This window comes from Mercenaria mercenaria, chromosome 14 (assembly GCF_021730395.1).
Source record: "Mercenaria mercenaria strain notata chromosome 14, MADL_Memer_1, whole genome shotgun sequence".
NCBI lineage: Eukaryota > Metazoa > Mollusca > Bivalvia > Venerida > Veneridae > Mercenaria > Mercenaria mercenaria.
In genome coordinates, this window is record NC_069374.1 from 31,513,667 (window position 1) to 31,657,845 (window position 144,179).

General features: G+C 34.8%; 3 protein-coding genes across 9 annotated transcripts; 1 reads left to right on the forward strand and 2 right to left on the reverse strand.

The window, feature by feature from the left end:
- The first annotated feature begins 13,168 nt into the window (after nt 1–13,168).
- On the forward strand, nt 13,169–15,804 carry LOC123527171 (zinc transporter ZIP3-like). The gene has a single exon (XM_045306471.2). It carries the CDS (start codon nt 13,696–13,698, stop codon nt 14,923–14,925), a length of 1,230 nt encoding a protein of 409 aa, XP_045162406.2. The 5' UTR covers nt 13,169–13,695; the 3' UTR covers nt 14,926–15,804.
- A 7,195-nt stretch (nt 15,805–22,999) lies between these two features.
- LOC123527172 (synaptotagmin-1-like) lies at nt 23,000–67,097 on the reverse strand. 4 transcript variants are annotated; one of them, XM_045306472.2, is made up of 6 exons: nt 66,830–67,097; nt 36,303–36,602; nt 30,256–30,449; nt 27,174–27,692; nt 26,657–26,774; nt 23,000–26,063 (listed from the first exon to the last, which is right to left on the reverse strand). In XM_045306472.2, the coding sequence occupies exons 2-6, from the start codon at nt 36,523–36,525 to the stop codon at nt 25,756–25,758; spliced, it is 1,362 nt and encodes a 453-aa protein (XP_045162407.2). In that variant the 5' UTR covers nt 36,526–36,602; nt 66,830–67,097; the 3' UTR covers nt 23,000–25,755. The 4 variants fall into 4 exon arrangements, with proteins under 4 accessions (XP_045162407.2, XP_053379144.1, XP_053379146.1 ...); XM_053523169.1 differs by lacking the exon at nt 66,830–67,097 and adding an exon at nt 57,782–57,998; XM_053523171.1 differs by lacking the exon at nt 66,830–67,097 and adding an exon at nt 48,023–48,257.
- A 5,255-nt stretch (nt 67,098–72,352) lies between these two features.
- On the reverse strand, nt 72,353–100,192 carry LOC123527173 (phosphatidylinositol N-acetylglucosaminyltransferase subunit A-like). Of its 4 annotated transcripts, XM_045306475.2 has the most exons (14): nt 100,141–100,179; nt 99,411–99,528; nt 97,672–97,722; nt 96,316–96,472; nt 93,685–93,807; nt 91,897–92,072; nt 88,431–88,546; nt 87,307–87,414; nt 85,193–85,299; nt 83,927–84,009; nt 83,050–83,135; nt 79,405–79,588; nt 75,621–75,720; nt 72,353–72,555 (listed from the first exon to the last, which is right to left on the reverse strand). In XM_045306475.2, exons 3-14 carry the CDS (start codon nt 97,686–97,688, stop codon nt 72,427–72,429), a joined length of 1,386 nt encoding a protein of 461 aa, XP_045162410.2. In that variant the 5' UTR covers nt 97,689–97,722; nt 99,411–99,528; nt 100,141–100,179; the 3' UTR covers nt 72,353–72,426. The 4 variants fall into 4 exon arrangements, with proteins under 4 accessions (XP_045162410.2, XP_045162409.2, XP_053379147.1 ...); XM_045306474.2 differs by lacking the exon at nt 99,411–99,528 and having other exon boundaries at nt 100,141–100,192; XM_053523172.1 differs by lacking the exons at nt 99,411–99,528; nt 100,141–100,179 and adding an exon at nt 99,915–100,006.
- Nucleotides 100,193–144,179: the final 43,987 nt, after the last annotated feature.

The following is a 144,179-nucleotide window of genomic DNA, read 5'->3' on the forward strand; positions in this document are numbered from 1 at the left end:
CAGTGGTTCTACCAAGGTGCCCTCCTGTACCTGAAATTATGCACAGAGGGGAACCTTGGTGCTCCTCCTCCATGAAAATCTCCAGTCACCATAAATTATGAACTTTATATTTGTCAGTTTGACATTAACCTTTAGCCTGCTAAATTTCTATAATGGACTGCTCCATCATTCAATTAAGGCAGTACCATTTATCATTTTAAGGGGTGTTTACTGAAAATTTACTGACTGAATAGCGAACAGCGCAGACCATGATCAGACTGCATGGATGTGCAGACTGATCTTGGTCTGCACTGGTCGCAAAGGCAGAATCACTTGCCGCCAGCAGGCTAAAGGTTAAACCTAGCAAAAGTGAACAAACTATGTATCCAAAATCAGTCAGAACGGTTTTATTTATGAAAAATTGGTCAGATTAAAACCTGAGGCATCTGCCATAATAAAAACCCTAGACAATAGTTTCATGAACACTATAAATGTAAGAATATTAACCCTTATCATGCTGGACATGATTGATTCTGCCTTTGAGACCAGTGCAGATCATGATCAGCCTGCACATTTGTGCAGTCTGATCAAGATCTGCACTGTTTGCCATTCAGTCAGTATCTTTTTGGTATGTCCTCCTTTTAACAGTTAATGGTTCTGTCTGAAGTGAAAGATGGACAAGTTTATTATAGAAATTTTAGTAGGGCAATGGTTAAACGTGATGTGCAGCATCCTGGTATGGAACTCTTCCAGATTTGTTGAAATTGTTATTCACCATGCTTGTTCTGTCTGATTCAGAGTCAGGTGAGCCATTCAGGACCTTCATGGCCCTCTTGTTTGATATATATATATATTTTTATTGAAATTATTTTATAAATATATTTCTTTTAAAATGTTGTCTTTAGATCCATTGTGCTCTTCCTGCACATTGTAACTTTTTAGCTCATCTGAGCACAAAGTGCTCAGGATGAGCTATTGTGATCACTCGCTGTCTGTCCACACTTTTCTTCAGATGCTTGGTTGCCAATAGGGACATCTAAACCGGAAGTCTGATTTTGAAAAAATTTCACTCAAATGGACCTTGTGTGTTTACTTCTGAATCAATAAAACATGTCCACCAGGCAGAGCAGAACAACAGAAAAGCTGCATATTTGCATAAATACTCAATTAAAACTCATGGGGTGCAGATTAGCCAATTTCCAATTTATGCCAAAATGATGGGGTAATACACAATTTACTCCGAAAGCTTATCTGGTACTTGGGCCAGGGTGTTCGGCCACTTTCCCCTGTAATTTTATGTATATTGTGGAAACTTTAGAAATCTTTTTGTTTGATATTGTCTCTTATAATCCTATGGCATCATTACCACAACCTTTTACCACACATGTTACCCTTCTGTATTTATTTAGCATGTTTAGTAGATACTTTTTAAATGTTCTTGTCACAAAACACTGGCATTGCTTCAAAATAATTTCAGAGACATTTTCTTTGCATAACCATCTTCCAAACTGTTCAAGCAGGAAGTGTAACTCAGGTGAGCGATCTAGTGCCACCATTGCCCTCTTGTATTATTGTACTTCTTTTGCAGTTTAGTTAACTTATTTTATTTAGTGAAATTGTACATTTTATGTTTATAAATTATATTAGTGTATTGTTCATTTCTTTTTTAAATGAATATGTTCAATTTTATATGTGTAAATACTTCCTGCTTTTTCAGAATTTTATGAAAATACCAAAATTCAGTTGTTTATCAAGAATTATCACTGAATACTATCTTACTTGATATGTTACCCTTAGCATGCTGGACACGATTGGTTCTGCCTTTGCAACCAGTGTAGATCATGATCAGCCTGCACATCTGTGCAGTCTGATCATGATCTGCACTGTTTGCTATTCAGTCAGTATCTTTTTTTGTAGGCACCCCTTTAAACAGTTAATGGTGCTGTCCAAATTCAAAGATGGACAAGTTCATTATAGAAGTGTAGCAGGGTAAGGGTTAAACACAGCTATATTCCGATGTCACTGTATGATTGACATGGTAAGGAACTTTTGATGTTTTTAATTTACAATCTTTAAGGTATTGGACAGTAGTTTCAGTATGACTATACATATGTATACTCTCAATATGCAATCCTACATTCTTCAGACATAGATGTTGTTGAACACATACTTGTCTTAAAGAAATCCAGAGAATATTGAAATAGGGTACAGAGAATATTGAAATAGGGTTTAGAGAATATTGAAATAGCATTTAGAGAATATTGAAATAGGATTTAGAGAATATTGAAATAGCGTTTAGAGAATATTGAAATAGGACACAGAGAATGTTGAAATAGGGTACAGAGAATATTGAAATAGGGTACAGAGAATGTTGAAATAGGGTACATTATTGTTGTGGGTCATGCATATATACCTTCTTAATTTTTAAAAGGGGGTCTATTTCCTTAACCTGCGAAAGTTTATCAGTCTTTTAAAGGGGTCCACTTTCTTAACATGCTGAAGTACATTGTCAGTTTTTAAAAAGGGGGTCCACTATCTTAACATGCAAAAGTACATAACAGTCTTTTAAAGGAGGTCCACTGTCTTAACATGCTGAATACATTGTCAGTTTTTAAAAGGGAATCCACTACATTTACATGCAAAAGTACATTCTTGATTTTTAGCATAACCTAAACAGAATGTTCAGGGGGCGCTGTTAGTACAGGTAGATGTCCGCCCCAAATTGTCAACAATAATAAATATACATAAACATCTTAAGCTTCTCTGAAACTTCCAGGAGTGGCTGGATTTCCCTGTAAGGGTATTAAGAACATCTTCTTTGAAACTGCTGGCTTAATTACAAAATAATTTCACAGCAGGGCTCTACCAAAATGCTTTAGTTTTTTTTTTTTCATGGATAACATTGCCCCCAGGGGCGGGACTAATTTTCCCTATATGGATCTATCATATTGAAAACTTCGAAAATCTTCTCTGAAACTGTTGGCTGGATTTGAAAATAATTTTACAGCAATGTTCTTTAGGTGACTCTCTACTAAATTCCTTCAAATCATTTTGTTCCATTGAAATACATGGTCACCATGTGATTTGGATAATTTCCCTTATTTGGCTTAATGGAAAACTTTGAAAATCTTCCCCACTGAAACAACTGGCCCATATAAAAAAAAAATCACAGAATTGTTCCTTATTATTATTCAATACAGCTGTGAATGTCTGGTGAGCATTCTAGGGCCATTATGGCCCTCTTGTCCTTTAATGTTTTCACTTGTTACCAGAGCTGAAAAGTTTTTTAATTTACTTCTCATGAGCTTATGGACCAGACTCTTTCAAGTTCCTGATAATTTTTTAAGGCCATCGCAACAAAAATAGTAAAAGGTTTAAATAACCTTTAATGTTCTGCCTAATGGATGTTTACCAAACTTGATCCAAAGGTCAAGGTCTTCTTTGGATGAGCAACTTGGGTCCAGTTGTGCCTCCTGTAACACATTAATAGCTTTCTTGTTGGTTTGAGGTTGTGTATATATATGTATGTTTCAATGTTTTATTTATTTCTTATTTAAACCACTATTTGGTAGTTTTTGCTAAATGATCTGTCCATATTCAACACATGTATGATGACTGCTAAGTCTGAACTTGATCAATCTGCAAATTTAGTTTTGATGTCATATGATTAAACAAAGACTAAATACTCAGTGTGACCCTCGGGCAAATAATATTGACTGGCATGCTATTCAGTAAGCGTTCACTGCAGCTCGTCCATGTAGATTTATTAATGCCACACTTCTGACTCAATTAAGCGGAATATTTTTGGTCATAAATATGTCTTGAACATTGTCCAGTATTTGTTTATATAGCTTGCGTTGTACATTTTAAATATTTACATTTTTGAACAAGATTTGGCTTATAGTACATAAGGAAATTAAAGTTGATATTAAACTACATTCAAGCTTCGTTCATTCGAACTTGGCCCATTCGAAAGCCACACTTCACGCAATCTCACCGTCCGGTCTCGGCAAAATCCCTTATAATGTATAATTTTCAGTGGCTCGAACTACCGATAACTCGAACAAATTTTGCTGGTCCTGTCGAGTTCCAGAGGATGAAGTTCCACTGTATTCCTTTTCTGAAAATATTAGTTTAATTATGTAATCTTTATTTAATTTTTGATGTCATACCTCTAGTCACCTGTTGAAGTACTGATTTGCAGAACTTTGCTGGAAGTAGTTATGCATGCCCAATGAAAATGTTTCTTACAGACTCTGAACTCCTGATTTTGGCTTAAATGATCTTTCTTTAAAACTGAAGTTTGTTCATATTATGAACATTAGAACATAAGTTTTTGTTTATTATTATTATTATATTATTATACCAGATTTATATAGCGCCCTTTTCATGATCAATTTCACGTTCAAAGGCGCTTTACATAGTTCAAATGCAGCCACACAGGGCGCATAATTCATCCTCTACTAGTACAGACACAGAGCGATCTGACCAGAGGGACAGAGTGAGACAAAGCCCCCACGACAGAGAGATCAGAAATCAGATACAGGCTTGTCCGGCTAACTTAGCCTAGCTCGTTGCGAATAGACAGCCTGGTTCTTTAACGTGCCCAGTGTATAGCACTGATACACGCAAGGATTGCCTGGGTTCCTGACCAGTACACCTCTAGTTAGGTGGGAAACACTGAAAAGCGTTTCTGAAAATTCCCGAGTAGCTGCCGGGGATCGAACCCCCGACCTCAGGATTGGAAGGCCAGTGTGCAAACCACTGAGCTATCCGTCCACCTTAATACTGTTTCTTAATTTTTTCAAAAAAATGCAAAATCAAGAAACAAATGTCCGAGTTTGGAATTAAAATCTTGTTTACCTTTGGTACACTGTTACAAACGTTTTTCAATTTTGAATGAAAAACTAGTAGAAGCAACTTTTTCTCATGGTATGGCTCAAATGTTTTTGCAAGTATGTTTTGCTACTGTAAGTAAGGCCTGAGAACAGATCTTGGGGATAAAGTTGGTATGAGACAAAACTATTGTTGATGTCTCTATACTATACTGACATGGAATATGTCAGGTGAATATATATGTACATGGTTATAATTATCTGCTTAGCAGAATTCCTCTCAGTTCTCATACAATTTTTTGTGTATATATTTTATGATAAGTGTGCTACTTCTGTATTTCTTTGGAATTTTGCATGCTAATTTGTACATAATATAATTGTTAGTTGATAAAAGCTTGTTTTCATTTCATTCCATCATGTGTCTGTTCCTGCCAGCCTACCTGACTTCAGTCAGTTTTTAGCACACCCGAACTTTGTTTACGGTTGAGCTATTAGTATACATGGATAGTCTGTAGTCCATTGTCCTGCGTCAACATTTGTACATCTTCTCTGAAACTACTGGTCAGAATTACACTAAACTTGGTCAGTGGCATCCTGGCATGGACCTCTATCAAGTTTATTCAAATGGTTCACCTTGGCCCCTTTTAGGAGCCACCAAACCGAAAAATAGAAAAATGTTAAAGAACTTCTTTTCATGAACCGTTTAATGGATCGTCATCAAACTTGGTCTGTAGTATCATTATAAAGTTCTCTCTCAAGCTTGTTCAAAAAGGGGCACTTAGCCCCTTTTAGGGTTCGCTAGAGCTAAAATGTGAAAACCCTTTAAACGACTTCTTCTCATGAAACGCTAGATGTATCTTCATCAAACTTGGTCTGTAGCGTGATTATAATGTCCTCTCCCAAATTTGTTCAAATGGGGGCACTTGGCTCCTTTTTGGGGCGACGAGCTAAAATTAGATTTACCTTTAAATGACTTCTTCTTATGAACGTGTGATAGATCATCATCAAACTTGCTCTGTAGCATCATTATAAGGTTCTCTCCTAAATTTGTTCATGGATCGACCCCTTTTAGGGGTTGCTAGAGCCAAAATTAGAAATACATATAAAAGACTTCTTCTCATGAACCATTTGAAGGAATTTCATCAAACTTGGTCTGTATCATCATTATATGGTCCTCTCCCAACTTAGAAATACCTTTTAATGGTTTCTTCTCATGAATCGTGTGTTGGATCCTCATAAAACTTTGTCTGTAGCATCATTATAAGGTCCTCTGTCAAAAATCTTTACTTTGGCCCTTTTAGGGGCCGCTAGAGCCATAATTAGAAATACCTTTTAACGACTTCTTCTCGTGAACCGCTTGAAGGGTTTTCATCAAACTTGGTCTGCAGCATCATAATAAGGTCCTCTGTCAAAAATCTTTACTTTGGCCCTTTTAGGGGCCGCTAGAGCCATAATTAGAAATACCATTAATCGACTTCTTCTCGTGAACCGCTTGAAGGGTTTTCATCAAACTTGGTCTGCAGCATCATAATAAGGTCCTCTGTCAAAAATCTTTACTTTGGCCCTTTTAGGGGCTGTAGAGCCATAATTAGAAATACCATTAATCGACTTCTTCTCGTGAACCGCTTGAAGGGTTTTCATCAAACTTGGTCTGCAGCATCATAATAAGGTCCTCTGTCAAAAATCTTTACTTTGGCCCTTTTAGGGGCTGTAGAGCCATAATTAGAAATACCATTAATCGACTTCTTCTCGTGAACCGCTTGAAGGGTTTTCATCAAACTTGGTCTGCAGCGTCATAATAAGGTCTTCTCCCAATTTTATTCAAATGGAAGCACTTGGCCTCTTTTAGGGGCCACTAGAACTAAAAATAGAAATTCCTTTATAAAACATCTTATGACCCACTTGAAGGTTCTTCATCGCTTCATTATAATGTCCTCTCCCAAAGTTGTTCAAATGGGAGCAATTGGCCTCTTTTGGGACCACTTGTGGCAAACTTAGAAATAACGTTAAACAACTTCTCAAGAACCGCTGGAAGGAGTTTCATCAAACTTGATTTGTGGCATTATATAAGGTCCTTTTCCAAATGTATACAAATGGGGTTTGTCAGTCCCTTCTAGGGGCCACTGGAACTAAAAATAGAAAAGCCTTCAGAAGACTTCTCATGAACCTCTTCATCAAACTTGATTTGTAGCATTGTCATAAGGCCCTTTACCAAAATTTTTTAGTTGGTGACACTTGGCCCATTTTAGGGGTTGCTAGAGCTAAAACTGGAAATACCTTTAAACAACTTCTAATGAATGGCTAGACGGATTTTCATCAGACTTGGTATATTGGATCAATATACGGTCCTCTCAAATTTGTTTAAATGGGGGCATGTGGCCTCTTTTAGAGGTTGCTAGGGCTAAATGTTAAAAAAACCTTTTAATGACTACTCATGAACTACTCAACTATCTTCACCAAACATGGTCTGTAGCATCAATATAAGGTCCTCTCATAAATTTGTTCAATTTGGGGTGCTTGGCCCTTAAAGGGTCGGACGGTTAAGATCCTCTTCGGGAGAGCGACTTAGGTCCATTTGGGCCTCTTGCTTTTGTTTAGGGAAATGTGTCAAAATTTCATATCCGATTTTTGCAGTTCAAACCATCCTCTCCTAATTGGAGAGACAAAATTTATTGGACCCATATGTCTGCCAGTCTGTATGCCTTCTCACCAAATCCTACCGTATAGATAAACCAGCGTGGCCTTTACCTTGAACTGATAATGGTTAAGTAGTGTGTTCTACATTAGTCAAATGCTTATGACAAATAATTTAAAAATCCTTAAAGGGTGTAAAAAGATACACCTGAACTTTGTTTATGATGAGTATATAATTATGATGTCAGAGTTATCTGAACTTTGTTTATGATGAGTATATAATTATGATGTCAAAGTTATCTGAACTTTGTTTATGATGAGTATATAATTACGAGGAGTGTTCGATATGAATTGCTTATTGTCCTCTAGCTCGATATCCACGTGGGGCACGATAAAAACCAATACCTACCTGTATAGGGTTATTCAATACCTACACAACGGTATATAAATGTACATGTTAGACTAAGTGTAAGACATAAAATTTGCCATTTGAATACACGCAATCATTGACCACAATAGTAAAAATGGCTGGTAGAAGCGCCGACAAGAAAGATGAAATACGGGCTTACATCAAAGCTCGCTCAAAACTTGGTTGTTCTTTGAAGCAGCTGATGACTGAACTTTCTACTGCTTATGGACCTTCTTGTGTGTCATGACACAGTTCGGCGGTGGAAAAAGAAATTTGAGTCTGGTGTAGAGTCCATCAAAAATGCACCGAAATCAGGTAGGCCAAAATCTGCATCTCGTAAAGAAATCGTTTCCAAAATAAAGGAAATCCTTGAAGGAGATGCCAGATTTACAGTTCGTGATATTGCACGAAAGGTAGGCATATCACTATCAATGGTTCACCTTATTTTGAAGAAGCATTTGAAAGTCAGACAGATTTCTGCTAGATGGGTGCCACATCTGTTGACTGATGAGCAAAAGAGGCAACGGATTAAAGTGGCCAAAAAGCTGCTTCAGATCTTTCCAAAATATGACAAAAAGCAGTTTGCCAATGTCGTCACAGGTGATGAAACCTGGGTCCATTATTTTGAGCCCGTCAGAAAGGTTAGCAATAAGATCTGGGCCACTAAACACAGCAAACGCCCAATAATTGCCAAACGTTCTTTGAGTGCAAAGAAGGTTTTGTATGCAATCTTCTCTGGTGAAGGAGTCGCAATAAAAGTGCCGGTGAAAAAGGGCAAAAGCATCACCGGAAAGTACTACAAAGACGTAGTACTGAAGAAACTGAAAAAGTATTATCAGAAACAACGCCCTGCCACTGGTTTTAAACATGTCCGTCTTCTACATGACAATGCCCCCGCTCATACCTCCGCAATAGTTACGGCGTTTTTGAAGAAAAAAAAGTAACTGTTTTGCCTCACCCCCCGTATTCCCCAGACCTTGCCCCATGTGATTTCTTTTTGTTTCCGAAATTGAAATCATTCCTTGCTGGGCGGAAATACCAGTCCCGACAGGCACTTGGATCTGCCATTCATCAGTACCTTATTACTGTGCCCAAATCAGCGTACCGTGACGCCTTCAAGAAGTGGATACATCGGCTGAAACTTTGCATTTCTAGCCACGGGGAGTACTTCGAGGGCATGAAATGAGCCCTTTTGGGCTAACTTGAAATTTGAAGTCTCCAGATAGAAATAAGCAATTCATTTCGAACATCCCTCTTATGTCAGAGTTATCTGAACTTTGTTTATGACGAGTTTTAAGTATAGGCGGATTATCCAGCTTCCAGCATCAGTAGTTTTACTTAAACAACTGCATTTCTAAAATGCTGGTCGAAATCTTATTAAATTTGGTCTCATAGACCTCTTTCAAGTGTGTTCAAATGGTTCTGCTCGACACTCGCGAGGGCTTCTCATGAAGCAATTTTTGAATCTTCACCAAACTTGGTCTGAAGCACACATATATTGATTTATTTGAAACTTGTTCAAATGGTTCAAGTTTGCCCCTATTTAGGCCACCATTCTGAGCTCAATAGGGAGAGCACAAATCTACAGATCGCGGGATCATGAGTCTGTTCCCTCGACGCGGCGTATATTCTCCGTGAAGATTTGATGAAGACATATTCCTCCTCCACTTCTGATTCTTGTGGGGAAGTTGGCAGTTTCTTGTGGAAGAACAGGTTTATACTGGTACAGAATACAGGAACACTGGTTAGGTTACCTGCCTGCACACTTACATAACTGAAATACTGTTGAAAAACAGCGCAAAACAAAGAAAGGCTATCATTAAAAGCTGTAAAGTTTGCCATATGATCTAAATTGTGTTGGTATTACATTAACCCAACAAAGACCATACAAAAACTTCAGTCCTGCAGATGATTTAGATACAGTCATAATAGGCTGTGGTTTTAACTTTTGGGGTAGAACTCATTTCAACATAAACTTTTTGGTGTGGAAAAGGAAGTATGTTAGGAAATGAAACACAGAAAAAAAGTTCTGAAAAATATAACGGCACATTTTTAGCTCACCTGAGCACATAGTGCTCAAGGTAATCTATTGTGACCGGTCATGGTCCATCGTCCAGCGTCCATCAACATTTGCCTTGTGAACACTAGAAGCCACAGTTGTGATTCAATCTTTATGAAACGTGGTCAGAATGTTTGTCTTGATGATCTCTAACTCAAATTTGAAACTGGGTCATGTGGGATCAAAAACTAGGTCAGTAGGCCAGATCAAAGGAAACACTTATGAACACTCTAGAGGCCACAGTTGTGATTCAGTCTTTATGAAACTTGGTCAGAATATTTGTCTTGATGATCTCTAGGTCAAGTTCGAATCATGGTTATTTGGGGTCAAAAACTAGGTTACCCGGTCAAATCAAAGGAAAAGCTTGTGAACAGTCCAGAGGCCACAGTTTTGACTCAATCTTTATGAAACTTGGTCAGAAGGTTTGTCTTGGTGATTTCTAGGTCAAGTTTGAAACTGGGTTCTGTGGGGTCAATAAACTAGGTCACTAGGCCAGATCAAAGGAAAATCTTGTTAACACTCTAGAGAGCACAATTTAAGTTTGAAGTTCATGAGAATTGGTCATGTGGGGTCAAAAACTAGGTGAATGGGTTAAATCAAAGGAAAAGCTTGTGAACACTCTCGAGGCTACAGTTGTGACTCAATCTTTATGAAACTTAGAATGTTTGTCAAGTTAAAACTCTAGAGAGTACAATTTAAGTTTGAAACTGGTGAGAATCGGTTAGAATATTTGTCTTGATGTACGCTAGGTCAGATTTGAATCTCGATCATGTTGGGTCAAAAACTAGGTCATCCGGTCAGATCAAAGGAAAAGCTTGATAGCACTCTAAAGGCCAAGTATATGATCCTATTTTCATGAAACTTTGTCAAATTGTTCAACTTGACGATTTTCAGCCCAGTTTCGAATCTGGGTCATCCGGGCCCAAAAACTCAGTCACTTGTTCAAATCAAAGAAAAGCCTTGTGTATGCAATAGGTGCTTCATTTTTCATTTAATGTGCATGCATTTTTGTCAGAATGTTTGTCTGCATAAAATCTCAGACGAATTTTATCTGGGTCACGTTGGGTCAAAAACTAGATCACCAGGTTAAATCAAAGAAAAAGCTTTTTTACACACTAGGGGCCACCTTTTTATTCTATCTTCATAAAATTTGGTCAGAGTGCTTGTTATCATAGTCTTGGACGATTTCTAATCTGGGTCACGTGAGGTCAAAAACTAGGTCACTAGGTCCAATCAAAGGGAAAGCTTGTATACACTCCAGAGGCCACTTTTTTGCTCCAGTCTTCCCGAAACTTTGTCAGAATGTTTGTTTTGATCAAATCTTGGACAAGTACGAATCTGAGTCATGTGGGGTCAAAAACTAGGTCACTAGGTCAGACAAAGAAAATGCTTGTTTCCACTCGAGAGGCCACATTTTTGGTCCAATCTTAATGAAAGTTGGTCAGAATATTTGTCTCTATGAAATCACTAGGTCAAACATGTTTACACTGTTGTAGTGTAATACTTAGGTGAGCGAGCTAGGGCCATCTTGGCCCTCTTGTTTAGATATTGCATCAGGAATTCTGAAGTAACGTCTAATGCGTATTGCGGCCGTTACTGTGGACCATATGGTGTATTGTTCTCTGAAAATACTGGTGTTAATATCAAATATGCCGCATACTCAATGATTGGATCCTTGTGTATTTTTATCAGAAAAGAAAAGTATGGCTATACTTTTAGTAATTATTTTCATCTTTGTCACAAAAGAGCGTACCTGCGGGTGTGTCAAATTCAGAACATAGGTGTCAAAATTCGGAACATAGAGTTTCTAATACCGTGATAATTCTAAAACAAATTCGTTTGCATTGAAGTAAAATAGGGGTTTAAAAAACAAACATGTGTATCTCAAGTCAGAAACAAGAAAAGAATATTTATAAGGGATTCGTAAAACAAAAATTATATTCACAGTGTTATTGCAGATGTGTGGGGTACCTTAAAACATCAATATTTGCTCGAAATTCATTAACAGTTACTGCAATTATTTATAAAATGCTTCTTGAACTACTTTTTTTATTTAATGCACGCATTTGAATAAAGAAATGGTATTAATTTTATCTTAGATAGATTTGCAATGCTTTGTTTAATTATTATAATTTAAAATAGCACCTAATTTTCAGAGTTTGGTTTCGATTTCTTTTGAGGACTTTTTTCCTGTATTGCATAAATAACTTAAGATTATGAATCATCAATAAAACTTTATGTTGGAGTTAGTTCAAGGTTCTGATATTATTTTTAGTAATATAACCTGTCTAGTAAAGGGCAAAAGATGAAACTGAAAGCCGCATCAAATGATAATTACGTTGTTTTTAACTTTAGGAAGGCAAGTTGTGTAAGTTCAGAAAAACCGGATTTAAATGGGGGACATCACAAATAAACATAAACAATTAGAAAGGCTGTTTATTTCCTTGAATTAACCACAATTTCGGCAAGACTGATTTTCTTCATTCGTGGCCACTTTTTTTTCAAATTTAAACATCCAGTATATACTGTATGTATACCTTTCTCTATATTTCAACAGCGACTTCGCACAGCCAACAAGGCCATTATGCGGTCGTAACGGATCCGACATCCGGTATTGCGTCACATTAGCGTTACGTCAAAAAGTAACACGTGTGTGCGTCTTCTACGACATAAAAGGACGCTGGACATTTAATTCTAAAAAAAATGAATGACTCGTGTTTGTAGAGGGATTGAATGTGATATGTATTAATTTGTAGGCAAATGCGAAGCTACTATACCAAATATAACTGAACAAAGGGAAGGTCTACACCTGTATATTTTTCAGGAGTGCGGTAATTGGACTTGGCGCTTCATTCTCGTGGAACATACTCAAATTGGACACACTACAGTAGCGGTGTGTGTCTCAAACGGGCAGAAATATTACCACAGTAACTCACGTGAAGATGAAGAGATCTTTTTACACGTAAAACACTGTCAGATTTTTTACACGTAAAAATCAGTGTCAGAATTTTTTTACGCTTAAAACACTTTCAGATTTTTTACACGTAAAACACTACGTAAAAATACCATCAGAATACATCGTACTTCTATCACCAGCTCATGGTTATTACAAAATTTAATTATTGTTATACAAATAAGCACAGCTGCTTCCTCTTATGGTAGATTACCAGATATACAACAATGTACATCAATAGATAAACAATGTCTTTTTCTTCGTACAGGTGATAACGGCAGTATTTGTTTTGATGTATATTTTTAATTACATAATCGAAATGCAAAGGTAAATACTACACAAATACGTGCAGTGCATCTTATAAACCATTTGTTTTCACCGAAGGACATTAATTATGTGTTGACATGCAGTTCGAACATGTGATGTGTTAGGCGTGCTGACTACTAAATACATTAAACGCTCATCAAAATTAAACGAAATTTAGGTAAAATTGATAGAGGAAAATTGACCTTAATTACACAGTTCAATCAAATGTGATGGTTAGGTTATCACGAGCGTTATCATGTACACTGTATTTGTGTTATGATAAAAACGTGAAAATATGTCTATGTATACCTTGTATATTTGATAAAACTAAATTTAGAAGTTTAGTTTTAACAACAATGTAAAGTGGTTGGAAAATGGACAGTTATCATGTTGTCAACTGTTAAGTAACTGTTGTGACAAAAATATACGTGATTTCTAGTTTTATTTGTAAAGAAAATATATACGCTGTCATATATGGTACTGTTATAAACCGTGTTTTACGGAAGTAAAGGAGTCAAAAATGATTGGAACATCAAAGCTAGCATCAATTTTCATTCTATTTGGATTGTCTTTGTTTAGTGGAATTATTTCCTGCGTGACTGTGCGATGTTTGGTACTTAAACTTGGATCTTCGTCTAAATTCAAACGTGCAATAAACATTTTGAATTGCTTCTCTGGCGGCGTTTTCTTTGCCACTTCCGTTTTGAATCTTTTACCGGAAGCGCGGGAGAGCATGGAACATGCGTTGGAAAGTTACGATTTCAGCTCAGAGTACCCATTCACAGAACTAGCTATGTGTATAGGATTTTTCATGATTCTCACGCTAGAACACATTGCGCATATTTGTTGCTCTGGCAATAGCGGCATTTCGAAACGAGATAATAAAGGACATCAAGAAATTGGTTCAAATGTCCACAAATCTGTGTCCGGATCTACGTACAAAGATGGGCTAGTAAGTTATAAGAAAGTCAGTGATAGGGTCTATAAAGGTTTAGGTTCGGAGGACCCAATATTAGTTGCAAGCGATCTAGAGGACTCTTCGTATCACGACGATATCACATATCAAACATATGGTACGGTCGATGATTCCCTTGACAAGACGACCGTGCGCCCGTATTCAGAACATAAACGTGACTCTACAGCTGCAGACATGAAAGAAGTTATTTTTAGAGCCAGTGATAGAATTCTTATCAAAAATGCAAATGTTTCGAAAGAGACTCACAATCAGTCCACTCGAGATGCCTTGGAAGAAGCCAGACATTCCGCAAATGAGGACCCTGCAAGGTCAAGGCTGAGAGGACTTGTACTTCTAATAGCACTATCCCTACACATGATTTTTGATGGTCTTGCTCTAGGACTTTTAAAAGATACTTCGAAAGTGTGGGAACTCCTCGCGGCACTATCATTGCATAAAGTACTTGTGTTCTTTACAATAGGAGTACAAACTCTCGAAATTCTTGCTTCCCTGAGGAAAACAATTCTTGTTATTGCAATTTTTGCTCTAATGAGTCCATGTGGCATCATCATTGGTGAGAGTATTAACCTTTCCGGGGAGTCCGTGGCAAAAGACATGTCGTCAGCCATATTACAGGGTGTAGCAACCGGAACGTTTCTTTTTGTCACGTTCTTCGAGATTTTACAACGAGAGTTAGGAACTGGTGACCATGACCTTCTGAAAGTTTTTACGACTGTCGTTGGTTTTGCACTTGTTGCTTGTATACGGCTGCTTGAGCATGAGCATGGGGAATGACAGAAGACATGAAAGTAAACATTCTATATTTTTTTATATGACTGTAAAACTTATTGAGAATGTTCATGAACCATTTATTGTGGTTTTTGACTTGTATCTCATCGCCAAGTATTACTGTAGTGCATTAAGCGGCATTTTTGAGAGAGAGAGAGAGAGAGAGAGAGAGAGAGAGAGAGATATATATATATATATATATATATATATATATATATATATATATATATATATATATATATACAGCTGTATTCGTTTCATACAGAGCTGTCTATGGATGTCCTTGAAATTAGAAATTAAGATTGCGAATTCCGCTAAAGAGGTTTTCGGTCACATCTTGTGCTGTCTCCACATTTTTCAGTACACAGGACTATTTTCCGAGTTAAGACGGTGTAATGGTATATCAAAATTTTATGTATATATTTAAAATTTTGTTTCAACACATAGTGACTTAACTCTTTTTTAATTAAGACATAGTAAGCCATGTCCAAACACATTTTATTGAACAAGAGGTAGATAGCTAGCGCACTATATTAGTGGGGAAAAAATGAATGTTTTCCATCTTTTAGCAAAATAAAGAATTATTCTGCTGCAAAAAATTTCAATAAAATTGCTCAATATTAAAATACCAAGAAAGAATTATGATTAACTCTACGCTTCTATTGTTTTGTTTTTTTGTTGTTGTTTTTGTTGTTTTTCAAAACTACTATGACAGAAATAATTGATATTGAAACTTCGAGACCATTTTTCTCAAAATGGGGAAAAAAGAAATTCTGTAGGAAAGGGACAAAGAATGCATGTTTTACAATGTAATACAAGCCGTTAATGTCTACAATCGAAATTATGATGTTTAGATATTGCATTTGAATAAACTGCATACGATTATATGTTGTCATTTTTCAATTGACCGTTTTTCTGTCTTTTTTTTTTATAACACACTAGAGTTATCCTTAAAGACTGTTCTCAATCAGTTTTAGTAACGATATTGTTTTGAACAATTTTGTCATGGAATAAGTACAAATGCAGAATTTTTTAGAACGTTTTGTGATATAATTGGCATTTCTAGAGTAATTCTACTCAACCATTCCAGTTAAGTGTGGACCTTGAATGGCTTTTTGACCATTATGAATATGTTTGCCCGCCTGTCAGTGCACACTTTACAAAAATGTTTTCCATTATGAAACATCTTTCAGTCACGCAATGTCAAATTCAAGGTCGATAGTATGATTAAAGGTTAAGTAGCGAGCACCTTGTAATCGTGTGATCAATATTCATATTTCAAATGTACTTTAGCGTATACGTTTCATCATACACTGTGTAGAACCTTTTGGCCATGTCAGTTCAAGATCAAGGTCGCAGACTGGTCTCAAAGGTATGGTCAGATATCATATCTGCACATTTTCCTTTTGTCCGTCAACTTCAACTTCAGCGATATACTCTCCAACGCCTCTGAGGACTTCATTGTTATTGTTGCACTCAGGCTAGAGCTGACTTACAAGATTGGAAAATAACACTATCCGCCTTGACATGCACAAGAAACATGATCTCATGTGCCAGTTCAAATTGATAGTACATGAACAGCAGTAACTTATATATGTAAAGTATCTCGTTACATACCTACATTTTAAAATATAATAATTTCTAGGTCACATGATAAACTTATAAAAACAAGGATAAATATAAAGATACATGTAGTATCCTCTATTCATACGTATACATTGAACACTTGGCTAGCAGTGTGAATTTATATTGAAAATTGTTGTTTGCAGTGACAACAAAATTAATTTGTCATTTCGAACGGTTTCCCATTTTCCGTCTATAATTTACAGTGTCTAAAACGCCATTCAATTGATCAAGATGAAGGAAATTACGTAAAGCTACTCGCTGCTTTTTGTTTGTTTGTTTGTTTGTTTGTTTGTTTTGGGTTTAACGCCGTTTTTCAACAGTATTTCAGTCATGTAACGGCGGGCAGTTAACCTAACCAGTGTTCCTGGATTCTGTACCAGTACAAACCTGTTCTCCGCAAGTAACTGCCAACTTCCCCACATGAATCAGAGGTGGAGGACTAATGATTTCAGACACAATGTCGTTTATCAAATAGTCACGGAGAACATACGCCCCGCCCGAGGATCGAACTCGCGACCCCGGAATCCGTAGATCAACGCTCTTACCTACTGAGCTAAGCGGCGCTGCTTTTTGAGCGATGGAGAGTAGATCATATATTATAAACGGACATACGGTCCATTTGTTTATGGTCTTTTCTCTTACACTAGCGAGATAAAGAAACGTTTTTATAGTTTAAATTTGTTGGACAATGTCAGAAACGTACATGTACACAGCCGCAACCGTAACTCGCACAATTTTATTCAGCACATCGTTAAATTCATGTAACTGCTCATAATTTCGTCGCGCAGCCCGTGTGTGTCAACCATCTGATTTTATTCAGCGAATTTGCACAGGTACATGTTTTAGTCGACATACGACCATGTTATCAGAGATTGTCTGACAATAAATCAGTTTTTGTCAATGTCGAGGCTAAATTTAAAAAAGTGGGCCTAAGGTTTGGCCAATTGGGCGAATGCAAGAACAAGTCGCTAGACGTCTTTTGTGCGACAATACTGCGTCTCGTTCGACGTGTCAGAGAAACGGAAAAGCTTGCCGATAGGTCTAGTTCGGGCAGACCGCGTGTAACGACAGTTAAATACGTCTACGCCATTTGCATGACAGATTTGTGACGGCTGAATTTACGTCACGTTTAGTGGTAGGTAGCCAGGGACGGCCTATAAGTCGACATACAGTGGGAAATTGGCTTACAAAACAGAAAATTATCTGCCACATGCACTACTGCGGTCTAGTTCTTAGGCTCCGACACCGTCACCAACGTCTAATTTGGGCCTGCAACCATCGCAGTCAGCGTTGGCAGAACGTAGTGTTTAGTGATGAGTCACGTTTCACCTTGTGGAACGCCGCCGAACGTATACGTATCTACAGACGACGTGACGACTTCGTGAACGCTACACTAACAATTGCGTTCTGCAGCACAATCCTTACGGTAGGGGCGGAGTTATGGTCTGGGCAGTCTATTGAAATTCAAGATTTGAAGCATACTAGTAATGCGACAACAAAATCCTGTCTAAGTAACCATCAATGCTTTTGTCATCAGATTTGCGAATGGAATTGTCCTTTACTAATTTTGAATCACGGTTAACAACATACTGTACAATGAGTTTGCATGAGGCGTTTCTTTTATTAGCTATAATTTTTGTCATGGAATAAGTACAAATGCAGAATTTTAGCAAAGTTTTGTGATATAATTGACATTTCTAGAGTAATTCTACTCAAACATTCCAGTTAAGTGTGGACCTTAAATGGCTTTATGACCATTATGAATATGTTTGTCCGCCTGTCAATGCACACTTTGCACAAATGTTTTTCCATTATGAAACATCTTTCAGTCATGCAATGTCAAATTCAAGGTCGATAGTATGATTAAAGGTTAAATAGCGAGCACCTTGTAATCGTATGAGCAATATTTATATTTCAAATGTACTTTAGCGTATACGTTTCATCATACACTGTGTAGAACTTAACTTTGGCCATGTCAGTTCAAGATCAAGGTCGCAAGATGGTCTCAAAGGTATGGTCAGATATCATATCTGCACATTTTCCTTTTGTCCGTCAACTTCAACTTCAACTTCAAAGATATACTCTCCAACGCCTCTGTGGACTTCAAATGTCTATTGAAATTCAAGATTTGAAGCATACTAGTAATGCGACAACAAAATCCTGTCTAAGTAACCATCAATGCTTTTGTCATCAGATTTGCGAATGGAATTGTCCTTTACTAATTTTGAATCACGGTTAACAACATACTGTACATGTAGTGTGTTTGCATGAGGCGTTTCTTTTTCCCGTAAGTGTATAACTGACATTGTCTTAAGGTAGTAGAGGTGTAATAACAATGTTTACAAAATGGCATTTGCTTGGTATATTCTTAAAGATGACCGTGTTTCGCACTGCTTTGCAATTTTTTAACAACATTTACCATGCCCTTTTTTCAAAATTTTGTATAACTTATGGTATCTCCTCTAGCTCAAGTAGAGACAAATTTCAAAGTGATGACCACTTTACAAAACGTTCGCAAAGAACTCATTTTACCATTAGTTTTAATAAAAATAATCAAACTATTGGTAAACAATTTATAAAACACAAATTAAAATATGAATATCATTTTATCTAGGTTCCCAAGTACACGGACTTAATGATACAGAATTCTAACTTCAACATAGAAAAAATAAGGTCGAATCCTATGTTTCTGTTTTGAATATGCTTACTTCATTCAAAAATGACCTTGGGACAGACGTAAAACCTACCTAAATTTCTTCCACAATATGTAATCTAAAGAGTGAAAGCAAAATAGAGAACTTTTACCACATGTAACTCAATATTTTTAAAGATGTGTAACTCTACCCCTTCTGTTTAAGTAGTAAATTCAATTTGAACAGCAAGAAATCGCTTATCAAATTACTTTTTTTTCCATTTTTTGTACAATAAATCAATCATAAGTCTTGAAAGAAGTAAAAACTTACCAGAAAAAATGGAAAATAAGAGAAAAAAAAATTGGTCCCAATAGGGCTTGAACCTACGCCCCCTGAGAATTGCAGTAAAAGTGGGTTTATGTCAGGAATTGAATACTCTTCAAAAAGGAGGTACTCTATTACACCTCTACTACCTTAAATGCCATTTTGCCTCACTCAACTCACTTGAGCAGAACTGATTGGTTCCGTCCATATATCCATTGTCTTTAAAGGGAATTCCGATAGTTTTTTATGCGCATCTTTCTGCGCAGTCGACACTTTCTATGGAAAACTGAACTGAAGTCAACATTTGTTGAAACGTGTTACAGACAGTCTTAAATATGAGGAATCTTGAATGAAATAACATTTTTGATAAGTTTTATCAGTCATCAAATGTTGGTACTGGTTTATGTTGTATTGTCAAGTATCATGCCTGACAGGTATCTTGCTATTTTTGTTGGTTGTGTTTTCACATCGCATTTTGGTACAAAGACAGTGTTGTTCATATAATGTAAGATAATTGACTTAGTACTGATAAGACAATATTACCTTTCAGATTATTTAGTATTCAGTTATAGAAAGAATTAAGAATTTTTAAAACTTTTTTTTAACTTCTAGCAGACATACATGTAATCAATTTGGCCAGGTTCGCGCCATTTTCCGTCCGAACAGGTGTTGTATTCTAGCGGTCTTAACATAAAATTTAGCCTGGTGACCCATACATTTTTAGCCATTTTTATGCTCACAATACAATTATCTATACACAAGAAAAACAGGAAAAAATTCTATGAAAGAATTTTTTCAAAATTTAAAAAAATATTCTTCACTATGGGTATTTTTCACTGAAAAAAGTTCACAAAAATAAATATGAAACGATATTTTTTTCATTTGTATCAATTATTGTAAGGATAGAGTATTACAAATATGACTATGATATCAAATAAGTATATAATAAAATCTGTAAAAAGAAAAAAAACCTTATTGTGCTGTCTTGATGTATATTTTGGTTGGTATTTATAAAAAAAGCAGAAAATTATGAAAATGTTGAAAAATCGCTAGTAGTTTCAGCAACAGTGGGTGTGTTCAAAACAATTTTTCACAAAAACAAGCCCGGTGACCTATTGTTTTTATTTGTTCATTGTTTTCAGCACAAATTTTCCTATCATATATGTGAATTTAAACAAATTCTATGAAAGGAAAAAAAACTATAGGAATTCTCTTTAAGATGAAGGCACTTTCGTAAAGCTACTCTGCTTTTGAGCGATGGACAATACTTCATCGTCGAGCATACTTATTCCATTTTGCCCGTTTAAGTAAGTGTGAAATAACCCATACCCTTAGGCGAACAATGTATATGATTTTTCTCCCGTTAATGCATGGGCTGGTCCATTGAAAATAGTAGTTTTTATGCGAAAATAAACCTTCAAATTTACGTTACGTCAACATACTCGATTAATTTTATTAAATTACTTTAAACTTACTAGCCTTTTTGAATATCACTGATTAACACAGTAAAGGGCTGTTTGGAAATACCACAATGACTTTAACCTTTAGCCTGCTGAATATTTTTGAAATGGTCTGGTCGATCATTCAATTTGGGTAGTACCACTTATTATTCAAAGGGGTGTTCGACTGAATAACGAAAAAATGCAGACCAAGATCAGCCTGCACGGATGTGCATGTGCAGTCTGGTCTTGGTCTGCACAGGTCGCAAAGGCAGAATTACTTACCGACAATAGGCTAAAGTCTAAAGACAATAATACAAGACAGTCAATAGCGTACTTTTTCAGTTTAAAAAAAAAAGAAAAAATAAGAAACAAAGACAAGGTTGTCGGACAACCTTTTTTTTGGTGTAAGGGACGCAACCCAAATATTATACGGTTTCCACACATATATAGTTATCTTTCGCCTTTTGTCATTGTCTCCATGCTTAACGATATTACACATCGAGTACAGTTAGGATATTAGTACCTGAACATTATCTTATATTTTCGTCTGAACAGAGATTTTATTCTATGCTTTCTGTGGGATGTGGCAAAATGACATTCAGATGTTTAAGAAGAAATGACACCATTAGGCCCTACCCAAAGCTATGTTGTTCTATGTCAAATACCATAAATTGTGTTTAGGAATATAAAAGGACACTTCACCAACACTTTACAAGATTTTATTACCAATATCATAACTATGAATTTTATTAATTGCACTTCACTTTATCAGTATAGGGCGCTTCTCGCCTCTCACGCCAACGACGAGGAAACTATACGTGGTTTTAGCTTCATTCGGGTTCTGAAAAAATTGCTTTTATGATTAGCAGGGATATTTTCGTTTCGATAGTCGGGTTCAATATCGGCATGAAGAATTGCGGGTGTATTTTTTGACATGAGATAGAATATTGCATTTGCTGAGTGAAATGTAACAACAGTATAGGAGGTATATGACCCGTTCGTTTTCGTCACTGTATGATAGTTGTTTAAATTCTTAAAAATGAGGTAAAATATTTCAGACTGGCATAGCTGTGTGTGATATCCATGTGTACAATGTTTGCTTTTTATAAAACAAAACAGGGAATAAGATATAGTGTATTCATTTACTGTTCCGATAATTCTTTAAAACTTGGTATGTGAGTGCACACCATTGGCAGCACAATTGCAGTTACAAAAAGTGACATCTGCAAAACTACGTTCCAGTTCAAAGAAACATCTAGCATACGACTTCTCCATACTTGTACCGCATGTACTATTTGCTGATAAGCCTTAACAGAATTTCATTATATCATTGGTTTTCTTCTGGAAATTTTAGCATTAATCTAAGTAATGTTTGACGATGCATTGCTGTTACTGTAAGTGTTCCCCTATTCATAGGTACTACCAATCATCCCAAATAGGTCACCGGGGCACACAGTCCCTAAAGAACGATCCCGGAAGGAATGTTCCTAACTTAGAAACGACCCCGGGACATATTGTCCTTAGAAACGGTCCTGGGGAGCATTATCCCGGAGCACATGGTCCTGTTTGTTTGTTTTGTGTTTTTACGCCGTTTTTCAACAGTATTTCAGTTATGTAACGGCGGGTAGTCAGTGTTCCTGGACTCTGTACCAGTACAAACCCGTTCTCCGCAAGTAACTGCCAACTTCATGAATCAGAGGTGGAGGACGAATAGTTTCAGACACAGTGTCGTTTATAAAATCGTCACAGAGAACATACGACTCGCCTGGGGATCGAACGCACGACCCAGCGATATGTAAATCTGCGCACTCCCTATTGAGCTAAGCGGGCGGGTACACATGGTCCTGAGGAACGATCCCGGGGCACATGATCCTTAGGAGAGATCCCGGGGCATCTAGTTCTTAGGAGCGATCCCGGAGCGCATGGTTCTTAGGAGCGATCCCGGTGCGCATGGTTATTAGGAGCGGTCCCGGTGCGCATGGTTCTTAGGAAAGATAACGGGGCACATCGTTCCTATGAACAATCAGAACTTACAATAAATGTTCAACAACCCTATGATATGACATGATTTATTAGGATGTTTTATACAATGACACCAACATTAAACACATATGATACAGGATAAAATTTGCCCTAAAATATTAACTGTCATAACAAGATCAAATATAACAAAATTAATGTATATAACAAGAAGGATAACAAAATTCACTTTACAAGTTAGTCAGTCTTATTACCTCCCTTCAGGTTATGTTAAACTATAATCCTATAGATACCAGAGGGCGAACAAAACCAATGATTTTGTAAAAAAAAATCAGTTTAACAAGTAAATGCTAACAGAGATTAAGCTTTGACTGTTGATAATTCAAACAATGCTTAAATCTGATATTATAAAATACAAAGGTTATTACTATGGAATCACTTAATTTCGTTTGCATGATTTTTGTGTGCGTGCACGCGTGCGCGCGTGCGCGTGCGTGCATATGAAAACGGCTTTCTTTGTGGAATCGTGAATAATTGGATTTCAACTTCTGAACATAAAATGAAAGGGAAAGTTATTTTTTCGGTGGAATTAAATTTCGCAGATTGACTCAATTACAGAGTCCACGAAAATTGATCTTCCACGAACAATAATGATTTTACAGTATTAAACAAAAGCCAAATAAATGATGCATCATGTGTTTTCGAAATTTAGTTTAAGCACAAAACACAAGTAAGAGGTTTTAATTAACTAAAGTAATGAAAATACTGTATAAATGGATATACTCGCGAGTCAAAAGTTCGCAAATGCCGTTTCCGGACGTTTCGCGAGCGAAAATATTCAGGAATCACAGAAAACTGAAACGTCAAAGCTAAGTTTATTTATCTTCTCTTGGCTGTAAATATGACTTGTCCTGGCGAACGTAGAAATCTACGCTGGCTGATATTTTGGCGAATTTGTTGAATTCGCGAAATTCGCCAACATTTCCACATCGCGAACTTTTCCGCTTATACAGTAGATTCTATTCAAATGTAGAACACATTAACAACATCATACAAAGACTAAACGGAATCAATCATGTAACATATCTCTACTGTTATATTGTGGCTCCTAAATTAAGGCACATGGTAAGTTAAAATGTATTAAATTCAACGCCATAGAATAAGTTATAATTATCTGTACAGTACATGAAATAACATGTTAACAATAAATATATAAAATAGATAAAATTTTCATCGGGATTCGATCCTGGGTCCCGATTGCCCCGAAACATGTCTGTACCGACAATGATCAAAGGGAATTTATACAGTGTAAGAGATTGATTGGACTAATTTTCAAACTAACTAGTATCGGCCTTTACAGCAACCATGTCTTTTATCTCTCAGGTGACACAGCCAATTCCCGAACCACTATTAAGGTAATCCGTAATGACACTGGCAATTTCCGTGTGATTACGTATTTTCGTAAGGGAATTCGGTATTCTCCGGACATGAATTTAACTCGACGCGAACATGGCTTTCCGTAAAAAAGCGGAGAATGACGAAATTGTTTATGAAGAATACGTTATTTGCCGATTGTTGTTACAGCTCCACACCCTTAAGTAAAATGGTAAAAAGAAATATGAGCCGCGCCATGCGAAAACCAAAATAGTGCTTTTGCGACCAGCATGGATCCAGACCAGCCTGCGCATCCGCGCAGTCTGGTCAGGATCCATGCTGTTCGTTTTCAAAGCCTATTGCAATTAGAGAAACCATTAGCGAACAGCATGGATCCATGCTGGTCGCAAATGCACTATGTTGGTTTTCTCATGGTGCGGCTCACGTTATTTACCGATTGTTATTACAAGTCCACAACCTTGAGTAAAATGGTAAAAAGAAATATTATTTATTAAGTCAAGCTGGCAAGTCTACTTTCTCTTATACTGTACATCAAAGTACCAAGATCATACACGACACAGGAAGTGGTTTCCGTAATGACATTCGGCAATTTACGTATACTCCGTTTTTCGGCATTCATCGGTTTTTAACCTTTAGCATGCTAGATAAATTGTCGTCTGCTGAAAATGTCGTCTGCTAAGATTGTAAAGTTCATTCAATTTGCTCCAAAATTGGAAGAAATATTGTCAGAGTAGCAAACAGCTTGGAACCTGATCAGACGCCGATTTAATCGGCGTCTGATCTGGTTCCAATCTGTTTGCAAAGGCTGTTAAATTCGCCTGCAGCAGGCTAAGGGTTAAGGAAAATCATTTGCGAGTCCGGTTACATTTACGTCCGAAGAATGCCGAACTGCATAACGAGAGTACGTAATTATACGGAAATAGCCCAGTGTCATTGAGGGTCCAGTACCTTAATCTTTACCCTGCTATATTTCTAAAATGGACTGGTCCAGCATTCAATCTGGGCAGTACCACTTATCATGTAAAGGGGTGTTCACTGAAAATTTACTGACTTAATAGCGAACAGTGCAGACCATGATCAGCCTGCACAGATGTGCAGGCTGATCTTGGTCTGCACTGGTCGCAAAGGCAATATCAAGGCTTGCCGCCAGCAGGCTAAGGGTTAAATAAACGCTAGCGCTGCTAACTACACAGTCAGCGAACGGAATCATAAGAGATTTCTAGCGTCCATATTTACACAATACGTCATCAATATAGACATGCTAATCTAAATAGAATACGATAAATGCATGGTTTGTAGAAATGATAGAAGATACATCACCAAAGGTTTTGTTTGCTAAATGAATCTCCAATATAACGTGTAACATTCTAACGAATATATCTACTATATACGACTGACCACCTTTAAGAAGTTTACTGTATCTATGACTAAGTGGTTTAGTTTTTAATCTTATATGATGTAACAATCTTTTTCCTAGGATTTTGAACCATGCTGGACCAATGCTCGCGAGCATCAGTGTCAAAGTTCATCCCAGTGTACACTCGACCGATGATCTTGCTGGATTTCGTCTCTGCGTCATAGTGACAAACCACCAATGAAAAGTAGACTTTCTCGACTTCCGAATTCGGAACGTCGAATGAAAAGCTTTCATTAAATACTGGATTTAGGTCGGAGGCCCTGACGGTGGTCTTGACTCGCTTGAGTTGTTTCCCTTCATACATAAGATAAACTTTCACGCAAGCATCTGGAACAGAAATCAGAGTCGCGATACAAATTATTTACAATTCTAATATGCTTTTCTCTGTTAAAACACTCTTACACTAGAATGACGTCACGTTGACTTGCGGTGACGTCAAAGTTTTTGTTTCGACAAAGAAAGAGCGCTTCTATATTTTATCTACTGATTTAGTTTAAGGGCATATTAGAATCGAAATAATTTCTACCAAAACCGTATTTTAACACTATTTATACCCTCGGGCGATAATACGTCGTACAAATAATTTCACTCGGGCTGCGCCCTCGTGGAATTATTACGCCCGACGTATAACCACCTTTCGTGCATATATAAGTGTTAAAACACTCTTTTGCTATAAATTATTTCTTAAATAACACGACGGATAAAAAGACAAAATTGTGATATGGCTTCATAAACTTTTGCCCCTCCCCATTTTCAGGAGGTGGTGATGTTGAAACGGAGCTCTTAAGATTTTCCCTTGTCCATCTGTCCTAAAAAAAAATTATATCATAAATTTCAACAACAATGTAAACTTTTACAAACTATACCCATTCTTTGTTTAAAGATTGAAAATGCACTTGAAAATAATAAGAAATTCGTACCTGTACTAGCTGACATTTTGTCCATGACCTTCAACCCTTTTATAGACTCCACAGACAGGTACATTTTCTCAGATGTGGGTAAGTAGCTCAGGCCTACTGATATGGTCCCTAGATTCTCCTGCAAGATTTTCATTTAAAAAACTGCACTCTTTGAAAACATCAAATTCTATAATTTTTTATAACTGAATAATACTTATTCAAAAGCTCATAGGTTCTAAAGCTATAATTAAGTTTAAAGAGAAATTTCTAAATTCAAACTTGTCATGGGTCAATAAGATGATTGCACTCGCAGACAATAGGTTGGACCCTGTAGTTTATAGAATTGTCCCAAAACGCAGCTGTGTAAATTTCGACTGAGTTCTGAATGATCAGTCTCGAAGTCGTAACCAGAAGACATGATTACTTTTAGAAAATAAATGACTGTTTAAAGAATAACTACTATAACTACTTTGTATTACTTTTACGATAGCACATCAAAATAAAAAGTATGAATTCAGTAAAGGAAAATTAACTTCACCTCCACCGGGCTTCGAAATTTCTCGGAGAATTTCAGATCTCGCACTGTCCACAACTCCGTCTTTTTCAGAATCACTGAAGTCTCGCCCAAAATCACGTGACGTGATAACTTGTCCATGTCACACAAAAGAAAACGGAGTGTAAACGACTTCAATGTTTCCAAGTCTACGGCTATCTCAAAACTTTCTTTGTACGATAGACATTCACTGGGACGATGCATTTTTGTCTTAAATTCTTTTTCTAAATTATTTATCACAGGTCCTTTATCGGAATGCTCGCGAAATGTGAAAAACTGTTTCGGAGTCTTGTAGATACGGACTTTAACGTAAGGCGATACCAAAGTTTTCTCATCACCGACTTGAACATTTTTGACTTCCTGTATTTTGATAGTCAATCTCTCCTCAGACACGCTGTAACTGAGAGAGAAATCAATGCTTCCGCCTTCTACTGCCTTTTTTAGGTCGTCATGGACATCACCATTTAGTAGAGTGTCATGAATGATCAAACTTTTACGTTTCATCTGAAAAAGACAGCACGTTAATTCCGTGTTATTTCTTCTCAGTGTTACATGTGAAACAGTCCAAAATGTAGTTCCATGTGGCTGATGAAGTCATACATTTTTGTGAAAAGATCTAGACCACTTTCATCGTGAATTTCCAGGTTTTAGTTTTATTCATTGAGAAAATGTCTACATACGCGTAATCGCTAAACGGCAAATTTCATGGGAGCAGTTTCAGAGGGTGATTTTTTTTCAGAACATATTATTTTTCTTATATCACGGTAACATAACATCTCAATATTTTTTTTCATTTTTGGTTCGAAGAAATGTTATATTAAATGGCTATATAATGGTTTTTATATCATTGAAATGCTCTAAAGTACTGATATAAGGTCTCAATATCTAATTGTTCATATGAATTAAAGAAGGAACTGAATTGGTATAATGTACCCTAAAATTATAACTACATCGAGTTCATGTATTTGTTGCTAAGACACCACCGCCAATTCAACGGTAATGCAGACACATATAATTATTAAAACATAACTTGTTGCAATTAATGTGTTATAATTAGATAATGTGATTTAATCAATTAATGCATGCTACATATCCAAACTGACTGATTAAGCACTGGTACCAGGAAATATGTATAAAATTACTAGATTTGAGGAAAGTACTTAGTGCAACTATTATACTTCCATTTGCAAATCGCAGTCTGCAGACGGTTTTAAGATTCGCTATCAGCATACAGCAGTTGTATTAATAATTACCTTTGCACTAGTTATGTGCATGGTTATATATATTATAGGGGCCTCCGTGGCCGTGTGGTTAAGGTCGCTGACCTGCCCCTCAGCGATGTTGGTTTATATGGAATGATATTTAGGTAAATATTACACAATGCCTGCTGACTGTTACAATTTACTCACTGACACTCCCATTGTGCTTACTGGTATAGTAATCATGCATGCTGGCACCTTTAACACGCTTGTTGACAATGATATCACGCTTGTTGACAATGATACCATGCTTGCTGACAATGATACCATGCGTGCTGGAAGTTACAACTTCTTTGCTGCTTAGACCCTGATGTCTATATCATAATTTCATTTGGCAAAATGACAGTGCCGTGTAGCGTATTGGATATTTCAACATGCCGGGACTGTATATAAGCAACATTGCACAGTTACAATGCTCACAGAAAAAAAATACACGATGTGACCACACAATATGAAAGATGCAATCAGCCACTGAGCAAGTTGAAAGTAAGCATAATGCAAAGTGCAACATTGCACGTCACATTTTGATACCAGGGGGCGCAAGTTCGTAGTTTTCACGAAAGTTAGCGGGAATATCCGGCCTATAACTGATTTTAATTAGCTCTTGGCTAAACCATTTGCTATCAGTTATGTCCCTTTGTTTCAATTACTCCATTAGCGAGAATTTTTACACGTTCAGCACTCATTCGCTGCAAGAAAATCAGCCTGTTTAGCGCACATTTCCTGCAAGAAAATCAGCTTTACAGGTACGCTTTGACGATTTGAAACATTTTACAGACATTATTTTTATAACTGGAAGAAATATGTCGCCTCTGTTAAAAGTTTAGTCGATGTTTCTTCTACCAACTTTCGCCGTTTCGGCCTCGTTATGTTTCGTCTCTGTAAACTGGTAAATAAGCATAGAGTTTCGGCTCAATGTTCAGAGTGGCCAGTCTGATAATGTTGACAATGAAACCGTTGAACTTCTGGCCGAACTTGGTATCAAAGTGTGACGTGCAATGTTGCACTTTGCATTATGCTTACTTTCAACTTGCTCAGTGGCTGATTGCATCTTTCATACTGTGTGGTCACATCGTGTATTTTTTTTCTGTGAGCATTGTAACTGTGCAATGTTGCTTATATACAGTCCCGGCATGTTGAAATATTCCAATACGCTACACGGCACTGTCATTTTGCCAAATGAAATTATGATATAGACATCAGGGTCTAAGCAGCAAAGAAGTTGTAACTTCCAGCACGCATGGTATCATTGTCAGCAAGCATGGTATCATTGTCAACAAGCGTGATATCATTGTCAACAAGCGTGTTAAAGGTGCCAGTATGCATGGTTACTATACCAATAAGCACAATGGGAGTGTCAGTGAGTAAATTGTAACAGTCAGCAGGCATTGTGTAATATTTACCTAAATATCATTCCATAGGTTTACATATTGGTTGTAGAATTCTTCATGCTTGGTAGCCAAGCCGTCAGTTTGGCTAACGGACCGTTGGTGGTTCTACCTAGGTAACTGCCCATGACCGAACTAATGCCTGAAGGGAGCCCTGGGGGTCTTCCTCCATTACCAAAGTTTGAAAAAGTCGCCATATGACCTAGAATGTGTCGTTGTGACTCAGAAACCAACATAATATCTATTGTAAATAGAAAATACTTGGAAGAAAATCAAGTCTTTTTTGTTTTAAGGCGTGACTGTTGGGGTACATCTACTTATTGCAGAATATATTTTTGTTATCGTGACCGTATTGTTTCTTTTCTTATATAAGTTATACTGCATCAGACTTTACATATCTGTCGTAGAATTCAAACCGACCTTTCCTAGCTTGATAACCTCTTGACCACTTCCGGTATCTGATGACCAATCAGAGAGCTCGCGCTCTTTGATAATGTCTAGAGGCTTCCATTTGATTGGTCCGGAGTCTGTGGCGTCAGGGGGCGGTGCACTGTAGAAATAGTCGGATTCGGTAGACCCGTAACTACTCTTGCTTGACGTCGATTTCTGAGAACCTGTTTAGGTAATAAAAGAAAAAAGGGAATTTTATTGGGTAAACAGCGGATCAGCTTTTACAAAGCACATTTGCTGATACAAAAAGGAATGATATTTTATTGCAACAGGTCCGCTTTTTAACAATTACGCCGAAAACCATGATGCGGTAAGGAAAACACAGACCCCTTTCGTATAAAAATCAGTGTTACGGACAGAAAAGTTTAACACTTTTTACAAAAACAATAACATAGTCACAAAATACGCCCGTGGAGAGCTTGTTAATTTTTTCATTCTTGTATCTGATTTGACCTCTAAGTGTGACCTTGACCTTAGACATAGGGACCTGGTTCTTGGTATGACACTCCGTCTCATGATTGTTAACAATTGTGCCAAGATGCATCAAAATCCCTCCATGTTGCATGAAGAAGAAATGCTACGGACAAAGTCATTCTTGTATTTGACCTATGACCTCTAAGTGTGACCTTGACCTTAGACCTAGGAACCTGGTTGCAAATGTGAAATTTGGGTCTAGTATACCTTTAAATACAACATTGGCAGTTCTACCCTCACATCATTTTGCATTCCTTGCAATACATGTAAGACACACAATAATCATAAACATAATGTAAATTTTCGAAAGCGACAATGGACAGTAGATGCACACGTTATAAAAAGCAAATAAAAAATATATTTCCAAACAAGGTGACATTGGTAGAACGCATTGCCTTCTTCTGAAAAATTCAGTACCTCTTGCTTCTGTTGCGTTTACATCACTAAATTTTGTTTTATGATATGCCACATTATAAAGCAATGACTAAAGGAAAACTGTCTCATTAGTATGAAGAAAACATTCTTTAGAGCTCTGCAGAAATACATATTACAAAAAATAAATATTTTAACTAATTCTGACGTAAGCACGAATGTATTTGATAGAATAACTCCTCTTATATACAGATACAAATATGTCACCAGCTTCTTATCAAATAAGATTTCTGATTTATATCTTACAGGTAATAGTGGGTAATCAGATCTCTCTACGTAAATGGCCTATGATCGTAATCAGATCTCTCTACGTAAATGGCCTATGATCGACAGAGCCGGGATGACAATTCATCATAATTTGCGCAGCAAAAATAAGGTCACGTGATATGGAAACTTTCACGCGAAGAGCTCAAGTGTTCCCCCAAGACATTATTTCAGGTTCGGGGAGGGTGACATCAGTGTTTAGCCGTCAGCTGGTTAAAGGAATTTCAAAATCTAAAGGTAAAATCGAACCCAAAGAACTTAAATGTATGTATTTAAAGTCCAAATATATCACCTTAAAGTGGCATTATGCGCATCTTACTGCACAAAGTGTGTTTTTGGTGAATGTTTTATAAAAGCAATTTTCCGTTGCTGTGCATTTAAATGTGTTAAATGAATGATAATGCCGCATAAGTATTTGAAGTTGATGCTTTAGAAATAAAGAGTGATCTCCCTTACCGATAGGTAGAGATTTCTGAAGTTGAAGGGAAGCAACCCTTGCGTGCAGTTTGACTTTTCTTAAAAAGACTGCCCCAGTCAAAATAAGAAAAGTCATATTTGGAAAGTTATAATTTCTTACTGGTAACATGAAGAATTTGGTTTATTGGGTTAAAAGCTATAATTTCCTTCACCCTTTTTACACACACGTCTATTTCAGCCGCATTTTTACTTGAAAAATGTGCAAAACTCTACTTTAATAATCGCTCTGCCCGCCTGCCTATCTATTTGTCAGACCATACATCCGCTACAATTAAATACAACTCATCTACTAAATCAACATCCCTACCTATTTTCGCGTCGTGTTTTATTTTTTTTTTGAAAAATTGGTAATACAGAAGAGAACTGACAGAAATATCAACAACAAGCAATTAGCTTTCACATTTGAGGGACTTCCTATCATAGAAAGCAATTTTCCCGAAGTCTTAATCACTCGATTCATTATACGGCATCATTACATTGCAATTAGACAAAAATACATCCGTTGTTCCTGGTAATAATGGCCAGAAAATAGCTGTCTTTCGTCCAAATACGTTTGTCAATGTTTACTTTGTTTACTAAGGATAAGTGTTTTTTGTTAAAGTTCTTTCGAACTATAATTCATCTTGGTAGCGTATCTGCAAGATAGTCATGTTTTATTAAAAGAGATCCAATGATTATTTTTTTTTTTTACTAATATATTATGTTTTGATAATTACTCCAAATGTAGAAACTCTTCGCCAAATATATTTAACTTTACTATATATACTGGTTGGGAACCATTTTCCGGACACATTTTCATATTTCGGCTCCATCATTCCCTAAAAAAATATTTGACATAAATGAAGCCCACACTGCACAAACTTCAGCTCCTTCCACGTCCGATGTTGTAATCAGCATCGCGTTGTGGCGTAAAATATGGGTTCCATGGGGCCTCAAATGGGGTCACTAAAATAAGTTATTTTTCCCGTCAAGTAAACCAGTATCCGGACAAATATTTTGACGGTGTTTTGTTTTTAACTTGATATCAAAATAAATAATTAAACTAGTTCTACACATTTCTTTGTCATTCATCTCTTCAAAATTGCACATGAAACATAATTCGCCGTTCAATAGCAGCTACGAAAGCAAACCGAGGTTGACTATAAAAAAACTCGAATTTCGTCTTATACGAATTCTTGATAATTCCAATAGATATAGAATAAAATTAGTGCAAAAATCGACATCCCTGCATCTTATATAACTTTTAGCGTGACATTAAAAGTAGAACATGTTATCAGCAGACAATCATTATGTAGTTTGATTATTTCTACCCCACTTGATATCTCGGCATGTGTGAACTACTGCGCATGCGCAATGCTATCTTCATGCCCCGTTAAGACAGAAAGTTGTTTTGTCAACGCAGGTGAGTTATCATCAAAAACCCAAACATTATACAGCCTTATAAAATAGTGGTTTGTTGTAGACATGAAGAACAAACATCTAAATGATCTAGATGAAACAATTACATGAATAACAACGAAATAAAGCGGATATTACATGTGTCCGGAAACTGGTCCTGTCCGGAAAATGGTTCCCAACCAGTATATATATATAAATTAATTGTGTATGTAGAGCTGAATTAATTATAAAATATCCCCAGAAACGGTAGATTGTCTAAAGAAACTTCCATTTTTCTGTAGTAGTACTTTTAATGATAAACAAACTTTTTAATTTTATCTTTATATTAAAGGGAAAGGCAATGATGTTCTTATGTTAATTCCGTCTGCTAGAATTTCTGTAATCATTTAAAGAAGTGAAAGAAATTTTCAAAATCGACTTAAAGTGAAATTATATGCACTTTTCAAGTAAAAATCCAACTGAAATAGATGTGTGTGTAAAAAAGGATGGAGGAAATTATAGCTTTTAACCCAACATACCAAATATTCCTGTTACCAGCACGAAATAATAAGTTTCCAAATATGACTTTTCTTATTTTGACTGGGGCAGTCTTTTCAAGAAAAGTCAAACTGCACACAGGAGTTGCTTCCCTTCTACTTCAGAAATCTCTACCTATAGGTAAGGGAGATCATTGCGTAGAAGATTGAAGAAAATATCTATTATTTAATTAGTCCGATTTCTTCATTTCTAAAGCATCAACTTCAAATACTTATGCGGCATTATCGTTAATTTAACACATTTAAATGCACAGCAACCGAAACTTGCTTTTATAGAACACTCACCAAAACACACTATGTGCAGTAAGATGCGCATAATGCCACTTTAAAAATGAAAAAGTTATTAACATTTAAACATTTGATCAAAATGGCGGCAATTTTGTTTCCATGGCAACAAAGAAACAAAATGGAGGATTTATTAAATTTCTAGATACATATTTGAACTGTGTTTTCTCATTTCTGTAAAATAATTTCTCTATTTTTTAGCTGTAATGAAAGAAAATACCATGTTTTACATCTTACACTAAAAGAATAATCTATTTAAAAGGTTATTTGCTAAATAAAGAATTCAGCTGTGTGTAAATGACGTCATAAACACACTAAAATGGTTGCCTCCATGATCAGCCATTTTCTTAAATTTCAAACTGCCATATCTTTTTTTTCAGTAGTCGTCCGATTTTAAAAATTCTTTCAGTATTATGAAAGGCTTGAGGATGGCTTTCATATGAAATCAACCTTTTGTCAGGCATTCCTTGCCCTTTGTAAGTAGTATAAGTAGTATCTGATCATGTTTTTTTTGTGGGGGGGGGGGGGGGGGGGGGGGGGAGGGTATAGACTACCGTTAAAGAAAACAATGCGCCAGTAATTCTTAAGATATGTATGCACAGTAATTCTAGTCAATTTAAAACAAAGCAAACCGAAACAGTATTATTCTATGTTATCCCGCATCTTTGTTTTAGCTTTAAAGAATTCATTTTTTTTCATGCTGTCACATGATCGCATGCAACCAACACTGTAAAACAAATCCTTTATAACTGCATGAAAAAATGCAAGACTGGGATGTGTAAAACACTATGTGCAACGTGGAGGGACCGACATTGGCAGTATTTACTATGTTGTTTACAGCTGATATGTCTTATGACTAACGCCAAAGTATCATAACAAAACCCCTTGTATAGTATTAAAAATTATAAAGGATATTATTTTCTGTATGTTACAGAAATCTATTTTTAACACAACTTTCATTAGAACTTCGAGATAAATACTAGTACATGTATATTCATATACTACATACTCGCTGTGAGCATGCGGCATGTCAATATTAACATTTGTACAACTGAATGTTCACAGTCTGAACTTGAATTTTGCATACTTGACACAACCAGAAAGAAAACTGACTATTTATCTGCAGTTAATGCACAAAAGAAACTTATTTAATTAATACAATTATAACTCTTTCGTCTGATTTCCACACACGAGCTGACAAAGTCAAGGGCGACAAGGCGTAATTAAATAAATTTCTCTTCTCTTAATGTTACATGATTTTGGAAAAAAATCCTGAAAAATGTCAACATTTGATGACTTTCTAAAATTATGAAACTTCCACAAAAAATTTCTCCGACGAAACGAGAAGCCTAGTGGCTATAGCTTCGTTTTACAGGATTTCTAAGAAGAGTCATTTACAGATGGAGTTTACATCAGTTAGAGATCAAGAACTTCTCGGATGTTATTATTTTCAAATTTCATTTAAACTGTTAAGTAAGACTTTATCAACAAAATTTTAACCGTTTATTTTGTGATAATTTATCATCTTAAGGGGAAAGATGTACATACAATCTTAATAGTTTCATAATCCTTATCGTTATCAAAAAGGCGAGACAATGACATGATAGTCTTAACACAATAAAGGTCAAGACCACTTTAAAGATGCATTCATCCATCCCCGTAGCTCTACGGTATTTTGAATTCTTTTATTTTTTGTTCCCCACTCGTTTTTTGACAATTGGTATTCGGTATTTTGCACATAGTTATCAATAAACATGGCGTACATGTCTTCCATGTGTATTCTTTGTTCTGTTTTTTCCTTGCATACCGGGATGCTGAAAGTCGAAAGCACGATGCTGACGAAATCACAGAGAAGAAAATTCCGTCTGTTATGAAACGTCAGTTTACCAATGCAGTATCACTTGATTCCGTTTAAAAATTTAAAAATCTAAAATTTAACCTACTCCGCAGAATGATGTAGATGATGTATTGCCAATCGTATTGCCTTTGCCAAATCGTCACATTCGCCCCGCACGGGGATCAAACTCACGCCCTCTGAACTGGTCGTCTTATGTTTTCCTGACGATATAATCGATTGGCAAACGAAAAATGAAATATTAAATTTAATTCCATTCTATTGGTTAATAATAAAAATGGCGAGTAAGAACTTACCGAACTTCTTGTTCTTTGACTGTTTCTTCTTTTTCTCCTCTGGATCGTCCTCACCAAAGCAGAAGCCATGACAGAAACATTCGGGACACAGAAAACACACCATACACATCGATATTAACAAAAGGAATCCGACCGCCCCGGCAGAAATGGCTACTTTGTCCCAGAAGGTTAAATAAATCAGTTCCACGGTAGTTCCATTCTGCGGGACTTCTGAAGATACCATGATTCACACAATATTTTCCTCATAGGACGTACTACAAAAGTGCATCATCCCGCATTTTCACACATGCGCATGTTTTCCTGAAAGATGTTCAAGAATTTCTGTAATGACTTGTAGTTGTTGAAAGGGAAATGCATTATATCAATGGAGGCGTCTCTACAAACGAACTGATAAAGGCTCAGTTCGAATAGCAAAATAATCTTCTTAATTCGACACATGTCTCGGTCACACACGTCCACTGAAGTTGCATTTAGAATCTTTGATAAAGTCTAATTGTCTACCATACTGAAGAATTGGGCAAAAATCGATTCTATTATCTTTCCTTGTTTATTGAGATAGACTTACAGTACAAAACTACCCTTTGTACAATGAATTTTAAAGAAGTTGCTAACAAATGCTTGTTTTTTATTTCATTGTTTTTTTTATTCCATTCCTTTAAAAACAAGATTCACATAACTGAAAAAGCTTATAATAATTATGCATATCTAAAGACTTCTTAAAAACCACATCATATATAGATTTCCTTTATGTAATTGTAAACTGTGTAAAACTGTAACTTTCATTTTCCGAGTAAACAAGCTTGTAAAACGTCGAACTTCATATATTCATTATATGAAGTACAACGAAACAAAATAAACTGAAAAACTGTTTAAAATTTTGTTGCTCCCTGCGGAATAGTTCAACACCTGTTCTACCTGGTATTTTCATTTTCAGGAGCGTTCACTGAATATTGATACAAAACATCTTTCACCGGAAATCGTTACATAGTTTTTCTTTTTTCTTTCTTTCTTGAAACCTGCCAATGATTCAAAGCAGATCTTGGATATTCTTACTTCTGGGGAAAACATGGCTACGTTACCTTTGCCACGCTCGGCCAAAAATGCATGACTTGAAAAGTCAAGAAATTGTCTATGGAGTTTGTGTCTTTATTCTGTCTGTTTTTCTTTTCAGAAAATGTTATCAAAGAGGACTTCATACCACAACAGGAACAATTAATGCATATACATGACACTGTGACTGTGACCTAACGCCATCTTAACAACCAACAATTTCAGATTTTAGTTCATTGTAGGAAAAAGCAACAGAAAGTATAAATGATAAAATGACTACAGACGTAATGTTAAAACGAAAGTACACGTTTCAGTGTAGTACAAATGAAGTATAATTTGAGTAAACATATTTTGTTGTTTTTGTCCTTCAAATAAAGCGAAGAGATCCTGGTTATGGGTTACACTGTCCAAAATCATATGGGTTTAAAAACACTTTCAAACACTGAGCACATTTTCTCCTGACTTACAAATAAATGAAATGTTTCGTGGCTTCACATCATTTTGTTCGAGCGACGAGGCCATGGTGTATAGTTTTAAGGATTTTGTAAAGTGTGTACTGCTATAGAATATTTCTATGAGAGTTCACCAGTCAGCTAGAAGAACTCATAATAGATCAGTAAAATAAACAAAAATAATAATAATAATAAGGTATATGCAAATCGTAATAGTCTTAGTATTTCGTTTCGATTAAGGCTTTTGATCTGGTGTGGTTTTTGTATATATTTTCTGCCGAGATGGTTTGATCATTATTGCATTCATCAACAATACATTTATATGCTAATACGTGACGTTCTAGTATTACATAGACTTTTGTTTAACACTTACATTTCTTCTCCATTCTACAAGATTTATTCATTCATATATGCTCGTTTCAACAAAGGGTGAATATGAAACTTAATTTTGCTGCGAAAGTATTGTAAATTATTGTTTTACCTCCCACCAGATTCTAGCTCTTTCACTGGTTGAGTAGTGTCTATTTGTTGCCCTCTATATTTCTATAGAGGGTCAGTGGGGTGACCCTACATGAGAATTGCAATTCAAAATGGCGGAAATTAAAGCAATAAGATAAGTTGTTGAATTAAAGCAAAATATTTCTTCTTTAATTATGATTTAACGTTTCAATTTTAAGGTTGACTATTCAATGAATGAGCTAGCTATCCTACTTGCCCGGGAGAAGTAATTAAGTGGTCGATAAAACAAATCAATTATTGGGTTTGTTATTGACCCTCTACGGAAATATTTAGGGTCAGTATGCTTTATAGAGAGCTCGGCTTCGCCTCGCCCTCTATAAAGCATACTGGCCCTACATATTTCCATATAGGGTCAGTAACAAACCCAATAATAAATAGATCTTTATCTGCATGTAATTATGGACATTTTGAACATCAACTACATTTGTAATTCGCATGTACATATATTTCGTATATACTGTGTCTTATCTGTATTTAATTGTAAATTGTATGATTCACATGCTCTTCATTAATGGAGGAAATAAAGAAATATATTCAAGTGCATGAATATTTTACTAAAAGGGAATGTAAAATCTAGTTCTTATGGTGGCATATTTCTGCCAACCACATATCCACTTATTTATGTAGACAGTTTTCTCTAAAAAATGTCACATATTCAGTTATTATCTGGCAAGTGGCAAAATCGCGTGTTATCCAGATAATTATGTTAACAGGCCCACTTCTGCCATCCACATATTCACATAAATATTAAGTGGTTATTGTGAAAGTTTTCTTGATATCCAGTTAATATTCGTACCCAGATTGGCGATTAACGGTTAGACTTTCGTCCCCTACTAGTATACGGATTTGTCACGGTATAGAACTTGAATATTGAAACGGGGAGAAAATGTATAGGCGGCCGCGCGCGGCGTAGCTCAGTCGGTACAGCATTGGAACGGTATTTCGAGGCCCTGGCTGGCTGCATCCTGTGACATTTGGCACCCAGCGTGAGGCCTTGACGGCATTACACTGGTTAGTCTCCGACGCCTGTAATTGCTTGACACCTGTAATTGCTTGATTTATAAAGTACCCGCTGAAATTCGAGGACGATTTTCAAAATTGTTGGGAAATATGTCACGGTATAGAACTTGAATATTGAAACGGGGAGAAAATGTGTAGGCGGTCGGGTAGCTCAGTCCGTAGATTATCGGAACGGTATTCCGAGGTCCCGGGTTCGAGTCTAGGTCTGGCTTCACATTTTTCTCGCCCTGTGATAGAATGAATTAGTGTATATCCACCTCATCCCCTACCACCACCCCTAATGGTTTGTGCCTATAGATATGAATTGGAATGATAAATTTGCATAATTGTTATGCCCCTTTATGTATTTTCATTTATTCCGTAATGATAGGGGACGATTGATTACGGGATATTGCCAGTCATAACTGACTAACTAACAAAAATCAAGATACCTAGTTAACGTAAGTGAATATGTGGATGGCAGTAGTGGGCACTAACAGGCAGTTTTGCCCTGTTAAGAAACTTGAGTGGATAACAAGCAGTTTTGTCACTTGCCAGATAATAACTGAATAAGGGACATTTTTACGAAAAATTTCGAGATAAATAAGTGGATATGTGGTTGGCAGAAATATGCCACCATAAGTTCCGGAAAATAAATCCATTCATTAAAAAATTTTACTTCAAGAGATCTAACCTGCATATATTTTATTGACTGAGCTTCAAACACCTGTGGTTTTATTTTTTTGTTGGTAATAAGGGTGTCAACACTCGATGTTAAAGACGCTCGCTGCAGTTTCTTGTATGAGAGATGGGGCAAAAAGTTCCTAATAATAGAATTTATTCAAACTTTGTACATGAACACAGCCTCATATTAGAAACAGAAAAATGCAAAAACAATTATAGGCAACCATGCTTGTTTAGGAGTTATTTGCCTTTAAAACTAGATTTTTCTTCAAATTTGCATATTCAAGGGCAGATAACTCCTGAACAAGAGTGTTGACCTTCGATCTTTTTTGCATAACTTTGTTGTGTTTATATACAAAGTTTGAACAAATTGGGAAATGTTTTACCCAAAACTGCCGCAACCGTCCTTTAGGCGTCAGAATGGTTAAAGAGAAACATTACTTGGAATCATAACATTATTATTTCTGGAAACATGAATATTTATTACGTTTTTTACTCAAATTAAAAAGGTGGTACCACTTCAATCATAAAATTGTATACATATGTAGATAACAAGATAATTTTCTCCATATTTATCTAGCTAAAGTGAATCTGTTCGCGAACCTAGAATCAAAATGCCGTTGTTTAAAATGTGGCTCAACCACCTCTTTTGTCTTGAATAGATTTTATTTTGCATGTTAAATTACCATTTTGCGATAATTGTAGAAGTTCATGTATAAGTAGAAATCATTAAATTATGCATAGGCTTTATTTGGGCAGCTAATATTTTTTGTTTTTAACGCAAAGTTAAAAGACTTATGGAATAGGATATCTCACGGCAGATAGACGCAGTGCGAAAAAGTAATAAGGACAATGTCTTGTATGAGGGTCGGCGTTTCCTGAGTTGGACTGTCCCTTTTTTATGTAGAGATGTCTGAACATACGCATATTAGTGCTGTAGTGTATAGTAAAGTTCCTGACTCCTAACGCGGACATTTTTTTTTTTGGTATTTAACATCAACATTTTGACTCCAGTGCGTAGCAAAACCTTTCTTTTTTGTTATTTTTAAACAGGGAGACAATAATTTAACTAGCACGCTCTCACATTCGACTTGAATTGCTATGGCGTAAATCACCAAGTTTTATTATTGTTGTAAATTTAGCAGCTAGTCTTATTAAAGTTGATTTATTAATTGATTCTACTGATGTGAAACTTTGACCTCTGCTACTAGAGATGTCATTCACCAGTTACCCTCATAAATTGCTTGGGACTGGAGTGTGTATCATTTTATCAGGGTATGTTGTCATCATGTACCATCGTAAACATGTCTGATCTGTTAGAGTTAGAGGTTGCTCCATATTTGGGATGGTACCATCAGTCAACGGTTATCCTCATAAATATTAGGGGTAATCTTTGTCTTTCATCACTATGATACACTCCAAATATGGGAGGGTACCTGCTTTTGTATATAAGCCTAGGTCAGAACTTGGGAGGGGAATTCTTTACTTTTGGCTCGGACTTTGAAAATGACAGATCATAGAAACAAAAAATGAAATACTTTACAGTTATAATCATAAGTGACTTTAGACCAGATGAATGAGAGAATTATAATTTTGACAACATTATTTCCATCATTTAGACTATTTATCCATCACATAATAAACTGATGTAGTAAACTGGATTTTAAGTGTATTTTATCTATGGAGTATAAACACCCTCACCCGAACCTACGTTTTTCAACATTATACACCATTGACTATTTTTGTCTGAACAATGGCGGAAGATATTTCATAAAGTGTAACAGGAAACGCAACATATCTAGTATTCAAGGCGCCAACAAAAACACCATTATTACAAATGAGCCAGAAACAGTTTGCCATTGTTTATTGTGTAATTATGACATTACTGAGCTAATAACCAGAAATGAACGTTTTGTTTTTAATGAGAAATACAGATATGCATTTACACTCTATCATCATAATGACGCTATCGATTTGAACATTTGAGCCGCACCATGAGAAAACCAACATAGTGCATCCACGCAGTCTGGTCAGGATCCACGCTGTTCGCTAATGGTTTCTCTAATTGCAATAAGCTTTGAAAGCGAACAGCATGGATCCTGACCAGACTGCGCGGATGCGCAGGCTGGTCTCCATGCTGGTCGCAAACACATTATGTTGGTTTTCTCATGGTGCGGCTCATTTTAACTGCCTGCAGGAGTCCAAACGACATGCAACATGTGGTAGTTTTAATTGTGTTATTGTGAGAGAAGCCATGATTAATTCAGAGTCTACAAAAACATAAAATTTTCTATTTAGATGGCGAAGTACTCAGAATTACTGGATTCTGATAACCTGAAGGTTCAATCCAACTAAATACCAGAGTACGCAATGCCGAAAAAAGGAGTTCAATGCACCACTGATTAAGGTATTCTGATAGAAATGTTGTAAGTGCAGTTTAATTAGACAGAAATTCTTATGTGAACGATTAAACATCCAATCAATAAAAATAGAAATATACTGACAATCGTGAGGCAGCTAGCAGCTACTTCTTATGGTGCTAAAATAAAACACTTATGTATAAATATTGTCCTTATACTCCTCTTTTGGTGTCCTATACCTCGTCATTATGTCCCGCGGTTACACAGAAAACTAGATAGTTATGTTATCAAAAAGTATCTTAATTAAAATGCCTTGTATTGTTAAAACACAGTGTAAACGTTTTAGTTATTACAAAACATCTATATACAGAAACACTGAACTGACGAATACTATAAATGAAAACACAGTCAACCGAACACGGTTAAATAATGAAACTATAAAACAAAAGAAGAGGGGCATGATGGCCGTAATATCGCCCACCTGACTTAAATGGGTAAACTATTTCTTGGTAGAGGACCTGTTCACAATGATACATGTATTTGCCAAATATCTAAGGTTTAAGGCAGGAAGTTTTCCGTTCATTATTATGTAAATCAAGTGACCCCCTTTGCAGGGCAAACTGAAAGTTTTGACTTCAGGGGCAACATCTTAATGGACTAGTACATTACCACTAAAAAACAACTGTCTGAGTTCTAGGTCTTGCAGCCTCAGATAAGAAGACTTTTAAAAAAAATTCTTATATAAGTCTATGTAAAAATGGCCTTTGCGCGGGGACAATTTTGATCCAAGCGGCATGATTAGAACAAACTTTACAAAGACCAAAGCTTTAAGCCTTGAGGTTTTAGACAAGCAGATTTTGTAAAGTTTATACTGTATAAGTCTATGATAAACACGTGAACCACCGGGCGGGGCCTATTTTGACCCCAGGGACATGATTAAACACTTGGTAGAGAGCTACTACACCATGCTAAATGCCAAATATCTACTCTTTAGCCCTTCAGATTTTAGACAAGAAGAATGTTAATACTTGAGCCGCGCCATGAGAAAATCAACATAGTGGTTTTGCGACCAGCATGGATCCAGACCAGCCTGCGCATCCATGCTGCTGTTCGCTAACGGTTTCTCTAATTGCAATAGGCTTTGGAAACGAACAGCATGGATTCTGACCAGACTGCGCGGATGCGCAGGCTGGTCTGGATCCATGCTGGTCGCAAAGCCACTTTGTTGGTTTTCCCATGGCGCGGCTCTTATGTTTCTTGCATAAGTCTATGAAAAACAAGTGGGACAAACCTTGACCCCAGGAGCATGATTTGAACAAATTTCATATATAGTAATCATTATTTTATATATTTAAAGGCTATGTAAACAAGTGAACCCCAGTGTGGGGCCAATTTTAACCACATGGGCATGAATTGAATAAAGCTAGACAGTGCTACACACTAAACTTCTAACCTCTGGGCTTTGCGGTTTAAGAGATTTTCATTCTTTTCCAGCTCAAGCCGAATTCTGCATGGGATTGAATTATTTGTACCAGCTGGTAGAAAAAAATTCGATAAAAAGTCAGACCAAGTTTCGTCAACTTCCACTAAATAGTTTCCGAGAAGAAAATTGTTCAAGTAATTATACTGACGGAGGACAATGACCATCCAAGTATACTAATTTAGCTCATCCTAAACCAAAGTCATGTGACATAACGAACCTTAGAACATCGTATCCAACATAATAGGGCTAATGGCGGAGTAATTTGTAGAAAATTAACTCTGTTTCATCGCATCATGACTGTAAAACATGTATAACGGAACACATGACAATTTACTCATATACAATTTCACTGTAATGTATAACGGAGCACATAAACAATTTCACTGTATAGTATAACGGAGCACATGTACAATTTCACTGTAATGTATAACGGAGCACATATACAATTTCACTGTAATGTATAACGGAGCACATACAATTTCACTGTAATGTATAACGGAGCACATATACAATTTCACTGTAATTTATAACGGAGCACATATACAATTTCACTGTAATGTATAACGGAGCACATATACAATTTCACTCGAAACACTTATTCTACCGAATGTGTTATTTTATAGAATCTTATTACAGACTCAGTAGCGTGAGAAATCGTTACACTGTGAATGCATGCAATATTTGCACATCTTTTGTAAAAGAAACAATATAAATTCAAAAGGGGGCTTCCAATTTTAAACAGAGTGCCTGTCATGCCTTCTAGTACATTAGTCAACTTCTGACCGGAAGTATGTATCCACGTGCTAGTCCATGCCTGAAACCTAAGTATGCTTCTAAACCTAACTCTATTTTTATCTAAGTAATAAAAGTAGTACTAGAATAAAATCGGAAGATTCGGGTTTTGTGCAACAGAACGCCAACCATATCCAGCCTCCAAGGCGCCTACACAAAACAGATCCTAATGAGCTGGAGAAAAGACAGATGGTTTTCATCTGTTAATGATGTAATTATGACATTCTGCCTTGCGGAGCTTATTATCAGATGATAAACTTTTTTTGAATGAGAAACACAAATATATACGATACATTAATGTTCTATCAACATAATAACGATGTTAATTTGAACATATGACATGTCCGTAGGTGTTCTTATGACATGCAACATATGGGTGTTCTAGTAGCGTTAATGGGTATGATTAATGGAAAAAAGTCCTCCGTCAAGGGTTCAAAAGTCAGTCATTGATTCAAAATTAGAAGCTTAATTTCAATACAAAAAACATATTATTCAAACAAATTGATATTACGTGGAACATTTACTATAATAGCAATTCCATGTGTCCTTTGTAAATGTATGTGGAAATTCAAGAGCGCATTTTGGGGAATCTGAGTAAGCTTAACATGATATTAATAAAATCGATTTTTCAGGTGAAATACAGAAACTGTTTGCTTGTCTTTGACAGTTTTACAGTTTTACAATTTTACATTACATATGGAATTACAAACTGAAATAGAAAAAGAAATAGCCACAATGACTAACAAAATAATAAAAACTATACCTCCTTATTTCTCTCTTTCTCTTTTTTTTTTTGTTTTTTTTTTGTTTTGTTGTTTTTAGAATTTCCGTTGATAATAAGTTGTAATAAAAGTAGAAAATGGTATGATAATTTATTGCTTAAAATAGAATTTCTGCCTTCTTTTATTGATGCGAACAAAAATGTATAGTAACTACAAAAAGTACAATAAACCACTGATACACTATGAGTGAATACAAAACGACAAAACTACGGACGGTCAGTCGTTTAGGAAATGACCATACAAGATTCGGCCTGAAGTGGTAATATCTTATCAAGTCTGCACCAACTCCTTATAACAGTAAATCAGGAGATAGGCCAGTATAAATATATAAACTAGATTCAATAAAAATAACTCGAAATACCCTAACTCTAACTGTTATATATACGAGACCCTTCATTTAAATATTTCCATAAAAATCAAAAGGCCATAAATACGGTGGAAATGGCCTGATCCGAAAAAACCAATCTGTAAGAACATATTCAGCAAATAGATGACGTTTAAGCAAATTCAAACAAAATCTTTCAGATAGTAGGTTATAGGGTAGACTTGTTATACTTTACTTTCTATTTTTATCAAGACCAACCAAGTTTTGCAAAAATGTCAATAATTGTAAGAAAAGACGGACAAACGGACAGTTAATATACAGTCAGTCGAGCGAAACATCTTCCATCACAACATTGGGGAAGTATCGAAAATTTCGCTTTAAGTTTATAGTTCGTCACTTATTTTAATATAAAAGACAAAATGTAAACAGAATGTTAAACCTTTAAAAAATACAATAAGAGATATAAGGATACAACAAAAAATCAAACTCACACCAGTGGATGTGTCTTTGCTGTTGTTTTACTATTCCTTTGGAACTTTCCAGGAACTGCGTACACCTTATGTAATATGTCATAAATAAAAACTAACAATTTTTTCAACAGTTATCAAACACGTTCAAACATATTGTGCCACCATTGTGTTATATCATACACGCAGTGTTAATTAATATATACAATCATAATTACAGAGAGTGTTCCGCCACATAATAACATCAATTTATATTTTCATTACACATTTTCAATCACAAGCACAAATGAAATTATATCTCACTTCAGAAGACGTACAATTTTATATGCAATACTGTTCTTTCTCTGAAAACTAAGTAAATAACTAAAAAATCACTCAACTGACAAACATTAATCGAAGCACAATGTAGCTCAATCATTAGAAATTCTACAGTGGACACAAATGGAACTCATTCATGCCGACGTGCTAAACCAGAAAACAAAACTTAACAAAAAATGAACGATACACAATGTCATTCCTTCATGAGAACATGGTTTCATTTTCTACAGCGAAAATAATTTAGCTAATGGCGGAGGAAATTCTAGAACATTATCCCCGCGTTCATCGCATTACGACTACAAAGTTATAGCGCAGCAGAGTTTATTCACATTATTATAGTTTTAGCTGAAGAACTTTATGATATTTTATACGACAACAATTCCGTTCCTTGAGAAACCATTACGAAACAAATGTGATCATTGCCAGTAAACCATAAATATATAATATATATCTAATTATTAATGGCGCTTTGAAATTGTAAACGCAAAATATTTCTGCGCACTTTCGAGAAGTCAGCTACCACGCTCTCCCCTATTATCAGCAACCATTATGACAAGATATAGACAGGAAACACACTAATCACCTCAGTTGTAAGACAAACTTCGGCGCCCTATGATATGAAATCCATTAACGCAGGAGTCAGTTGATCTGCTATGAGGTATAGCTTATTCGGGTACACATATTTTTACTCCGAAGCAACATGCACGTGACTGATTTTATTTACATTAATTTTGACATTGCAAGTAAATGAAATGTACTATACATGTATAGTAAGCAAACTGATAAATCATCCAAGTCTTAACGCAGAGGCTATACGTTACTAGAAAGCGAGGTTTTACACATAAAAAGCTAATATTTAAAACTGTAACTTTACGATCTTTCACTTGTTGCTAGTTTTCATTACTTAACCTAAAAATGAACCTGCAAATTCATTACTCTGACAATTTTACGCTAACTCACTGTATTTCGAATCAAATGAAAGCTGAATAATTTTAGTATAAAATAAAACAGGACATGTCCATACTAAATAAGTGAATAGATGAAAATAAAAACATATTATCCTCCTGTTTATTATATAACATATGACATTTGTCTCCTTGTAATAAAAAATAGTTGAAACAGGTTGGTGTAGTGTTTTAATGAGAAACACCTTAGCATTCTATCAATGCTGTTTCTGTGAACATTTGACTTGCCCCTAGCTCTCGTCATGACATGCAACATGTGGCAGTTTCAACAGCTTTGTTGTGGTAGAATCCATGTTAGTGCAAGTCTACACAACATTTACTTTCCACTTTATGATAAATTGTTAAAATGATGTATGCATTATAATAAACAGACCAGTTGCCCCAATAAATGTTTTCATAAACTATATTCTCGAAAGTACTATTTATTGCTGAAATATTTCTTTCATATAAAGATCAAGTTTCGGAAAATAATAATAATAATAATAATAATAATAATAAAAATAGTAATAATTTATTTTAATTACCTGTGTCCACGAACAAAAATTAAATGAAAATCGATTTTCTCGCAGCTGCAACAGTATACGCAGGGAGTGTTGTTTTTCTTTCTTTCTTCTTAAACAAAAAAGCTCTGACTAAACTAGAAATGCTTGAGTGCAAGTATTACAACAACTATGGGAATGTAATAACACAAACCTCAGTCTAACACAGTTATATTCATTACAATAAAATTTGAATAAATATATATCCAAAACTGCCAGATAACAAAACCAAACGTAACATAGTATCACTCCAACATGACAACATTGAAAATATTTTAGCAAACGGCTGAGTAAATTACGGAAAATTATCCCAATTCCATCGCATTATGACTGTACCATTATAAGGCATAATAGCTCAAAACGAGAAGGTTCATTCATGTACAAATGCATTTCAAGTTAACGCAACATGAACATACTTTCTGAGAAAGTTTCGTGTTACAAAATTAATGTAATAGATAATGGGCTTTTAGAAGCATTACTTTGTTTTGGTCCGTAGAGAATCGTTTTTGTGCCACGTCTGAATATAGTATTATATAAATACAATACACATAAGATAAACATCATTGTAAAAACTGTCATCTGACTGAAGCGTTTTTAAGTCACAATTATAAAACACTCAAAATATTTTTTATTATGTCAGTCAATGATTCGAATCTGTCTCAGATTTTATAAAAACGATTTTATAACAAAAATGAGTTTTCTTTTTTCAGTGCATACAATCTTAGTGAAAATGTACTTTTAGCAAAAATTTACAAAAATAATCCCACGACCAGCTCAGCAAAAAAAAAAATGTCTGCGTGGTGTGGGAGGATATTTGCGACTGAAAAGAAACATACATTCTGCGAAGAATAGATGAGTGGATTGAAATTGCCTTAGCTTGGTCCCTATAAAAAAACTAATTTAAAAAAGTTTGAAAACAAACGCGAATGCCAGATCTAATTAAACTTGTTACATTGTATCAAAAAAAAATAAAATGCAGAGTAACAAGTTTTAGAGAGGGATTCGAACCTGTTTTGCATTTGAGCCGCGCCATGAGAAAACCAACATAGTGCGTTTGCGACCAGCATGGATCCAGACCAGCCTGCGCATCCGCGCAGTCTGGTCAGGATCCATGCTGTTCGCTAACAGTTTCTCTAATTGCAATAGGCTTTGAAAGCGAACAGCATGTATCCTGTCCAGACTGCGCGGATGCGCAGGCTTGTCTCATGCCATGAATATCCTACCACTTTAGATTTCATACAGTTTGCCGGGTTTTAGTGATGAATGTGGCCAGTCTATCCCTCTGATCCATGACACTCCGTGCAAAGCATGGTTGCAAATTCATTCCGTGCAAAGCATGGTTGTAAATTATCTAAATACATGTACACTGCTGACTAGCGTACAAATTAAACCAACTATCAGTCAAATCGAGTCTGCAATATTTACTATTTGTTTTGTCCTCGTTGTCATTAATCATGTTACAATCTAAATATTTTAAGATTTTGTACCAATTGCAAATTAGCTCAGTGGTAAAGCATACAGTCCATGTTAAACAAATCTTTTACCGTGTGGGTTCGAAACTCACCATCGACATTATTTTTTTTCTCGTAAACATTTAGATTCCTTCATGAACTATGTGACAACACAACAGAGAAGTATCATAAGCCGATATGGCAGGTTAGAAAAGTTTACCATTATATCAAAGATGATATTGACTAAATGCATGCATTTAAGCCATGCAAATAATAAACATACTGTTGTTTTATATAAAGGCATACATACAAATACAAACCATCAAAGAAAGAAACAAAAATATGGGAATGAAAATGAAAACGAAAAGAAAAAACACATACACACACACACAAAGACAAAACATGAAAAAAACTCACGTAGATTCGACCCCACAAAATGATTACGCGCAAGACCAAGACCCCTAGCTCCAAGATCAAGTTTACACTTGGAATTCAAATGAAAGGTTAAAAGGGTATGTTTCATATCCGGTTCGTAACTCTGTCATTAATCAAGAAATTTCGAAATTAATTAGCAGAAATATTCCCCGATAACGAGAAAACGTGTCGTGCATAACAACCAGACCTCTGGCTCCACGATCGATGTCACATTTAGAGGTTAACGGTTTTCATGGTGTGTTTCTTGTCAGTTCCATACCTATTTTGTCGATGAAGACATTTTAAAATTACATGGCATAAACGTTCCCTATATTAAAGTGACGTGTCAGACGCAAGTCCAAAATCTCTAGTTTCAAAGTCAAAGTCAAACTTAAGATTAAAAAGCTAACATTTATGTTTCTTGTCCAGTCAATAACTCTGCCATCATCAAACATTATTTGTCACAATTTTCCCTATGATGAGTTAGTGTGTCATGTTCAAGACCCAGACCCTAGCTCTAAGGTCAAGGTTACCTTCGGAGAAATTTTTTCTCTTGTCGAAAAATTAGTCATACCTTAACTATTCTGGCATATTTTACGCATCGAACTGTAGCATTCTTGGACAAACCTCGGGGGCGTTTGTCACTAATAGTCCCATCTCTTGTTTGAGCTTCAATTCTAACTTTGAGAGTTATATATATTTGTACTTATCCCTTTAAAATGTCAAGGTCAGTAGTGGCTATTGTCAAGTTACCTTAAAGACACACTACAAACTAACTGTAACCTTTTGTATTTCCATAATGCTGTCTGACTAAAGTACATCTCCTATTACGCTATACTTAGGATCTGAAGACGTGCTATTGATAGCCTCGTTCTGACGACCATTCCGTTAGCCAGGCAGAAGGCTTACTTACTACATTTTGTAAGAATAAAAAATCTGTAAGCGACTGGTCCCGGATTCGAGTCCCTTAATCTTTGACATTCGAACAAATCGTCTCATTGGTTAAAATAAAAAAAAATAGAATTGAGAAAATAAAAAATAGCAATTCTGGAAATCAAAAATGTACAGAAGACGATTAAGAATGGGTCATTCTCGGATCTTCGTTTAGAAGATCAAGTACTTCAGTCAGATTGTTCCATAATTGTAATTATACATTTTTGTATGGAGAAATGAGAAATAACAAGTGTCTAATTACAGATTGACAGTAACAGATATAAGGCTAAGACAATGTATTACTAAATATATTATTCAATTAATGTAGTAGTATGCACGGTACTTCATGTATTAAGGTGAGTTTAGATCACACTGTTTCTATATACAGTGTAAGATAGTTATTATTCTATTTTTTTTTATAAAACTATACTGAGAAGAGAATGACTGAGTAAGTTTGCAGATGAAGTTATGAAAAACCAGACTGAGCTTGTCCACCTGTCATCTCAGTGTAGAATAGTTGTATGATACCAGTATTACCAGAATTATTCGCACAAAGTTCATGTGGGAGGAAAAGTAGACCACTAGGTATTGGTGGGTCTTTAACTCTTCTAACTTGTTAAATACCGATGGATAAAAATAAATGCTATAGCCTATAATTAACGGTCAATGCGACACACCGATAGCCACACGAAAACTACATGCAGATATAGACTTGCCACAGTTCTCTACTGCGAAAATCTAAAGTGGTAATTTTGACCGGGAATTCACGGCATGGGATCCATGCTTGTCGCAAACACACTACGTCGGTTTTCTCATGGCGTGGCTCATTTGTCTGAAACCTGTCTGCTCTACCTACAGCGCTAGCCACTCATTTTGCAAAAGCTCTCTTCTGACTTAGTCAGTCCCATACATTTATTGTATGACAAAGTCAGCCCGATTATCTGGCTACCCGTTTAAAAATAAACTCCTGCAGAAGACAGGCTTCGTTGCCAGTGAAAGCCGTTAGTGTGCTTTATCAAGTTTTATTTTTATCCATGATCTTGTCTTCAACAAGTTTTTCTTGGCAAAACAAGCGCCGAAGAGAGGTTAAACCAAGTGCTAGGCCCAGACAATTATCTGCAAAACTATGTCTCACATTGGACTAGAATATCGTTTCCAAGGCTCATTTATTAATTTGAAGGCTCCATTTCTTGAAAATCGGTCGTTTTTCAGACAGTAATTTTACAGTGAAACATCACATTAAAACAATTTCTCACACCGAGAGATTAATTAAGTCCATTTTTGAAGGCATTTCTACTTGCTAATCGGTCAGCTGCTTGTCGCCATTATGGATAAATGGCAAAGAAGTCTGCTTTCGTTCTGAAATGAGTTTTATTGCATTTGTTTAAAATAATTCTAAAGCCTACGGATATTGACCGTTTTTTCAGTGACTTTGTTTATTTTGATTCGCCGTTTTTCAACAGAATTTCAGTTAAATGTAACCGCCGGCAGTTAACCTAACCAGTACAAACCTGTTCTCCGCAAGTAACTGCCAACTTCCCCACATGAATCAGAGGTGAAAGACAAATGATTTCAGACACATTGTCGTTTATCAAATCGTCACAGAGAACAAACGCCTCGCCTGGGGATCGAACTCACGACCCCGTGATCCGTGCCCTTCCTATAGAGCTAAGCGGGCGAGCTGGTTTTATTAACAGCATAGCCTATTAGGCTTCGTTTGATAAGGAGTTTATTAGGCCTACATTTGTTTAAATAATGATACATGTATACTACATTTACTAACATAAATAAGCACCTCCTCCATAATTTAAAGTAAAATCGTGTTTCAGTACACAGTGGTGATCTATAATTCATGTAATACAAGTTACACAAAATTCAGATGTTAGTGCATGTTGAAGACAAGTACACTGCCGGTACCATTTCTTCGAAATTGCCTGACTATTCTAAAATTTAGCACGTATAAAATTCATCAAAATCGTATATTGACTTTTATTTTTGTCAAACAGAAAATATTTTGCTGAATATTTATTTCGGTACGGTGGAATTACCGAAATTACTTATATACAAAGTAACGCATTGTGCGACGCATTAACATGTCTACGTTTTGTTTACACCAACGTCACATTCGAGAGCGTTTTGCAACGTAAATCCCCCCCCCCCCCCCCCCGCCCCCAAACTTTTATAACTGAAAGTCCTGGTCAATGTATTTATGAAAAATCGATATGATTAATGCCTGTGTGTTGCATAACACGGTTCAGAGTTCAAATGCGAAAGAGTTGAATCACGGAGGCGTTTATCCCTAGTTGTTAATGTTTAAACCATCTGAACGATGAACTAGTAAATCAGACCATACCATAAACTAAAAGGAGGCCTTGCTTACTTTCATTTTAACATACCCATTAAAACATGGTGATAATAAATATACTGAACCTAGTTAATACATACGTGTAACTGTTGGAATGAACTTGGCGTCATGCGGCTATTTGACGTCATAATTGACGTCATAATATTCTCTCACCGGTCCGCGTGTCAATCGTTGTTTATCACAGATTTTAACACGACTTGATTCATTTTCCTATTAAACAAAGCAGGCTGAAAGTTGTGTGTTATTTTACAACAATTCACTGTTCTGACGTCACAATTATTACGTTATAGCGTCAAACGGCATAGCGGCGCATTGATAAAGAAAGCAACAAAAAACAGGCAAATATTTGACGGATGTGGTCAAGAATGTGCTTAAAAGTCCTTGGTAACGTGTTAGAATCGAAATAATATATCTCATTTAATGATTTACTCTTGAATAAAATCATTGTTTGTCGTTCAGATGCGTATTATCATATCACTCGGGCTGCGTCCTCGTGATATAGATCTAATTCCTTCGCATCTGAACTCCAACACAACAAATCACTGGATGAAATAGATCTATATTATTTCTTAGATTTACTACGTTTGACTTTCTTCTTTACAAAAGAAATCAAATGGTATCATGACATAATTGATATTCGATACTGATCTGATCGATCCGAATGAGAGTTTCACGGGCGGCAATCACATTTTAAACAACACAGAATCACCATTGGATGATTGGTAGGCCCTATATCAGAATCACAAATGGTACCTACAGGTATTTATTGTGTAAAGCTGATAAGTATACATATTAGGATAATCTTCCTTAGTGATCAGATGAAACAATTTTCAAAAACTTTGAGTAGATTTGATAAAGTAAAATGTCTACTGATTTGAACCAACAGAACAATTGATTAAACGATTACTAATGGGCAAAAGAAAGTCTGTGCAGTGTGAAATTTATCACAATTTGCCTTGAAAAGCTTATAATAAAATACTGTTTTAATGAGCAAATAAAAAGAAAGAAACAAAGAAAGATGTCCTACTTTCAGTATTTGCTCATTACGATTTTCTCCGATGAATAACTTGATTTACTAGCGTCCAAATCACGAAGGTTTTCTCGCTTGCTTTAAACCATTGCAATTAATGTTTTCAGATGTCTTAATCTCGATGTTAAGGACAGAGATTTAGTAGATTGTGTTTTACATATTTACGCCGAGTTTAAAGTGTTCAATGCAGAATGGAAATGATTCGCTTTGTTTGTTTCAAAACATTTCTTGTTTTCATTTAAAGACAACTGTTGTCGATATGAGCTTTATCAAGAACATGTGCAGGCGTTTAAAAAGTTCTTTATTGCCAGTATGTAACAATTTCTAAAGTGCAAATTATTGTTATGAGCAATTATACAAGACGGTTAAAACGTTCATCATATCCATGTAGCTTGATTATGCCCGATGTTTTATTGCTAAAACCCCTAAGAAAATCCTTACCACGTAGTTTTTTTTCAATTTAGCGACAGAAGCTGTTATCATATGAAGTTTTTTCTTCTTCTTATTCCATTAACATCTATTTCAATAAAAGTTTCTGTGAAAGACAAATCACCGCAAACCCTATGGAATACCGGTATCTATTTTAAGGATTTTTCCTGTTGCATTTAACAAAGAGATTGCAAAGAAATGTCACAATTTCTTTGGGAAAGGCAGGTTTTTGCCAACTGCTGATTAACACTGAGTAAAGTACAGCGCATTGTTTTGTAAATAGTTTAAACCCCCACAATGACGCATTACCGAGAACAACCTTAAGTCGTTGACATTGTTTATCATCGCCCTTTTAACCACTTACTAGTACATTGTTTCTTATGTAGACCACATATGTAATATACATTTCTGTTCAAAATTTTGATTCAAATCCTACAGGACAGTTTGTTAAGGTATTTAGTAATGAAAAATATCTTTGATAAATGCTTTATATAGTGGAGCAGCTTAGTGTGAAAATCTAAGGAAATACTTCACTTGATGATACAAGTAAGAAATTTACACCAAATGTTCATCATATGACCCAGATTCAAAAATGATCGAGGGCCATCTAAAAATCATCCATTTTCAAGATGGCCTCCAAATTTCAAAATGGCTGCCAGAATTGAGGCAGTTTTCATATAATCAGGATCTGTAAGTTTCTAAAATATCATATTTGTTGAGCTGTAACATGTTTTTCTATCAGTTTGTTCCCATAAACTGATAGTTTTATTTTTAATGTTGCCTTTTCCAAATATAGACCCATTTAAGAAGGTCGCCATCTTTAAAATGACTGCCAGACTTTTAGATAACGTTCTTATCACGGCCAAGTATGAGTCTTCTACTTTCAGTGCTATAACCATCGACTATTGATTAGATCCTGCTCCCAGATAAACCTGAAAGCACATTATTATGACACTGGCCTGAAATAAGCTAATATGGTTTATATGGACGTCTCTTCTTTTCAATCTGTTCTCTGTTCTACCCTTCATTTCTTGCTTTGTTTCACTGAGAAACAGTATCAAAATCATGACAATACTGAACCATTGCTAATCAGCTGAAACAAAATCTTTAATTAAATGATATGTGTAATGATTCTATAGAATGAACTACAAACACTACAAGGGCACACTGATATAGTTCATAATGTCATGTTACTCAGCATAGGGTCCAGTGACAACTTCCGTACGTATATGTAACAAAAAAAACCCAAGTCATATCACATACAGCAAAAAATGATAATTCCTTGGCCTTCAAATTAAAATAGTACATACTTTGTATTAACATATACCAAATTTGAATATGTCATTGTAAGTTTGAGTGTTTTAAGTGTCTGTGCTTTTGTTTATATTCTATTTCAAACTCTTGATAATGTTGAAAAGAGTTTAATAGAAGACCTCCTAAACTATGGAATAGCTTTCTTAGATGCGTTGAAAATAAAACTCAACTATTGAGTTTTCGTGCGGATAAAACAAGACGTATCACTAATGGTGATGAAAACCCCCAGATATCAGCTTATTGTCAGAGGAACAGGGTTATTGAAAATATGATACATTGCTTTGTATACTGTACAAGAAGAAAATGTACAAAGACGCACAAAAATGGTGCGCAAAACTGTATAAGATTCCCATACTTCACTGCTGTACCTTAAAAAGAAGAAAGTAGGTCAAGATAAAGGTTACTGAAAATCAGTTTTGAAATGTTTGTTCAGACTGGAATCCAGAATAGCCCCTAGATTTCTCGGGGTATAATGATAAGGGTGCAAACCAATAAATGATCATAGCAACAAAAGCTGCCGATATTGTTTGCAATTTATATATAAACAGAAATGCGCTTGCTCCATGTGATCACGAAGAAGCGGATAATCGTATATTTGTTCATGCAAAGCATGCCTCATTGACAGAAAACCGAACAATTACAATTATTAGTTAGTTCTTGCTATGGCAGTGTACTGATGTTTTGTGGCTTGCTTACCTGGTCCTCACTCAGAGGATTGCCATTGTTTCTTGCTTTTACCCGTTGAGAAACTGTTTCTGCATTTGTCGACAAGGGCAAGAAATCTGCATGGAGGAATGGAATGTTTGTGAAACAGCTATAGTTCAAAGCATTCATAGTCTCAGTGCTGCCAAATACATAATAACTGAGTAGGAAATGGATACATAGAAACAAAATAGTTATGCTGTATGCTCGATCAAGCACGACATGCAAGATGGATGAACCTTGACTTGATTTGTTACCCGGAAACAAAGAGCGTATAATGGGATTCGATCAACAAAAGGTGGTCTGAAACAATTCACCGAGCGAGCAATTTTTCAGGCAGGCCATGTCTGAGGTAAAGCAGCTGTTACCATGGAGGAACTGCCGCCTCCGTCAAACTGGGGATGGCTGAAGCAGAACAATGTGTGGATCCCTTATCGGATGGAATTGTCGGTTAAATCTGAATGCTTCCAGGTCCTTCAAAGGTGTGACTGCAAAAGGACTTCCTGTACTGGATATTGCAAGTGCCACCACTTAGGTCTGCTATGCACAGCAATTTGATGTTGCAACTGTTCAGAAAATGACTAAATGCAGTATATGCATATTTTTTTGTTTCGGCTAGAACACGATTTCCATTGTGTATAATTTCATGGGTATAGTAAATCAACAGAAATAGTTTCTTAAGGTTTGCCTTATAAGAAAATGTTGCTCTTGACTGTGCAAGTGCTAACGCTAATATAAATAAAGCAAAGTAAAAGGAGACCCGGTTTAATTGGGTTCGTGCAAGGAAATAAATTTGCAATACGCTTCACGTCCCGTACCACGGGTCAAGCGGAATTCTACAATAAAAATACGTGAATGGAATCTATGATCCCAAAGCGCCAGGACTAAAAACAAACAAATAAGTTTATCAAGAGTTTGTTTTACAGAACCGAAATAGAGGCGATCTAAAGTGTGTTCGATATACATTCTGTGCACTACTATATTGCTTGATATACTAAATAATCAATCTTTTCGTAAATAGATAGTTGAAAGAAAATAGCATTTTCAATAATTTAAATTACTCTAACAGACAAAATAATGATACCGATTTTAAATAATATTGTTACCTGCTCCATCCACATTATCTTTGTCCAGTAAGCGAATTCCTTTATCCCTTTCCGAATATATAAGAAAAGAGTAATTTCACTATTTTAAGTTTTATCAATGAACACCTAAGAAATATTTTTCAGTTACACTAAATTCCAGTTAACATAGAAGAAAGCAGAATCCGGAAATTTGTTGTTTGGCGAGGTGCCCTTATAATACAGAAGTTTTACAGCTGTAATCTATACATTGTTGTTAGAATCAATAATATAATATATTAACTATGGTGGCAGCTGGCATGTGTCAAATCAACAATTAGAAATACTGTTTGAATCAGATTATTTTGCACTGTGAACGTACTATGTGTCACAGTCAGTCGCGCGTGCTTTCGAGAATATGCTTTAAAGGCTTTGCTAAGGCGTCAAGAGACGTCAAGACGAACTGTCATATCTGTAATATTTCTCTGAAATAATTGTATTTGGAATCGGACCCGGCTGAGATCGGGGAACGGTTAATTGCTTTCGCGTTGACGGGGGAAGATGCGCATTGGTCGGGCTGTTACGGAAGAGGGATTTTTTTTTGTAAAATCATTTGGAGAATAAGATTTTTGAAGTTTCTATCTTTGTGTTTAAAAAAAAAACATATAGGGAAGCCATGTTTTAGAGGGATCAATTTCGCCTATCATATGAATAATTCTGCACTAATTTCTATACTGATCATCAAACTCAGAGTAGGGTATCTTTGAAAGTTTTATGCAACCCCCCCCCCCCCCCCCCCAAAAAAAAAAAAAAAAAAAACACACACACACACACAAAGCCCCCCCCCCCCCACCACCACAAAAAAAAACAAAACAAAACAAAAAAAAAAACAAGTCTCATACATGTTTAAACGAATAAATTACACTAACCTATTTGTAGAGAATTGTCTGTTTCAGAGGAGAACTTGTCTTATCCTTCCACAAGCACCTGCTTCTGTTAAGCAAACTGGGTGGAAGAACCACGCAGGGATCATTACTGTGAGGGATTTTTACAAGACTGACATAAACTGGATTATAGGTGATGCTACGTAAGGTGAACAGAAGAAGATGCGATCACTTCTTGTAAGCTCAAAAACGAAGAGAAGGGGTCGCCGAAAGATTTGTGTTGATACAGGCTTTACGTCCAGTGATTCGGTGGGGCATAATTGTGACGTTTTGCCAAGATTGACAGAATGATTTCAGAAGGGATTTTGTTAGAATAACAAAACCAGTTAGAATCATTTGTTTACTAAAATAGAATAAATGAATAGATGAGAACCTTATTAACACATGAGCCAACAACAGTTTTACTATTTTTTCCCGTTGTTCCTAACATTATGTGTGTCATATCCCATTTCCTTATAAAGCATACGGCCAATGTCCTAATGTTTTAAATATTTTTTCCATAGACATTTACCTAAAACAGAAAAATGACTTTGTTTTGTACATAACTAAAGATCGAGCGCTGGAAATTAATTTTACTCATTTACATTATGCTTCCTTCACAAACGCAATAAAACATACATGGCTTTCTCTGTTACTACCAGGAAGACGTCACAATATGACCTGTATTTTCGATCGCTTAAATAGCATAATATCATTTTTGTTTTGTTTTAAAACCGTGCTTTTTAATCAGGAAGTTTCACAGAACAAAACCCCTACATTGAAATCCATCAACAGAGCGTGCATGGTTTCATTTTCTGCAGTGAATATAATTTAGCTAATGGCAGTTAAAATTACAGAAATTATCCTCCGTTTCTACGCATTATGACAATAAAACTGCAAGGCATGACAGTTCTGCACGGAACTGTTATACTCGTATACAATTTCATTGAAGAATTCTTAAATATTTTATGAGTTTATTCTGTAGAAACTCTTTTTTTTTTTCGGGGAGAAAGTATGATGCTACAAATCAAGTCATAGTGAATCATCTGCAAGGGATTAAAAGTGCCATACAAAATGTTCATGTAAGTTGCTCTAGTTTTACCAGGAAACTGAATATAAAACCTCAAACTAGTCAAAAAACCTATTCAGCGAAGTTTTAATAATAACAAAATCAGAAAAGTACTTCAAAGAAGTAGTAGACTGGTTCTACAACTCTGTTCCAGTTATGTGCAGTTTAGTATAGCTGCAATATGCAAGATATAGAAGATGAATTCCATTTTATTTTGAAATGTCCATCTTATTCAGAGTTAAGAAAGAAATATATCAAAAAATCTTGTATGTTTATTGCAGTCTGATAATAGAAATGATATGATTTATTTATATCTATTATTTATCTAGATATAAAAATACACGCAATGTCTTTGATGTCTTTATACATAATTTATCTTCGGTTGATTGTGAAGCAAGTTCTACAACATTAATGTTAATCACTCTCGACACTTCATTCCTGAATGATGGAATCCAATGCCGCGAGGGTATGAGAGAAGAGAAGCCAATTTCCCTTTTAATACTGAGCGTCAAGCAAGGCAGCTACTGTACTGGTACCATTTTTCACGTCTTTGGTATGACGCGGCCGGGGATCGAACCCACGACCTCCCGCACTCGAAGCGGACGCTTTACCACTAGGCTATCGAGGCAGTAAACGGCAATTTAAATACAACAATCCTCTTAAAACAAGTCTGTTGTATATATAACAACATGTATTTACCTACATAATTACGTGATATTTTTGTACTAGTATGAATGTATGACGATGTATTATGTATTAGTCAATAAAGTATATATTCTGTTCTGTTCTGTTCTGTTCCTTATAACCTTAGTAACGCTAGCGGCCATGTCGACGTTTTGACGTCTTGTAAAATCACCAATAGCAGCAAATCAAATTTCCGCTACAGAATATCATCTCGACTCTGTTGATGTATTTCCTAACACTTCAGTGACGTCTCCATAATAAAAATGTCAATCGGTCATCTGGTCATTCGAACTTATGTCTGTGGCAGTCAAACGTTGTCTGATATAAAAATGACGTCATAAGACCATGTACAAATATGGGCAAAACACTAAACAGTCAAAGCATTCTGGAACATACTGACAAAAGCAATAATTTAGATAATTTGATGTCATAATACACCTATTAATAATATAGATAGTTTTATTATTTCCAGATAAATAAATGAATCTACATGAAACAGTAAAATATATTTTTACATAAACAGGGATTAGTATATTTTTGAAAATGTATATTCTTACTCTTCCAAAGATACACTGTTTACAGAATGAAAATTGATAGATATATTTTTTAAGGATTAAAACAGGATAAATAGACTTACGAAAATTTTTGTGAACAAAGTTGACATTATGAAGACGTCGTTGACAGCGGGTCGAGACGCAAACGCCCTATTTTTAAAGAAATGACCACACGACAAATGTTATGCAAGGTAACAAGATTAGATCTGGCAAATTTGCAGCAGCTGCATTGTTTTCAAAATCATATAAACTCAACAGGATTTTGTTGTCCAGTTTTGAAGTTATTACATTAGTCTACGTGTTTTGTGATGACTATAAAACCCATTTTCATGTAAGGAATATGTAACTTCCAAGACCCTTTTTTATTATATGAATCCATAACATGTATTTTATTATTACATATGGTGTAAGCTTTTGACTGGAATGTGGCAATATGGAAAACAAATTCGTTAAAACTCCATATCTATCAATGCTTTAAGCCAAAGAACTATAAAAACATTTATTTTATAGCTCTTTGTTTAAGCGGAAAAACTCTTCTTTTTTTAAAAATTTATAATGAACTGTATTTTTTTTCTCTCTAAAACCTGGATATATTGGGAAAAGAATCCCTCACGTCAATACATGTATATCTTAGCTATGGATTAAATAATTCACAGTGAAAACTATTGCAAAAACAAAGAGCTATAAAAATGTTTTTATAGTTCTTTGGCAAAAACGAGACATTATATAACTATTATATGCTCCCGTGCGTGTATTAACATAATTATTACATAACTGGTTTTACTCTCCGTTTAGTTACAATGGAATCGGAAAATTCAATATTTCTGAACTTCATTACAAGTGCATATCGTCATTTTAAGGTGTATCGTTGATTGATGTGGAGTACATTTTTTATTTACGTCAGTATTGTCTATTTAATTCATACTAATTAATTTTAGGTCGATTGTGAAGCAAGTTCTACAACTTATATTAATCATCCTCGACATCACATTCCTGGTGAAATCCACTGCCACGAGAGTATGAGAGAAGAGAAGCCAGTTTCCCTTTTAATGCTGAGCGCCAAGCAAGGGAGCTACTGGTACGATTTTTCACGTCTTTGGTATGACGCGGCCGGTCAGTATTGTCAACTTTATTAAGGCTATTGAAAACCTTCATAATATTTATATTATATCAATATGTGTAGATAGTATGTAATAAAGAGATTATTAGCTTTATATCGGGAATTTAGTCAAGTCATGCAATATCTCCACTGCAGAACTCGTGCGTGTTTCTCGATACAAAAATATTATATTGCGCAATGGTACGGGATAATTACCTGCAGTTTTGCACTAATAGTTAAAAAGATAACTAATAAGCCAGAGAAATACAGTCAGTTTCCATTATTTATTACAATTTGCATTGAAAAACTTATAAACAGCTGAATGTTTTGTCTTGGAAAGATTGATAGGCGCTGTTGTCATGTCAACAAAAGTCGTGTTTTGAACAAAATGATGTCCAAAAAGGTTATCCGAATATAGGCAGCATGTCGTAAAGTCTTTTGTCTTTAAGTAAATGAAGGTATTGAAAAGGGATCAGATGCGGTGACCTCATGAACCACTTCCATTTTCCTACTTATAGCTAAATTATGGAATTAGTTATACTTGTATAAAAATCAGGACAAAGAACTATGAAGTTTGTTTTTCTTAAACTCTTAATATACATTTATTTCATTTTTACAGTTCGTTTCTCTTAGCTCTACCAAGCATATTTATAATAGTTTAATCCGGTTTTTTTTTTCATCACTCTCCCAATGTTACCAAGTGTTCGGCTGCTATATGCTATTTTATTTTAAAATCAATATTAATGTAATATTAAAATTTAACATCAAGTTAAAACATGTAATTTTATTCATTTTTTAACAGTCACAAAAAAAAACGAATTTGGTAAGTTTGTTCAGTATATCATGTTCACATTTAAACTTAAAAGTGACAACTATTTGTTCGACTGTATGCTTCGTAAACATGATAATTAAAATTAAGCACTCGCATCTATGTTTCAGTTGTGTATCTTATATACTTTCAGTAGTGCTAAATTTATGTATCAGTCAATTATATCATGTAGCAATCTTGTAATAAATATACTAACAGTAAAAATAATACAGTTGTATGTTCATATAGCTGTGATTTATTCTGATACGCACTGATCCGATTCTAATAAATAACAATGGAGTGAAAACCGTTAAGAATTCTGATTTTGTTTTATATTTTCTATACTGAATCTCAAACGTTATACTATTTTTATTTCGCACACACATATATCTCATTTATTTCACTTTTACAAAAAGCAACCGATATATTCTAAGTCAGTCACGGTGAAGCGTGGATGTACAATTTACAAAACTATAAACTGTGATTTTTGACATTATTAAAATTTGTTATATTGTAAGACCGAATATTTCAATGACACGTGGATGCGACAATTTACAAAATTATAAACTGTCATTTTTGACCGTAACAATGACACGTGGCTGTGATATTTACCGCAATACAATAATTTTTGACACCAGTTTTTTTTTTACATATAAAATAAATGATATGTAGCGCAAAATGCGATAAAGGCAATATTTTATCTTTTATTTATAAAATAATTTGTCAAAAAACTTAAGCCATACAATGGTATTCCAGCTATCATAATTCTAACTCTTTTGCCTCTACTACGAAATACTTCAATCAACACAGAGAATCTTACCAGCTAACCGAACATAACATTTTGGACAGAGTGGCTAAAATGCAGTTTTAGCTGTTTTTAAATGCAATTCGAGGGTTGAACGCAATATTGTCAAGTCCTTCTTTATTTAATAGGAGTTACGACAGTATTGCGTTCAAGCCTCGAATTGGAAGCAAGATACTGTTGAATTTCTTTAATTATTTTTGTGTCATCGTTTTCCTTGTTTGTTATACTTTCACGTCATAACAGTAATAAAATTTGTTTAAGAAGAGAAACCTTTAAAGTTAGTGAAAAACGTTTTCTGCTTGCATTCTATATACATTACTTAGGAAAATACTATGGTTGATTTCATGTGAAATTGGAAGCAAGAAGAACAAGAGTTACATTAATAAACAATACACCAGTGGAAAGATAAGAAAATGAATTTTATCGAAGGAACAGTGATAAATTTAAATATCAAAACAGAAATTAAGAATAGTCGTAACAAAATTTAATCCTTCTATATTTCAATGTAAATCACAGGTCTGTCTGATATCAGAAAGTCTCTGCGGTGGCTGTTCTCGCAACCCCGCTGCGGATGGATTGATAAGACGCCTAAGAAGAAAAAAGTTTGGTATGTGAGTAAATGGATTTGACATCACGGTACTACAAACCAGATACTCCGATACTCAAGACCAGATACCATGGTACTTCCAACCATATAATACGTTACTACAGAACCACAGATCAGATAGCACGATACAATAGGCCAAATAACACGGTTCCGCAGACCAGACACCTCCCACAAGAAAAAAACGATCTCAAGTTATCATCCGGAAACCTTTTAACTGTTCCGGGTCACTGTAATATTGACCTTTGATCTACTGATCTCAAAATTAATAGGAGTCATCTGCTAGTCACTTGACCTACTGACCTCAAATCAATAATTATGGGTAATATGACAGTCATAAGTGACCTCCGTATCTAATGTGACCTTATACCAAAGCATTCTCTAGTTATTTGGCAAAATAGTTCTACTGTTCTGAGTCAATGTGACCTTAACCTTTGACCTACTGGCCTCAAACTCGTGATCCTAGACCCAAGCGTTCTCAAGTTATCGTCTGGAAACGGTTTAACTTTGACCTACTGCTCAAAATCAATAGGGGTCATCTGCTGGTCATGACCAACCTCCCTATCAACTTTCATGATCCTAGGTTCAAGGGTTCTTGAGTTATCATCCGGATACCGATTGGTCTACATTCCGACCGACCAACATACCGACCGGCCGACCGACCGACATCTGCAAAACAATATACCCCTTCTTCTTCGAAGCGGGGGGGGGGGGGGGGGGGGGGGGGGGTGCAAAACCGTACATATTAAATTCAATAAAAAAGTACTTTTTTTAACATTGATAGTAAATGGTAATTTTTAAAACATGTTGAATTTGTAACAAAACATAACTGAGTCATCTTTACCATCTAGCTATCTAATTAAAAGTAATTTCAGTACTTTGATTTGTTAATGATGGCACCCTGAAAGATCCACATTTTGATAAATTCTGGAGAGTTCATGTTGAAATTACATATAACAAGAAATATCTTTAAAAATGATGGTCGGCGAATTGTAATAAGGGAAGAAGTTTATGAATTTTTCATCTAACATTCATCTTTCATCTAACATTTTTCAAATTGCAAAACTAAACACCGCACTTTAACGATTTAAATGGTTCTCTTTTAATTTTTCGCAAAGGTTTTGTTGGGTTGCAATTTTGTTTTGTTTATCCTTAGACGAATAATTACAGCAGTAGTTTGATGAAGATTCATGAATCGGTTCATGAGAAGAGGTCATTAAATGTGTTTATATTTTAGCTAAATGGGTCCCTATCCCCATTTGTAACAAAATAGCAGGAGACCTTACGATATTGTTACACATCGAGTTTGATAAAAATCCATTACATTTTAGTGGTTAATGCGAAGAAAGGCATATCTACTTTTAGCTATAGTGGTCCCTAATAGGGCCCAAGTTCCTATATAAATAAATTTGGAAGAGGACCTTATAATGATGCTCCAGGCCAAGTATGACAAAGATCCACCAAGCTGTTCATGAGACGCTGTATAAAGGCATTTCTAGTTTTAGCTCTAGCAGCCCTAAAAGGGGTCAAATGTCCCAGCTGAACAAAGTTGGCTGCGGGCCTAATAAAGATGCTACAAATCAAGTTTGATTTGAATACATGAGAATAAATCAATTAAAGGATTTCTATTTATTATTTTTATTTATTTCAAAAATAGGCCAACTGATCCCGCTTTAACAAATGCATATTCGCTATTCATGAATCTTTGGACAATGACGTCACACCTATAAAAAAGGGAAGTTCAAGCAAAACATACAATTGTAATTATTTCAATATTTCTGTTTCATAAGCAAAGTTTGACCGTAATCATATCACATAGATAAACTATATGCAGCGTACCTTCATTTCAGTGTAATGAGATTCAGACATTATATAGCATATATATAATGAAACAGATTTCAACTGAGTTCAATATTTGCATACCATACTAAAGAAAAATATTCATATATAATAAATCAGTTAAATAATTTATAACAAATATATCAAAGCAAACAAGTACTCATTCTAATATGCAATCTGAATTAGTCACAAAAGCAAGAAAACTTTTCATATACAGACGACAATTGTAACAAGGAAAATCTTTTAAAAAGCACTTCTCTACATAAATGACTCTTATCACACCCTTATTCATGTGATACGCAGACCGTATTCAGCTCTTTCTTTAATTTGATATATGTTGGTATTTGAACAGGTTTTTATCATATTTATTAAACTTACTTATCATTTTGAGATATATCAATATTCTTGCTAAATATACTGAGCCAAAGTTAGCTTTAAAACTGTGAACAGCGTCGTTTAGGATAAACGCTTTGTCTACATTTCACTCAGCATAGCACAATCAACAGAGTGAAAGAAATTGACACTCTCGTCCAATCAGGCAGAGTGTTGCATAAATCTTCCATTTTGATAAATTATCTATAATGCGTTATCAAGTAGTTTGATTTGCAAACTGAAGTCACGTGGCATAGGTAACGAAAACGAATTTAGACGGCGTCGCCGAAAAATACAATTTGAGACATAGGCATATATAAATACATGTATTATTACCTTCAGCATCCATTAGTGTTTATTTTCTGCAAGTTAGCAAAATTCATTTATCCGTTCTAAACACATTAGAAAACACAAAATCATATATCTTTTAAGTACAGTAGGTCAGTCTGTACTAATCAACATAATTTATGGAAATTGTCCCATATGTAAACGTCAGATTCCAATCAGCATATAGAATAAAAAAGATTTTTTTTTACATATTGAATATATTATCATTACACGTGAAAAGGTACTCTATTAACGTACAAGTTTTACATCAAGAAACTTCTGAATCAATATGTATATCAAACAGTAAATACGGCAGCAGCTGGAAATATACATATACTTACTTGTATAGTGGGTCAAATTAACAATTACAGTAGCGTACATGTACGTATCGACATAGGACACCTTTAATTATCCACTTTTTGTCCTGTATGCTGCTTGTTAATTATTCTGATGTAGCTTTAAGCTAGAACAAGTTCAAAGGTGCTTTTAATTTTATGCTAAAACAGATAAAGAAGCTTTCAAAATAGAGAATATTTTCATAGTTAGAAAAGCACTAATTTCAATGAAGTCTGTGCTCAGACCCTGTGTTTTGTTCACAGGAGATAATTGGATTTTTGTATAATTATGCCCCTTTTCCCATGCAAAACTATGGCTTGCACAGGCGCTACGGAACAAAATCATATTGCTGTTACAAATAATTCATGTAATGTAGAATCTCATTCAGTTCAATATCTTATGGGGATTTCCAGTAGTTATTACTGTGCATCCTTCCGTTTTTCATTAAATAGAAAGTGGAATTATTTTCAGACGGTATCGAACTCTGCGTGAACAAACACAAACTCTGTGGAACATATTTCAGTTGGCAAAAAGCAAATGGGTCGGCTTCTAGAAAAGGAGATGTCTGTTTACAAGTAATACGACAAAAAGTAAAGATAATGTAGCTTTGGTCAATGTAGCCACAAATGAATACCATTACAGTTAATGCTAAGCTGAGCATGCTTAAGTGTTCCATAGGAAACGTGTAAAAGACGATTCTTTCTAAATCAAACATCCTTGAAATGAAACAATGAAACCGGATAGCAGAGTTATGGGCCCTGGCAAAAATTAACAACAACAAAAAAAAAAAACACACACACAAAGAAACAACAACCGAGAAATGTCTAAATACTCCAGAAAAAAGCATGGATATCCATAATAATTTATTACTTTTTGGTGTGAATGACATAAGCTACTTATACAGTAGAGAAAAAGGATGTCCATACAAAAAAAAACAGATAAAAAGTGTGTTATTGGTACATTCAAGATTTTTTTTTCAAAAATAGAAATAAAAAAAAATCATGTAAATTTTGGAATTTTATAACAAACAAGAGCTGTCACTAATGTTGACAAATGCCCCCGCAGCGCCTTGACCTTTGACCTGGTGACCCCAAAGTCAGTATGGGTCGTGTACTCAATAAGTACTATCAGCATGTGAAGTTTGAAGGTCCTGGGTGCAGTGGTTCGCGAGTGAAGTGCCTTCATGCAAAACTTTAATGTTGTGACGAACGAACGAACGAACGGACGAACTAACGAACGGACGGACAGTTGAAAACTAATATGCCTCCCTTCGGGGGCATAATTACCGGTATAATTATTTATGTCAACTACGTATATCCTATGTACTATAGTGACAATAAAATAACAATTTTACATGAAAAATGAAATTTCTTCAGTTTGCTTCAGTTTCCATTTTAAATTGATCATGCACCTATCTTGTCCATAACATAAAAACGGGCATAGTGACATACACTTACGGTCGCTGAAAATAATAGAGGACACACTGACGTAGATTTATTTAAAATTTAAAAGAAGTCTGTCAAAAAAATCTAGAAAATGTCCTTTAACAACATTAACATTTTCCTCTCTCTCTCTCCCTCTTCCTCGTTAACTATATTCAGATTGGTAAAATAGGCCTGAAACTTGAATTTGCAAAAAATCTTACAAATTGTTTCAGTTGCTTTATTAAGGAAACTTTCAACGCAGATTATCCCTGTACCTTTCTATAATGAGTCTTGTAGTGAAATAAGCCAGGTAAAGAAAAGGCAATGTGCAATTGGTGTGGTGTCACAGAGGTCTTGGGTTCAAACCTAGTGGGATCACAACCGCATGAGACAACATTAAATTGCAAATTACTGGTGTTATTTTTTAAAAGGATTTACGCGATGTCTCAATGAGCTTGAATGTTTGTTTTATGGCGAACCAAGAGAAGTTTGTGTAATTAACAAAATCCATACAACATCAACAATTTGCTTAAAGCGTTCATTTGCATTGATCGAATGTATGAATGACTAATATGTTTGTAACAGATGTTTATGTCAACTTCCGTACAAATACACCTATCTCTATCGACTACCTATAACACTAACCCTGCTAAATTTCTATAATGAACTTGTCCATCTTTCAATTTGGACAGTACCATTAACTGTCAAAAGGGGTGCTTACCAAAAATGATACTGACTGAATGGCGAACAGTGCAGATCATGATCAGACTGCACGGATGTGCAGGCTGATCATGATCTACACTGGTCGCAAAGGCAGACTCAGTCGTGCCCAGCAAGATAAGGGTTTAAAGAAACTAGGACAAACCTGGATTATGTCCACTTCATACGGATGCCAACCAAAATGAGCGGATAGTCTTATCAATTAACTTTGAATAATTTTGTCCGCAAGACTAAGCAGTAGTTTGGTAGTTAATGATTTTTTTTTATTTTAACGTCACAGCGGCACAATTTATAGGTCATATACAACCTTCCAGCTTTTTATCGTGGAGGAAGCCTTTCGTGCGCCAGCTGGATGTCTTTCTCACCTGTAAGAATTCTACATGGCTGTGTTTGTTTTGGGTTTAACGCCGTTTTTCAACAGTATTTCAGTTATGTAACGGCGGGCACTAACCAGTGTCCCTGGATTCTGTACCATTACAAACCTGTTCTCCGCAAGTAACTCAGTGCCAACTTCCCCACTTGAATCAGAGGTGGCGGACGAATGATTTCAGACACAATGTCTTTTATCAAATCGTCACGGAGAACATACACTCACGACCCCGAGATCCGTAGATCTGCGCTCTACCTATTGAGCAAAGCGGGCGAGCCCACAGCTGTGAGGGCACCCACTTGGCCAAAGATTCACCCATGTGAACCAGTTCAACTGATACTGAATAAAAGAGATCAACAAGCAAAATTTTCGAGACGTACGAACACCACTCTCGCATCCCTTTCCCCACCCCGGTGCAAATCTAAATTTCTTACTCTCCAATGTTTTAAAGAGCCATAAATAATCGAAGCAGGATCGTGCTAATGATATTGCTAATAAGCAAACAACTTTCAGAACACATCAAGAAATTTTTAAGACCACAAAGCTGAAGATAGGAAAGTGGCATTGCCATACACTAGATAAACTAGTCCATAAAATAAATCTTACACGCTCAGTTAAATGAAGCAATGCCATGTATAAAGCTCGTGTTACAATGTTCCAACGGATCTTCTTACAGATTTGTTAATAACCTGAACGTACAGTTCACACGTCGCTGTTATGAAGGAAAGGGAAATACTAATTCATCGATTTCGCAACAGATGCTGTTGTTTGGTTTAGGAAAGGAAATACAAAGGTAATTAAGAATAAAATGATTTACCAATACACATGTTATGGCTTATTTCCTCATCGAAGTCATGGTTCAATAAAGCCAAAGCTGTCCATCCATATTTGCACTAAAAACAGAAGTTAACGCTTTGGCAACAGCGCAACAACAAGTTATTGAAGGAACCGGACGGATTATGTTACGGTTTTTAGACGCCATGCATGAATGGATGCTCAAGTGACATATGTACCAAATAAAGTAAAATTTATTTAGACAGCTATTCTAATGACCTTCAGACTGAACGTAGTGAGCTCGTTGCTTTAAATACTTTTCAGAACGTTTTTTTTTCAGAACTGTTTAAAAACTTTCTTTTTAGAAGACAGTGACCGTATTTTTTTCTCCAAAATGATTATCATGGGATCGTGTAACAAAAAAGATAAGGCTACAAGATCAATATCAAAAGGGCCACATTAGCACTAAGTAGCTAATTTGAAATTAACTATTTGACCCTGAATACATATATGACACACTTAATCATGAATGTCGTGTGTTTAGTAAAAAGCAAAACAGGTGAAGCCCCCAATTTAAACAAATCTGAGAGATCTTTAAAAGGATGTTGCAGACGAAATTTACTGAAGATCCTCTCCTGTCCTTTGAAAATATCTCTATTTTCAGCAAGAGTGTCCCATTCAAGGGACAAAGTGCCCCCAATTGAATAAATTGAACCGAGAACTTTATAAGAATGCTACAGACCAAATCTGATGAAGATCAATCAATCAGTTCATGACAAAGAGACTAAGTTTTGTTTCCATTTTTTTTAGCTCTAGTGGCTCCTTGAAGGTCCATAAGGCTTTAAATCTTATGATAGAAACAGATGAAACAATTCTCTAAATAGATGTAATGCAAAATTACATGGTCAGAAAACGGTGCTACTTTTTATACTGCACATGAACTTGTAGTGTTAGTCATAAAGGGAGGTAACCAAAAACAATAGTTTAAAAAATACTTTCTACTGTGTTAAAGAATATTCAAACCTTTGACAAATATCACAGAAAATAATTATCGGAAGTAGACTTTTACAAGAAATTATAATAGGTTATGTTCACAACGAAAAAGCGTGGCAGCCACACTATACACAAGGGCATTATGAGCCTCTAAAGAGGCAGAGAGCCCCCATTTTGCTACCGTAGGCCAGAGAGCCCTCATTTTAATGCTACATACCAAGCTTGATAAGGTTCATCAAGTGGTTCACAAGATGAAGTCATTAAAAGGTTCTTTTTTCTATTTTAAGCTATAGTGGCCCCTTCAAGCAGCCAAGCGGCTTTATTGGAATGAACTTGAGAGAGGACCTTACAATGATGCTATAGATAAGTTTGATGTAGATCTATCAAACACTTAATAAGAAATCGTTCTTTTTTACTAATTATAGCTCTAGTTGCCCAAAAAGGGACCAAGTGCCCCTATCATAAAAGTTAGGAGAGAACCTTACAATGAACAGACCAAGTTTGATAAAATCCATCAAGTGGTTCATGAGAAGTCTTTTATTGTTTTTTTTTATTCTTAGCTCGAACAACCTCTGAAAGTGCCCTCACTTGAACAGGACACTACAGACCAAGTCTGGTGTAATTCTGATGAGCAGTTACAGAGAAAATGTTTATGTAAATCGTTGACAATTCGACAATGGATGCCTGACCATCTATACGGATAGCTGAAAACATGAGATCAGACGCCAGGGGACTATTTTACTTATTTTTGTAGTTAAATAGAAAACTATGACGATAAACTCTCTTTGTAGCAAACTATACCAATCATACAAATTCCTAAACTTTCAGCCAATCATATTTCTCTTTGATTATATATGATATCGTTAGCTGTACAGTTAAACCATTGACAACGGCAGAAATCAAAACAAATGCCAGTTTCTTTTAAAATATATTATTTTAATATAAAAATAATAATAAATGTGTCAAATTATCTAAGATAATATATTATTTTAGTTCTGATTAGCTTTTAATCTTCCTTTTCGTCTTTTATCTTCATTAAGTAGTTTTCTTTTGTTACCATGGTTACAAAATGCTGAGGTTCTGTAGGTAGATGAAAAATCAGGACATTCTTCAATTTCCTGTAAATAGAGAATAAACAACACTCTTAATTTTGAGATAAAACTACTGAGTTTATTTTCTGCGATAAAGTTTAAAAGAAAATTAAATTTGTTTTCACACCAAATTTGTTTCTGTGTAACATCAGAGAAAACAAGAAACGCGGCAATGCCACGAAACCAGGTTTTCAACACTTTTCATAAGAATAAACAAGACTGCCAGAACAATAAACGCCCGTCACAGCAAATTTCTTTACTCTAGCACCTGTATTTGCAGACGTAATTTTAATTTTGTGGTTGTTTAGTAATCATTGTAATTCATATGTTTTTCTAAGTCCACAAAAAAACTCCTTACCAGGTAGAGATACCTTAAAATACACCTAAAATTAGAAAGTAACAACTATGTTGTACCACAGAAAAGTGGTCTTGGTTTTTCCCTACGGTCAATTATAAAAAAGTTACAATATAAGTTATTTATAGTAACAACTAAGGGAAGCTAATCTTCAAAAAAAACAACAAAAAAAAAACTGTAAGTCCACACAGAAATCCTTACCAGGTAGAGATTGGTCAAAATACACCTCAAAATTGGATGTAACATGCATGTTGTACTACAGAAAAGTGGTCTCGATTTTTCCCTACATCTAGTAATGAAAAAGTTACAATAAAAGCTATTTATAGAAACAACAAAGGGAAGTAATTCTAAAGAAGGGAACTGCATAAGACACTTCGTCTCATGATGGTGTATAATTGTGCCAAGTTACATCAAAATCCCTCTATGCATGAAGAAGATATGCTCCGGACAAAGTTTTCATTCTTGTATCCTTTGACCTCTAAGTGTGACCTTGACCTTAGACCTAGGGACCTGGTTCTTGCGCATGACACTCCGTCTGATGATGGTGAACAATTGTGCCAACTTTCATCAAAATCCCTCCATGCATGTAGAAGATATGCTAACCCTAACCCTAACCTAACCCTAACCCTATTTTTAGTAACAATGACCTTGACCTTGATCCCAGAAACCCCAAAATCAATCCCAAGCTACAACTTTATATAAGTTTTCTATAAACCAAGTTTCATCATGATAGCTCATTCCTAAGTTAAGTTATTGACCGGAAACCCTTTTTCTATTTTAAGTAACAGTGACCTTGACCTTGATCCCAGAAACCCCAAAATCAATTCCACCCTTTGTCTTGATATAAGCTACATACATACCAAGTTTTATTCAAATATCTTTACCGAAACAAAAGTTATTGACCGGAAACACCAGTTTGACGCCGCCCGCCCGCCCGACCAACGACATACCCCAATCTAATAACTCAGGTTTTCGTTGAAAACCTGGTTAATTACAGGAAAACAATGTAACAAAACACTATCTGAAGTGGAACACTGATGTCAAATCGACTGGACCTCAGTTGGGCCCCTAGGCAGTTGAATGAATGTGAAAATTTCACTTGGCCAATGGCAATAAGTCTGATAACTGATATATCAATAAAACACATTCCTGGTGGGAAACAACTGTTAGAGCTTTAACCCTTACCCTGCTAAATTTCTATAATGAACTTGTCTATCTTTCAATTTGGACAGTATCATAAACTGTTAAAAGGGGTGCTTACCAAAAAAATACTGACTGAATGGTGAACAGTGCAAATCTTGATCAGACTGCATGGATGTGCAGGTTGATCATGATCTGCACTGGTTGCAAAGGCTGAATCAGTCGTGTCTAGCATGGTAAGAGTTTTTGTTGTTTAATGTGTTTGAGCTCTATCTGTATAGCATACCAGTTTTGACTGACCCCAATTTTTATTATAGAATGAATGAATTGCATGGAGCTTTCAGTGATCTAACACAAAAATGGTCATACATTGTTGAAGAGAATTTAAATTTTGAAACTGAATCTCAGCTCAAAATGATGTTATTTCCTTGGCATTTGAGCCCTATGGGGCCTCCATAGCCCAGTGGTTAAGGTCACTGATTTAGAAACACTTGTCCCTAATCGATATCAAGTCCGTAATAACAGAGATAGATTGAAAGCGCATCAAAACTTTAACCTGAAATTCTAAGTAAAAAGGTAGATAATTCATGAAATAAATGGTGCGAATTTTTTGGCCCTTGTGTCATTTGATGTGGTGATGATGAGGAATAACTACTTCAAGGCTGAAGGAAATTCATTAAGAAACAACATAGATAACAAGGAATCGGTAAAACCGAATAATGCTCCCCGATGTATGTGCTTGTCCCAATATGGGGAATAACGTATTAGAAACAAACAAAAAAGTGGAGATAATAAAAAGAAGAAAATAAGATAATGGGAGATAATTCAAAAACTAGGTAAGGTAGAGTTATGGTTCTTTGACACTGCCACTCCCGTCAATGACCTCTATTATTTTGTGAAGTTTCAATGAAATGCCATTAATACTTTTCAAGTAATGTTCAGGACAAGCCTTATTTTGTATAATAAAGGGAGATAATTCAAAAACTAGGTAAGGTAGAGGTATGATTCTTTGACAATGCACTTTGTCTCAATGGCCTCTATGGTTATGTGAAGTTTCAATCAAATGCCATTAATACTTCTCAAGTTATACTCCAAACAAAAGTTTGAAGGACAGAAGAACGGACAAAGCGGCAATTATATGCTCACCCTTTGGGGAGCATAAAAATAGATGAAGTTAAAGTGCATCAAAACTGTAACCAAGGTATGGACCAAGACACTGGGGCAAGTAGGATAGCTCTACATATACTTTGTATAGTCAAGCTAAAACTGACGTAAAATGTTTTAATCTTTAAGTGTGATCTTGACCTTAGAGCTAAAGGCCTAGCCTTACACACAACATATAAGCAATTTCGTGATACTGTGAAATCATTGATATTCGTGGGGGACTAATTTTCGTGGATTTCGTGGATGAGTCATTCCACGAAGTTTAATCCCAACGAATAAGTAAAATTACCATTCATTTTATGTTCAAAAGTTGAAATCCACGACTTCATATCCCCATAAAATTGCCGTTTCGACCAAAACCACAAAATTTCATGCCCATCAAATTAAAGGATTTTACAGAATCTAGTTTCAACTGTATAAAACAAATACTTACATTTTCTGGTTGAAGGAACTTTAGGACACACAAGAAAAACAGATCTATCACCATTGCTATCACAAACAACTTCCCAGCAAGGGGTCCGCACTGATAATATCTGAAATGAAAATTTGCAAAATGAAGTTTTTAATTCCTTTGTCAAATGATATATGCCTTGCGTGATATAGGTTTAACTCCAATTTTCACCAACATTTAGTTTACAATACTGTTGGCATTTACCCCAAACTAATTATTTTAAAAAGAATTCCTATAGTTTTTTTTCTTTCATAGAATTTTTTCAAATTCACATAATATATGATGGGAAAATCTGTGCTGAAAACAATGAACAAATAAAAACAATGGGTCACCAGGCTTGTTTTTGTGAAAAATTGTTTTGAACACACCCACTGTTGCTGAAACTGCCAGCGATTTTTCAACATTTTCATAATTTTCTGCTTTTTTATAAATACCAACCAAAATATACATCAAGACAGCACAATAAGGTTTATTCTTTTTACAGATTTTATTATATACTTATTTGATATCATAGTCATATTTGTAATACTATATCCTTACGATAATGGGTACAAATGAAAAAAAAAATCTTGTTTCATATTCACTTTTGTGAACTTTTTTCAATGAAAAATACCCATAGGGAAGAATATTTTTTCAAATTTTGGAAAAAACTGTTTCATAGATTTTTCTCCTGTTTTTCTTGTGTATAAATAATTGTATTGTGAGCAAAAAAATGGCTAAACATGTATGGGTCACCAGGCTAAATTTTATGTTAAGACCGCTTGAATACAACACCTGTTCAGATGAAAAATGGCACTAACCTGACCAAATTGATTACATGTATATCTGCTAGAAGTTTAAAAAAAGTTTTAAAAATTCTTAATTCTTTCTATAATTGAATACAAAAAAAAAAAAAAAAAAAAAAAAAAAAAAAAACCTGAGGAAGGCTTAACGCCGAAACGTTGGAAGTTAATAATTATCTATGAACAAACGCTACACGTGTTGTTGATTTTTCTTGTGAAAACACAACCACAAAAATGGCAAGATACCTGTCAGGCATGATACTTGTCAATACAACATAATACTCTATTTATTCGTTTAAAGATAAATATTTTATCCAACACATCACCGGAACCAAATATCTCATAAGGGCCTCCTTAGATTTCTTTTTGTGTAAGAGAGTTTTCAAGGGAGACAACTCATCCTCTATATAAGTAAAGCGATCTCTAGAACTTTCTCTTTTCACGACAGCTCCATTGCAAGGTAGACATAAAAAATTATTTACATTTCTTAAATTGTATGTTTAATATTCATTTAATTTATAAAACAAAACTATTATTGATATTTTTATAAATTATTAACATTTTAAAAATACTTAATTGATACGAAATAATTACTAGTGACAATTTCTGCTTTATTTTAATCCGAAGCACATGGCGACCACATTTTCAAACAGCGCCATGTTGATTTTAAAATTTTATTTTATTTTTTTTAACAATCGTTTTTACTAAAACAATTAAGAAATTTGACTAATTTATGAGACGAAAAACGTATAATTTAGTTTCTTAGATTACTTAGATCTAATCTTGTCATTCTTGGCGAAGAAGACGTCGACTTTGCGTTGAGTGGGTGACCACGTGGTATTCCATTATTTAATTCTAGACGATATTTTGGACCTATAAAATCTTCCTCCCAGTCCCACAATAAAATATTAAAGACAACGTAAGATAAATATTGGTATTTCAGCTTGATATAAGTTTAATCAATCGAGCGACTTTACAATAACATAAAGCAAGATGACGTAATGTCTGTGGAATGTGTAGTTCACACGCACTGATTGACCTGATGAGGTAGATACATTTAGGTCAAACCAGACAGTTAAACAATTGTTCGGTGAATCAGTCTCAACAAAAGATATTTCGGTCATTTTCAATATATATCTTGACCATTATTTTTCTTTTCTTTTTCTGATTAGTCCCAGAGTACACTTTATTTACTTTTCATAATGAATTTAACCCTTAGCCTGCTGCAGGCGAATTTAACAGCCTTTGCAAACAGCTTGGAACCAGATCAGACGCCGATTAAATCGGCGTCTGATCAGGTTCCAAGCTGTTTGCTACTCTGACAATATTTCTTCCAATTTTGGAGCAAATTGAATGAACTTTACAATTTTAGCAGACGACATTTCCAGCAGACGACAATTTATCTAGCATGCTAAGGGTTAATGATTAATATTAATCTATATAAATAGATCTAATTATATCTTAAACTAGCTCAATTTTACAGACATTTATGTTTTCTTTTTCATATTGAACTATGCCAAAATCACAACCGGTATCAACATTTGATTACTGATAAAACTATTAAAAAATGTTATTTCATTCAAGATTCCTCATATTTAAGATTGTCTGTCACATGTTTCAACAAATGTTGACTTCATTTCAGTTTTCGGCTGCGCAGAAAGATGCGCATAAAAAACTATAGGAATTCCCTTTAATGTTCTTGGATTCTGTGTCAGTAGTCCATGTAAATAACTGACAATATTCCCTAATAAGTTAAATTTAGGACATCTGACTTCATTCAAACTGTCGTTTATGTCAAATTGTTACGGAGAACATTTCTCTTACCTAGGAAGTGGCCTTTCAACCTATAAACTGATAGTGTTCTACAGACATAGCTAACTGGATGGACAACTAGTTAAAGATGTGCTACACAAATAACAGGTAAACAGATAATTGTTGTTTTTTTTTTATGAAAATGGAATATTTAAAAAAAAAAATTATTTTGTGTAAACTGATGAACTAACACAATTTCAGGTTAAATGGTGATTTTTCCCCAGCTTTTAACATTTCAAGAAGACCCTAGGTGTGGAACCTAGGCATTGTTTGTGGCATTGGCATGTACCTAGGTAGAACCATCAACTTTCAGTAAGCCAGTTGAATGGCTTCCACACAAACATTCTACACTCAAAGCCAGGTTTAGAACCCGCAGCAGTCAGGGGATTCAAAATCAGCAAATTTAACCACTCGGCGACATAGGTCCTGATCATTTGTTTCTGTTTGTTGAGTTTAATGTCGCATCAACACAAATTACACAATTATATGTCATATGGTGACTTTCCAGCTTTGATGGTGAAGGAAGACCCCAGGTGCCCCTCTATGCATTATTTCATCACAGGCGGGCACCTGGGTAGAACCACTGATCTTCCAGAAGCCAGATGATTGGCTTCCTCAGTGTAAGCCAGATGATTGGCTTCCTCAGTGTAAGCCAGATGATTGACTTCCTCAGTGTAAGCCAGATGACTGGCTTCCTCAGTGTAAGCCAGATGATTGGCTTCCTCAGATGAAAAATTCAATGTCCCAAGTGAGGCTCGAACCTACACTGATAATAGGCAAGTAATTAGAAGTCAGCAACCTAAATCACTTATCCACGTTCACCCCAATTAAGACCATATTACCCTGAAATCAATAACTGAACCATTCATAAATTTCTTCTGATAGAGGCTCAGGGCAACCATGTTTCCAATATTTTCACAGGTTTAGGTTGTAGGAAAATACTGCATATGTCTATGTGATTATTTTTTAACTGTTTGCTATATCCTCATAAACCTTCTGCATTTTTCCAACCTTTTAAGTTCTTCATTTTTTTCAGCATTTTCAGTAAATACTTAAATGAGGCATATTGCATGATAAACCTGGCTGCAGAGGCACAATTATTATGCTCAGCCAGAAGGGTAGTTCACACGCACTGATTGACCTGATGAGGTAGAAACATCAACTAATCTTACCTTCTGACTCTTGTACCGAGGTCTCGTTCTGGTAATTTATGAACCATATCATACACAATCTCTGTTCTCCTTGCTACATTAGGCCACGTGTACATATTCTTGATACGTTCATGTGCCTCTTGTGGATCAATTACTCTTCCATTACGCTGGTCTGATATAGCTTCATCTAGAGCCGACACCAGAGCTACAAGCAAACATACAAAACAAATACTATCTATGCACAAATTTGGTGATAATAGGTCTAACCAAACTACAGATATTAAGCAAAAATCAATTTTCTATACTTTATGTAGAAACAATGACATTACCTTGACCCCAGTGACCCCAAATACAATCCCAACCTTTGCCTTGATAAAGGCTATAAACAAACCTAGTTTGGTGACAACAGGAGTCAACTGAAGTAAACAAGAGGACCATGATGGTCCTGAATCGCTCACCTATCTCCACATGACCCAGTGTTCAACTGAGTATGACATCGTTATTTCTATTATTTGACATAGTGACCTAGTTTTTGAGCACATGTGACCTAGATATCATCAAGATAAAAAATTCTAACCAATTTTCATGAAGATCCATTGAAAAATATGGCCTCTAGAGAGGTCACAAGGTTTTTCTATTATTTGACCTAATGACCTAGTTTTTGAAGGCACGTGACCCACTTTTAAACTTGACCTAGATATCATCAAGGTGAACATTCTCACCAATTTTCATGAAGATCTCGTGAAAAATATGGCCTCTACAGAGGTCACAAGGTTTTTCTATTTTTAGACCTACTGACCTAGTTTTTGACCGCACATGACCCAGTTACGAACCTGACCTAGATATCATCAAGCTGAACATTCTCACCAATTTTCATGAAGATCCATTGAGAAATATGGCCTCTAGAGAGGTCACAAGGATTTTTCTATTTTTAGACCTACTGACCTAGTTTTTGACCCCACGTGACCCAGTTTCGAATCTGACTTAGATATCATCAAGATGAACATTCTGACCATTATTCATGAAGATCTCATGAAAAATATGGCCTCTAGAGAGGTCACAAGGTTTTTCTATTTTTAGATCTACTGACCTAGTTTTTAACCCCACGTGACCCAGTTTCAAACTTGACCTAGATATCTTCAAGGTAAACATTCTGACCAATTTTCATGAAGATCCATTGAAAAATATCGCCTCTAGAGAGGTCACAAGGTTTTTCTATTTTTAGACCTACTGACCTAGTTTTTGACCGCACATGACCCAGTTTCGAACTTGACCTAGATATCATCAAGGTGAACATTCTGACAAATTTTCATGAAGATCCATTGAGAAATATGGCCACTAGAGAGGTCACAAGGTTTTTCTATTTTTAGATCTACTGACCTAGTTTTTGACCCCACATGACCCAGTTTCGAACCTGACCTAGATATCATCAAGGTGAACATTCTGACCAATATTCATGAAGATCTCATGAAAAATATGGCCTCTAGAGAGGTCACAAGGTTTTTCTATTTTTAGATCTACTGACCTAGTTTTTAACGGACGCACGGACGCACGACGGACGACGGACACCGCGCGATCACAAAAGCTCACCTTGTCACTTTGTGACAGGTGAGCTAAAAACAAGAGCACCGCCTTGCGGGTGCTGACGCTCATCTGATTTTTTTTGTATAATAGAAATATTGTCCTACCCATGATTTTCTAAGTCTAAAAAGGGCCATCACTCTTGCAAAAAGCAGGATAGAGTTATGTTTCTTGATGTACAGTGTCCACTTATGATGGTGAAAAACTGTTGCAAGTTTTAAAGCAATAGCTTTGATAGTTTATGAGAAAAGTTGACTTAAATATAATATTCAACCAAGAAAATGATTTTTCTAAGTCCAAAAGGGGCAATAATTATTGCAAAAAGCAGGATGGAGTTATGTTGCTTGCTGTACAGGGTCAGCTTATGATGGTGAACAAGAGTTGCAAGTTTTAAAGCAATAGCTATGATAGTTTAAGAGAAAAAGTTGACCTAAACATAAAACTTAACCAAGAAATCTGATATTTTCTAAGTCCAAAAGGGGCCATAAATCTTGCAAAAAGCAGGATGGAGTTATGTTTCTTGCTGTACATGGTCAGCTTATGATGGTGAACAAGTGTTGCAAGTTTTAAAGGAATAGCTTTGATAGTTTAGGATAAAAGCTGACCTAAACATAAAACTTAACCAAGAAAACTGATTTTCTAAGTCCAAAAGGGGCAATAATTCTTGCAAAAAGCAAGATGGAGTTATGTTTCTTGATGTACAGGGTCTGCTTATGATGGTGAACAAGTATTCCAAGTTTCAAAGCAAAAGCTTTGATAGTTTAGGAGAAAAGTTGACCTAAACATAAAACTTAACCAAGAAATCTGATATTTTCTAAGTACAAAAGGGGCCATAAATCTTGCAAAAAGCAAGATGGAGTTATGTTTCTTGCTATACAGGGTCAGCTTATGATGGTGAACAAGTATTCCAAGTTTCAAAGCAATAGCTTTGATAGTTTAGGAGAAAAGCTGACCTAAACATAAAACTTAACCAGGCAACGCCGACGCAGACAACCGCTCAAGTGATGACAATAACTCATCATTTTTTAAAAAAAAATCAGATGAGCTAAAAAATTGAGCAAAACAAATGTTTCCTATTTTTAATAACAGTGACCTTGACTCCAGTGACCCCAAATGCAATCACAACAGACATATCTGCCTTAGCTACCTACATACCAAGTTTCACCATCATATTGCATTCCTGACTTAAGTTACTCAGTGGAAACTATTTTTTATTTTTAGTTACAATGACCTTGACCTGAGTGACCCCAAATATAACCCTAACCTTTGTCTTGATAAAAGCTGTTTTAACAAGTTTGTTGAAAATCTGAAGAAAAAAGAGCAGAAACATTTTTTTCTATTTTCAGTACAATTGCTTTTATCTTGACTCCAGCAGTCACAAATACAAACTGTCATCTTCACCTGAGCTACCTACAAACCAAGTTTCACCACTATATCTCAAGCCAAGCTGAAGTTACAGAGCGGAAGTTTTCCTGTTTTAATTGACAGTGGTGATCTGAGTGACTGAAAATAATTCCTCAACATTTGTCTTTACAAAAGCTTCCTACACACCAAGTTTGGTGACAACAGGTCCATCCAAACTAAGTTACTGAGCAGAAACAATCTGTTTGACACAACCTGCCCACCCAAACAATGACATACTGTATTCTAATGACCAACTAAAGCCTGCCTAATAAACTGTCATAAACTTTCAAATACTTTCATGAAAAACTATGCCAAATACTTCAAGTACAAATGTACCTGTTATTTTGGATTACTGAGATTTTTTTGTTTTTGTTTCTTTTTTTTGTTGGTTTTAAACGTCCCATCGAAACAATTTTAGGTCATATGGTGACTTTCCAGCTTTGATGATCGAAGGTGACCCCAGGTGCCCCTCCTGGCAACTGGGTAGAATCACCGGCCTTCCATAAGCCAGCTGGATGGTTCCACACATGAAGAATTCAATGCCCAGAGTGAGGCTCAAACCCACATCGGTAAAGGGCGAATGATTTGAATAGAATAGCAAATGTTCACATGACAAAGCTTACTTTAACCTCTGGAAAGCTCCTCCTTTCATATGAACACATGGAGTTTTCATTCACTAACCTTTAACGCTGGGTTCTGCCAACTTGATCATGTCAGGGGGTAGAACTTCTGGGACGCCACCCACTCTGGTACTTACAACCTTCAACCTGTACAAAAAACATAAACACTGAAAATCTTCAATGTACTAGTACATATTACACATAACTCATCAATCATTGTTATAGGAGATCAGTGTCCCAGTAAGGTCGTAACTGTTACTTATGATCTTTTATGACCTATACATTTTCGGAAACTGCTTTGAAAGGGCCCTTTGAACTTGAACATGAAATTTTGTTAATGATATAAGGCTGTATCTGTTCCTTACAACCCAGTTTTGCATATTTTGTGAATTGGATACAACTATTATAGAGTAAATAGGTCCTAAGTAGCAGATACAACCTCTGATTACTTACGACAGTAAAAAGGCGTATAAACAATTTCTTAAATATCATCAGCTGGATAAGTATATGACAATCAGTACTTTCAATATTTAAAAGCTTCTGCTATGGGGTTGAAATATGTATACGAACAGATCTGGTGAGAAATCTGTGAAACAAAATATGTAGTTTTTTTCAATTTTCTCAAAAGTACTGTTTTTCACTTATGACCTTTTATTTCTGGAATGTCGAAATACTTCTGTCCATGACTTACCCATAATAAACCATCGCTACAGAAAATGCCTGTCAGTGACTTACTCACAGCAAAATGCTTCTGCTACGGTTATAAAAACCTCCTTCAGTGACTTACCCACAGCAAGCTGCTTCTACTATAGCTATATAGAATGCCTCAGTTACTGACTTACATGAAGCTGCTTTCTCTAGAACTATAAAGGCTTGATCTGTGACTTACAGAATACCTCAGTTAAAGACTTACCCACAGCAAGTTGTAAGTGACTTACCCGCAGCAAGCTGCTTCTACTATAGCTATACAAAATGCTTCAGTCAATGATGTGTTGATTAGAATATCCCCTTGAACTAAAACCTGGAAAAAAATATTGGTAATATTATTTTTTTTGTTTGTTTGTTTTGGGTTTAACGCCGTTTTTCAACAGTATTTCAGTCATGTAACGGCGGGCAGTTAACCTAACCAGTGTTCCTGGATTCTGTACCAGTACAAACTTGTTCTCCGCTAGTAACTGCCAACTTCCCCACATGAATCAGAGGTGGAGGACTAATGATTTCAGTCACAATGTCGTTTATCAAATAGTCATGGAGAACATACGCCCCGCCCGAGGATCGAACTCACGACCCCGCGATCCGTAGACCAACGCTCTTACCTACTGAGCTAAGCGGGCGGGCTGGTAATATTATTTTATGAGAAACATATGAGTAAAATTGTTTGAGAAACAAGACATGCTTAAGAGACAGTATTAGTACAATTGCAGTACTATTTCTGGTAATCTAGCTCCAAAATATAATTCTTGATAAGGTTGTATCATGAAAATACAACTTCACCATACAATTATTTCTGAATTCAACAAAGGGCCATAACTCTTAAGAATTACAGGTCTTCCATAAACTTCTGTTCTAAGTATATTTACAAATCATGAGGAAGTATCTGAGATAGCTCTATCCAATATACAGATGAGGACTTCAAACACAGGTGCCCGGCACGTGACCCTGGACCCCCCAACCCACACACCCCACCCCCCCCCCCCCCCCCCCCCGTTTTAAAAAATAAAAAAATATCATCAAAATCCTGTAAAACACTATCAAATATTCATATTACAATCGAATAAATAGTTTCAAACAAAAATATGAAAGTATATGGGTAATTTCTCTAGATTTCTCTAATTTCGTGGATTGGCCAAAACAGTTATTTCATGGGGATAGAAACTGATGGATTTTGATCTTAAAAACATTACATAAAATTAATGGCAATTTTACTGCTTCAATGGGACTAAATTTCGTAGATTGACAAAACCACTATAACCAAGAAAAATAGTCCCCTAAAAAATTAAAGATTTCACAGGTCCTGGAGATAATTAACATATAACATAAATTGAGTTCAATGGAAAGGAGAATACATTTGGAAATAATAAAATAATATTACTATAAAACTAATGGAAGTGCATGAATAACTTTATCTTTGTATGTCATTTTAAAATAATGCTTTTAATAATGTGTGTTCATTAATTCTTCTCTAAAACAGAAGAGTTTCATACATCTCTGACTTGGCTATGTTTCAATGGTCCAAGAAAGGTAACTCTGTCCTGTAGCTGATTATTCTCTCTTATCTCTTCAAGAAGAATTCTTTTTGGTCCATCTCCACCTAGCATGAATACAAATACATTAATAATTATCAAATATAATTAATTAAAAGATTAAGAGTTTGATGAATACCGGTAGTTATTAATCTTTACCTTGCTAAATTTCTAAAATGGACTGGTCTATCATTCAGTTTGGGCAGTTCCATTTATTATTCGAAGGGGTGTTCACTGAAAATTTACTGATGGAATAGCAAACAGTGCAGACCGTGTCAGCCTGCATGGATGTACAGGTCTGCACTTGGTCTGCACTGGTTGCAAAGGCAGAATAGCTTGCCAGTATGCAAGACAAGAGTAATAGTTCAGATTTTCTAAGTACCAAAAGAGCCATTATTCTGACAACATGCAGGTGAGAGTTATGGTTCTCTACCTACATTGTCCCCTAATGATGATAAACAAGTGTGCAAAGTTTCAAAGTTGTAGCTCTTATAGTTTTGAGAAAAGGAAACCTATACAAAAATTTTAACCATTAAACTCAAATTTTCTAAGTACAAAATGGGTCGTTATTCTGACAAAATGCAAATTAGAGTTATGGGTCTTGGAATACACTGTCCGCTAATGATGATAAACAAGTGTGCAAAGTTTCAAAGCTGTAGCTCTTATAGTTTTTGAGAAAAGGTTGACCTAAACAAAAATTTTAACCAAGGAACTCAAATTTTCTAAGAATGAAAAGGTGGACCTAAACAAAAATTTTAACTAATGCCGACGATCAAGTGATGACAATACCTCGTAGATTTTTTTAAATAATCAGACAAGCTAAAAATGAACTGGAGCCAGCTGGATGGCTAGGTCACATGAAGAATTCAATGCCCTGATGAGGCTCGAACCTATATCGATGAGGTGCATGTGTTTCAAAGTCAGCAACAATAACCACTGAGGCCTCCCAAAAAATCCTATTGAAAATGCCAGTAATCCCAACAAAACAAAGATTTTATTTCAAAATCAGAACCAGAGACTTCTACCCTTTTTTGTATGTGGACTGTGTTTAATTTCTTTTTGGCAATGTTTTCGGGCTATTCCTCCAAAACCCTTCATTTATCTTGCCGACTTTTGGTTTTCAAAACTTTCCATCAGTCTTTGGCCATCTAATACTTCAAACAGGAAACCTACACCATCAGGGATAGACTTTGCTCTGTTTCCAAAGATCAACACAACAGTATATATATACCTGTATATAGTTTTGCATATTATGAATTAAATAGCTGGACAGATTGCTAACATATAAAATAGCCTTACACTTACTACATTGTTTCTGTAACTTTAAACTTGCTTTTCCAAAATGGGCTGGTCTATAATTCAATTTGGGCAGTACCACTTATGATTCAAAGGGGTGTTCACTGAAAATTTACTGACTGAATAGCAAACAGTGCAGAACATGATCAGCTTGCACAGCTGTGACAATTTTAATCGCTGAATGTACTACCAATTTACTATCATGAAATAATGTTAAAACATGCTTACGCTAAAATGAATTCACGTTAACAAGCGATAAAGTCGATGTTTTTGTTGTGACCAAGAAAGGGCGCTACTATATTTTATTTTCTGTTTTAGGGAAAGGGCATATTACAACTGCTGCAATGTACAGCAAAATTGTGTTTTACTTAAATTAAAGCACTCAAAATCAGTTATACATTAAATTTTTTTGTACATTGCCAGAATAATTTACTCATACTACACCTTTGTGAAATTTTTCCATGGATGTATAACCTCTTTTTCATATATTGATAATGTTAAAACACAAATGTTTTCTATACATTATTTCTTAAATAAAGCCATATGTTCTTTAACTTTTACCCTGCTGGAGGCAAGGGATTCTGCCTTTACAACCAATGCAGACCAAGATCAGCCTGCACATCCGTGCAGGCTGATCTTGGGTCTGTACTGTTCGCTATTCAGTTAGTAAATTTTCAGTGTAATAATTGGTATTACTCAAATTGAATGATGGACCAGTCCATTTCAGAAATTTAGCAGGCTAAGAGTTAAGACAAGAGAGTAAACCAGCTGATACTAACCTATGATAAACTGAACGTCTGGATGTTTACTACATATCTCTGGTATGATCCCTGCCAGCAGGTCCATGCCCTTCCTATATACAAGCCTGCTTACTATCACAATGGTTACTGAAATACATTTATACAAATGAACATGCTTAAAATTTAAATATTATTTCGCTGCTTCTCAAAAGTCAACTTTTAATCTGACTTAGGGAAGAGAGAATACAGTTAAATGTATACATCTATGCAGCTTCAATAAATTAACTGATTTCACTTCCAGTGTTCATTTTAAGAAAGTAATATTCAAATTTATTACTTAAATCATTACAAGTATATAAATCACCAGTCCATAACTTGTGCTATTGACCAGTTAATGGTTTAACACAAAATTTTGCTAGGATAAAGTCAACATGTAAAGAAATGATAAATGTAAATTTGCATCTGATTCAGACCTTCGGAAAAAGTTTCAACTATTGACAGACAAGTCATTCAATAAGTGTATACTATTTCTACAAACTATTTACATATAAAAAAACCCCTAAAGAAAAAGCTACCGTCTAACACCTCAAACAGGTGTCTTGTCAGATCTATTAGAAAATTTACCAAGCCAATCCTTAAACCACAGGATTTAAATATAACTTAAATACAATTTTCTCTGTCAAACTTTTGACAAAGAATTTAGAATTCAACTAGTTTTAATGTCATCAAATATGACAGACTGTGGTTTTAATTGTAGATTAGATCAAATATAAATCACCATCTGTTTGTTTAAAGTCTTCTTCACATTCTTTAGCCTGCATTTTGCAGCTGAGTTTAATTTAATTTAAACCTATTTTTACCATGATTATACATAAAGTTTACAGTTTTTGTTAACTCTTCTTGATAACTGTTTGCTGCACTTCTCACAAATACTCACAGAGGAAGTCACACCTTAGTTAGTGATTTTGAAGGTTGTGGTCAAATTCCACCCTTCCTGGGATTTGAATCTAAAACTTTTACACATACTCATGCCTGTGCAGGTGAAAAACCTCTATAGTTTTTTATCAGTTTATAAATAATCGTCATTCTCTAATCACAGAGACCATTATTTATTAACAAACTTTTATGTGGTTTTCGGTAAAAAAATCTGAACATAAACAAACTTTTATCTTGATGTCTCTTGGATGGATCTGGTAGAAACATGCTTGAATCAACAGCATTTGGAATAACAGACACCAAGTCTGGCTTGATACATGCCCGTAATACTGTATTTTCTTTACTGAAATTATAAAAATACAGGAATAAATATTTCTTCAATAAAATTGTTTATAATATTCTCAACGATAGGAAAGCTGCACTTTAAAAAAAAAAAAAATGTGCATCATCAGCTAAATTAATATCTGCGCGACAGCATTCAGTGAGGCTTCCTCAGTAAAATATAAAAAGGTACTTTAAAAGGTAAACTTATTTCACATCGCATATGATCAAAATATGCTGAGGCACACCATGGCAGCTTCCTTGGTATTACTCTGAAAAATAGTTAAAACAAAAAAATAAATTAAAGTTCTTTTTACACAAAAGAACTACTCAGACCAGGTACCCAGTTGTTTAAAAGTTTAATACGTAATTAAGCTAATGGTCCATTAACTTTTAGGGTTATATTCCGACATGTTAGAAAACTTAGTAAAACAAATTCTGAGGTTAAGGATGTTGACCAGTTAAAATTCTTTACAGTTAAAATCAAAACATGATATTAATGTTTCCCGCCAACATTAATATTTTTAATCAAAATTTAATCAACCGTTAGTTTAACAGCCGGTTAAAGTTTTGAACAACTGGGTCCGTATGTATAGGTTTTGGCCTCTACATTTCTCGTGTGTAACTATTCTGCATTTTTTTATGTTTGCCTCCATCACTTTTCCAAGGATTTGGGCGAAAATCGGGGATGCAAATTATACACGGGTGCGCATTATACATGAGTATCTACAGTACATATAAATTCAAATAAGCAGCAGAAGATGAATCATTCAGAAAAACTGCAACAAAAACTTTATTCTGTACATTTCATATTCAAATGAGTGTCATAATGGAACAAGCCGGTATTTCATTCGGTACATTTAACCTTTCATCTCATTCTTTAGTTATGAATGTTAACTTATTATCAAACTTTCTTCTCATCAAATTACAAGTCAAAGCCAAGATCTGGGAGGAAATGTTTACCACATATTTGTGGTCTGAGTGCATTTAACGATGTTTCCTTGCTCTAAAACTGAAATGTAAGCCAGGTATTTATACACGCTGTTTGTTTAGTCTGTCTAGACACTGAATAAATAACTTGGTTCAGCGGGAATCTTATCCCTGGTGGTCTTCCTCCAACCACAATATTAAAACCTTGGTTCAAATCAGACATAAACAGACAAAAACAGGTATGTTGTGGACTGTAATTATGTATCACAGGAAGTACTTTGACATGATAATGTTTGAACCTAGATTACCAGTATCATATGTTTTTGGGAACAGCAGATACCATCAGATGAATTTACCAGCATTTTTGCTATTGACTACCAAGCAGCTTCAAGTCATTTTCTGCAATTTTCACAATTGCCATACAGCAGTTAACATTTCTACCATGTGTTATTGAAATCCATTGAACCATGTCTGAGATATGACACTGGATGGACAGACGGACTGAAACTATTCATGTACTATTTATTTAAGGTCTGGAAACCTAAATCTTATTTTCCTCAAGCAATCAAACTGAAATTTGTAAGGCTGCATTTCTTTATAGCAGTTATCTAACATGTTTTATTGAAATCCTACAAACAAATTTTAGGATATGACCCCAGATGGACAGGAAATGGATTAACACTATATATGTATCATATATACATATTCAAAGGGTCATACGAGGGGTGTTCAATAAATACCCGGAAAAGTGCTCCCATTTCTTTATTTCTAGTCTCATTTTGCTAAAATTTGAAAATATGACGGATATGAACATACTGAATTCAAATACCTAAATTACAGATTTCAGAACATGCACAATATTTATTTGTCGTCTCCTAGGCAACGCCATCACCTCAAATGCGGCCCAACGTCATTATGATGCTGTCATATCACACTCAATTAATTAATACTACTCGTGATTACCATTGATTCAATGTTTATCACCATTAAATGCATTTTACACCTTCCTAAGAATAAATAAATACTGTTCATATGATGTTCCTGTCGTATTGAAGAAATAGGACACTGAACTGATGCCCTATCAAGGAGCTCTTTAATTTTATTAAATGTGACTGAACGTTATTTTTCATGTCTGTAACACAAGTCGCCAGCAATATTCTCCTGACCACTTTTAAACGTCACGTCCCACTAATAAAATTTTGTTTTCTTCAGGGCATTGTCCCTTTAAACCTTTTTCAGCATAGCATTTGTCTCTTTCCTTGATTTTCGATTCAAAACACAAAATGTTATCTCACATCTCCGTTCAACACTGATTTTCAATCGACGACCAACTCAATATGCCTGCCAAATATTTTAACAATGTCACATTTATAATTTGACGTCATTGGCGTAACGCTTACTTTTCATATCAATATTCGCCCAATTTAAGAAAAGGTAGCTTGAAAAATAGGTAAGTGGCAAGTAATGTTTTAGCGCATGTAAAATAGAAAAAGAGACAAAATTGGGCCGGATGACGTCACATGATGTAGTCATGGTGACTCACATTTACTTATTATTTATCCAAAGACAATCTAATTTTGACATATCAACTCAGTATTCCCTAATCTACATTTTGTAGCATTTTCATTTATTTTTGATGATACATGAAGAATTGAGAGCACTTTTCCGGGTATTTATAGAACGCCCCTCGTACATCTTGTCTTACTTTTGTAATCTGAACAAAAACTGCAGGGTGGCATTTCCATACAACAGTTAATATAGGTGGATGGATAGCTCAGTGGTTTGCATACTGGCCTTCCAATCCTGAGGTCGGGAGTTTGATCCCCGGCAGCTACTCGGGAATTTTCAGAAACGCTTTTCAGTGTTTCCCACCAAACTAGAGGTGTACCGGTCAGGAACCCAGGTAATCCTTGCGTGTATCAGTGCTATACACTGGGCACATTAAAGAACCAGGCTGTCTATTCGCAACGAGTCAGGCTAAGTTAGCCGGACAAGCCTGTATCTGATTTCTGATCTCTCTGTCGTGGGGGCTTTGTCTCACTCTGTCCCTCTGGTCAGATCGCTCTGTGTCTGTACTAGTAGAGGATGAATTATGCGCCCTGTGTGGCTGCATTTGAACTATGTAAAGTGCCTTTGAACATGAAATTGATCATGAAAAGGGCGCTATATAAATCTGGTATAATAATAATAATAATAATAATAATTAATATTTCTACCATTTCATAGATATAACTTAGGACAGATGGATGGACAGATGGAAAGACAGATGAACAACAACAAAACTATATCCGTCTGCCTTCGGTCGGGGAAAATAACATGTAAAACCAATTACTGATACTGTAAAAAATCATGTAAAAAAAGGAATACTGTCGGTGTCTTTCTACTGATCCCCAACTTAATACAGAAAACTCTGTTGCATATAAACTGTCACAAAGATCATACCTTGTATGTGACACACATATAGCATGGCTACAGTCAGCCAGGGAGAACTTGAGCAATTTGTTAGTGAGTATTGAACTTGCATCTGCAAATCCAAACAGTGAGTGGTCAGTAAACACTGTCTTCAACCCCATGTTGCGGGCATGGAACATTGCCTCGTGAGCCATCGTTGAAAATGCCTGTCAAAAGAAAGCAAACTCGTTAGTTCAACAGAAAATCTTCAATGGATGGAAACTTTAGACTGAACTTACACTTTAACTTTAGAAGCAGAATTTTTGTAAGTAACTTTATTCCACTATAAATTAAACATTTCGTACACTGTTGTAAACTTTGTCATGATACAAATGTAGTTTTTATAAGCAATCATTTTAATTTACATTAAAATACTGTAAAAGCACATATTATCGCTGGGTAAAAAATTAGCAAATTTTAGATATTGAGTATTTTGTTTGTGACATTTTATATTTGCGAGATTGTAAATAGATACCGTAACCTGCTTGTTTTGACTTTTTAAGAAGTCGAGTGTCCGTAAAAGTTACTAGTACACATCAAAAAGTGTTTGTTTATTCATTTGAGTCCATCATTGTACAAATATTAACTTACATACAAATATAAAATTCAGGTATGTTTAACTGTTAAAAGTCTACTGATCTAGGATACCATAAAGGTCGACCACTATTAACTGTATGGATGTTTTAACACCTCTAATTACTTGTTTACCTTGAACACTCTCTGCCTGTAACAAATATCACTGTAAAATTACTGCTGTACATTGTAATCTATTTACAGGGGCAAAGATGTCAATGTTTGTTTAACTGAACACACTCCAAACACAAAAGTCATTAAATCGGTTCTAAATTAAACATTTATGTGGTTTGTTGTATTTGTCTTAAAACTGTATTATCCTTTAGTTGTTACGGAAAACAAGGAACATGTCCTATTTTTGTAAATATGGCAGTTTCCATTTCATATGTTAAGGAAGGTATGCGTATCAATGAGACTTTCTTGATGACAAGCATAAGTCATGTACATGCATAATCTACATATTCCCAAGTTTTATGCACGTAACTTGAATACTTTTCAAGTAATTGCAGAATCCAGATTTGCAGATGGACAGACTAAGGGAGGGCATTACTATAGTCCCTTCTGGGTGTTCCACTGATAGGGGTCTAACAGCTTTTGAACAACATATAGCAGTTCAGTATATTACTTCTCATTCAGAATTTACCAGAATCTATAAGCGGCATTTCTATTATGAAATCACTTTCTGATGGTCCCTTGTGTGGTCTCTTAATACAATGTCTACTACATGTATGTAATTTTCATTCTAAAGTATGTATGCGGTGGCCTCAACCTTTAATCCCCCACTCCACAAGAGGTCTTGCAACCACAGACAAATATCCCATGACCTTTGCTGAAATTAAGTTAATGTGTTCTTCATTCACTGATTGTTGCTTAACCTTCAGCCCTGTTGGCGGCAAGTGAGTTTGCCTTTGCGACCAGGGCAGACCAAGATCAGCCTGCACATCTATGCAAGCTGACCATGGTATGCACTGCTCACAATTCAGTCAGTAAACTTTCAGTGAACACCCCTTCGAATAATAAATGGTACTGCCCAAACTGAATAACAGAAAAGTCCATTTTAGAAATTTAGCAGGGTTAAATGGTTTTCTTACAAGACAAAACATTATACCTGCTTTTCCTAAAAGTAGTGTACAATAAAATGTAGTCTTCGGAAGATTATGAAAATGGAATGGTTCTGATCTACTAATATGTAACAAAATAACTTACAGAATGCCCATGAACTATAGTGATTTTTTCTCGTATAAATATATTCCTGAGTAATGGGAATGTAGTGAGTATTGTTGGCAGGATGCATTGGTTGTACATTGTTGGAAATGGTAGATAGTAAACCTGTAAAATAAAACAACTTTATTTCTTAATATCATTACAGTAATTAGCAGCATAAACTTAGAATTTTATATACTTGAAATAGTTAGAAACAGTTTACGTATTGCATGTATCACAGGTGTTTGAAGCTCCATAAATGCTGAAATATGTGTGTTATTGTTTCCCATCCACTTAGTACCCTCAGGAGTTCTAACCTGCCTAAATTCTTCCCGAGATTCAAGCTTCTGTGGTAATGAGTAAGAAATCCAAAACTCTGTTAACTGACCACTATTTCTTGACTTTTGTTTTTGTTTTGCTAGCTTTTCATTGTGCTTAGAGTCACACCAGCACAGCTCAGGAGATATTACATGTCATACACTAATGGTGGCAGAGACCACTGCTGCTCACCCAAGCAAAATGTCAGTTACAAGAGGGCAAAACCACTAACTGTCAGAAAGCCAGCAAAATTATTAAACTACTGATACTTATTGGCTGCAACTAAACAAGAGGACCATGATGGTCCTGAATCGCTCACCTGTCCCCACATGACCCAGTTTTGAACTGAGTATGACGTCATTTTTCCTATTATTTGACATAGTGACCTAGTTTTTGAGCTCATGTGACCCAGTTTTGAACATGACCTAGATATCATCAAGATAAAAATTCTGACCAATTTTCATGAAGATCCATTGAAAAATATGGTCTCTAGAGAGGTCACAAGGTTTTTCTATTAATTGACCTAATGACCTAGTTTTTGAAGGCACGTGACCAAGTTTTGAATTTGACCTAGATATCATCAAGATGAACATTCTCACCAACTTTCATGAAGATCTCATGAAAAGTATGGCCTCTAGAGAGGTCACAAGGTTTTTCTAATTTTAGACCTACTGACCTAGTTTTTGACTATACGTGACCCAGTTTCGCTCTTGACCTAGATATCATCAAGATGAACATTCAGACCAACTTTCATACTGATCCCATGCAAAATATGGTCTCTAGAGAGGTCACAAAATTTCTCTATTTGTAGACCTACTGACCTAGTTTTTGACCGCACGTGACTCAGTTTCGTATTTGACCTAGATATCATCAAGATGAACATTCTCCCCAATTTTCATGATGATCCACTGAAAAATATGGCCTCTGGGGAGGTCACAAGGATTTTCTATTTTTAGACCTACTGACCTACTTTTGGATAGCACGATACCCAGTTTCAAATGTGACCTAGATATCATCAAGGTGAACATTCTCACCAACTTTCATGAAGATCCATTGAAAAATATGGCCTCTAGGGAGGTCACAAGGTTTTTCTATTTTTAGACCTACTGACCTAGTTTTGGACCGCACATGACCCAGTTTCGAACATGACCTAGATGTCATCAAGGTGAATATTCTGACCAATTTTCATGAAGATCTCATGAAAAGTATGGCCTCTACAGAGGTCACATGCTTTTTCTATTTTTAGACCTACTGACCTAGTTTTTGAGCGCACGTGACCCAGTTTCAAACTTGATCTAGTTATCATCAAGGTGAACGTTCTGACCAATCTTGATGAAGATCCGTTGAAAAATATGGCCTCTAGGGAGGTCACAAGGTTTTTCTATTTTTAGACCTACTGACCTAGTTTTGGATGGCACGTGATCCAGTTTCAAACCTGACCTAGATATCATCAAGATGAACATTCTGACCAATTTTCATAAAGATCCCATAAAAAAATGTGACCTCTAGAGTGGTCACAAGCAAAAGCTTACGCACGCACGGAAGCACGAACGGCTGGATGGACGACGGACACCGCGTGATCACAAAAGCTCACCTTGTCACTTTGTGACTGGTGAGCTAAAAAAATAGACAATAACAGGAAAAATGTAGCAATAATCTAAAATAACATATAAATTGTTAGCTTCATTGAAGGAAAGCGCTTTACAGCATCTCTGTCATGTAGAATCTATAAACTGTTGTGAAACACACAGAGAAAAATTTATTTTAGTCCCAATTACCAACTCTGTCAAGTGATATTAAAATTGGTAAATCAGCGAGATCATAGCAACAATGGCCGTTGATGTTTTGCTAAAATCTTTGATATCATTGGAACTCTGGTAGGATAGAAGCAATAGAAAATACACTGCTGAAGTATGATATCAATCATTTTTATTTGAAATTAAAAACACATCATTCAAATACTGATTGATTTATCTATAAAAGTTTGTATCTAGACTTTTGGAGGGTGTTGTAAATTTCGGAATTATTCAATAAACAAGATGGACTATGTTCAAAGGCGTACGCTAGAGTCTCTGTATATGAGATGGGCGAAATATTTCCAAATAACAATTTCTTCCAACTTTGGATATTGAAGGACAATCATCTAAGACACAAAGATATGCAATAAAAGTCATAGGTCACCAGTATTGAAAAAGAGTTACCTGCCCTTGAAAATGGCATTTTTGGGAAAATTTCCGCCCATCTCCTATACGGAGACTAGCGTACACCTTTAAGAGAAAAGAAAGTTAAGTTTTGCAGCTGTATGATGAACCATACCTTAAGTCCATTGTCGAGGTAGCGTATGCCTTTTCTGTTACCATAGAAATGTGTTACAACAATGACCTTATGACCTCTGTTTATAAGGCACTGGGATAAGTGATAGATGTGACTCTCCACACCACCTTGGTTCGGGTAAAAGAAATCGGACACCATACTGTAACATAGACATGTAAAATACACTTTATGTAAAAACAAAAGCCCATTCTAAAGCACTGATTTGGTTTTTTAATAAAAAGTTAAATTAAGATTTAATATTTTACTAACAGCACTGCATGCTGCAGAATTTTATAAAGGAGTCAACAGATATGAAATAGTGACATACTTATTTTACACAATATCTACAGATCAAAGTTTCAGCAGGCTAAAAAAATGTAAACATACAACATCTATATATATAGGTATTTACACAAATTCATACTTAATACTTGTCTTCTTATTTGTTACATTGCATGTATATTCTATTATACAAAAAAAAAAAAATAAAACATACTGAATTACTATATCAGACTCGGTGTCATCAAAGACACTGAAAAATTTTACTTTATAAATAAAAAATAAAGATATTCAAAACACTTAAACAAAGATTGCAGTTTTAAAATTGACACAAGGAAAATCACTTAAATACACAGCTGCTTCAGTGCTTCAAAACTGCATCTCATTGACATCAGGGCCTGCCCTGGCCAATAATTGGCTGTAGCCAAATAAAGAAAAAGCTATTAAAATCATATAAAATTACGTTTCAAATTGCAAAATGGACCATGAAATTTGTAGCCAAATTGAAAAATTTGTAGCCAAAGTGGCATTTTATTGGCCATTGGTTAAAATGGCTAACGGCAGAGCGGGCCCTGGACATGCAACAAGTATTGTGTACATAGTATTTGTAAAATGAGTTTTATAAGTTTAACCCTTAACACGCTTGACACGACTGATTATGCCTTTGCGAACAGTGTAGATCATGATCAGTCTACACATCCGTGCAGTCTGATCATGATCTGCACTGTTCGCCATTCTGTCAGTATCTTTTTGGTAAACACCCCTTTAAACAGTTAATGGTACTGTCCAAATTGAAAGATGGACAAGTTCATTGTAGAAAGTTAGCAGGATTTTAAAGGATTAACCAATCCATTTATTAACAAGTTGATCTATTCCCTGGTACAAAAATTGTATACCCTAACCCTGTATTAAATGCTCTGAAGTGGGAAAATTATGTGCAATTATATACAGCCAGATACAGCTTTAAAGAAAATAAGCAATAAAAAGTACTTTGTTTTGCAAAGTTATACATAAATTGATAAATTTTATAGAAGAATCATACCTAATTATAAGAGAATTATTATAAATATTAACATTTACCACACATGATGCTTCATATTCTCACTAACTCACTGGTGCATGTCACAACATCTGAAACATATGTGATAATGAATAGTATCATTTCTACACACATAAAACAAATTATTTCATGACCTTTTTTTTCAGTGGATTATTTAAAGATTTTATTTGTAATTTTTACTGAATATTTTCAGAGCCTGTCTTAAAGTTTAGAGAAATCTTCCTTTGTAATAGATCAAGATGCCTCACTAAAATAAACTGCATACATGCAGCATAAAAATGCAGTTTTGAGTTAGCAGCAGACACTCTAGCACAAAAATCCTAAAAATGCTGAAGTGTCAAAATCTAGGACATTTATTAATAATACTTTAACATCCCAAGAAAGTCATCAGTAACTTTTATGTTCAAAATGGAACAACTGCTTTTCATTCATATACATATAAGAGTGCAAAATCATGATTTTGGTCTTGTTACAATAGCAAACAAGTGACTGAAGTATTGCCATGCAATACAAAGTCCTCTACTGGAAGGCACTTAATTTTTCTCTACTGCAGTATAACATAATGAACTGATATCTGTCAATAATGTATAAACAATATTGTACTATATATGCAATCACTTGGATTAAAATTTGTATATATAAAAACCTATAGTTGTTTTCATATAGCATATTTTTTTTTGGCTGATTATCAAAAATGTATCTTATAAGTTATTTATAGTAAAAAAAAAAAAAAGAAATTCTATGTAAGTCCACACAAAATGCTTTACATGGTAGAGATAGGACAAAATACACCTAAAAATTGGATGTAACATGCATGTTGTACCATAGAAAAGTGGTCTCAATTTTTCCCTTGGGCCTGTAATAAATTAGTTAAAATATAAGCTATTTATAGTAATAACAAAGGGACATAATTCTAAAAACAAGAGTGCCTCACGGTGGTGAACATTTGTGCCAAAATCCCTCCATGCATAAAGAAGAAATTCTCTGGACAAAGTCATTCTTGAATTTGGCATTTGACCTCTAAGTGTGACCTTGACCTTAGACCTAGGGACCTGGTTCTTGCGCAAAACCATCCGTCTCATGGTAGTGGAATTTATGCCAAGTTACATCAAAATCCCTCCATGCACGAAGAAGAAGTGTTCCAGACAAAGTCATTCTTGTATCTGACCTTTGGCCTCTATGTGTGACCTTGACCTTCGACCTAGGGATTTTTTTGATATTGTGATTGACACTCCGTCTCATAGTGGTGAACATTTGTGCCAAGTAATATTCAAATCCTTTTTGCATGACAAAGTTATACACCAGACAGGAAAAATGTCCCATTGACGTTTGATCTCCAAGTGTGACCTTGACCTTTAAGCTAGGGTTCTGGGTGTTGTGCATGACATGTTGTCTCATCATGGGGAATATTTATGCCAAGTAATATTAAAATACCTTCATGGATGGCAGAGTTATGGACCGGAGTCTAAACAGACCCTGTTCATGCCATGTTAACGTTTGACTACCAAGTGTGACCTTGACCTTTGAGTTAGGGGTCTGAAAGTTGTGCATGACACATCGTCTTATTATGAGGTACATTTGTGCCAAGTAATATTAAAATCCCTTCATGGATGGCAGAGTTATGGACCGGACAGGAAATTGTGGACGGACGGAATGACGGACGAACGGAAAAGCGTTATTTAGATGTACTTATTTCTAAAATAAATAAAGCATAAATTTAAGAATATTATAAGTAGGCTATACTGCTCATAAAGCATACCCGGGATGTCTGTTTCGTCACTATTATGCAGTATGCGATTCTCGGATGAATTAGGCGTGTCAGGGTTCGTTGTGAGTCTGCTACTTAGGATACACCTACATTTACGCTCAATTTATTGCTAAATGTGGAAAAAATGCAACAAAAACAGTTGAAATTCAAAGCTTTCTATGAAAATAAAGGTATCCCGGGGTGTCCCAGGGTGATTACCCCGACCATTCATAAATGGACGAATTCCATCCCACCTAGTCTCAATTTTTTTACTGCAAGGCAGAACGATTTCACAGACTAGTAGTGACAAGTAGTTAAGATCAAAATTGTGGTGGAAATCAACGCGATGGTATGGGGCTGGAGCAGAATTTGCCCTGCACCTGTGGTTGTTGCCAAGCAGGGGGACTCAGAACCAAGAGAAAAAGTCATAAACTACTGGATATACACTGTTTATAACTTAAATGATGCAACCAATAGAAAATAAACTTAATGTTAGTCAGTTTATTGTAGCCAGACCTAGTCAAGTGTTTGCTTTGGTGGAACAGATCTATGCAGCTTTCAATCAATGCTAACGTAATGAGCGGTTGTTGATAGAGATCAAAAATTTTAGATAATGGCGTTTGCTGGACATAATTATCAAACCATACATTTTTCAATTTCTCAAAAGGTATGTACTGTAAAGACTATTGTTTCCCTGTCTAAGAGAATGAATAATGTGCCATAATTTCTAATATTTACAGACTTTTTATGCTTAAAGTTGCTAGAAGCGTCTTTCTGATCTTGATCATTTGATAATATTTACACAGTCGTAAAAATCGCTTTAAGGCATTAAGAAACTAAATTATCAGCAGTTGAAATTAAAGGTTATAACACACTAAATAGTTGTTGTTCTTTATTCTATATAAAATTGACCTATTTCCAATGACCGCAGCACACATCAGGACCCATTTTAAATGTCTGAAACTTACATTTTCTTGAAGAATATTGTCAGTGCTAACTAAAAATAAAAAAAAGTGGGGGTCATGTTTGATGCAAGAAAAATAATTTCAGTCAAACACACAAACTGCAAAATCAGCTAAAAAATGAGACCCCAAATTATACTGGTGGTGTATGATCTAGGTTTCCATGAAAAATTTTGTCATGTTGTTATTTCATTATGAAAATGCTACCTACATGTCAAGCATAGATCTGTCATGTGATTTTAGCAAAAACATTACAAAGAAAATAAGGAAAATAGCTCTACAGAGCAAAAAAACTGAGGACTATTTGTATCCGCAATTATGCGACTACCATTTTTTTTCGCGCCATTTTTCTATTTAGTGTCTGTATGCCTATAGCAGACCCGGTAGAGGTTCATGCCCCCCAAAAATCGGCTTAGAAATAATAACATCAGCTCTTTAGAACTGACACGACTTGTTTATGTAAGAAATACCCTATTCTCCGTTACACTTTCTCGTTTCAACTCAAATGACGAGTAGATAAACAACTTTAAATAGTAGTTGATTATTTTAAATATATAGCTCAGTTATCTTGACATAATATTTTCTATCCCCGCTCCCCCCCCCCCCCCCCCCTTAGTGTGGACTTTTTTTTCAAGGCAAGAAAAGAATGACTGTAATGAATTATTTGACTATCATTTGTTTGGATGTGACTTAGCTGTCACGTGTTCATATGCATGACTAGTCGGACACGCCTTTGGCAAATTTTTAAATTGTGATGGTACTAGCAAAGCCAGATTTTAGGAGTCCAATGAAATAGAAGTGACGTCAAGATTTATTTAATTTGTTTTTGTTTTTTTTATAGATTCTTCTAAGTGCGGCAATTGTTGAAATACAAAGATTCATGAAAGAGTTGACCTAGTTTATCAGTTTTAGTATGGATTTATTCTACATAAGCACACATAGTTTTGTTGTTGTTGGATTTAACGCCGCACCGACACAATTATAGGTCATATGGAGACCTTCCAGCTTTCATGGTGGAGGAAGACTCCAGGTGCCCCTCCGTTCATTATTTCATCACGAGCGGGCACCTGGGCAGAACTACCGACCTTCCGTAAGTCAGTTGGATGGCTTTCTGACATGAAGAATTCAACGCCCGAGTGAGGCTCGAGCCCACATCGGTGAAGGGCTAGTTAACTAAATTAAGTCAGCAGCTAATTTTTTTGTTGGGTTTATTGTCACACTGACGCATTCTAGGTCATTATGGCGACTTTACCACAACTTTTGATGGTAGAGGAAGATCCCAGGTCATCAGGGCATTATTTCATCACCAGCGGGCATCTTGGTATGTAAGCCAGCTGGAATGATTCCTCCCATGAAGAATTCTACGCCCCAATCGAGGCTCAGACCTGCCTCGATGAGCGGCAAATGATTTGAAGTCAGCGACCTTAACCACTCGGCGGTCAGTAGTTAAACAAGGAAGGCCCAACTTTATGGCACAGAGTGCAATGTATTCCTTTGGTCTGATCATCTCCTAGTAATTTTGTGTTTTGTGTCTGGAACAAAACTATTATAACTGGATCCAACAGGCACACATTATAATATTAATAATAATAATAATAATAATAATAATAATAATAATAATAATGATGATGATGATGATGATGATGATGATGATGATATCTTTATTTAAAGAAGGCAACACATTCAGACAAATAATATACATAAAAAAAAAACACACACACAATGGCATGTGCAATCAAAAACGAAATATCTATAATCACTAATACAGATAACGCAACTTACATATCATACCATTTACACATTATATTTTATAATCAGATGAATGACTCATTCATATATATACATGTTACGACAGACTCTCGTATTAAAAAACATCAACAATAACAAACCATTATATTTTGTAGCAAATTCATTCTATTATTTCGATATCGATATTTAAAAAGGAACGATCACTTACTGATTTTGTAAATTACTATTTAGTTATGTCTTGTATCTTTCTTTAAAACATATAAGAATATTGCGAATATCTGTAGGTCTATTATTCCAAACGGTTATACTATAAAAAGAAAATGTGTTTTAAGATAGTTTGTGTTAGGTCTTGTACATAATGCAATGTCTTTACGTGAACTTGATCTCAAATTGTTCATTTTATTGTTAGAAACAGTCATGGATGCCGACATGTAACTCGGTATCATGTTATATATTGTTTTGAAAACTAGTACTGCCGTGTGATTTTTACATCTGCCAAGGAATGGTAACCTGTAATCTGTAAGGTGTTTTTATAAAGCAACGCTATCGGATATTCTTTGAGGTTTCTGTTTAACAATTTACTTTACAAACATTATATATATATTTTGTGCTATCTTTACCCTATATTGCACAGCAATAGTCCTTAATATGCAGTATTGTAATACATCAAATTTATATCAAAGTTCAAAAGGTATGTCTTTGGTTGGGGCTTGAGAGGTCTTTCACTTTTCATGACCTCATCTGATCAATCACCATTAAACCGAGTTTGCAGTATTTTGCTTCTATGTTTCAAAATGATTATCGATTTGATTAATATTCACACCGCTGTTTGTTTTCTAGCTGTCTAGAGTTTACATTGACGTAGGGTGAACCTCTAGGATCATGGAAACTGTTTAAATCTAAATGTTATTTTCTGTAATAAAGTTCCGCTTAAGCCAGTGCTGGGGGCTTGAGGGGTATTGTACATTTCTTTACCTCAATTAAAACATCCGTTATTTTGCAGCGTTATGTTCTTTGCTTGCAACTGTTCTCCTTTTATATTGAGTTAATTTGTTTACTCATAAAACTATAATACAGTTCTTTTAAATTTTGGCTCTTTGAATTTTATGAAAATATTTATTTATCAGCCATTAAAACAATTTTTTATAAGATATCGTGAAATAGGAGTTTTTTTTTTTCAAAGCAGTGAAAAATTATAAATTGAGTACGTGCATTCATTAATTACCATTGAAAGTGGTACGAACCATTTTTACCGCTTTATGTCAGATTTAAAGTATAAGAAACAAAGCAAATAAATTATTAACAAAAGCTTTACACTTTTCTTTTTTTGATAACCACAATAACTTGTAAAAAAAATAAAAACCACTGAAAACCACTGAGAGAATAGCTACGAGTTGGGTGCAAACCCATAATTTATAGATTCAATTAAGAAATACTTTTTTTTAAGGAATATAGGCTTACCATGTTTCAGATGAAACCTGAAATGGAAAGAAATCAGTAATGCAGCTGAAGGAAAATCTGTAAATTGTTTTTTTTTAATTCTGAACATAGGTAAATCCATGTAGATGATCAAAATAACAAAATATTGAAGGTAAGGCTTCAATGATGTATTTCCCCAAAATAATCCTGCCAGTAAATCTTACTTGCGAAAACTCTACTTCTACAACATAATTCTACATTTATCTACACAGATACAAAGAAGTAAGCTATGTGTGCATATATGATTCAGTCGAAATCCCAACCCTTAAAACAACAAAAGTGTATAGTCTACTGTCCGTATTATGGCTTTTCATGAAATACTATTAAATTGTTCATTGTTATTTTTCTTTTACCTTTCTCTTACAATAATTTCAAATAACACGAACATTACTTTTTCGTACATCTGTAATTTTAAATCAAGAGGCTGTGTTATTTGCAAAATAATTCCATCTATCTGTATACATTAACAATATTCTTTGTTGATGACAAAATAACTGTCCCGATGTTCATTACAGAAAACTATGCTAGTTGTACTATTGCTAAGGAAAAAAACCGCACTTTATTTACTTTATTCTTAATAATATCAATTTTATGGCCAAAACTGTAGATCTATTTTCCTTGTGTGAAGTTCTGTTCATTAAAGAATAATCTTCGAATGATTTATGTCGAAATTTTACAAAAATATATTATAATATTTTTACATTGTAAATGTGTTTATCATGGATGCACCAATAGACACACTGCTATGAGGTTGTAGTCTGAGAGGACGGAATGGGGGCGGGGGGGGGGGGGGGGGTTAGGGCTCTTCATTCTTGGAACGTAACTTTTCCTACTGGATGTCTATGCCTCTTTACATTTAAAACAGTCTTTCAAGAAATAAAGCTACAATAGCCTTTTAAACACTTTTGTGTCCAAAATCAATCAATGATCATAAATCTAAAAGTAGTCAATATATAAAAGATATTAAGAATTTCTTTAACATCCTTTGGAATTCTTTTATATCATGCATGAAATGAGTGACACTATCTAACTAATCTTTAATACGAAATCAAAGAAAAACCGTGTTATCTTGGACAAGGAGGATCAAACTCTCTCTGTAATCCTGTTAATGCCAAAATATTTGTGGTTGTGGTTGTGTTAATATTATCAAATACCTTTAAGTTATTCCATTTCATGACAAAATGTTACTTGTCACAAAACACTAAAAGTGTCAACATTTCAATCTTATGGTCTTCTGTGTCATCATACTTATATCAGATCAAAGACACTTTACTTAGCAGGAGATCTACTCAGGTAAAAATATTGCTCCTTGTAGGTAGCAGGAACGGTATGTACAACATAAAACACACATAATACCAGTTATAATGGTCGGATGAAGGTAACTGTTACCTCGAGCTTTGGTGTGCTGACTTTCAGAACAAAACGGGCCACCTATTTTATACTACTGGTTAACATCATATCTGGACTTGCTTCCAGTCTTAAACTCACTGTGACCTTGATGTTTCATGTACTGGTGCAACTTTATTAACAACTGATATTCATGAATCAACCTTAAAGGCGATATGCCAATGCTTTTCCAGTTATTGGTAGGGGACCTTTTTAATTTGAAGATCGTTAAGACCTTGACCTTTACTCTTCTCCAATAAAAAATCTGTTACTGTGCTGAAATCAAATGGTCTATTGACGGAAGGAAGGTCAACCCGCTATGTCAAAACAAAATAAACACCTCATCTTCTTTAACTCATCTTCTGTTAAAAGGTGAGGTGGTATCAGTATTCTGCATGATTTCTGATGCAAAAACACCATCACCATATATCTAATTTCTTTTTGTCCCGTATGATTATCGGAAAAGAAATTGACAAAGTCTCTTACCCTTGCATGACTGTAAGAGGCAACTGATAGGGATTGAACATTTGGTTTTGCTGTATCTCTGTGACTCCAGCAGATATGAAAGTTTTGATTACATACCTCATATGTTAATTACGATGAAAATGAGATGTGAAATCAAAACTCTTAGTCCTGTTTGGCCAATATAACCAGTACTGTGCTGATGCGAGGTAAAACCCAAATCGACATCCGACTTATACATGTATATAGCACGCATTATTAGATAAGTTACGCACTGATGATCTTTAGTTCTGTCTAAAGTATTTATTTTGTACAATAATTACCACGTAGGTGCAGAGACCAACATTTCTTGAACGTATGTGCCTTAATTTTCGAAACTCAAAACATAAAAAGTTTGTCATGCTTTATAGCCATTCATGTTTTATACAGCATTTACTTAATTCATTTCTTCATTCAGTTATAAGGTTGACTGTTGTACAAAGAGTACATACAGTTCAAATTGTCAAATCAAGACAGAATGCAGTCCGGGTCGAATCCGCAGTGAAATTTCTGAATCCTTGGGTCTCCACTAACTAGAGCCTGATGGTTCTTCCAGGAAGAGGCTCGGTTTCTGCTATACACCGGGCCGTAAGACCACGTCTATTCGCAAGACTGTAAGTACCGGAAGTAGTATCTAAAATTTTCTGTCGTTTGGGTTGCTACACTTCCCTCTGACAATCGCTCTGGCGTACTGTAAGATGATTTCGCGTACTGTTTGCTATATGAAGTGCTTTGACGGTTATCATGAAAGGCGCTATATAAATTGGTATATTAATAATTTTAATAATTAATTAATTCATTCTCATTCAGTTATACAGAATTGAATATATGTAAATGTAAAAGAAAAAAAATACATACAAACAGCGCGTTATTGTTCAAATTGTACAAATGTAAACTCCCGGCGGGGTTGTAAATTGCAATCTTATATATCTTACATATAGCGTTGAACATCTATACCCTCTCGGTGGTTCTCCGCCAACTGCTGCATGATCATTTTCTTACGCCTTGGTACTGGAATCCATTCAAAATGTTGTTTTTTTCTCTTCTTGTTTTTGTATACATGTCAAGGCATACCTTCGTACACTTTATTTTATTATATCTAGATCAATGTATGACTTTAATTTACAGTTTTTTCTTAAAGACGTTTTGATATTTACACATAATTATATGACATGTTTTAACCATGCTGTATGTATGTAGTCCATTAAACAGCTGACATGCCACATCCGTTTTAGATGTGTTTTGTATAAGAATAGACTACATTTATTTGACTATACTGGGCGAGTCTCAAATATATTACAAAAACGTTCAAAGTACAGTTATTATCAGCATGCGTCAATTATTTCTTCTCGATGGGCTACGCAATTGTCTTACCATTTCTATCGGTTAGGCAAAAGTCTAAGTTTTGGTTCAGTTCAGATAGATATTTATTTCTGTCGTTCGTCAGGTGTGTCTTCAGGAGAAACCAGTGTTACATGGTGAGTCTAAGTATATTAGTACACTTCTGCAATGAAATGACAGATTCTATTGTCATCATGTCCTGTTACATAATTTATCCTGAAATCTTACGGCTGATGTTATAATTTAATTCCGAAATGTGGCCAATAGCATCGGTACAGAAAAAAATACAGTCGATGTTTTAACAAGTAACAGTATTGTTAATGGTTTCTTTGTTTTAATATATCTCACATCTTGCCGGTCCTTAACCCCATAAAACCACAACGGAAATATTGAGGTTGCAGGAAATGAAATCATATGCCATGTCGTCAGTGTAACCATTTATGTATATACATATCTATGTGGGATGACAAAAAATATCATAAATATCATAGTGTTTGTTTTTATAATTAATCGTTGACGCGGTGGTGAGTTTGTAAATGTTTGAATTTGGTCAAAATATTTGGTTAAGCCCAGCTTACCAATTTAATGTGGTAACGATTCTGTGGTCAGTATTGAACACTCAGTTGACAATGAAAAATGAAGTTGCAGTAACTCCTAAAACATTTATAATAGTTTTACTTTTTTACGTCTGCTTTTTGCTAGATCAATGTCCAGAACGCTGTTCCGTAACGTTAAAACGTACTCCAAATGTATAAAAGAGTAGAAAATCTACTTTGTATAGTCAACAGGATAATAAGACAAATGAACCGCACCACGAGAAAACCAACATAGTGCATTTGCGACCAGCATGGATCCAGATCCGCGCAGTCTGGTCAGGAGTCATGCTGTTCGTTAACGGTTTCTCTAATTGCAATAGGCTTTGAAAGCGAACAGCATGGATCCTGACCTTACACCGTGTTCCCAAAACATTTTCAGTCTCACCTGAGTTTGATCATGAAACGTTATTTGTCATTTATATCTAAATAGCATGTTTAAAACTAAGTTTTAAGTTAATGACTATTTTCAAATGACTACCCATTTTTGATGGTCAATCTCACTTGGAATTTAACCTTCAAGTTTTAGTTATATTGATATTAAAATTTCAAGTTCAATCTCAGATGAGACTGAAATATGTTTTGTGAACACGAAGCCAGACTGCGAGGATTCGCAGACTGGTCTGGATCCATGCTGGTCGCAAATGCACTATGTTGGTTTTCTCATCAATATTATATCAAAAATATTTACAATAACTTTACACAAAGAAATTTTTATTCTATTATTTCTAGAAGACTACAATTATTAAAGTAAAAGCGGAACTATCTCAACGAAAACAATCTCAAAGTTGAATACGTGCATCACCTATCTTCGCAAGACTAAATGGTTTACTAACAAATGGCTACACCTTTCAGAATTATTCTCAGCTGTTTGTACTAAATTTGATATATAATCCTTTATGTTGAAGATATAGAAACTATTGAAAGTTTTTTTTTGTGTAATTATTTCTACAACCGCTAAAACCACCGTTACTTAGCCGACTGCGTGTTATCAAGTTCATTGTATTGTAAGGAGTTTCGTTAAAAAACAATTTACATATTGCATAAAAATAATATGAGCCGCGCCATGAGAAAACCAACATAGTGGCTTTGCGACCAGCATGGATCCAGACCAGCCTGTGCATCCGCTCAGTCTGGTCAGGATCCATGCTGTTCGCTAACAGTTTCTCCAATTCCAAAAGGTTTTAAAAGCGAACAGCATGGATCCTGAACAGACTGCGCGGATGCGCAGGCTGGTCTGGATCCATGTTGGTCGCAAACCCACTGTGTTGGTTTTCATATGGCGCGGCTCACATATTGCATAAAAATATGATGAGATTTAAGTATGAATCTTACATCAATCAATCTTTACGTAAAATCTGATAAGCGAGAACGTGTAAGTTATTGCGCACATGCATTCGCAATTTAATAAATAGAAAGCTTCAAAACAACAACATCATAAAACAAAGATGTATTAGATGCTATTTATTATTATTAAGCAAAGGGCAAGATGTGTAACCAAATGTTATAAACCTGAGTTTGGAAACCAGTTTTGGTAAATTTCAAATGTATATGCTAAAACAATCAGCTGTATAAAGTTAAGTAGCGCTGTGTTGGCGCTGTAAGCCCAGACCTGAATATAATTTTCAGAAAGTGTTTTTGTTACTTTTTTGCAAGAAATATGCCACTCCTCGTCGACAAAATTAGCTATCACGTGGAAGCACAAGGGCTTGCACATTATCTGAAGAGGGATTCTCCAAAGGATTTAAATACTAAAGGTACACTGAAAGTTGTATACAGCATTTCTGAGGTTCTGTTTAAGATTATGCAAATTATGAAGAAAAAGACATATTTTGCAGTTCACCGCCGTTTGAATACATGTGAGGATGTCTCTTAATTGATTTTTGTACTTTTAGCATGTGTAAATGTTGAGTTCTGCTCAACCCGGGGCTAGAGGGCGTGGACGGTAGCATGCATTTCCACTACCGTCCATGAACAGGCTCAATCAAACCGAGCCTGCAACATTTTCATTTTTGTCGTGTTGAGCGACCTGTGAAGTTTTCACTTTTCTCTATTTTAGTGTGTGATAGTTTACACCAGTCTTGAAATTGGTCCCAAGAATTGAACTCTTCTTGTATATAATTTTCAGAAAGTGTTTTTGTTACTTTTTTGCAACTCTTAGATATGCAGGAAATGCGAGTTCCTACATGTAGCTTAATTAATTGTTTTGAGAATGTATTACTACAAGACAGGCATTATGCAATTGTCTATCTTGGTTAGAAAATCCCAACTGACATTTCAGTGTGGTATGCGTTCGCCAGAAGATGTAGTTTCTCCATGGCTACCGGTATATCGTTTTGATTTGATTTTGAACGTTAATATTGGCTAAAACTCAAGAGAACACGTGTCAATATGTTGCAATAAACACACATAAAGATAAGAAAACACAAAACAGCGATCTTTGTATTGCAGATCGGGTGTAAACAACAAAATTCTAAGTCTTTCCTTTGATTATGATACATTCATACGAATTAACTTCATATCTCTAAAGGGAAATGAAAGGGACACACTGTAATTCTGAATACTTGTTAATGCATGTAGTCCTGTCGTCTTCACATAAAACATCTTAATTCAAATTACTCGTCATTAATATGCAGGGCTTGCAGGAATGGTGTTCTTAGTTGTACCACTTGCCATTCTAGTGACTAATGACAATATCATCTTCAGACTGACAATTTCGCACTTCTGCTTTTTACATGAGATAATCATTTCTTTCGGAGAGTCTTGATTGAAATTCTTCCGCGCAGATCTCTTGCAGGTTTTTACTCGGTTCTAAAGCTTAAATATGATGTATGAAACAAATAAATCTATGACGTTTCGGTAAAACTCAAGGTCAAATGATGTGTGGCTTTTCAACAAAACAAATTTTATCAGCATGCGTCATCTTGCTGTCTCGATGGACTGCGCATGCGCACTGAAATTTCAGTTGGACCAGCGAAAATTTCAAAAAGTTTTGTTCATTTCCGCCATCTTTATTTTTTGTTTACGAATTTAATTATCTTCAGTAACAGCTGCGTTCAAACCTGGACTTGTGTGAAACGGTGAGTCCGAATCTTATTTATTTATTAAATAATTATTCAAGCTTCTTATTAATATTCTTCAATATTTGCAAGGCTATTTGCCAAAATAGTTTGCACGTATATATGATATTTATCGGCCAAGATTATAAAATGTGAACATTATAGTGCCTTATAACTCCTCAGGTGTCTCTGTCTTCAATCTCTACAGACACGCCTGCGGTCAAGACAGATATATTTCAATATCTTTCATGTGGTTTCAAATGCTTCAAAGGATACAAATTATTTTGATATTGGTTAACTGAAAAGAAGAACGTTCATCTGATATTTCCATTATAGTGCGAAAATATATGGACAATAACAGTACTGAAACTTTTTAACATCTTTGATCCTTACGTCACTTATTGTGCTACGTTCTGCGAATTTATTCCTAAAAATAATTTTCATTTTTCAGTTATTTTACAGTCTATACTATTAATGACATTCTACGTTTCAAAACATTGAAAAAAGCCATGCATGTTCATATTGCTACTTGATGCCCACACATAGGAATTTTAGTTTAAAGTTTTTTTTTTTTTATAAAGCGCATTTTTATCACTACAGAAAAAAACAGTTGAATTCAAATACATTAATAACCAGACAATTGCCTAGATAAATGCATTTAAAACAATTCATTGACACAATAGAATATCAAGTCTTTAATATAAAAAAAACACACATACAACATTTCCTTACAAAAGAAAATCATTGTATCTTCTAGTTACATGTATATGGATACAAAAATATGAACGTACAGTTCATTGTTTGAAACTACTCCATTCTATTCAATTGTCAGATATCACATATCCGCAAACAGAATGGTTCTTATGCTAAAGTATGCTTCATGTTTTTTTTTTTTATATTTTTAAATGTCTTCAACAATATTTTCAGACATTGTAACTAAAGGGCTTGCAATTTTTATGTACATGTAATGCATATTGTCTAGAACGCTCCAAATCTGTTCGAAATTGTATTATTTTTGATACTATTATTATTTACAGAAATAAATGTTTTTTGTAAGGTATTTTAAAATCGGACTTAAATCATTAATATTTACAAACATTCATGTAAAACATTATACTAAACAGTGAAAAAAAAGTGAAAAAGGAGAGATACAAATAAATTTGGTACTAGAAATGTTTTGGAGGCATTTATTCTCTCTAACATTTTCTATTCAAAAAGTGCAAACCATTTTTATCAGAAGTTCACTGTTATGTTGTTAATATTCTGTATTTTTACTGACTAGTTCGTATAGCTATCAGTATGTGACTGTTGACTTGACGTATTTTTTTCCGTAAAGAGTCCGTAAAGAATGCCTTTTCTAAAAATACTATTACTCTTTTGACCGTTAAGTGCACGCTATTGATATTCCAAAATTTATCTACCTAGAGAACATATCTTTGTTTTGGTGTTTTAAGAAAGTAAAATGAAAGTCGACCATTGTTAGGCTTTGCAACACTAACGTTGCGTATATAATATTAACATTTCTCACAAGAACTAGTACATACCCGCACACGACACGACTCACGGGACATTCACTTTGTAATGTATCTAATTTGTCTTCTAAAGCAAAATGAATGATTAATCCACGCTTATACGCTTAATTAAAAAGCCGGTAATGTAATATGGATGTCACAACCAAGAAGCAAAAACAGGAGGCTTCTGAAACGTTGTATTTCGTCACAAACAAACGTAATATATAAATTGAAAGGGCAGCATTATCATCATTTCTTTTCTACGTAGCTATATTTATCTCCATTTTGTCGAACATGGTACTCAAAACCACTGTGGGATATCATTGCATTGAAAAACATATGTAACGTCTCATTCAGTTTGCATTAAGATTTTGTTTAGATATTGCAAACTGATGATTATTTGCATATCTTTAATCATATATTTCATACACAGTTTAATTGGTTTACAGGAGGGTGGAGTTGATCTGTTGGAATGTGATCAAAATGTGTTTTATTCATACCTAAATTATCATGGTAATGTCATAAGGTAATGTTTTTTGGTTATCATAACCGCATCATTTGATGTTAGTCATACAAGGACAATGTAACATTTTCAAGTGATGGTTTAAAAAAAGTAACCCCTTTAAACTACCAAAGGAGTTGCATTTGTTTTGCAGATATATTGATCTTTCGGATAATATATCTTTAAATAGATTTAAAACAATTCTCGATTTAAGGTCCATGGACATGGAGCATCCCTTTACAAAGGCATGTGGTATAGAGATTTGGTGCAAACCCATAATTTATTGATTTATTTAAAGGAAAATAGGCCTACACTTTCAGATAGCACCGAGATAAAAATGTTTTGTGATCAATTTGTTTATAACAATATGGGCTTGTTGAATACATACGAAATCTCAATACTTAAAGTAACAAAAAATATTACCGCCAAATCACTTACATGTTCTTTTTCGTTATTTGCAGTTTTATTTTGCAAAATCGAGATATACCGGTAAGTTTTAATCTGTCTATAGGTCTCAAGAAGTGGTAGTAAAATGTTAAATGTATCTTTATTGATATCAGTTCCCTGATCAAAACTGTATTTTTTTTCTCTGTGTAAAATTCCGGCATTCGTTTGCTACTAGTGTAAACTAATACATACAAACAACGAAAACAAAACATACACAATTTTTGATCATGTAGCTAGCGCTTTTACTTAAATGTTCACAATAATCTGCGGCGGGTTGTTAGTTATAATCTTTAAGATCTTGATCTTCCTTACTCTCTCAACCATCCACTGCCAATTGCTGTATGTGTATAGTTTTCTAATGCCTTATGAATTGTTATAGTTTATACGCACAATGAAATGCCATAAATCTATCACAAAATATGGCTATTATTTAGAATTTCAGCCATGTTTACAAGAAATCTAAATGTGATTATACAAACGTTACATAAATAGGGATCAATGTAGAAAATTCAGTTTTATTAAAGTGACGAATACATAGGCATTTATAAATTGTATATGCCATGTCAAAAGCTATTGCTTTCAGCTTATATCTTATATCGAATGTTGTTAAAAACTGAATGTCGCTAAACGGGGTGAATTCCAAATTTTCATTCTTTAGGAACTGTTGTTCTATCAAACTGCAATATGTTTATTACCGAGGAAAATATCTGACATAAATGAAAAACACGTTTAACAACACGGGTATTGAAAATCTTCAAATGTAAGTGATTTTGTAAATGTAACAAATCTGAAATTTCAGTATAGGCACAGCTGTGAACCACAACCAAAACGGATCAGAAGCTGGCCCATTGGTCAAACTATTTGTTTGCTTATTGACTGTGCTCACTACTAAAACATTCCCATTTGACCCTAGTATGGCAAAATGTCAATTTTCTCCAACACCCAGTTCCATGTTTTGAACAAAATAATAATTCTGTTTCAAAACAAAATCACTTCAGTGTTAAATATAAACATTCTGATAAAAACATTGTATAAAATAAATCTTTTAGTTATCATCAATTTGAAATTTTCAAAACTGTGTAGGCCATTTAAGGCTTAAATGAACCTTATCCTTGAGGAATGTGTGTCTGAAATCCCTTTTGAATTTCTTATATTTTAATTCCAAAATACGGGCAGTAGTATCACTATAGAAAAAACTTCGCTATTTTTAACAAGTTACTTTCGTATCATTAGTGAGTTCTTCGTTTCAATATATGTCACAATTTGCCGATCCTTGCCCTAATAATAGCAAAGCGGAAATTGTGGTAGCAGAAAATGAAACCACATGCCATATCGCCTGTTCAACAAGTTATGAATAATAATATTTTTTTTATAACAGTTTACTAATTGTTAACATGTAACTAATTGTTAACATGATGTTGACTTTTGGTTTTGGTAAATATTGGAATTTGACCAAAATATTTGGTACGCCTAGCTTACGAATCTAATGTGGTAATGTATTTTGTGGGATTTGTTGAAACAATCCTTTGAACAATGTCAAATAAACTCATTTAAGTGACAGTCCCAAACGGATTTGCAGTAGCTGCTGCAAAATTTATAGTTCTATGCTAGATTAGTGTGTATAATTTGGTTTGTAATATTGAATGTAAAAAAATGATTTGAAAACATTATTCTTGTAGTCAATAGGATAACATAAAGAAATATCCTAACAGCAGTATGATACAATTTGTATAAAATTCATACTGAATGTAGTATCTTTATGGAATGAAAATATTATATATTTTTTACTATTTATGTTGAATACTTTTTGATAGCGACATTAAAGGGGAGTGTGTGTGTCTGCGAAATCTTAATGAAAAAAGTCTCAAACTTGAATATGTGCATAAACTGTCATCGACAGTGGTTTGCTCACAAATGATTATACCTATCCTTTAAGAATTGTTATTATAATGTTACGAATGTTCATACTGAAGATATGGAAACTATCGAATGTTTTTGTAATTACATTCACGACCACAGCAAGTGGTAAAGCTGGGAACATCATCTCCGTAATGATTCGATTCTGTGGTATGTGGTCCATTGAAAACAAGCTTGGTGTAAACACATCATTCACATATGAATGAAACATATAATGGGATTAACATAGGAAACTTACATCATCTTACATCATTTTATATCATAGGATTATGCTATTGAGGATGTGTACATGCAAAAGCACTAACACAAAAACATAGTGTAATATATAGAATAGTCAAATATTTTCATATCTGACTGAGCGGAAATATTGGACCAATCCAGTAAATAGGTAGATAAACGATCAAATTCCTATTATGTATCAGCTGTGTATAGAAAAAGTGTTTCATCTGAGGTCTATCAAGTTCATAACTTTCTGAAAATGTTATAACGATTTAGAGAGGGACCTTCAAATTTGGTAAGAATATTACATAAATGCTATAAAATAAATGACACTTTAGAATGTGAAGAAAAAGAACTATTAGGTCTAACCGTATAAAATAGTTGATTGACAATATGGAAAACACATTATAGGACACGCTGTGTATTCTTGTCTAGGAAGAGTAGAGTAGAGTATAGTAGACTAGAGAAGGAAGGGGTCGAGGGGGGAGGGGGTGCTCCGTGGCCGAGGTGTTAAGGTTGCTGTCTTCAAATCACTTGCCCCTCATCGATGTGGGTTCGAGTCTCACTTGGGGCGTTGAATTCTTCATTTGAGGAAGCCATCTAGAGGCCTAACGGATTGTCGGTGGTTCCACCCAGGTGCCCGCCCGTGATGAAACAATGCACGGAGGGGCACATGGGGTCTTCCTCCACAATCAAAGCTGTAAAGTCGCCATATGTCCTGAATTATGTCGGTGCGACAATAAACCCAAAAATAAATAAATAGTAGTCACCAGATAACTTCCTAAGACAAGCATATCGGGTTGGTGAAGAAGGTCAACTTCTCAAAGGAAACTGGTAATTCTGTGCAACTTTTCCAATACTTCAGCCATAACTTTGCAAATTATTATTGAAAATACCGTTATACCGCTTCAGTTCAAGCTTTTGGCAATTGTCATCAATGAGCCATGTATCTACTTCAGATATTTCAAACTGACTTATCAATGAGATATGCGTTCACCACAAAATTGCGTTTTCTCCCCGAGTACAATGATTTCGTTTCCGAATAGATTGATTACTGGCTAGAAACATGGAAGAACACATCGACAGTGATTGTTTTTCAGGTCGGTTTGTTTGTCTGTGGTGTATCAGACAAGGTAAGGTATGTACACCGCCACTTTCTCAGCAGTAACTACTGGTTGCTAGCGAACAAACACATGCTGGCCGGCGCATTTCAAAAGTAAAATGTACACATCACTTTCTTTTTCTTCCAACAGACTGTGATACATCCATACGAATTATCAACGTATTTCTAGAGGAAATAGATATTGACATACTGTTGTCTTTCACAAACCTCATTTTCGCATGAAATCTACATGCCATTTTTCTAGAGATAAACATGCAGGACTTATGTGCTATATTTTATCACCTGGTATTCTAAAAACTTTTCAAAAATGATCCTCAGATTGATGATTTCCAATTTATCCACTTCCCAAGACCAACCCAAAATGTACTAAACAACAGCGTGATGAGGTCATGTTTCCATCGTTGAAAATATTTTGCAGATCTTTTAGGTTTTTACACAGTTCTAAAAGTTGCATTTGATCGTATTTTCAGATGAAAAAAAGTAAGTCAAATACATGTATGACATTTTGGTTAAAGCCAAGGTCATATGATTTGTGTTTTTAGCAAAACAAATTTTATCAGGATGCGTCATCTTGTTGTCTTGGTGGAATGCGCATGCGTACTAATATTTCGTTCAGATCAGCAAAACTTTTAAAAATGTTTCATTTCCGCCATCTTTAATTTAGTAAGTGAAGATCACATTCAATCAAAATTGTCTGTATTCCAGGACGGGCTTGTGAGAAACGGTGAGTTCTAATATTGTTAATTAAATGATAAATATACGCTTATTATTAATATTTGTCAACATTTGAAATGCTATTTAACAAAACAGCTTGCATGCATGCAATCTTGATCTAACTGATATTTACTTGACTAACATTATATTCTTATTTTTTGTTCAGGCACATTCTTTACGAACCGACTGTGGTCTCAAAGCATCTTTCATCAACTTTCATGTGGTTTCAAATGATTCAGTTTTAATACCGATTACTTTGATGTTGGCTCAACTTTCTTCTGATTCTCTCTGTCAATAGTGTGAAAATGTGTTGACCACAATTGATAAGCAGTGAATCTCTTTTAATGGTTTTATCCTTAATCCGTCATTGCGTCTTTTGTGTAGACAGACGTCTACTTTTCTGCTATTGAACAATATACTTTAATAAAAACATTTATAACGGTACGTGAATTGTATAATTGGTGCTAAAATATACTTTACACTTTCAAATTGCCAGTTGATGAAAACTTGATCTTGTAGAACTTGTATAGTTTTATTTTCCCGTACAAAAGGTACGTCGTCTTGGTGCAAAAACTGGGTTACTGCAACGGCGTAAAGCTTGTTAGCGCTGAAATGACGATATATGAATTCATGCACTTTCAAGTATAATACATATCAAAGTTATGTTTCCTTTATTTTTAACAATTTAACACAAGTCCTAAAACAGAAGAAATCTTTGTAGAATTATATTTCGAGTTTTAAGACAAGAAAATTGAATCGTTTACATATTAAGAGCTGTACAAAAGTGTTTATAATTTTATATAATGTATAGAATGCTAATTTAAAATATGCATTTGAAATTATACGCTCTTGACATGATTTATGTGCAGGTTTTCTTGCAAATTTAGATTTTTCTACTGATTTAATTTTTTGTCTGGTCATGTTTTATAATTGTTTATTACAACTACAGGCTGGAAAGAAATAAGAAATCAAAACATTCTTTTCTGAAGAATTGTGCATCATTTTAGTACCGTTTATATGTGTTGATATTCATATGCAAGGGAAGTTGAAAAAAACATCAGATTTTACTGATATTGCCCGATGATGTTTGATTATCACTGGCTTTTCTGGCAGAAGGGTTACCGATCGTGGTATTCAAAACCACAGTTTGATAGTACTAGTGGTAGAAAACATGACTAAATTCTTATTTATCTGACATATTAATTCAATTTGCATTAATATGTTTTGAGATTAGACGAGCCTGTTATCGGCTGCATATTTTTTTATCGTAAAAGTACATATAATTTAATTGGTAAAAAGGAGGGTGGTGTTGATGATGCTCGAATCTGATCAAAAGTGTTTTGCATACCTTTGTTACCATGGTAATGTAGTTATGTAATTTTGTGGTTATATCATGGACCGGTCCTTCCGGTGTAAGTTTTACAATGACGGCAGGGCGTACATAATGAAACTACTATATCCTCTTTAAAATGCTCACTGGGTGTACACTCCTTTTTATAAATGCTTACTCTCTGCTCAGTTAAAATATTTAACTGCAATGACATTGTGTTGTATTGAAAATGTATACTAAAATTTTGCTTCTTTCATATGTTGTATTTTTTAGGATATGCAACTAAAATAGCACATCAATTTCATACAAAAACAACTGATTCAAATATATCAATATATATTCAGTGAATGATGTCATTGTATTATTTTGATCATTGTTTCCAATGCACCACAAACAAGACAAAAATGTTTGTTTTTTAGTCGTTATTTCGTGCATTAAAACATGTGTTTTCGACTGCATTAATTTAAAATAGATATATCTTGCCAAATGTTTTAAAGAAAGTCTGACAGACATTACATACCGTAGCTGTTATGGTGCATATGTCGCCTTCATTCTTGCCTTGTAAACACACATTTAAATAGGTCATAAAATAGGAAGATATTCTTAACTGTTGTTGACCACCATCCAGCCATATGTAACTATTGGAAACGACATGGCAGGTTGAAATTTTAGAAATGGCTAACCATAATGACAGCCTTGTTAGTCGTTACAACGTCATTTACAGACTTCTGAACTATTTACTCAGCAAACGTACTTTTACATACATGCAGAAGTTTTGTTAAGTTTCTTGAGATGAATAGCATGATAATTTCTTTCATTCAAGTATGGAAAAGGTAGAAAAGGAAGTATACACCAAATAAATATCTAGAACAGATTAAGTCCATCATCATTTTGTTTTACGTTCCCACAGGAACAAAATGACTGCTACTTTGATCAAATATTTAGATATTTATAAATTATGAACTTTATACACCGCCGTATAATAGCAGAGAAAATGAACGTTACACTTTATAAGGGATCGTGATTTAAAAAATTTCAACAACGTTGCTATTATATATTGATTAAGAACATAAGCTCCGTGCCCTTAGGTCATGTGAGACCCAACTTGTATGTATTCATATATGATGTGGCAAAATCAATACAAGATTTCAAGTAGACAATGGCATTTGATGTGGTGCACCGTGGTAGGCTTGGGCTAAAGGACTATAATACCCGTTTTGCATTAGGACTTTTGTGAGTAATCACACAGAGCAGGTTAATTGCCGATGGAACACTCTGTTGTGTCTGGTGTGCCAAAGAGATCTGTTTTGCAGCCTCTTCTGTTCCTGGTCTACTTGTCTACATAAATGATGGCCAATAACCAACACAGTACACCTGGAGGAGGCCCTAAACGTTCTGTCAGGTAAAAGAAGAGATGGAAGATGTTAGTTAACATAGCAAAGCTCCACATACAGCACATTACGAAAGCTAAAAACAATTTGATGCAGCCTGTACACTCCCGAAACCAACAACTTTGCAAAAGTAAACAAAGCCATATCCCGGAATAGAAAGAACATAAAAGCTTTCATTGTCACAATATGTAAACAAGATTAAGTAGTTAGTCAAAGTTAAGGCTTTTGAAGAGAACCGTTCATTCTGGAAAATAATAAAAACAATTACATCTTAATGCCATTGTTAGACCTATTTTAACATAAAGTTCTTATGTCTGAGACCCATATAAGTTTGATAGAAAATGTCCAACATCGTCTTGAATAACTACAGTTAGCCCATGGACACGGTATCCATTACACACACCTAACTAAACAATAGAACACAATCAAGTAAAACAATACAGATTTGGTTGGATTGAGTGTATCTATGAGAGATACCATTACACATTTTCAAATTGCCATTTTAAAGAATAATTTTGAATCTTATTTTACCGTAAATATGCATGTATTTTACACAAAGAAAGAATTAAATTTAACATTTATTTGGATATCATTTTCATTAGCACCTAGACAATGCGCATTGATAAGAATTAAGAAAAGAATATTCCCTTATTGTGATAAAATATCAATGACTCCGCAAGCTATGTTGATATAAACAGTAAATATAAGTTTCTATTATATATATAAATATATATAAATAGTCATTATATTTGAAACTGTTTGAAAGAGAAAGTTTAGTATATTGAATACCTTGGATTTTATTATTATACCTGCTAGGTTTTGTACAAGCGCATTTGTTGTTTTCAGCATTGTGTATCTTTTTGATCTTCCTGCAGAATTTTTCAGATTTAGATATTAATTTTTTTATTATGTTTTGATAATTAGTAATTATTCATAAATATCCTAATTTGTATACCTAATTACATTTATATAAGCTATATAAAAACGGTTAGATTAATGAAGAAAGGCAAATAAACAAATAAATTGGTACTTACAAAGCTTGGACTGCGGTTATTCAAACAGCTGTCCCTTCGATATATGTGATTTTTATCAGTACGGTACGGTTACCTTTTAACAATTTCACAAGTAACTACCAAGATATTTTTTTTTTCAAACTTATCATGTTAATGTCGTTCTGTAATTGTGTTCGGACCGATCTTTCAGGTATATTTCCAAATGAATTTTTCCGCAGGGAAGTGTGTCAAAGCGGGTTTGACAGTGTCAAACAATTGCTTAAAAATAAAACAACCTATACAAATTGAATATAAGAGTTACAATGGTTTTGCGTTACGTTGTGATCATTAAAAACGATTGCAAAATCTTAGCATGTCCGTAAGCAAGACATGTTATTACAATCTGAAGAGGTATTTCTTTGCTAATGTTATTATTTAGTACATTAACTAATACACGTGTTCCCGGATGGAATAAAATCAAGTTAAATATGTGTTGCCGGATGCATTGACATCAGGTTTATTGCAGTGTGAAAGAACATAATGTGAAAACTTACTGCATTTATACATAATGTTGAAACTTGCTCTGCATCCTCATTTATCATTTTGTAAACACACCTTTACAGAGTGTATTAAGAAGGGTTCGTTAAGGGTTCTATATTATAAAAACCATCGTGCATTGAAAACTGAAACCACAATTATTCAAAGTACTGCGATAGTAGACCAAACTATTACCGACCCCATGTTAGCAAACCACCACGAGAACAGAAAGGATTGTGTATATGCTGTCTCAGCCTTAAGTCAGTTTGAAAACACATCTGTAACTTATATCATGATACATTTTCACAAAATAAAATATGTCGTTGATTAATGGCCATATTTCGGTGGCGTAGACCTAACTTCAGAAAACGTATCAAGAAAGAAAGAAAATAAGTGTTTTAGAAAAACGCAAATTGTTGAAGGTGTATCTTAAAGTTAAATAACAAGGTGCGTGTATATATTAGAGACGGAAATTTACCACTCTTGCATTACAAAAAAAAAGAATTAGACTAAAATAAAATGTATTCGAAGATCCTTGGAAGAAGCAAAACTGGAGCCGAGTCTTTATTACCTCCAACAAGGACAGCTATAATCCCAAAAAGGCCAGAGCAAGTTTGTAAATAGATCCTTTCGAAGCATAGAATTCAAACCATTTTCATGCTATTGCGGGGCTCAACTGTCAACAATGTTTATTATCCTTTTATCTATACGAAAAGTTACGTTTCGAGAACGCTACTCTCAAACCACAACCCTGCTGCATTGTATAATATTATTATCTTATGTAATTTATATTTATACACAAAACAAATAGCCGAAGTAAAACAGACACACAAGATAAAATGTACAAATGAAGGAACACTGTGGGCAACAGAAACAAATTTAAAACAAAGTGAGTCTGCCGCAATGCTTTTGTAGTCGAATCGAATCGGATTGTTACAGCTCCAGATACATGTATGCTTTCCGAGATTAAAGTAAGTGTTTATCCTCTCTGGTAAAAGAAACGGAAGCCGAAGAAAGACAATTATGTATTGGAGATATTGCGGATTGCATTGAATTCCTGTGTGCTTAGAAGCTAAATTACCGTAAAGCTATAGATTTAAGCCTTTGTTTGTCAGCAATTTGTTGTAGGAATAATTAATCTAAATGCAAGATAAAGGATTTATCATGGAAAAGGATAAAAGCGAAAATTTCAGAACAGCTCTTACATCGTAAAATCTGATAAGTTCCACAAAGAATAGAATATCAGGTCTCATAACCTGTATAAATGAGCTTTTGAGTTAAGCGATTCAGTCAGACTACAGTTCATTTAGAAATATTCAAATATAGTCATAACATGAGTCCATAAAAAGTATTTCAATGACTTTTGACTTGTTTTCCAAAATATTTTTAATTTCCTAGGGTAATATCGTTTTCAGAAAATGATACAGCACTTAGTTTAATATATCACAAACTAATTTCTGCGACATGCAGTTGTTCCTCCAACAATGTTACCGCAAAAATATAAACAAAGGGAGATCACTACTGCCAACATACTTAATAAGTGTCAAAATACAAATGATGTTTGTTCAAAAATACAATTTGTGATGTTTAATTTTGAAGCAAAGGGTTGGCGTAAAGATAAAATCGTTTCAAGGCTTGTTTGGTGCTCACTCGAGCCTGATATGGATTTCTTCGACAGCGTTTCGTCACCCCAACGCAAGAAGTTGATAACTGCATTGACTTAAAGAAGGACTTATTCACTTTTTGCGCTAAGATGACGGTTTATTACCTGTACATTCACCAACACGCCATCTAACTAACAGTAGCCCAAATACTCTTTATCATTAGCATATTCCTAAATAACAAGACGGTAGTTACTCAAGTTGAATTCCTAAACGCAATGGTAATGAAAATTACTGTAATGAAAGGAACGATATCTAACAGTGTGCAATGACGTCTAAACCATAAAATGGTTTGCCCCAATATCCACCATTTTCTGAAACCTCTAAATGTCATTTCCAATTTTCAGAAATTTATTGAAAAGTAGCTGATAATCTTTGGTAATTGTAAAATGTCTTTCATTTATGTGATAAATGTTTGAACATTAACTTCGAAAACTATCTTATTTGCTAAATAAAACCGGCTAATACTATGAAACCAATGTCTTGTGCGGGTTATAAACGTTTAAAGGACAATGAAAATTGTAAATATATATATTGATGATTTTTCTAAAAATGTAGTATACCTTACCACCAGAGAGAACAGTAGCAAGTTATAGTCAATGCTTTAATTGCTTATATCTTGTGTTTGTTTGTCTCTTTCCTTTATAATTGATTCTGTATCTTAGTTTGAAGTATATGACACATACTGGAAGATGGGAAATATTGATACTTAGAAACCTTTCAGTGTTTTCGGTTTAACCTTATCCACTGAAGTCAATGCATCTGATAATTTTCATGGGAATAAAATATTCTCTTACTTTTAAGCAAACACAGGAAAATAAGAGATTTCCGACGACTTCAGTACCATTTCCTTTATGACCTAAATGGAATATAACGGTAATTTTTAGCAGAAATTTTAACACTTTAATGATACTATATTGTATCTCAATTAATGTAGTAACCATAGGGCTTGTATCTTGCATGTTTTCAAAGATATTGGATAATTTCAATTTTCTTGTTTCGTGTAACTTCAAAACTTTCCAATATACCATTTCAAAATACAGTTAAAAAAGGATGAAACTGTGCTCCTCAAATATGCAATTGTCAAAGCCTTTGAATTTTAAAATCACATATATAAATCGCAAGGATTGTTTCCATGTTAACATTAATTAACTTCACGGCGTCATCTTTTTTTTACTAAATTATAGATACTTTTAACATAGTAATTGGTATATGAATAATAAAATGTCGTTGAAAAGGGAAAATGGATATTGAATATCAAACTGTCCAGTTTATTTGAAAAAGCACAAATAAACCGTTGCTGTAAACTATGTTCATTTAGCTATGTTAAATTTCAACACTGGGATATGATTGAGATGCATCAAAATGAACATATGTTACAGTGCTTTGAAAATGGTAAGTTTTATAAGCGTTTAACTGTCCGAAAGTGTAGTCCCTTCCAGAATTCAATGTATATATTAGTATAGTGACAATTGTTTTGTAGAGTAATATACATGTTTTATATGCTGTTCAATTTTCATGTGAAACAACCCTTTTTTTCGATGGTTTGGTGCTGTTTAATTTTTTTTCTCAATATGTAAGGCTATATGGTTCAAAAGCAAACAAAAGAAGACTCAGTGTTTTATATGTTTTGGTCCTTTAGGATCTCGTAGTATATTTGTTTTTACCATGATAGAATTCCGCTTAAGCCGCTGCTTGGGGTATGGTAAAGTGTGAGCTCTCATGAACAGGCTAACTCAAACCGAGCCTGCTATTACATTGCTTGGTTGCATTCTAAAAAGAATCTTTTCACAGATTTTATTAATTCATATTTGTTCTACCTTTTCAATTTTGACAATTATTTCAAACATTTTCAATAAATATGTCGCATCAGAATTATATGTTTATATAGAGTCCACCAGTGTCAGCCAGGTTGTTTGGAATCTAATTTCTTCGAACAGTTTTTTTTTTCATCTTGTAGATACCCTCTAAATATTTAATATTTTTGATGGCGGATGTTTGATAGGCGCAATGTTTCTGGACATTCAAAGGCCTTTAATTTGGATGATCACAATATACTACTTCAAGAGTTAAAATTGTACAAGTTCTTAGATAAATCGTTAAAGTTTTCAATCTATCTAGAAAATAGGACATAATTTGTCAAATATGAAAACATACACTGAAATATTTGGAAATAATAAAATCAAGTATCCCACAGGGGGCAATATTGTGTCATTCACTTTTTATTTTCGATGTAAATTATATTTCGTTTCATACAAAATAATCAAACGGAGACTTGTATGCTGATGACATAACTATGCATGCATTAGATAATAATGTTGCAGAAATTCATAAAAGTCTACAATATGCGGTTGATAAAACTAATAGGTAAACACTCGTAACAACAACAACAACAACAACAACACTAATAGCAATGAATCCTGTATGTTAATATGGTCTGAAAAGAAATAAAAAAAATCTTAGCCTAAACTGATTATAAATAAAGATGATATAAACTTCATGCAAGACAAATCATTGCAAATATAATGGGTATTTTCATAGTCTAAATCTTAAAGTGGAATGTACAATTAAAATATGTCTGTTAAAGTAGCAAAATACAGAACAAAATGGCTCTCCTGAATCGCATCGTACTCTTTGTCAGCTGAAATTAAAGAAATTATTTAAAATGCCTATATTTTATCTTGTTTTTTTTTTATTTTATATTTTTATTATTGGTGTATTGCAACAAAAAGTAATTTGAACAAATGAATAAATTACGGAAAGGAGCTGCAAATAATATATTACAAATAATATATAAAAAAGAAAATTTGTCGAAACTTTAAGTTTGCAATTATTTTAAAAAATCTAACTGAATAACATTTTAGAAGAGATGCGATTATCATATTGCATTATTGTTTTTCTATGAAAGGATTTACTACTTCTAATATTTCGAATCTCCTGGTGTTTTCGAAAAATGCAACATACACGCTTAGATCGACTTCAAAAAAGAACATGATACATGTAAAACCAAATACGAAATATGTCAAAAATATAATCACATATTCTGCCCTCCAAGTCCGGAATGCCTTGCCCATATATATCAAACAATCTACAGCTTTATATATCTTTAGGTCAATACAATAAAAGTTATATCAAATTAAAATGACAAAAACAAACAGATTGTGTAGTATATCTTTCAAAGAATTGCTTAATTAACAGAAGAAAAGTATTTTAAAAGTTTAAATTAATCAGTATGTTGATGATTTTGTCTTCAATTTTTTTTTACATATCTTTTAAATAGAACAGACGGTAGTTGTATCCTATTTTAAAGTGCATCATGAAATAATTCTCACCGCCACACAAAAAACGTGATACTAATTACGTTCTAGGGTATTTTCTAAATATCTGATAAAAGCAAGATTATTTGTAGCTTAACATGTGTAAATCATCTAATTTAGCGATTCCGCCTGCAATTAAGTGCGTACTCTATATTTTCTAACAATATATCTCACATAATTAATTCATAACAATTAATTCATGACAATTAATTAATTTAATTTTATCCTGTCATTCAGTTTAACAATGTTTTATTTCTTGGGATATTTGGTTAAAGCATTGGTTCATTTTATGCAAATTAACTTAATATACTTAATATGGAGTAAATTATTTACCTTGAGAGTAACAAAATCTTATTTAAGAAAATAGGAGGCACTTTAAGACTGATTTAAACTTTTTTTGTACATTGACATTGATTTTAAACTTAGAATATGATATTTTTAAAAAGTTGACATTTTGTAACATTCTCATTAATATTCATAAATGTGCAAATTTGTTTATTATCATAAAAATACAAATATAAAACGCCAGTGTCTAATCTTGGTTTTGGTACCACTTTTATTGTTTTATCACCACAATTGACTAAGACCTATATTTTGATATCAGTTTATACAGTGCCCAATGATAAACACGTTCGAAAGTGCTAGGCAGCCACTCAGGGCGCAAAATTCATCTTCTACCAGTATAGACAGAGCAGTCAGACCAGAGGGGCAGAGCGAGGGAAAGCCCCCAGAACAGATAGAGAGAGAAATCCTCTACATACAGGCCTGTAAGCCTAGCTCTTTGCGAATAGAAAGTCTGGTTCTTTAAGGTACCCGGTGTATAGTACCGATAAACGAGAAGCCGTTATTCCCTCGGAAGAACCAGTGCTGACCTCTTACTTAGGTGGGGAACACTCAAGATCATCTCAGGAATTTCCAGCGCCTGGACCAGTTTTCGAACCCAGAAACCTCTGGATTGACAGTCCAGCATGTTACCACTTAGACCACCGTGATGGACTTACGTCTACATGGATGTCAATTTCAAAAAATGAATGGTTGTCATGGAAACAGTGAAATCATATACACTTCAATAGAGGTTTTGCATAAGAACATTTTTCACACAGTTGGTCCTGCCAAACAATTTGGTAACTATGAAAATTGTCTACGCAAAGCGGGATACATGGTAGGCTTTACTGACCCACGTCCTGTTAAACACATTCACTTGATTTACACTTTGTGTGATTACATAAAACACATGCGTCACGAACATTTTTTATGTTTTATTATTGTTTAATCTTTGAATTCTGGGTTTTGAACTAAAGGTCATGATGTAAATATGCTAATGTCAAAATATGTAAACTTCGTGAAATAAAATTATTATTATTATTATTATTATTATTATTATTAGTAGTAGTAGTAGTAGTAGTAGTAGTATCATTATTATTATTATTATTATTATTATTATTATAACCATCATCATCATCATCATTATTATCATTGAATTTGTTCATGGGAGGTTATAAAATGATGTGCAACAACCCTAGTGCCCCATGGGACCGGCTTATATGATAAAATCTGTAAGAAGATCCGACCAAGTAAAACTGAATGGGCTCCACGATTCCGTAAGACCGGAAAATATACAAGTTCATGGAAACGATACATGTCACGTTTACGATGATGTGTCTTCCGAATAAACTAAGAGAGAACTTGTGAAAAAAAGAAAGAAGAAAAGTTCAAGGGTAAATACGCTACTGGTTTCCCAGTAGTTTCCGGACCGAAATCGCTATTTTTTGCCAGTAACTTTCAAACAAAACATAGTAGAAATATAAAATTTTCACAGAATAAAGCTAGGTTCTTCGTTAACACCATGCAGAATTCGTATTACACTTGCGTTCATAACACAAATGTAGATCAGGCCTCAAACGGGGCAATTAATTCCATTAATATCTCAGTTAGTCCGAGTAGTTTTCCGGACCTTTCATTGTAACAGTTGTAACCTTTCTGTAAAAGCAAAGATTTCTGATTTCGTTACATATATTCAAAATTAAAACATAATTCTAAGGCGTGATGACGATTTGAAAAGTATATTTCAAGAATTTAACAAATACTAGATTTATAATACACTCATTACAGTTACGTCTAATTACGTTTGAATGACGTTTGCAACGTCACGCTAAAATGACGGAACGTATTTCGCGGACTGGTAATATTACAAAAAAGAAATTATGAACTTTAAATATAATTAACATTTAAAAAAAGAAGAAAAAAAGGAACAAGACCGGTCTCAAAATTGGTAATGTAACGCCCTGACCACTCGGGCATAGACACTGCTGCTAAACATTTGATTGATAGACGGTATCGTATGTAAATCCCTGTCTATTTTGGTTCCTATTTTTAATCGATAATTTAATGCCGTAGTATAGTGAAAAAGTCGATTTTTTCTGACATTCATTGTTTTATTTTATTACTATCGGAATGTTTTTCCTGTATCGTCTGTAAATGGGAGCATCAGTTGGCTGATGTTTACCTTCAAGGGGCCTCAGTTTCTGCGCATGCGCACTGTAACTGGAATTCCCCTGCAGTTGACAATCTCTTGTGTAAACATTACATCGCAGTAAGTTAAAACAACCGGGATATTCAAATAATAAATAAGTTCGGTAATGTTAGGTTTTGGCTGCTATGTAAAGGCAACAAAGGTCTAGATGATATGATATTGTTACCCAGATGCTTTAAGACGGCGTAAAGTCTATACAGCACGAAATGTAAAAGGTCCGGAAAACTACTTGGGTCCGGAAACTACTGGGAAACCAGTAGTGCTTTATATCACAATTTATGATTAATATCTTCCAGTTTGTGAGTGCTCCATCCGTCCGAATTCGCAGAAGTGTCTGACAAACACTTTTATGCGGCTTTTATATGATTTCAGATACCTTAAGTTATCCATGTCAATTTTTTCGTGATTGAACAGCTAAACTGCACCGGAACAACATTTTTCATCGTCTGAAACTTTGCTGACGGTTTATCATTTATATTGAAATATTTATATATTTTCGTTACTGTTTTCTGTTCACAACAAGAATAAAGATATAACAGAAACAGTCACGTTCGAAGACCACAGCCTCATATGGGTGGGCCGGAGGTCTAGTGGTAACACGGTTGACTGTCAATCCAGAGGTCCGGGGTTCGAATCCCGGTCCAGGCACTTGAAATTTCTGAGATGCTCTTTAGTGGCTCCCACCTAACTAAGAGGCCTGTACTGGTTCTTCCCAGGAAAGACGGCTTCGCGTGTATCGGTGCTTTACACAGGACACGTTAAAGAACCAGGCTGTCTATTCGCAAAGAGCTAGGCTAAGTTAGCCGGACAAGCCTGTATCTAAAAGGGATTTCTCTCTATCTGTTCTGGGGGCTTTATCTCACTCTGTCCCTCCGGTCAGACCGCTCTTTGTCTGTACTAGTAGAGGATGAATTTCGATGAGTGTATACTGGAATAAACCACATTTAGACTTCTTGCAAATCCAAACGCACAAAAATAGCACTTAATTTCTAACTAAATGTAAAATCCATTTAGTTCATTTCCTGCAAAATAATAAAAATAAAAAGTTTGTTTTTTTTGTCGGAAAATATAGGCGCTCGTTTCATTTTTTATAAAAATAGTTAATAAATAAGATTCAGACACTCTGGTGTTCGGAAAAGTTTTTTTTTTGTAAATACTAGTTACAGTATATACATTACATTATATGTCTAGCCGCATGTATGAAATTCAGCTGAGGTTGAAAAAAAAACCCTGTTTATTATTCCAATTGTGGTTAAATCTTATGTTAGCGCCTGTTCTGTGTAAACCTATCCAATTTATGTTAAAATGAAATTCAATCGTTTTTGTAAACACAAATTCAAATATAAAAGTTATTGATGCTTTATGTAACAGAAACTAAACAGTACAGCACTGAAACACCCACAAAGCCAGCAACCACAAGTAGATTGAGCGCAGCAATATACCTAAAATCTGCCCATCCACAGACCAAACTGAGAAGATAATTCTAATATGTGATAGTATAAAACAGCTTACATGTAGTTGAAACATGATACGCTGAGGTTACCACAATTTCACAAAAAAGTTTTACTTTTATCGCTTAGTTTTTTTTAAGTTTATCCCTACCATCAAAAAAGGGAAATCGCGCTGTCATGATGTGCACGGACCTACATCTGACCTGAATTACAGCCTAGACATTGAAAAGGATAGAGTAGGCTATGTTTTAATATAATAGTAATATGCAGAAATGTCCCGAAATTTGCCAAAGAAATCACAAGTCCTTTACCCGACTATTTTTGGACGGCGTTAAAGCTGTGTTCTAATTTCTGTCCGGGCCTTATTTTTGACGAAACCAGGCAAGGATCTACAGTATAAATATCCATATGATATGTACTGAAATAAGTAACGACAATTGAATACATATACATCAAACATTACAAGATAACTACAACAGTTTGTTTGCATTTGAAAATAACTTCAGGTCAAAACAGATGTTAATGGGTACTCCTGTCCAACAAAATCTTTACAGTCATTTGATTCCATATATTGTTAACCGAAATGCTTTTGAAAGTATAAAAGTTTTGTTTCGATCTGTAATACATTATTCGTGTGAAGTAATACTTTGTAAACTTTAGTTGTACAATTTATGGTTGTTTTTATTAACAAATAAAAACACTGTCTTTAGTAAAAAAAATGTAATATGGTTTGGTTCAATATACCCGTTTATGTCAATATATTCTTAGTCTAGCAGCTTCTGTTGCGGCCGCAGTTGCTTATACATTACATCAATTAACATATAATGAATGCATGAACCAGGTGACAGGACATCTTGTAGATGACTGGTAATATTCGCAAGCTCCCTTGTTCGTTTTTGTTTGAACCGCAGAATGTGTTAGTTATGATAAGCGCCGTTCACTTATAACGCATCGCTGTTTCGACGACACCTGCGTGTAGTCAGGGGAAAAAATTCCTATGATGTCGAAGTTGTTCTGTCTGATGAATAAAGTGATCGGGAAGCAGATTTTAAAGTTAAATACAATAGAGTTAAAATAACAGTAGCTTCTTCTAGGTTATTGTATTGAACTCGGGTGGGTTTTAGCAGACCTGGATTACCAAAGGCGCACAAGCCCCGAGTGTGATCCGGTCTCGAAAATTCCTCTGGAGATGAATGCAACATTCCAGATCAAGCCACTTTTTTTTTTCTTTGGATTTCTTTAATTTAGTACGCCTTTGGAACGTCATGACGTCATTTTTGTTTACGCAGGCTAGATTACTGATCTAGATTTCCTTTACATACGATATACTTTGCTCAAAAAGATAAATCAGAAAATAATGTCTTTATCACTAGTTTTCAATTCCATGTCAAAACTAGAATCAAAATGACACGCTTTTCATATTTTTAAGTTTTTACCCTGTTTGAGTTACCAACAGAAGTCTGGATACACGCCTGATACGGGACTGAATTTCAACATAGTACAATTGAATACGGAATTTGTTCTTCTCTGTTCGTACGTGAAATTAACAACAGAATATGATCAGGATGTCAACCGAGAACCGCTAGCGCAGTTCATGGATTGCCAATTCATTTCTCATGACCTCCGAAAGCAATCATTTCTAAAATAAATTGACCCTAATCCTTCTAGAATCAGCCTTGTTTGAAACAAAAATTTTGGTTTCTTGCAGAATCTTAATACAAAATGTAGTTATGACAAATAAATCAGATTTACAACCAAAACTGAGATTATAGATGATAGACATTTTGAGATTACTGAATGAAAAATAAATCAGGTAAAAATGAAACACTCTCATACTCATGACAAATTTACTTTTGTTAATTCATCAACAGCAGTCATTGATAGCCTCTCCCTGTCAAAGAAAACTGAAACAGTTCAAGGAGTGTCACATGTGCGATTAAGTACATTCTGCACGCGTTTTATTTGCGAATGTGGCAGTTATATAACTTAATCGGAGAAGTTTAGTCATGTCCATCAGCTTAAAGGTAAGATATATTTGGGGCTGGCGTACCAAAATGTTTGCTTTAATCTTTATATTGTGTCTGCTATAGTATTCTCATGTTTTATGTTGGTTTCAGCACCACATTTCCTTTGGATGTACATTGAAAGTAAATCTCTGTGACATCTTTTCGAAAATGAAAACCGTTTACAGCTATTGGCGTTTTTTTCCCCATTCTGCTTTGATTTCTATGGGGACAGGGGATAGTAACTTCGAATATTCCAGAAAAATGTGTTGATACAGTGCGAAAAAATCATAAAAATAGAATGTTGGAAAATGACAGGGGAGAGAAGACCTAATATATTATATGTACATAGCCCTTCATCATATGGAACTTTCTGCCTGTCAAGTTACTAGTAGTTGTAATTTTGATAAAAGCGAGTAAAATATTGGTTTCAGGAGGTAAAAAATGGTCCAAATTGCACGCCTAGTGAGACCTGTTCCGAATTATCTGCCTTCCATTTTAATATTCTACAGTTACTTTTACAATTAATAGATTTATTCGGGACTACATAACACCATGAGAAGTGTGTGCAATTTATCAGTCCGACAAGCTGCTCTCTCATAAAAAAACTTAATTAGCAAGAGAAAGCCCATGTATAAATGTACATATTACATGGCACAAGCTTAATTTATTCTAGAAATATGATCAAATATCCAATATTTGTATCTTGGCTAATTGTATAAACCGGATCTCTCATTTTTGTAGGTAATCTTCAAAATACAATAAATTGCAGATTTTGGCACTTATTTTTGTGACAAACATTGTTGCCACTCCTGCAACGGGTTCTGTTATTGCTTATATAATGTCATGTATACTGTATTGATGATCGTTACTGTGTAAATTATTTATACTCCTGTTGTCTATCCTCATATAGTAAATTGCCATTTTATTATATTTTTGAATAGTATATCGAATTTTCCTTGAATGTTGTACATTATACATTCTTTTGAGGATAATTATATCTGTTCTATGACGCATGCGCAATAAAACTTCACTTATTTCTAGTCGCTTCTGATTCCAAGGTAATCGCTGGAATTACATAGTCGGTAAGTAGCATGTTAACAAAATTTATTCTGTAATTTGAGTAATTATTATTATGTGCATGAAATCTTGATTCTTACTGATTTTGAATATATTTGAAGTACATACTTACGCTATCAATTATTTATGAATTTTTTTTGTAGTTTTTTTTTTTTTTTTTTTTTTTTTTTTTTTTGGTTAAAATATTGTTTCCACAAAGTGGGGACCAAATGCATAGTTAAAGCGTAAAATGTAAAATTATTTACAACAATGAGACCTTAAGGGGATGACATGCGCAATACGCATTTTAATTTTAAACAGGCGCTGATTCAATCTTAACAGATTTCCCTATATTAACTAAGTATTAAGTTAACCTATATTTTGCTTGGCCTTTTGGATATGAGTCCATTTTGCATGGTTCCAAAAAAAAAAAAAAAAAGAAATCTCAGCTAAAATTATATTTTAGGAAATTTTGAAGTTCGGCAATTGCATTACAATTAATATTGTCCTAAAACGGAATATATGCAACAAGACATTAATATATTCTTTTTTAGATTCCAAGGTCAAATTTCTTAAGCCAATTCTGTTTCCCTCATTTTATGATTAACAATTTATAAAAACATATTTCACAGCTCATACAGTTTTCTAAAATTTTCACTAATATTGATGAATAAAATTTGCAAACGCTCGGTACTCAAGGAGAGAACGCAGTGGTCCAATGCTTACACTGTCTGACTATGAAACCAGGGGCCGTGAGCTCAAGCCCCCACTCCTTCAACTGTTTAATTGAGCCGCGCCATGAGAAAACCAACATAGTGCGTTTGCGACCAGCATGGATCCAGACCAGCCTGCGCATCCGTGCTGTTCGCTGTCAAAGCCTATTGCAATTAGGGAAACCGTTAGCGAACAGCATGGATCCTGACCAGACTGCGCGGATGCGCAGGCTGGTCTGGATCTATGCTGGTCGCAAACGCACAATGTTGGTTTTTCTACTGTCTCTTGTACCGGAAAGTTTCGGAAATTGTACAGATTAATGTATCCTTCCATTAGCATTATTATCGCTCTTTTTAAGGAGTCACCTATATAGATTACCAATGGCGACCATACAAACAAACTTTATTAACTGAAGACATACAAGAAGTTAACAAATCACAATAAAAATCCAAAGTTCATGTATTCCACAGTATTATTTATCCCAAATAGTGATTTTGTCTTTGAATTAAATCATTATTTGTAGTTCAAATGTGAAGGAATTATATCACGAGGACGTAGATGTTTTGGATATATCATTTCGTTTCTAACACGATTTCAAGGGTTGCCTGCTACATCTTTTGACGAATTCTACCAAATATTGGCCAATTTTTGTAGTTTTCTTTTCAAGCGTGTCGCCATGACATTTGACGCTATGGCGTAATAATTTTGACTTAAAAATAGAAATTTTGTTGCATAATAACATTACAGTTTTAGCTTAGCTTTCTTTGTTTAAAAGGAAAACAAACCGGGACGTATTAGAGTAAAAGCATCCGTTTCAATGAGAAAGATTTAAGAATCATAAAAAGAGCTACAGCGTTGACATCTTGAAGCGTAGTACATCTTTGATGAATTCATTAGTATCAAATATTAGTCTAACAGCTTCTCGTTCATTTTTGGCAAAACAGATTTTAGTTTCATTAGGTATGTCTATGACCTCTGAATGATGGTGAATTTGTGGCCTTGAAGAACAAACAAATACAGGTTAAATGTTTGTTCAACAAGGCTGTAAGTAGTGTAAAGTCATTGACACTCAAATCTTTAAACGTTGTTTTCCAAAACTATCAAAAAGCTAGTTACGGCATTGTGGAAATAAGGCGACGAAGTATATAACACCAGTTGTGGAAAATATTATTCTCATTGCGACTGTATAGCAAGACAAATTCTTGAACCAGGAACCAAGGTTATGCTTTAAGGCTTGAGAAATATACTAGCAGATGCTGCTTGTTTAATTCGGAGACAAGAGGTATAATTGAAACTGGAATGTTTAACAAGCCCGCTACACTCTGATGAAAAATAAGCAAGACTAAGTGCTCATTTAGTTGTAAGGGAAACATTTCAGTATATTGTGTCGTTATTTATGGCTGATATACTATAACAATAGTTTAAACTCAGAAACAGTGACAAAGATTCAACAAGAATAGCTACGTTCCGAAAACGCAACCTTCCCGACAGCAGTGTAAGTAGTCCGTAGAATAATTGTTGCTTCAATTTAGAAAGATAGTGCAAATTTCACAAATATTTTTCATTTAATGTAGTGAAACCAACGTTTTAATTATGTATGTTAGAACTATAATAGCTGTGCTATCAACAGTTAAAGTATTGTTAATTTATAGACACGTTTTGACAAGTATTATTTCATCTAAAAAGCCCATGAGGCATACAAATACAAAACTTTATGGTGAACAGTAACAACAATACACATATAATGACTTTGAATACATATGACACAAGTAAGTAAATATTCCCAATGGAGAAGGTTATATAAAGTTGAAAGCAATCTCTAGCTTTCATGGTCATTTTCATACACTTACAACACAATTCAATGTCTATAATATTCCAGTTGTACGTCACCTTAAAAGAAACGAAACAGAAAGGCTACTGTCTGGAATAGAATTATTTAACTTCATGCAATAATATATAGTAATACGATATGTGAAAAATAAACTGTAAAAAAGTGCCGATTATCAGAATAATGATTTATGTTGATATTCTTATTCACAACACTATGGTTTTGTTATAATAGTCAATAACTTTTCTAGAAAATTCATTTAAATTTCTGAATATAATAACATCACATACTATATTATCAATTATTACCATATAATAATTCATTGCGTTTCTTAAAAGCATTGTATATGAATGTTCTTACAGTCATTTTGTTTTCATTATTTAATTAATCTACAAATTTTTACATGTTTGGTCTTCGCCACTATTTCGATGGTATATATGTGCGTCTAAGTTCACTATACATTACACATTCTATTATAAAATGATATTTATCTTCTAAGACGTTACAAACATGACATAATCTTTTCTAATTTTCCTAAACTTATCATGTAACCTTTGTTTAACTACAGAGAGAAACGTAACAATATCACCAATACTTTGTTGTAACCACCAAGAGTAGATAACAAGTTTTTCACCAAAGAACAGCAATTTACCTTATTTGGTGCAATGTTTCGGTCATTTTTTTCTCTATATACTAACGAGACATATTTATTTTTACATGTTTGCAATATTTTAACATGGTACTTTGTGATATTGTAACAGTGTACAGACTTAAAATTAACTCGACCTAATACACCATATACGAAATCATTTTGTGTGGTCTTTTTACTCCAAGTAATTATATAATTATATCCCGGATCACAGTTGACAGTCGCAGTTGATCCATAAGTGGTAGTTGTAGATGTTATGATTCGAGCTGGAGTGTTCAGAAAATTTTGAAGTCTATTCAGCAAGGACTTCGGAACACCATACAAGAGTGAATTGCAATAATCAATGCGTGAAGTGACGAGTGAATTTTCTACCGATTTTGTGGTATTTGTATTTAGATATTTCCTGATGTGGCCTTTTTGACGTAGCTGTCCGTATCCTGATCTACAAACTGAGTTAATATGTTTTCCATACTCATTTTGGAGTCTAGAAAAGCACCAAGATTCCTTACACATTTAGATGGTTTAATGTTCTCTTCTCCAATTTTCACAGAAACCGACTCAATATGTTTTTCGTTTCTTTGAGAGGTAAATACAACGACTTCAGTTTTATCGGCATTGATTTTCAACATGTTGCTGTTCATCCACGATACAATCTCGACGAGACAGTTTTCAACACAGCGTAAAGCATCCTTCTGAGAGACCGGATTTGTTGGTTTGAAAGATAAATAAAGCTGCCCATCGTCGGCGTAAAAATAGTGATTTAGTCCATGTTTCTTGCATATTGTACCAGCTGGTTTAGTGTACATTGTGAAAAATTTTGGTCCGAGAACGGACCTATGGAACACTGTATTTCATTTGCACTGGTTTTGATGACAATTCACTATCTATGGTCACAGTTTGGTAACGGTCGCTCAGATATGAAATTATCCATTCGGGTGGTTTCCCTGCCATACAAAAATGGTCGTGGAGGCGGTGCAACAGTGTATTGTGGTCGATGGTATCGAAAGCAGCTGATAGATCAAGCAACACTAACATTGTTACATCATTTTGGTCCAGGGAGTTGAGAATGTCATTTTGAACCTTCAGTAATGCAGTCTCAGTAGAGTGAAATTTTCTGAATGCAAACTGGTGCTCTTCGTGGAGACTGTTCAAAGACAAGTGGCTTTCCAAACGAGCATCGACTACCTTTTCAAGTATTTTAGACACGTACGGTAAATTAGAAACTGGTCTATATTTCTTCAGAACAGTTGCATCTAGATCTGACTTTTTGGTGAGTGGTCTGATCAACGAACTTTTGAAGGATTTGTCTAACGCAAGAAAATACAAGAAAATTCGTCACTCAGTTTATTCATATATTTTACTCTTGATTTAACTGATTGATACATAGACTGCATAATGTTTAAAATATTACCTCTCAGACCTTTCTTGATCAATATATATAATTTTCTCTCACCACGCAGTCGAAAGCTTTTGAAAAGTCAACAAATAAAGTATATAATTGTTTTCCTTGGTTTAACATATGGTTTATTTAGCCATGTAACACAAAAAAAACAAAAACAAAAGAAAACAAAAAAAACCCCAACATTATCTATTATATACATGTTATATTTATTACTTTGTATGTATATTAAAAACAAGCTGACGGATCTTATGATTTACTGCATATTCTAAAATGCTTGTTTCTGTTAAAAAACGCTTTCGCTTAAATGACGTCACGTTAACGTGCGATGACTTCAATGTTTTTTTGTTGCGACCAAGAAAGAGCGCTACAATTTTTTTTCTACTGTTTTAGATAAAGGGCACATCAGAATTGAAATAATGTATAAAATATCGTGTTTTACTTAAATTAATACACTCAAAATCGGTTATACGTCGACAGAATAATTCACTTGGGCTATGCCCTCTTGAAATTATTCCGCGGACGTATAACCTCTTTTCGTGTATTAAGAACGTTAAAACACGATTTTTCTATATACTATTTCTTAAATATTGATAGCACTTCTTTCATTTGCTATACACACAACATAGTATGTTATGAATAACATATTGCACCTTTTACAAAATCAATTTCTGCTATTTGTTTACGACCATACCAAATTTATAATATAGCAACATGCGATTGCTATTGAGAATATCATTTGTAAGCAAACATGGGTGTATTATTGACTTTTCAAAAATGACAAAGATAAATTTTGAATTTTTCTTTGATGTGGAGAGATAACAATTTTGTTTACTTTTTTATAACTTTCGTTTCGCTCAAAGAAATTTATAGCTATGTATTATTTATTTAAGATAAAACTATGATGTTGTAGTAATTTGAATAAAACTGTTAGATTACAACGTTCGCCTCACGTTTTGGTACTGTTGTTCATTTCGGAAAAAATGCCTACAGTAATATAAAATATAGTGGCAAAAGAGTTTTCGTCTGAGGTTTTGTTAATAGTACAATTATTTTAACCCTTATCATGCTGGACACGATTGATTCTGCCTTTGCGGCCAGTGTAGCTCATGGTCAGCATACACAGCCGTTGCAGTCTGATCAGGATCTGCACAGCTCGCCATTCTGGCAATATCTTTTTGGTAAGCACCCCTTTTAACAGTTAATGGTACTGTTCAAATTGAAAGATGGACAACTTCATTATAAAAATTGTCAAGACCTTGCATAACTAAACTTATCGCTAATGCGTAAATAAAAAATGCCATGCATTATTATATATAACGAAATATTTTCTCATATTTTTTTTTCAGGACACGTTGATAATTAAGGTAATAAATGTCAGTAAGAATTAAAATGCTTTTCTAAGGCAGGTGAAACTATCTTGTTGACATGTATTTGATTCAAAAAACATTTAAAAGCATATCATTTGAAAAGATATTATGATCGGGTATAACTAAGATTTTTCTCATACTTCATTTCGTTTGTTTTGTTTTTGGGTTTAACGCCGTTTTTCAACAGTATTTCAGTCATGTAACGGCGGGCAGTTAACCTAACCAGTATTCCTGGATTCTGTACCAGTACAAACCTGTTCTCCGCAAGTAACTGCCAACTTCCCCACATGAATCAGAGGTGGAGGACTAATGATTTCAGACACAATGTCGATTATCAAATAGTCACGGAGAACATACGCCCCGCCCCAGGATCGAACTCGCGACCCCGAGATCCGTAGACCAACGCTCTTACCTACTGAGCTAAGCGGGCGGGCTACTTCATTTCGTACTTAGGTAATAAATTTCAATATGAATTCAAATACTTTTCTAAAGCTAGTGAAACTATCTTATTGGCATGTATATTATTGAAAACATTTAATGGTAGTAATCTACAATCGATAAAATTGCAAAGACAAATTTCAAGTTTTCCTTTAATGTGGAAGGACAACAATTTTGTATACATTTTTATGACTTCTGGTTTACACAAAGATATATATGTACGTTATTTCCGTTTAGGCACGTTGATACTTGATTATATCAGTAAGAATTCAAATGCTTTTTGTAAGGCAAGTGAAATTACCCTTTGATTCGAAACATCATGTGATAAAATCGCTATTAAACATGTTTACAATAGCCAGTCTATCATACCGGTCTTGGATATATTACAGGGACATCACGAAAACACCCGTGCATTGACATTATATTTATACAAACAAAGACGTGTTTCTGTTCGGGGAGGCCTTTATATTTTGAGTATCATAAACCCTACGATGAAAACATTGCGCAGTATGAAGCCGGATTATCGATGGTTCACCACCTCTTTTATTTATATGTTTTTATATAATGACCGTCATGATAAATTTGCACTTTTTAATAAAAGACACTGTGTAAAAATGTAATGGCTTTGATATGTATAAAATAGGAAGTCATTTGTTTTCGTGTATAGTACTATTGTATTAGATTAAAGTGCCTCCGTGGCTGAGTGGTTAAGGTCGCTGACTTCGAATCACTTGCCCCTCACTTATGTGGATAAGAGCCTCACTGAAGGCGTTGAATTCTTCATGTGTGTAAGCCATTCAGCTGGCTTACGGAAGGTCATTGGTCCTACGCAGGTGCCCGCTCGTGATAAAATAATACACGGAATGGCAACTAAGGTCTTCCATCAAAGCTTGAAAGTTTTAATTGTGTCGGTGCGACTTTAAACCCAACGAAACAAACACAAATAAAGTACAATGCATTGTCTAATTGTCAGTTTGTCAAAAGTTTTTTTTTTTATAACTGTCTTCCCTCTAGAATTATTTATCTGATTTCGTGTTATTTACAATATACGTGTTAAACACAACGTTTCGTATTTACAGATAATGTTTTTTTTTCAATTGAACGTTACATCTTTTGCAATTGATACTTGTGCCGTGACAACACGACTGTTTCTGCTACATGTAGAGCATAAACACTACATGTTCTTCCTCGTATTTGACGCACGCCGACCACACAGCACGTACGCTTGTGTCCATGAAAAGACTATTCCTATGTCTTAATCAAATGTCCATTAGATTTACCTCCCTTCCTCTGATTATTAAAAGGCACACATACATGTCAATCCCTTAGAACACTGGCGTGGACTTATTATATCCTGTAAACATACAGTATTAAACCACAAATGATACATCACATTACTTGTAAGTACACGTATGGTTACACATTTACATAAAATTGTCTCTAACATTTCACATTAGAAAAATATGGATGAGACATTAACAAAGAATAAAATATAAGCCTAAGAATTGTTAATGACATTGTTTTTGGTTGGACATAATTATGGTAGCGGCAAACCGCAGCAACGAGGAAAAATATTAAAAAACTTTATTACAATTATCGCCCACTCCCCAAACCCGAGTGTTTTTACACACAAAAATCACACAAAAGTGCATATCTCTGTGACAAATACTTGGGTTCACAAGTGATTTAAACCTCACAGGAAGCTGAGATTTTCTTATAAAGGATAGGATTCCATAGTAGTATGTTATATTATACCCTGGCTGTTAATTAAAGGTACGAGGGAAACTTCTGTATCTTGCTTTATCCTGAACAATAAATGTCAAACATTTTACGAAGACGTAGCCCCTACAAGCAAAACAGACTTGTACAAAAGTGCATTTCCCCATGCACTACCTAGTATACCTCGAGAATTCGTAGCTTCGTTAATCCTTGTACCTAAATCAAAGCCTTCACTGTGCTCATACCCTGACCAAATGCACTAAAGCTTTTTCAAGAATATATAGACAAGTACCGGCAAATTATTATATACAACATGAAAAGATGTTGACGAAAGTGTCGGTAAACTGACTAACAACGTCTACGAAAAGTATTATTGTCGGCGGAGTGTGAAAATATCTAAAATTTACATACACAACTGATAATATACTCTCAATATATCCAAAATATACATACACAGCTGATAAACATATCCAAAATAAACATACACAGCTGATAAACATATCCAAAATATACATGTATAACTTATAGACATATCCAAAATATACATACATAACTTATACACATATCCAAAATAAACATACACAACTGATAAACATATCCAAAATATACAAACACAACTGATAACAGCTCTTATAAATTCTATCAATGTATTGATGTCTGCATATTTTTTCAATGTAGTACCTCTTTAAAATTTTGCGAGTAACCTGTCACCTGTACATTTTGTAACTGTAGTATGTCTTGGATATTTTAACAATGTCTTATCAATTGTATATGTCGCCAAGGTAGTAACTTTTGGATACGTTTTCAATATCTTATAAACTGTAACGTTTGGATATTTTGTCAGTGTTATAATATGCCAGTGTTGTAGCAACAGTGCATGTCGTCAATGTATGGTGGCATAGAGGGGACATATGAAATATTTTATTTATCGCGTGCGCACGTGTTAGCTAACACGTGCGAACGTGTTAATTAACACGTGTGCACGTGATAACTATCACGTTCGCACGTGTAAGCTACCACGTGCGCACGTGATAAATAAATATTCTATTGAACGGATACTATCCTATGCGCAACGTGAAATAAAATATTCCTATGCGACGTGATAGCACGTGCGAACGTGATAGTCTAACACTGCGACGGAAGTTCGTGCGCACGTGTTAATTAACACGTTCGCACGTGTTAGGTAACACGTGCGAACGTGATAAATAAAATATTTCATATGTCCCCTCTATGCCACCGTATCAATGTGGTAACTCATTAATATTTTGCCAGTATACAGTCAATATTGTGTATTCTTATCTAGGATATTTGCCAATATGTTATCTGTTGTGTATGTATATTTTGGATATATTGCCAGTATATTATCAGTTGTGTATGTATAATTTGGGGCGAGATACATTTCTTTCAAAATGCATTGACAAAAAAGTACAAGGGTTGATATATAGATACAATACTCAAGACAGAAAACAAAAAGCTATGTGTGGGAGTAAGTGCCAAGTACAAAGTATATGAGCTGATAAAACGTGAAGCTGTAAAAAAAAAAAAAAAAAAAAAAAAAAAAAAAACGAGAAAGTATATGAGCTGATAAAACGTGAAGCTGTAAAAAAAAAAAAAAAAAAAAAATACGAGAAATACGCGTCAGCTCTTACATACTAATATTAGTACTCAAAAGTAATTGCTTTCATTTAAAAGGAATACGCTAAACACAGCATTTGGTAATACATTTAAAATATTTAACAAACATGTTTTAAAACACAGTACATAAATATAAGATTACATAATGTAATATAAACGATTAACTATCTGACTCGAACTGCAGTTTGGTTCTTGTTCAATTTATCAAGTTTGCGGTTAAATATTTAATGCTTTGAAATGCAAAGATGTAAAGAATTTCGAGGACAGACGTGATACACGTTAATAGAAATAGTTCAAGCTTTTAAGGAAAGGTGTTAGTGCGGTACGTGAGATTTCTACATAAACAACAGCTGCTGTTCCAGCACACCGATGTACCCGCGCTTTGATTTCTCTTTATTTCATCCATGCGCATAAAAAAGTTGAAATATGAAAAACAATTAACATGCTTTGGTGCTTTTCACAGTAAATGATAGCTGACGTATATTGTTAAGAAAAATAAACATGTTTAATATTACAGGACAAAGAAACGTTTAAGTTTTGAATTATTTTTTTTCAGTCTGTGTAGCATGAAGTAGCACTAATTTTTTAGAGCATAAAATATCAACCAATAATTTATAAGCTGGATGTCCCATTATGTCTTGAGTCAGTAGATGTTTAGGACCTTCCTGTGTACTAATCATGAAATTTTTGAGCCGCACCATGAGAAAACTAACATAGTACATTTGCGACCAGCATGGATCCAGACCAGCCTGCGCATCCGCGCAGTCTTGTCAGGATCCATATTGTTCGCTTTCAAAGTCTGTTGCAATTAGAGAAACCGTTAGCGAACAGCTTGGATCCTGACCAGACTGCGCGGATGCGCAGGCTGGTCTGGATACATGCTGGTCGTAAAAGCACTATGTTGGTTTTCTCATGGCGCGGCTCAAATAATACATAGTAGAGCCATGTTTTCATTAAATTTATAAGATTATCTAAATAACGTTTCAACATGCAGAGCACACTTGGTACACATGCGTCATGGTGAAGATATCGATGAAGATGAGTACGACATGTATATATTTAAGCAGATTTTTTTTAAAGGAAACAGGTTGACAGGGTACTCAGTGTAGCATGACACTGAGCTGGTTATGTTTTTTAACCCCGTCAACAAGCAAGAGATATTAAGTACATTTAGAAAACAAATTGCAGTGCGAAACCATAAAACTCTTTCCTTGTCTGACTATTGTTGATAATGCACTGTGTCGCACACGAA

Bases quoted from the DNA above. Each gene is read 5' to 3' on its own strand.
- LOC123527171 (XM_045306471.2), top strand. From the start codon at position 13,696: ATGATTGGAACATCAAAGCTAGCATCAATTTTCATTCTATTTGGATTG.
- LOC123527172 (XM_045306472.2), bottom strand. From the start codon at position 36,525: ATGGTATCTTCAGAAGTCCCGCAGAATGGAACTACCGTGGAACTGATT. The intron at 30,450-36,302 runs GTAAGTTCTTAC...TTACCTAAACAG, and splicing joins GTCAAAGAACAAGAAGTTCG to GTTCTCAGAAATCGACGTCA. The intron at 27,693-30,255 runs GTCGGTTTGAAT...TGTCTTTTTCAG, and splicing joins AGGTTATCAAGCTAGGAAAG to ATGAAACGTAAAAGTTTGAT.
- LOC123527173 (XM_045306474.2), bottom strand. The intron at 88,547-91,896 runs GTATGATCTTTG...TTATAATTTCAG, and splicing joins ATATGTGTGTCACATACAAG to TAAAGAAAATACAGTATTAC. The intron at 84,010-85,192 runs GTATGAAACTCT...ATTTTTTTCCAG, and splicing joins AACATAGCCAAGTCAGAGAT to GTTTTAGTTCAAGGGGATAT.